The sequence below is a fragment of the Lampetra planeri genome, chromosome 73, assembly GCF_965212315.1.
Source record: "Lampetra planeri chromosome 73, kcLamPlan1.2.h2, whole genome shotgun sequence".
Lineage (NCBI taxonomy): Eukaryota > Metazoa > Chordata > Hyperoartia > Petromyzontiformes > Petromyzontidae > Lampetra > Lampetra planeri.
This window is the reverse complement of record NC_136178.1, coordinates 1,611,024-1,755,202: the sequence shown is the minus strand read 5'-3', so window position 1 is coordinate 1,755,202 and position 144,179 is coordinate 1,611,024. Positions and strand designations below refer to the sequence as shown.

Below are 144,179 nucleotides of genomic sequence, written 5' to 3'. Positions count from 1 at the left end.
CGCCTCTGGCAACTCGGAGTTTTGTATTGTATCTCTTTTCAAACACTCCAAGAGCATCCCCAAGTAGCAGCTGCCCCTGTGTGGCACAAAGTGGTGGCCCTGCACCGGCCCTGCATGTGGACAAGAGCCTGTCAGTAGGGGGCGATGGTTGATGTGGCATCTCAGTTGTGGAGTTTGTAGGTAATGCTTAGAATTTGATATATTTTGACCCAGACGCCAGCATGCAATGGCCTACTCGTTTTGAATGGTGCATTAGTGTGTTGTACATACACTTAAGCAGATTTTGCATATTTTTTTAATTAGCTTATTGTTAATGCGATGTAACCTAGTGCAGTAATTAAATTTTGTTAACATGCCTGTCAATAATTTAGACTGAATACTTGTCTGATTGTGTGCGTACATGTAACATTTTGTCTATAAGGGTCAAACATTGATTAAGTGATGTTAGGACAAAGTGTGTGTTTGGCAAGTAACCTGTACAGATTACTCAGGTGAGACTCATTGTTCTTGTAATACAGTATTGGAAATGACGGCAGGAAACTCCTTTGACGGGAACACACTTCTTTTATTAAATCTTGACTTGTAACGATACAACGCGTGGCCTCTCTTCTTCACAGTACGGTCACCATACAACGGTACAACTCGTGACCTCTTCTCTCCGCTCCACACTTCTCTCGACTCCCGTAGATTCTGTGCTGCTGGCTCTCTGTGCCTCGTGTAGACTCCGCGCCTCGGCTACACTCTTCTCTCGTCTCGTGTAGACTCTGCGCCTCTGCTACACTCTTTACTCGTCTCGTGTAGACCTTACGCCTCCGCTACACTCTTCACTCGTCTCGTGTAGACTTTACACATCTGGCTACACACTCTTCAGTACCCGTCTCGTGTAGACCTTACATCTCCGGCTACACACTCTTCAGTACCTATCTCGTGTAGACCTTACACTCTCTCTGGCTACACCGTATGCATTACTCGGCTCGTGTAGACCTTACACTCTCTCTGGCTACACCGTATGCATTACTCGGCTCGTGTAGACCTTACACTCTCTCTGGCTACACCGTATGCATTACTCGGCTCGTGTAGACCTTACACTCTCTCTGGCTACACCGTATGCATTACTCGGCTCGTGTAGACCTTACACTCTCTCTGGCTACACATTATACATTACTCGGCTCGTGTAGACCTTACACTCTCTCTGGCTACACATTATACATTACTCTCCATTACTCTCCTCTCCGGGCTCTATCTCTGCACCTTCGTCTTCATTCCTAGCTGGTTCCACTTCTCCCCTCTACTCCTCTGTGCATCACCTTATATATCCCTTCCTCCCGGGAGACGGAGCGGATGCGGACCTCAACGTCGGCACCGCTCCTCAGTTACCCAATCACCACGCGCTATCTCTACGATCCGTTTCCGCCCAGCGCGTGTTTCCACTCATCGACCAATCACACCGCGCTGCCACCCGATCACTCCCTCTCAGCGCGTCACCGGCACACAGCCAATCAGCAGCACTACCCCCACCCGCGCGCTGACGCCTGCTCCTCCCCGTCAGCGCGCGTCACCACACACACACACACGTACATACGCGCTGGCACACGACGTATACCCCCAGCGCGTATCACCACTACATCACCCCCTCCCACATAGCTCGCAGCCGGCCCGGCTGCTAACAACAACCAACCGCAACGTTAAGACGACAACCAAAACAAAAAAAACCCCGTAACCCCCCAGTGTGCCCCGTAACATAACAACAACAACAACTATGTACAAATTGACAACGAACACAAGAAAAGTCAACAACAACACAATACAAGCGAATTCCAGAAACGAACGCGCCCAGCGTCCCTGCGACTACACGCAGTGACGAGGCGCTCCAACTGGCCCGACTCCTCACGAGGCGGGTCACGCAAAGTAGCACGACCTGGCGCGAGTCCGTCTGGCTGGTCCGTCGATTGGGGCGGGACACTGACGACCTTCCGGCGGTTCCGGCTGCTCCAGACGGCGCGGAACGGGCCTGAAAGGGCCGGCCCCGCCGCGGAGATCCGGCCGCCGGTGGTCGGCAGCTGTCAGTTCCGAGACACCTGGGAGCAGATCAGGCGAAAATACGTGTGGATCAGGCAGAGACATTTCCCCCTGTGGGTCGCCGGTCACGTCACACGCTCGGCCATCACGACACAAGGGGAGGCCATATGGAGGCGAGAACGGTTTCAGTCGGGAGGGGTGAACGTACCAACGGCGCTTTCCCCACTTTATCTGAACGCACTGGGGCCGTGCAACGCGCACGACCTCCACGGGTCCCCTCCACGGTCTCAACAATTTAGGCGACGTAGCCAAGGGTGCCTGAGGGCAATGCAGCCAGGCCCTGTCACCTGGTTTCCATTCGTGCATGGACACCTTCCGTGCCCGCAACCGTTCATTAGCAATTTGGCGAGCCCGCGAATTAAGCCGTGCGGCCTCCCTCGCCTCTGTCAGCTTGTGAATATTAAACTTAATATGTTCTGCCAATTTAGAATTAGTTCGTGGAGCGGACAGGCCAAGTTGCGTTTCCATTGGCGGGTCAGCTTCCCGACCGTACATCAAATAGAATGGGGAAAACCCCGTAGCTGCATGGGGGGCCATTCTATACGCGGCAAGGACCCCCGGGACCTGCAGGTCCCAATCTACATGTGCCTCACACACCTGCTGGCACAGCATGGAAGTCAAAGTTTTGTGAAGTCTCTCCACCATCCCGTCTGTCTGCGGGTGGTACGGGGAGGTACGCACCTTCTTGGTACCCAACAGATCGCACACCTCTTGCAACAATTTACTCGAAAAATGTTTACCTTGGTCGGTCAGCAGGCGTTCGGGAGCCCCCTTGTCCAGGACATAGCCCTGGACGAAGGCGTCCGTCACAGCCGCTGCCGACTGGTTAGCGAGAGGCCACGCCATAGGCCATCGGGTAAAGTATTCGACCCCCACTAACAAGTATTTATTCCCTCTCGGCGTGACTGGAAAGGGCCCCAAAATATCGAGTGCAACGAGCTCGTTAGTGCGCGAGACCTGAATAGATTGCAGCGGTGGATTAGCTGCCACGGGCGGTGGTTTACGTCTGGCGCACTCAACGCACCCCTTCAGAATATTTACCACATCACTTCCCATTCCCGGCCAGTAATAGTCACGCTGAAGCAGGGCAAGCGTCTTGTTGACTCCCAAATGCAAGAGGCGTTCGTGGGCCGCCAAGACAACCCTCCCCCTTACAGCGGAAGGCACCACGAGTGCGTTCCGCCGGGACAAACTGTCCCATCTTAATAACATGCCCTGCTTAAGTACATAGGAGCCGGTGCGCTCCTGGTCCCCCTCGGGACCCCCCACCTTGCGGCGCAATGCTAGCAGCGAGCTGTCCGCCATCTGGAGACGGCCCCATTCGCTGAGCGACAACGAGAGCAGCGAGTCCCGACCCTGAGAGGCAGTGGAATCATCCACGATCGGTGCGCCCGCTGTCGCAGCCAGTGCCCTCATCTCCCCCGCAAGCGTCGGTTTACAGCGCGCCGATCCCGACAAACACGCGCATTCATTGCAAGGCAACAACCGCGACAGGCAATCGGCATTTGTGTGTCGCAACCCCTTACGGTACGTAGTCGTAAACTGATAGTCCTGGAGGACTTCCAACCACCGCGACAACTGGCCCGAGGGTTGGGCGACCCTCAATGAATACTGTAGCGCCGCGTGGTCCGTTCGGACCGTAAAGTGACGACCATAGAGATATGGTCTGAACTGTTGCACAAAAAAGACAATGGCAAGCAGCTCGCGACGGGTGACGCAGTAGCGCTGCTCCGCCGGAGACAACACCCTACTACCGTAGGCGACAACTCTTTCGACACCCCCGACGACTTGGGATAGCACCCCCCCAATGCCCGTGTTGCTAGCATCCGTGTCCAGCAAAAAGGGACTCGTAAAATCGGGATAACACAAGGGTGGGGCACCCACCAAGGCGTCCCGGAGGGAGCGAAACGCGGCTTCCTCCTCCGGTCCCCATTTGAACTTCACTCCCTTCGCCGTTAGAGCGTGCAAGGGTTTTGCAATAGTGGCGAAGTGCTCAACGAACCGCCGGTAATAAGAAGCAAACCCGATGAAACTACGCACGTCGGAAACGGACGTAGGTGTCGGCCAAGAACCGACACAATCCGTCTTCGCGGGATCGGTGGAGATCCCCGAAGAATCGACAATGTGACCCAAGTATCTAACCGACTTACGAAGGAGGTGACATTTGGCCGGTTTAAATTTTAGTTTAGCCGATCGCATTCGCAAGAACACCCCTCTCAATCGCTGGAGGTGTTCTTCAAATGTTTTACTGAAAACAATGACATCGTCCATATAAATCAAGCATGTATCCCACTGCAAGCCCGACAAAACCAACTCCATAAGTCGCTGAAACGTCGCTGGAGAGGAGTGAAGTCCCATGGGTAACCGGTTAAACTGGAACAGCCCCCCTGGAGTCCGAAATGCTGTCTTAGGTTTCGACTCTTCGTCGAGTGGCAACTGCCAAAACCCCGATAAATCAAGAGTCGAAAAATATCGCGCACCAGACAATGCATCGAGGGACTCATCCATCCTGGGGAGCGGATACGCGTCAGCCACAGAGATCTTATTCAGGCGACGGAAATCAACGCAGAATCGCAGGGACCCGTCCTGCTTCTTAACCAGCACAATAGGCGCTCCCCACGGGCTGGAGGAGGGCGAAATAATGTCGGCTTCTAGCATTTCGTTAACAGCCAACTGAACATGTTCCTTCTCCGCAGGACTCAGTCGGAAAGGATTTAGCCTGACCGGCGCCGCATCGCCCGTTTCAATGTGGTGGTGCAACAAATCCGTGCACCCAATGTCATACTTATGTTTACTGAACACATCAGAAAATTCTATGAGCAACTCGCGCAGCGCACCCAACTGCACCGCCGACAAATCGTCCGAGGCGGCGCATAGCGAATGGACCCACTCAAGGTCCTCCCTTGGCTCAACGTTCTGCGTGGGGCTCGAGCCCACCTGCGCAACCAACCCATCATCCACAGGGACCCGCGCCGCGTGAGCCAGCACGGTGCCCTGTTGAATGACAGCTGGCCGCGACCCCGCGTTCAAAACCATTACAAACGGATCCCTGTCAGCCCGCACCAAAGTGTGAGCCACCGATAAATCAAGACCCCCGACAGCCTTGTTAGAAGGACCCAAAAGCATACTTTGTTCCGAAGCCTCCCTCACCCATGGTTTCCGCAACCGGAGGGGAATTAACATCTGTGAACCCGGGGGCACATGCACGGTCTGTGTCGCCACCGCTTGTATCGTAGCGCACGCCGTCCGAATGTCAGTAGGGCTCGTTAAAAATGCAATCCGGCGACCCGATGGCAGTTCAATGCATCGTTGATCGATAAGAATTTTAATGGGCATTTTAGCCAAGAAATCAGTGCCCAAAAGACAAGGAACCGCCAAAGAAGACGAAACGAAAACGGGTCCCGACAATTTGACATCTCCAATGCAAATGGACGCCCTAATCTGACCGATAATGCCCAACGATCCCCCATTAGCGGCGTAAAATGGCACATCCACCGGGAGCAGCGGACGACATTGGACTGGAAGAATATTATAAATGAGGTCCGATATAATAGTTGCCGACGCCCCCGTGTCCACTAACACCCTAATCTCGACCCCATCAATAAATCCCGTAACAACGGACGAACCCGCCGAAGCAGCCACAATTCTATGCCCCAATTCCGCCCATTCAATATCTCCCTGGTCCCGGCCGAACCCCCCTGGCCGAACCGAATCCCCAAACCTTAACCGGCCCTCCTCCGCCGCGACGCGGCGTCCCATGTGTGTCGAGTATACAGGCCGAGCGTGTGAGGTGCCGCGACTTGCCGGGGATTGTAGAGATGACTTGGGCTCTCGGTCGTCGTCCAGCCGAGCCCCCATGGCGCGCTGACGCGGAGCACGGCACCCGGACGCCACGTGGCCCCGGAGGCCGCAGTTATAGCACGTGACGAGGGTCGGAGTAGATCTCGGCTGCTCCAACTTTCGGCCTGATCGCAGAGGCGACCGAGCCCCCGGCCTCCAGTCCCCTGGTCGTCCCGCGGCGAACGCCTCCTCTCGTGGGCTGACGACTTGGGGTTCGGTGACCACCGAACCCGGAGCTGCGACGACGGCAGCGTTGCAAACAACTCCTTGTTTCCGTTGTAGGGCCTCGTGTGCTTGAATACTCGTGGCGACTCTCAAAGAAGAAATATCAATCTCGTCAGCTGTGTTGATAGGGACCCCCAGGTCCTGCGCCAACTTAAGCAGCTGCTCCAAAACCATCGCGTCATGGCCCTCCTCGTCCATCCGAGGGAACGCAGTATCGGCAAGAGCCAGCAACGCCGTGCGATAGGCCAGCGCGGTCTCCGTGGCCGCTTTCCGTCTTGCGTAGAAATGATGGCGGCACGCCGAGGGAGGTCCGTAGACCCTGGCCAACAGACCCAGCGCATCCTTCAGCGTGGAGCGGTCCGACTTCCGTGCAGACCTGAAGGCCGCGAGCGCGTCGTCGTCCAGCATGGCAGGCAACGCCCGCAGCGCCGTAGCATCGGACCACGCGGACATCTCTTGATGCGCCAAAAACCTTCGCTGAAATTGGCCCCAGTCTCCGCCTTCCGCCTTGAAGGCTGACAACGTGGGCAGACGCTGCTGAAAAATGAAGTCATCCGCCTCGTGGTTCCTCTCCGCCTCTCCGTCGGTGTGTAAGATGGCGGCTCCAGCGGCAGACGTAAAATGGCGGACCCCATCGCGCGCTGATGACGTCGATGCGCGCGCTTGGGAACCCACCACCACGTGGCGCTCGCCGTTCCCGCCAAAAGTAGGCCCAGGCGCAATGGCGGGAATTCCCCATTCGTTTTGGCGGGAATCTGCGGGGCGACCTTGTAAAATGTCCCCCACCGTCCCTGCTCCTCCCGACGAGCTGATCTCCGCCAAGATGGACGCGGCGGCGAGCAGCAGCTCCGCCAGTCGGGAGTGCGCCTCACGAAGCACGGCCTCGGTCCCCGGTCGCTCGGCCGGCGCCGTCGATGGATCCTGTAGCATGGGCAAGTCTTCCTCCTCACCCCCCGCCACCAGCGGCCCCGAGTCGTCCAGGTTTTCCTCGCGGTCAATCCCGTGGGTCCTACGGGTCTTCCTTGTCTCCATACTTGGAAGCCCGTTTCACTTCTGACGCCAGATGAAGTATTGGAAATGACGGCAGGAAACTCCTTTGACGGGAACACACTTCTTTTATTAAATCTTGACTTGTAACGATACAACGCGTGGCCTCTCTTCTTCACAGTACGGTCACCATACAACGGTACAACTCGTGACCTCTTCTCTCCGCTCCACACTTCTCTCGACTCCCGTAGATTCTGTGCTGCTGGCTCTCTGTGCCTCGTGTAGACTCCGCGCCTCGGCTACACTCTTCTCTCGTCTCGTGTAGACTCTGCGCCTCTGCTACACTCTTTACTCGTCTCGTGTAGACCTTACGCCTCCGCTACACTCTTCACTCGTCTCGTGTAGACTTTACACATCTGGCTACACACTCTTCAGTACCCGTCTCGTGTAGACCTTACATCTCCGGCTACACACTCTTCAGTACCTATCTCGTGTAGACCTTACACTCTCTCTGGCTACACCGTATGCATTACTCGGCTCGTGTAGACCTTACACTCTCTCTGGCTACACCGTATGCATTACTCGGCTCGTGTAGACCTTACACTCTCTCTGGCTACACCGTATGCATTACTCGGCTCGTGTAGACCTTACACTCTCTCTGGCTACACCGTATGCATTACTCGGCTCGTGTAGACCTTACACTCTCTCTGGCTACACATTATACATTACTCGGCTCGTGTAGACCTTACACTCTCTCTGGCTACACATTATACATTACTCTCCATTACTCTCCTCTCCGGGCTCTATCTCTGCACCTTCGTCTTCATTCCTAGATGGTTCCACTTCTCCCCTCTACTCCTCTGTGCATCACCTTGTATATCCCTTCCTCCCGGGAGACGGAGCGGATGCGGACCTCAACGTCGGCACCGCTCCTCAGTTACCCAATCACCACGCGCTATCTCTACGATCCGTTTCCGCCCAGCGCGTGTTTCCACTCATCGACCAATCACACCGCGCTGCCACCCGATCACTCCCTCTCAGCGCGTCACCGGCACACAGCCAATCAGCAGCACTACCCCCACCCGCGCGCTGACGCCTGCTCCTCCCCGTCAGCGCGCGTCACCACACACACACACGTACATACGCGCTGGCACACGACGTATACCCCCAGCGCGTATCACCACTACATCACCCCCTCCCACATAGCTCGCAGCCGGCCCGGCTGCTAACAACAACCAACCGCAACGTTAAGACGACAACCAAAACAAAAAAAACCCCGTAACCCCCCAGTGTGCCCCGTAACATAACAACAACAACAACTATGTACAAATTGACAACGAACACAAGAAAAGTCAACAACAACACAATACAAGCGAATTCCAGAAACGAACGCGCCCAGCGTCCCTGCGACTACACGCAGTGACGAGGCGCTCCAACTGGCCCGACTCCTCACGAGGCGGGTCACGCAAAGTAGCACGACCTGGCGCGAGTCCGTCTGGCTGGTCCGTCGTATGGGGCGGGACACTGACGACCTTCCGGCGGTTCCGGCTGCTCCAGACGGCGCAACGGGCCTGAAAGGGCCGGCCCCGCCGCGGAGATCCGGCCGCCGGTGGTCGGCAGCTGTCAGTTCCGAGACACCTGGGAGCAGATCAGGCGAAAATACGTGTGGATCAGGCAGAGACATTTCCCCCTGTGGGTCGCCGGTCACGTCACACGCTCGGCCATCACGACACAAGGGGAGGCCATATGGAGGCGAGAACGGTTTCAGTCGGGAGGGGTGAACGTACCAACGGCGCTTTCCCCACTTTATCTGAACGCACTGGGGCCGTGCAACGCGCACGACCTCCACGGGTCCCCTCCACGGTCTCAACAATTTAGGCGACGTAGCCAAGGGTGCCTGAGGGCAATGCAGCCAGGCCCTGTCACCTGGTTTCCATTCGTGCATGGACACCTTCCGTGCCCGCAACCGTTCATTAGCAATTTGGCGAGCCCGCGAATTAAGCCGTGCGGCCTCCCTCGCCTCTGTCAGCTTGTGAATATTAAACTTAATATGTTCTGCCAATTTAGAATTAGTTCGTGGAGCGGACAGGCCAAGTTGCGTTTCCATTGGCGGGTCAGCTTCCCGACCGTACATCAAATAGAATGGGGAAAACCCCGTAGCTGCATGGGGGGCCATTCTATACGCGGCAAGGACCCCCGGGACCTGCAGGTCCCAATCTACATGTGCCTCACACACCTGCTGGCACAGCATGGAAGTCAAAGTTTTGTGAAGTCTCTCCACCATCCCGTCTGTCTGCGGGTGGTACGGGGAGGTACGCACCTTCTTGGTACCCAACAGATCGCACACCTCTTGCAACAATTTACTCGAAAAATGTTTACCTTGGTCGGTCAGCAGGCGTTCGGGAGCCCCCTTGTCCAGGACATAGCCCTGGACGAAGGCGTCCGTCACAGCCGCTGCCGACTGGTTAGCGAGAGGCCACGCCATAGGCCATCGGGTAAAGTATTCGACCCCCACTAACAAGTATTTATTCCCTCTCGGCGTGACTGGAAAGGGCCCCAAAATATCGAGTGCAACGAGCTCGTTAGTGCGCGAGACCTGAATAGATTGCAGCGGTGGATTAGCTGCCACGGGCGGTGGTTTACGTCTGGCGCACTCAACGCACCCCTTCAGAATATTTACCACATCACTTCCCATTCCCGGCCAGTAATAGTCACGCTGAAGCAGGGCAAGCGTCTTGTTGACTCCCAAATGCAAGAGGCGTTCGTGGGCCGCCAAGACAACCCTCCCCCTTACAGCGGAAGGCACCACGAGTGCGTTCCGCCGGGACAAACTGTCCCATCTTAATAACATGCCCTGCTTAAGTACATAGGAGCCGGTGCGCTCCTGGTCCCCCTCGGGACCCCCCACCTTGCGGCGCAATGCTAGCAGCAAGCTGTCCGCCATCTGGAGACGGCCCCATTCGCTGAGCGACAACGAGAGCAGCGAGTCCCGACCCTGAGAGGCAGTGGAATCATCCACGATCGGTGCGCCCGCTGTCGCAGCCAGTGCCCTCATCTCCCCCGCAAGCGTCGGTTTACAGCGCGCCGATCCCGACAAACACGCGCATTCATTGCAAGGCAACAACCGCGACAGGCAATCGGCATTTGTGTGTCGCAACCCCTTACGGTACGTAGTCGTAAACTGATAGTCCTGGAGGACTTCCAACCACCGTGACAACTGGCCCGAGGGTTGGGCGACCCTCAATGAATACTGTAGCGCCGCGTGGTCCGTTCGGACCGTAAAGTGACGACCATAGAGATATGGTCTGAACTGTTGCACAAAAAAGACAATGGCAAGCAGCTCGCGACGGGTGACGCAGTAGCGCTGCTCCGCCGGAGACAACACCCTACTACCGTAGGCGACAACTCTTTCGACACCCCCGACGACTTGGGATAGCACCCCCCCAATGCCCGTGTTGCTAGCATCCGTGTCCAGCAAAAAGGGACTCGTAAAATCGGGATAACACAAGGGTGGGGCACCCACCAAGGCGTCCCGGAGGGAGCGAAACGCGGCTTCCTCCTCCGGTCCCCATTTGAACTTCACTCCCTTCGCCGTTAGAGCGTGCAAGGGTTTTGCAATAGTGGCGAAGAGCTCAACGAACCGCCAGTAATAAGAAGCAAACCCGATGAAACTACGCACGTCGGAAACGGACGTAGGTGTCGGCCAAGAACCGACACAATCCGTCTTCGCGGGATCGGTGGAGATCCCCGAAGAATCGACAATGTGACCCAAGTATCTAACCGACTTACGAAGGAGGTGACATTTGGCCGGTTTAAATTTTAGTTTAGCCGATCGCATTCGCAAGAACACCCCTCTCAATCGCTGGAGGTGTTCTTCAAATGTTTTACTGAAAACAATGACATCGTCCATATAAATCAAGCATGTATCCCACTGCAAGCCCGACAAAACCAACTCCATAAGTCGCTGAAACGTCGCTGGAGAGGAGTGAAGTCCCATGGGTAACCGGTTAAACTGGAACAGCCCCCCTGGAGTCCGAAATGCTGTCTTAGGTTTCGACTCTTCGTCGAGTGGCAACTGCCAAAACCCCGATAACAAATCAAGAGTCAAAAAATATCGCGCACCAGACAATGCATCGAGGGACTCATCCATCCTGGGGAGCGGATACGCGTCAGCCACAGAGATCTTATTCAGGCGACGGAAATCAACGCAGAATCGCAGGGACCCGTCCTGCTTCTTAACCAGCACAATAGGCGCTCCCCACGGGCTGGAGGAGGGCGAAATAATGTCGGCTTCTAGCATTTCGTTAACAGCCAACTGAACATGTTCCTTCTCCGCAGGACTCAGTCGGAAAGGATTTAGCCTGACCGGCGCCGCATCGCCCGTTTCAATGTGGTGGTGCAACAAATCCGTGCACCCAATGTCATACTTATGTTTACTGAACACATCAGAAAATTCTATGAGCAACTCGCGCAGCGCACCCAACTGCACCGCCGACAAATCGTCCGAGGCGGCGCATAGCGAATGGACCCACTCAAGGTCCTCCCTTGGCTCAACGTTCTGCGTGGGGCTCGAGCCCACCTGCGCAACCAACCCATCATCCACAGGGACCCGCGCCGTGTGAGCCAGCACGGTGCCCTGTTGAATGACAGCTGGCCGCGACCCCGCGTTCAAAACCACAACAAACGGATCCCTGTCAGCCCGCACCAAAGTGTGAGCCACCGATAAATCAAGACCCCCGACAGCCTTGTTAGAAGGACCCAAAAGCATACTTTGTTCCGAAGCCTCCCTCACCCATGGTTTCCGCAACCGGAGGGGAATTAACATCTGTGAACCCGGGGGCACATGCACGGTCTGTGTCGCCACCGCTTGTATCGTAGCGCACGCCGTCCGAATGTCAGTAGGGCTCGTTAAAAATGCAATCCGGCGACCCGATGGCAGTTCAATGCATCGTTGATCGATAAGAATTTTAATGGGCATTTTAGCCAAGAAATCAGTGCCCAAAAGACAAGGAACCGCCAAAGAAGACGAAACGAAAACGGGTCCCGACAATTTGACATCTCCAATGCAAATGGACGCCCTAATCTGACCGATAATGCCCAACGATCCCCCATTAGCGGCGTAAAATGGCACATCCACCGGGAGCAGCGGACGACATTGGACTGGAAGAATATTATAAATGAGGTCCGATATAATAGTTGCCGACGCCCCCGTGTCCACTAACACCCTAATCTCGACCCCATCAATAAATCCCGTAACAACGGACGAACCCGCCGAAGCAGCCACAATTCTATGCCCCAATTCCGCCCATTCAATATCTCCCTGGTCCCGGCCGAACCCCCCTGGCCGAACCGAATCCCCAAACCTTAACCGGCCCTCCTCCGCCGCGACGCGGCGTCCCATGTGTGTCGAGTATACAGGCCGAGCGTGTGAGGTGCCGCGACTTGCCGGGGATTGTAGAGATGACTTGGGCTCTCGGTCGTCGTCCAGCCGAGCCCCCATGGCGCGCTGACGCGGAGCGCGGCACCCGGACGCCACGTGGCCCCGGAGGCCGCAGTTATAGCACGTGACGAGGGTCGGAGTAGATCTCGGCTGCTCCAACTTTCGGCCTGATCGCAGAGGCGACCGAGCCCCCGGCCTCCAGTCCCCTGGTCGTCCCGCGGCGAACGCCTCCTCTCGTGGGCTGACGACTTGGGGTTCGGTGACCACCGAACCCGGAGCTGCGACGACGGCAGCGTTGCAAACAACTCCTTGTTTCCGTTGTAGGGCCTCGTGTGCTTGAATACTCGTGGCGACTCTCAAAGAAGAAATATCAATCTCGTCAGCTGTGTTGATAGGGACCCCCAGGTCCTGCGCCAACTTAAGCAGCTGCTCCAAAACCATCGCGTCATGGCCCTCCTCGTCCATCCGAGGGAACGCAGTATCGGCAAGAGCCAGCAACGCCGTGCGATAGGCCAGCGCGGTCTCCGTGGCCGCTTTCCGTCTTGCGTAGAAATGATGGCGGCACGCCGAGGGAGGTCCGTAGACCCTGGCCAACAGACCCAGCGCATCCTTCAGCGTGGAGCGGTCCGACTTCCGTGCAGACCTGAAGGCCGCGAGCGCGTCGTCGTCCAGCATGGCAGGCAACGCCCGCAGCGCCGTAGCATCGGACCACGCGGACATCTCTTGATGCGCCAAAAACCTTCGCTGAAATTGGCCCCAGTCTCCGCCTTCCGCCTTGAAGGCTGACAACGTGGGCAGACGCTGCTGAAAAATGAAGTCATCCGCCTCGTGGTTCCTCTCCGCCTCTCCGTCGGTGTGTAAGATAGCGGCTCCAGCGGCAGACGTAAAATGGCGGACCCCATCGCGCGCTGATGACGTCGATGCGCGCGCTTGGGAACCCACCACCACGTGGCGCTCGCCGTTCCCGCCAAAAGTAGGCCCAGGCGCAATGGCGGGAATCCCCCATTCGTTTTGGCGGGAATCTGCGGGGCGACCTTGTAAAATGTCCCCCACCGTCCCTGCTCCTCCCGACGAGCTGATCTCCGCCAAGATGGACGCGGCGGCGAGCAGCAGCTCCGCCAGTCGGGAGTGCGCCTCACGAAGCACGGCCTCGGTCCCCGGTCGCTCGGCCGGCGCCGTCGACGGATCCTGTAGCGTGGGCAAGTCTTCCTCCTCACCCCCCGCCACCAGCGGCCCCGAGTCATCCAGGTTTTCCTCGCGGTCAATCCCGTGGGTCCTACGGGTCTTCCTTGTCTCCATACTTGGAAGCCCGTTTCACTTCTGACGCCAGATGAAGTATTGGAAATGACGGCAGGAAACTCCTTTGACGGGAACACACTTCTTTTATTAAATCTTGACTTGTAACGATACAACGCGTGGCCTCTCTTCTTCACAGTACGGTCACCATACAACGGTACAACTCGTGACCTCTTCTCTCCGCTCCACACTTCTCTCGACTCCCGTAGATTCTGTGCTGCTGGCTCTCTGTGCCTCGTGTAGACTCCGCGCCTCGGCTACACTCTTCTCTCGTCTCGTGTAGACTCTGCGCCTCTGCTACACTCTTTACTCGTCTCGTGTAGACCTTACGCCTCCGCTACACTCTTCACTCGTCTCGTGTAGACTTTACACATCTGGCTACACACTCTTCAGTACCCGTCTCGTGTAGACCTTACATCTCCGGCTACACACTCTTCAGTACCTATCTCGTGTAGACCTTACACTCTCTCTGGCTACACCGTATGCATTACTCGGCTCGTGTAGACCTTACACTCTCTCTGGCTACACCGTATGCATTACTCGGCTCGTGTAGACCTTACACTCTCTCTGGCTACACCGTATGCATTACTCGGCTCGTGTAGACCTTACACTCTCTCTGGCTACACCGTATGCATTACTCGGCTCGTGTAGACCTTACACTCTCTCTGGCTACACATTATACATTACTCGGCTCGTGTAGACCTTACACTCTCTCTGGCTACACATTATACATTACTCTCCATTACTCTCCTCTCCGGGCTCTATCTCTGCACCTTCGTCTTCATTCCTAGATGGTTCCACTTCTCCCCTCTACTCCTCTGTGCATCACCTTATATATCCCTTCCTCCCGGGAGACGGAGCGGATGCGGACCTCAACGTCGGCACCGCTCCTCAGTTACCCAATCACCACGCGCTATCTCTACGATCCGTTTCCGCCCAGCGCGTGTTTCCACTCATCGACCAATCACACCGCGCTGCCACCCGATCACTCCCTCTCAGCGCGTCACCGGCACACAGCCAATCAGCAGCACTACCCCCACCCGCGCGCTGACGCCTGCTCCTCCCCGTCAGCGCGCGTCACCACACACACGCACGTACATACGCGCTGGCACACGACGTATACCCCCAGCGCGTATCACCACTACATCACCCCCTCCCACATAGCTCGCAGCCGGCCCGGCTGCTAACAACAACCAACCGCAACGTTAAGACGACAACCAAAACAAAAAAAACCCCGTAACCCCCCAGTGTGCCCCGTAACATAACAACAACAACAACTATGTACAAATTGACAACGAACACAAGAAAAGTCAACAACAACACAATACAAGCGAATTCCAGAAACGAACGCGCCCAGCGTCCCTGCGACTACACGCAGTGACGAGGCGCTCCAACTGGCCCGACTCCTCACGAGGCGGGTCACGCAAAGTAGCACGACCTGGCGCGAGTCCGTCTGGCTGGTCCGTCGTATGGGGCGGGACACTGACGACCTTCCGGCGGTTCCGGCTGCTCCAGACGGCGCAACGGGCCTGAAAGGGCCGGCCCCGCCGCGGAGATCCGGCCGCCGGTGGTCGGCAGCTGTCAGTTCCGAGACACCTGGGAGCAGATCAGGCGAAAATACGTGTGGATCAGGCAGAGACATTTCCCCCTGTGGGTCGCCGGTCACGTCACACGCTCGGCCATCACGACACAAGGGGAGGCCATATGGAGGCGAGAACGGTTTCAGTCGGGAGGGGTGAACGTACCAACGGCGCTTTCCCCACTTTATCTGAACGCACTGGGGCCGTGCAACGCGCACGACCTCCACGGGTCCCCTCCACGGTCTCAACAATTTAGGCGACGTAGCCAAGGGTGCCTGAGGGCAATGCAGCCAGGCCCTGTCACCTGGTTTCTATTCGTGCATGGACACCTTCCGTGCCCGCAACCGTTCATTAGCAATTTGGCGAGCCCGCGAATTAAGCCGTGCGGCCTCCCTCGCCTCTGTCAGCTTGTGAATATTAAACGTAATATGTTCTGCCAATTTAGAATTAGTTCGTGGAGCGGACAGGCCAAGTTGCGTTTCCATTGGCGGGTCAGCTTCCCGACCGTACATCAAATAGAATGGGGAAAACCCCGTAGCTGCATGGGGGGCCATTCTATACGTGGCAAGGACCCCCGGGACCTGCAGGTCCCAATCTACATGTGCCTCACACACCTGCTGGCACAGCATGGAAGTCAAAGTTTTGTGAAGTCTCTCCACCATCCCGTCTGTCTGCGGGTGGTACGGGGAGGTACGCACCTTCTTGGTACCCAACAGATCGCACACCTCTTGCAACAATTTACTCGAAAAATGTTTACCTTGGTCGGTCAGCAGGCGTTCGGGAGCCCCCTTGTCCAGGACATAGCCCTGGACGAAGGCGTCCGTCACAGCCGCTGCCGACTGGTTAGCGAGAGGCCACGCCATAGGCCATCGGGTAAAGTATTCGACCCCCACTAACAAGTATTTATTCCCTCTCGGCGTGACTGGAAAGGGCCCCAAAATATCGAGTGCAACGAGCTCGTTAGTGCGCGAGACCTGAATAGATTGCAGCGGTGGATTAGCTGCCACGGGCGGTGGTTTACGTCTGGCGCACTCAACGCACCCCTTCAGAATATTTACCACATCACTTCCCATTCCCGGCCAGTAATAGTCACGCTGAAGCAGGGCAAGCGTCTTGTTGACTCCCAAATGCAAGAGGCGTTCGTGGGCCGCCAAGACAACCCTCCCCCTTACAGCGGAAGGCACCACGAGTGCGTTCCGCCGGGACAAACTGTCCCATCTTAATAACATGCCCTGCTTAAGTACATAGGAGCCGGTGCGCTCCTGGTCCCCCTCGGGACCCCCCACCTTGCGGCGCAATGCTAGCAGCGAGCTGTCCGCCATCTGGAGACGGCCCCATTCGCTGAGCGACAACGAGAGCAGCGAGTCCCGACCCTGAGAGGCAGTGGAATCATCCACGATCGGTGCGCCCGCTGTCGCAGCCAGTGCCCTCATCTCCCCCGCAAGCGTCGGTTTACAGCGCGCCGATCCCGACAAACACGCGCATTCATTGCAAGGCAACAACCGCGACAGGCAATCGGCATTTGTGTGTCGCAACCCCTTACGGTACGTAGTCGTAAACTGATAGTCCTGGAGGACTTCCAACCACCGCGACAACTGGCCCGAGGGTTGGGCGACCCTCAATGAATACTGTAGCGCCGCGTGGTCCGTTCGGACCGTAAAGTGACGACCATAGAGATATGGTCTGAACTGTTGCACAAAAAAGACAATGGCAAGCAGCTCGCGACGGGTGACGCAGTAGCGCTGCTCCGCCGGAGACAACACCCTACTACCGTAGGCGACAACTCTTTCGACACCCCCGACGACTTGGGATAGCACCCCCCCAATGCCCGTGTTGCTAGCATCCGTGTCCAGCAAAAAGGGACTCGTAAAATCGGGATAACACAAGGGTGGGGCACCCACCAAGGCGTCCCGGAGGGAGCGAAACGCGGCTTCCTCCTCCGGTCCCCATTTGAACTTCACTCCCTTCGCCGTTAGAGCGTGCAAGGGTTTTGCAATAGTGGCGAAGTGCTCAACGAACCGCCGGTAATAAGAAGCAAACCCGATGAAACTACGCACGTCGGAAACGGACGTAGGTGTCGGCCAAGAACCGACACAATCCGTCTTCGCGGGATCGGTGGAGATCCCCGAAGAATCGACAATGTGACCCAAGTATCTAACCGACTTACGAAGGAGGTGACATTTGGCCGGTTTAAATTTTAGTTTAGCCGATCGCATTCGCAAGAACACCCCTCTCAATCGCTGGAGGTGTTCTTCAAATGTTTTACTGAAAACAATGACATCGTCCATATAAATCAAGCATGTATCCCACTGCAAGCCCGACAAAACCAACTCCATAAGTCGCTGAAACGTCGCTGGAGAGGAGTGAAGTCCCATGGGTAACCGGTTAAACTGGAACAGCCCCCCTGGAGTCCGAAATGCTGTCTTAGGTTTCGACTCTTCGTCGAGTGGCAACTGCCAAAACCCCGATAACAAATCAAGAGTCGAAAAATATCGCGCACCAGACAATGCATCGAGGGACTCATCCATCCTGTGGAGCGGATACGCGTCAGCCACAGAGATCTTATTCAGGCGACGGAAATCAACGCAGAATCGCAGGGACCCGTCCTGCTTCTTAACCAGCACAATAGGCGCTCCCCACGGGCTGGAGGAGGGCGAAATAATGTCGGCTTCTAGCATTTCGTTAACAGCCAACTGAACATGTTCCTTCTCCGCAGGACTCAGTCGGAAAGGATTTAGCCTGACCGGCGCCGCATCGCCCGTTTCAATGTGGTGGTGCAACAAATCCGTGCACCCAATGTCATACTTATGTTTACTGAACACATCAGAAAATTCTATGAGCAACTCGCGCAGCGCACCCAACTGCACCGCCGACAAATCGTCCGAGGCGGCGCATAGCGAATGGACCCACTCAAGGTCCTCCCTTGGCTCAACGTTCTGCGTGGGGCTCGAGCCCACCTGCGCAACCAACCCATCATCCACAGGGACCCGCGCCGCGTGAGCCAGCACGGTGCCCTGTTGAATGACAGCTGGCCGCGACCCCGCGTTCAAAACCATTACAAACGGATCCCTGTCAGCCCGCACCAAAGTGTGAGCCACCGATAAATCAAGACCCCCGACAGCCTTGTTAGAAGGACCCAAAAGCATACTTTGTTCCGAAGCCTCCCTCACCCATGGTTTCCGCAACCGGAGGGGAATTAACATCTGTGAACCCGGGGGCACATGCACGGTCTGTGTCGCCACCGCTTGTATCGTAGCGCACGCCGTCCGAATGTCAGTAGGGCTCGTTAAAAATGCAATCCGGCGACCCGATGGCAGTTCAATGCATCGTTGATCGATAAGAATTTTAATGGGCATTTTAGCCAAGAAATCAGTGCCCAAAAGACAAGGAACCGCCAAAGAAGACGAAACGAAAACGGGTCCCGACAATTTGACATCTCCAATGCAAATGGACGCCCTAATCTGACCGATAATGCCCAACGATCCCCCATTAGCGGCGTAAAATGGCACATCCACCGGGAGCAGCGGACGACATTGGACTGGAAGAATATTATAAATGAGGTCCGATATAATAGTTGCCGACGCCCCCGTGTCCACTAACACCCTAATCTCGACCCCATCAATAAATCCCGTAACAACGGACGAACCCGCCGAAGCAGCCACAATTCTATGCCCCAATTCCGCCCATTCAATATCTCCCTGGTCCCGGCCGAACCCCCCTGGCCGAACCGAATCCCCGAACCTTAACCGGCCCTCCTCCGCCGCGACGCGGCGTCCTATGTGTGTCGAGTATACAGGCCGAGCGTGTGAGGTGCCGCGACTTGCCGGGGATTGTAGAGATGACTTGGGCTCTCGGTCGTCGTCCAGCCGAGCCCCCATGGCGCGCTGACGCGGAGCGCGGCACCCGGACGCCACGTGGCCCCGGAGGCCGCAGTTATAGCACGTGACGAGGGTCGGAGTAGATCTCGGCTGCTCCGACTTTCGGCCTGATCGCAGAGGCGACCGAGCCCCCGGCCTCCAGTCCCCTGGTCGTCCCGCGGCGAACGCCTCCTCTCGTGGGCTGACGACTTGGGGTTCGGTGACCACCGAACCCGGAGCTGCGACGACGGCAGCGTTGCAAACAACTCCTTGTTTCCGTTGTAGGGCCTCGTGTGCTTGAATACTCGTGGCGACTCTCAAAGAAGAAATATCAATCTCGTCAGCTGTGTTGATAGGGACCCCCAGGTCCTGCGCCAACTTAAGCAGCTGCTCCAAAACCATCGCGTCATGGCCCTCCTCGTCCATCCAAAGGAACGCAGTATCGGCAAGAGCCAGCAACGCCGTGCGATAGGCCAGCGCGGTCTCCGTGGCCGCTTTCCGTCTTGCGTAGAAATGATGGCGGCACGCCGAGGGAGGTCTGTAGACCCTGGCCAACAGACCCAGCGCATCCTTCAGCGTGGAGCGGTCCGACTTCCGTGCAGACCTGAAGGCCGCGAGCGCGTCGTCGTCCAGCATGGCAGGCAACGCCCGCAGCGCCGTAGCATCGGACCACGCGGACATCTCTTGATGCGCCAAAAACCTTCGCTGAAATTGGCCCCAGTCTCCGCCTTCCGCCTTGAAGGCTGACAACGTGGGCAGACGCTGCTGAAAAATGAAGTCATCCGCCTCGTGGTTCCTCTCCGCCTCTCCGTCGGTGTGTAAGATGGCGGCTCCAGCGGCAGACGTAAAATGGCGGACCCCATCGCGCGCTGATGACGTCGATGCGCGCGCTTGGGAACCCACCACCACGTGGCGCTCGCCGTTCCCGCCAAAAGTAGGCCCAGGCGCAATGGCGGGAATCCCCCATTCGTTTTGGCGGGAATCTGCGGGGCGACCTTGTAAAATGTCCCCCACCGTCCCTGCTCCTCCCGACGAGCTGATCTCCGCCAAGATGGACGCGGCGGCGAGCAGCAGCTCCGCCAGTCGGGAGTGCGCCTCACGAAGCACGGCCTCGGTCCCCGGTCGCTCGGCCGGCGCCGTCGACGGATCCTGTAGCATGGGCAAGTCTTCCTCCTCACCCCCCGCCACCAGCGGCCCCGAGTCGTCCAGGTTTTCCTCGCGGTCAATCCCGTGGGTCCTACGGGTCTTCCTTGTCTCCATACTTGGAAGCCCGTTTCACTTCTGACGCCAGATGAAGTATTGGAAATGACGGCAGGAAACTCCTTTGACGGGAACACACTTCTTTTATTAAATCTTGACTTGTAACGATACAACGCGTGGCCTCTCTTCTTCACAGTACGGTCACCATACAACGGTACAACTCGTGACCTCTTCTCTCCGCTCCACACTTCTCTCGACTCCCGTAGATTCTGTGCTGCTGGCTCTCTGTGCCTCGTGTAGACTCCGCGCCTCGGCTACACTCTTCTCTCGTCTCGTGTAGACTCTGCGCCTCTGCTACACTCTTTAATCGTCTCGTGTAGACCTTACGCCTCCGCTACCCTCTTCACTCGTCTCGTGTAGACTTTACACATCTGGCTACACACTCTTCAGTACCCGTCTCGTGTAGACCTTACATCTCCGGGTACACACTCTTCAGTACCTATCTCGTGTAGACCTTACACTCTCTCTGGCTACACCGTATGCATTACTCGGCTCGTGTAGACCTTACACTCTCTCTGGCTACACCGTATGCATTACTCGGCTCGTGTAGACCTTACACTCTCTCTGGCTACACCGTATGCATTACTCGGCTCGTGTAGACCTTACACTCTCTCTGGCTACACCGTATGCATTACTCGGCTCGTGTAGACCTTACACTCTCTCTGGCTACACCGTATGCATTACTCGGCTCGTGTAGACCTTACACTCTCTCTGGCTACACATTATACATTACTCGGCTCGTGTAGACCTTACACTCTCTCTGGCTACACATTATATATTACTCTCCATTACTCTCCTCTCCGGGCTCTATCTCTGCACCTTCGTCTTCATTCCTAGATGGTTCCACTTCTCCCCTCTACTCCTCTGTGCATCACCTTATATATCCCTTCCTCCCGGGAGACGGAGCGGATGCGGACCTCAACGTCGGCACCGCTCCTCAGTTACCCAATCACCACGCGCTATCTCTACGATCCGTTTCCGCCCAGCGCGTGTTTCCACTCATCGACCAATCACACCGCGCTGCCACCCGATCACTCCCTCTCAGCGCGTCACCGGCACACAGCCAATCAGCAGCACTACCCCCACCCGCGCGCTGACGCCTGCTCCTCCCCGTCAGCGCGCGTCACCACACACACACATGTACATACGCGCTGGCACACGACGTATACCCCGAGCGCGTATCACCACTACACAGGTAAAAGGGTATTTTTGTGTTTTCAGGAAGCGTCTGCCTCTGGAGCAACTCATTGTCTTTGAAATAGCGAGCACACTCGGACCATTCATCAGTTACAAGGCATACCACTCAAAAGTTACACGTAGAGGAGATACATTCTCTACAACACGAATTATAATTTTGTATTACGTGTTGACGTAGATTTTGTCGAATTAGGACGAGAAATGGCCCTTGCTGATTAACGTCTGGATGTTGGCTACCATGGGTAGAAGCAAGCCTGACCACCTGCGGTGCCCCTCAACCATTTACGGCCTTGGTCCAGGAATGTCACGAAAATGTTTTCACACGAACGACGCATCCACGGAAGCTCCAGATGCCCTGTTTTGAAGTTTGAAAATGAAACAACTGAATTGTATTATGTTTTGAATTAGATAATTGTATTTCTTCATTCAAAGCTTATTCATTGAAAACGATATTTCGTGTGAATTTTCTCTCGTCGTTAAGTAGATGGCCTTGCCGGGAATTCGGTTCGATGCGGACTTTCACCTGGTTGATATCGCGGGATCGAGATAAGGCGACACAGAGCTGGCCGTGCCAGAAGACCGCCGTCTGCAGATCGATTCCAACGCGATCGATCGTCTGTCCGTGTTCTTCCGTCGTTCATGCAGGGGGCGCGTAGGTTTACATCGCCCCTTGCATGAAAGTGACGGAATGTGCAGCGTTCGTCACGAAGTTGTGCGCTTATATGAAAGAGTATTGCCAGTGGGTTTTCAAACTAACTTCGTCTTACAGAAATCAATTTCGCGTGAGCCCACCGCATTACAACAATGCTAAGCTGAGCGAGGCGAGCCACGGTGGGGGGAGGGGGTCACCTCATCTTTGTCACGTGCCGTAGCTCACGTGACTTCTGCTGCGATAATGTCTGGATGTTTTCGCCTGAGGACGACCGCTCGTGTAGCGATCGAAACGTCGTGATTTATTATTATTTTATTTTTTCTTCCTTCGTGATTTTACTGAAAGAACCAAGAAGAAGTATAAAAGACGTCTTGTCTGCTGATCTTGTTCATATCCGTGTACATCGATATCCCACATTGCTCACACGTTCACACCACACACAATGAAATAAATAGAAACTAGAACGACTTCCGGGGATGGGCAAAGATCGAGGAATCTCTTACAATGGAGCGAGTTCAGTGTGTTCGAGTCAACATCTCTCTGTTCGCATCTGTGTCTCTCTCTCTCTGCCTGTGTCTCTCTATGTCGTCTCTGTGTTCCTCTTGTCTGTGTCTGTCCGCCTGACTTGTCTGTCTGTGTGTGTCTGTCTATTAGCGTCTGTCCCACCAGAGTCAACGACTGTCAGTAGCAGCAGGCGCCCGTTCAACTCCCACGACTACACGCCACTCAAACTTGCTCCCAACACACAGACAAAGATCCCCCGTATAGCCTTAACAGAATGTTGGGGCAATTGCTGTTAGTGAGCACCTATTAAGGGTGGGACGGCACACGAGGGGGTGGGTGGCCAGCACCACGCCCGGCCGCCTTTGTCTCCCCAGTGGCGATGTTGACACACCGCTCCGAGTTTGAGGCCGAGTAGACGTAGGGGAGGCTCAGGACCGGCTCAGAAAGTCGTCACTGGCGGTGTTGGCCACGAGCGGGAATGGAACTCGGCTGGTCGGTGCGGAGCGCAGCGCTCACCACGACACTGCCGCCCCCCTTCTTCTTGGTTCTGTCGGTAGTCACGTAGAATGGAAATAATAAAATAATAAAAATAAAACAATTCTCACGACGTTTCGGCCACAACGCAAGCAGCCGTCCTCAGGTGGAGAACAGGTCTGTCGAGAAGACAGAGTCTGAATGACACACCCGATTCATTCAGACTGTCTCCACCTGACGACGGCTGCTTGCGTTGTGGCCGAAACGTCGTGAGAATTATTTTATTGTTTTATTTTTATTATTTCCCTTCTACGTGACTTTACCGAAAGAACCAAGAAGATGAATCCCTGCAGTCACGAAAGCTTTAAATCGAAACTGCCGCTCCCCTCCTGTAAAACAAACTTGAACTCCGACCCCGCTCTCTGACGTCACCGCGCAGCGTGACCTCATCGGCGTCAAACGCCTGGGGGCGGTGTGCCTCGCTAGTGACGTCATGTCACCCACCGCCGGTGAGTGGCGGCTCATTAACATAAGGTTTTCGTGAAAGTCGTCGCGAGTTTATTGCGACGTGTTCAGCATCCGTGCCCCATCCCTCCACGTGTGAGCCGGGCTCATTTACATTATTTATTTAAGTTACAGAGCCGCTCATTGCGGAATGGAGTGCCTTGTACCCCGGAAGTGACGTCACGGCTTGCTGCGCATGGCGTCGCGAGGTAGCAGGAAGTTGCCGCTCTGCGTGTGAACCGAAATCCGAGGTGAGAAATTTTCATCGTGGTGGTGGTTGTAGTGGTTGTAGTGGTTGTTGTGGTTGTGATGGTGGTGGTGGTTGTTGTGGTGGTGGTGGTTGTGGTGGTGGTTGTTGTGGTGGTGGTTGTGGTTTTGGTGGTGGTGGTTTTGGTGATGATGGTGGTGGTGGTTGTGAAGGTTGTGGTGGTGGTTGTGGTGGTTGTGGTCGTGGTGGTCGTGGTGGTGGTTGTGGTGGATGTGGTGGTGGATGTGGTGGTAGTTGTGGTTGTTGTTGTGTACCGAGGTAGAGCCTCGCTCTTTCTCTCGTTGGGATGTCAATTGAGTAGCAGCGAGCATGGAAGCGATGTCCAGGTTGGAACTTTACAACGCGGGGCCTTGCCTCCTGCCCTCGCCTGATGGTGTTTGCTTCAATTCTCTCGCTTAGTTTAGCAATCTGTGGAAGAACGTAATCAGCCAGGCGATGCGTTAATTGTGTGTTGACCGACTCTGTGTTGTATTGCATTATATTTCCAAATTTTAATAAGTTTGTTTGATTAAGTGTGCTCTCTCTCTCTCTGTGTCCTCTACTGCAGTCACCAAACCTCCAAATCTCTCATTGACACAAGGCCCTAATTATATGTTATAATAATTATAATGTTATAATAATTATAATATGTTATAATAAATATGTGATAATAATTATAATATGTTATACTAATTATAATATATATTCTTGGTTCTTTAGGTAAAGTCACGTTTTATTTAATTATTTCCCTTCTACGTGACTTTACCGAAAGAACCAAGAATATGAATCCCTGAAGTCACGAAAGCTTGAAATCAAGATATAATTATATGTTATAATAATTATAATATGTTTTAATTAATTATAATCAAATATGCTAAAAATGTCCCCCCCCAATATATTGCTATAAAAACATTTTTAAAAATAATAATTGCGATGCTATTTTAATAAAAACAACAATTTGCTAAACCTTGGCCATGAAATCTGGACTTGTCTTCATATAACAATGCATAGATTTCTGTTTACATGATTGCGTTGTACTTCATGAATCCATAATCTCTGCCATTACATACTTTGAAACAAGAAAAGGTAAAAAAGAAAAAACAGAGCAATGTATTACAATACACTATTATACATTGTATCAAATAAAAAAAAATCCCATCCCATGTGTTAGTGAATTTTTATAAAGATTTTAGGGAGGAAATGGCAGGAAATGAGTTTTCAAATTTAGATATTTTTCTGGGGGGGGGACCCCAGACCCCCTGGAATATTTGGTCTCCCCCAATGTTGACTCCATGGCTACGGCCTTGCATTGACATGCTAATTTCTCTACACCCCCCCCCCCCTCTTTCTACTTAAGGCCTCGACACAGAAGTGTTGTTTCTCTATGTGCCTATGTGTGTGTATATCTCTCTGTGTGTCTCTCTCTGTGTCTCTCTCTGTGTGTCTATGTGTGTGTGTCTCTCTCTGTGTCTTTGTGTCATCTCTCTCTGCTTATGTGTCTGTCTATGTGTCTCCTTGTCTGTGTTTTTTTTCTTTCTCAAATTGAGCAATCTTTGGAAGAACGTTATCAACAGGTGGGGTGTTGACTGTTATGTTACCCGAGTCTGTGTTGTATTGCATTACATTTATAAGTTTACTGGATATGCTTTCTCTTTAATTTGTACCTGATGATGATTGCTTGTGTTGCAATCGAAACATCGTATGCTATAATTTAATTAATTTATTTTTTCTACGTGACTTTACCGAAATAACCAAAGAGTTTCTTGCTTAGGTTTTAATTTCTCTGCACCTGGCTCGCTACTTTGTAACTTTGTTTTATTTTAAATATTCACAGTTGAGCTGCTATACCGCTCTTGTTTCCAGAAGCGACCTGCCCACAACAACAATAACAAGGTGGGGCTTGTCAATAGCGTGGCCGTATTCTCTCTAGACGCGTGGCGGTGGTCACTCTAGACGCGTGGCGGTTTTCACTCTAGACGCATGGCGGTGTTCACTCTAGACGCGTGGCGGTGTTCACTCTAGACGCGTGGGGGTTTTCACTCTCTGCATGTAGAGTGGGGACAACCGGGGGATCCGGCTGGAAATCAACGCGACCACAGGGAGAGAAAGACACGCAAACTCCAAATATACAGCCAGCATCAGGGTTGGGATCGAACCCACGACTTCCTGTATGCCAGGTAGTTAACATCTCACCACGAGGAGAGAGAGAGTGACACGCAGCCTCGGCGATGTTGATTGATCATAAATTAATTTCTTGGTGGAGTAAGGAAGCATTAATAGACCACCACCTGTTAACCATGCCAGTGTGTGACAGTGTAAAGTTTGTGTTTGCAGTAAAGTCTATTAACTCTATTGAACAGGGAGGTTATATCAAAGCTGTAGTTTGTTTTTTGTTTTCCTCTGGAACTCTTTGTAAGAATGGAAACAGTCAAGAAGTTAACACAGCACACACATGCAGCTGAAGTCAGATCTGTTCATCCCAGCATTCAAGGACATTGTGAGCCTGGCTGGCTTCACACCTCTAAGTTGCGATTGAACATTAATATATGCATTTTTGCATAACACAAATAGTATTATTTTCAACACCCTTTGCTCTGTCAGCTGAATTTAGCTTTCATAAATATTCCTTTTGTAGCCAGACAGCTGAAATTGTGTGCTCGGAGTTTTGGGTTAACATTCATTTTGAAGATACGAGGGCTTCCAGGCATGTTTGTGACCATTTGCCCTCTCATTGTGTGCCATAACAGCCCCTGTGATGAATTTACGACACTTTTTCACTATATCATGAATATCTATGAATAAGTATAGACGTGTAAGTCACGTGTGACTGTGTATATGCATTCCGCTGTGCCTCGATACTGACGTATAGATGGGTATGGATATTCTTTTTCTCTCTGCAGCTGTTGCTTCCTCTACAGAATTGGTCTGATGGAGCAAAGGCACTCAGCGCAGCTCGGTGCAAAATGGCATCAATGCAACCGGTGTGCATACAGCACGGATTATACTGGAAATTTTACACGGCACCAGAGAACTCACACAGGAGATAAACCTTTCATGTGCAGTGTGTGTGGGAAGGCGTTTGCACAGTCATCTACTCTTGTAAAACACCAGAGAACACACACGGGAGAGAAATCCTTCAAGTGCAGTGTGTGTGGGAAGGCGTTTGCATGTTCATATACTCTTGTAGTACATCAGAGAACACACACGGGAGAGAAACCCTTCAGGTGTTCTCCGTGCGGGATGGCGTTTGCACAGTCATCACATCTTCATGTTCACCAGAGAAGACACAAGTATCACAAGATCCACCAAGAGTGGAGTCTGAAATCAGCTTGTGAAAGTCAAAGAGCCTCAATGAGTCCATCCCTCATGAAACAAGAACCGGAAGAAAATCTCAGCTTGGATACTTTGAAAGGTATCGAGGTGAAACATGAAGATGTGAAGGTGAAATGTGAAGAAGTGAAGGTAAAATGTGAAGATGAAGAGTCAACTCCAAAATCGGACCTTAACATCGATGGAGGCAACGTGAAGCAGGAGGAGAATTCTGACTGTGAGGCAGAGCGAGGCAACTCCCAGCAGTTTGTGGAAGTGGAGGTGTGGTTGGACTTCCTCTGAAACAATACAAAGTCAAATGGAGACCCGTGAGATGTGTAAGCTTGAGACGATGTCGCTCCAATAGATGCTGCTTTGTCACAGGCCTTTAATGACAAGAATGTGAAGTTAAACACTCGGTTCCTAGGTTCAACCTGCAGGGTAAGAGCGGCCAGTCTTTGTGGACCTGTGGGTTGGGTAGATCTCTAACCAGGAGCGAGAGCCAATAAGCTCCCAAGCAATCACTATGTTATCATAATTGCATTTATATGGTGCTTGCTTAATCGCCTCTGGCAACTCGGAGTTTTGTATCGTATCTCTTTTCAAACACTCGAAGAGCATCCCCAAGTAGCAGCTGCCCCTGTGTGGCACAAGGTGGTGGCCCTGCACCGGCCTGCATGTGGACAAGAGCCTGTCAGTAGGGGGCGATGGTTGATGTTGCATCTCAGTTGTAGAGTTTGTAGGTAATGCTTAGAATTTGATATATTTTGACCCCGACGCCAGCATGCAATGGCCTACTCGTTTTGAATGGTGCATTAGTATGTTGTACATACACTTAAGCAGATTTTGCATATTTTTTAAATTAGCTGCTTGGTAATGCGATGTAACCTAGTGCAGTAATTCAATTTTGTTAACATGCCTGTCAATAATTTAGACTGAATACTTGTCTGATTGTGTGCGTACATGTAACATTTTGTCTGAGGGTCAAACATTGATTAAGTGATGTTAGGACAAAGTGTGTGTTTTGCAAGTAACCTGTACAGATAACTTAGGTGAGACTCATTATTCTTGTGATACAGGTCAAAGGGTATTTTTTGTGTTTTCAGGAAGCGTCTGCCTCTGGAGCAACTCATTGTCTTTGAAATAGCGAGCACACTCTGATCATTCATCAGTTACAAGGCATACCACTCAAAAGTTACACGAATAGGAGATACATTCTCTACAACACGAATTATAAATTTGTATTACGTGTTGACGTAGATTTTGTTGAATTAGGACGAGAAATGGTCCTTGCTGATTAACGTCTGGATGTTGACAACCATGGGGTTGAAGCAAGCCTGACCGCCTGCGGTGCCCCTCACAACCATTTACGGCCTTGGGCCAGGAAAGTCACGAAAAAATTGCACACGAATGACGCATTCACACAAACTCCTGATGCTCCGTTTTGAAGTTTTAAAATGAAACAACTTTTAATTGTATTATGTTTTGAATTTTATGATTGTATTTCTTCATTAAAAGCTTTTATCATTTTACATCTGGAAGACTTAATTGAAAACATTTCGTGTGAATTTTCTCTCGTCGTTAAGTAGATTGCCTTGCTGGGGATTCGGTTCGATGCGGACTTTCACCTGGTTGGGATCGCGGGGTGGAGATGAGGCGACACAGAGCTGGCCGTGCGAGAAGACCGCCGTCTGCAGATCGATTCCAACGTGATCGAACGTCTGTCCCTGCACCTCCGTCGTTCATGCACGGGGCGCGTAGGTTTACAGCGCCCCCTGCATGAAAGCAATGGAGAGTGCAGCGTTCGTCAGATAAATGAAGTCGTGCGCTTATATATTTACGTATAAATTGTACACCAAAACCGGTCCACAGTTGACTTGCACTGAATGCTGCAGTAATTATTCTATTTTGTGTAAAACATACCTTTGTTTCGCGGAGAGACTGATAAATGAAAAACGTCTTGTCTGCTGATCTTGTTCATATCTGTCTACATCGATATCCCACATTGCTTACACTACACACCACACACAGGGAAATAAATAGAAACTAGAACGACTTCTGGGGATGGGCAAAGATCGATGAATCTCTTTCAATGGAGCGAGTTCAGTGTGTTCGATTCAACATCTCTCTGTCCGTCTGTCTCACTGTCTCTGTGTGTCTCTCTGTCTATGTCGTCTCTGCGTATCTTTCTCTCTGTGTTCCTCTTGTCTGTGTCTGTCGGCCTGTCTTGTCTGTCTGTGTGTGTCTGTCTGTCCCACCGGAGTCAACGACTGTCAGTAGCAGCAGGCGCCCGTTCAACTCCCACGACTACACTCCACTCAAACTTGCTCCCAACACACAAAGACAAAGATCCCCCGTGTAGACTGCACAGAATGTTGGGGCAAGTGCTGTTAGCGAGCATCTAAGACAAATATCCCCCGTATAGCCTGCACAGAATGTTGGGGCAAGTGCTGTTAGTGAGCACCTATTAAGGGTGGGATGGCACACGAGGGGGTGGGTGGCCAGCACCACGCCCGGCCGCCTTTGTCTCCCCAGTGGCGATGTTGACACACCGCTCCAGGTTCTCGTTTGAGGCCGAGTCGACGTAGGGGAGGCTCAGGACCGGCTCAGAAAGTCGTCACTGGCGGTGTTGGCCACGAGCGGGAATGGAACTCGGCTGGTCGGTGCGGAGCGCAGCGCTCACCACGACACTGCCGCCCCCCTTCTTCTTGGTTCTGTCGGTAGTCACGTAGAATGGAAATAATAAAAATAAAACATATTAAAATAATTCTCACGACTTTTCGGCCACAACGCAAGCAGCCGTACTCAGGTGGAGAACAGGTCTGTCGAGAAGACAGTCTGAATGACACACCGCATTCATTCAGACTGTCTTCTCGACAGACCTGTTCACCACCTGAGGACGGCTGCTTGCGTTGTGGCCGAAACGTCGTGAGAATTATTTTATTGTTTTATTTTTATTATTTCCCTTCTACGTGACTTTACCGAAAGAACCAAGAAGATGAATCCCTGCAGTCACGAAAGCTTTAAATCGAAACGGCCGCTCCCCTCCTGTAAACAAACTTGAACTCCGAACCCGCTCTCTGACGTCACCGCGCAGCGTGACCTCATCGGTGTCAAATGCCTGGGGGCGGTATGCCTCGCTAGTGACGTCATGTCACCCACCCCCGGTGAGTGGCGGCTCATTAACATTATAATGTGTTCGTGAAAGTCGTCGCGAGTTTATTGCGACGGGTTCAGCATCCGTGCCTCATCCCTCCACGTGTGAGCCGGGCTCATTTACATTATTTAAGTTACAGAGCCGCTCATTGCGGAAAGGAGTATCTTGTACCCCGGAAGTGACGTCACGGCTTGCTGCGCGTGGCGTCGCGAGGTAGCAGGAAGTTGCCGCTCCGCGTGTGAACTGAAATCCGAGGTGAGAAATTTTCATCGTGGTGGTGGTTGTAGTAGTTGTTGTGGTGGTGGTGGTTGTGGTGGTGGTTGTAGTGGTTGTTGTGGTTGTGATGGTGGTGGTTGTTGTGGTGGTGGTGGTGGTTGTGGTGGTGGTTGTTGTGGTGGTGGTTGTGGTTTTGGTGGTAGTGGTTTTGGTGGTGATGGTGGTGGTTGTGAAGGTGGTGGTGGTGGTTGTGGTCGTGGTGGTCGTGGTGGTCGTGGTGGTGGATGTGGTGGATGTGGTGGTGGATGTGGTGGTAGTTGTGGTTGTTGTTGTGTACCGAGGTAGACCCTCGCTCTTTCTCTCGTTGGGATGTCAATTGAGTAGCAGCGAGCATGGAAGCGATGTCCAGGTTGGAACTTTACAACGCGGGGCCTTGCCTCCTGCCCTCGCCTGATGGCGTTTGCTTCAATTATCTCGCTTAGTTTAGCAATCTGTGGAAGAACGTAATCAGCCAGGCGATGCGTTAATTGTGTGTTGACCGACTCTGTGTTGTATTGCATTACATTTCCAAATTTTACGAAGTTTGTTTGATTAAGTGTGCTCTCTCTCTCTCTCTGTGTCCTCTACTGCAGTCACCAAACCTCCAAATCTCTCATTGACACAAGGCCCTAATTATAATATGTTATAATCATTATGTTATAATAATTATAATATGTTATAATAAATATGTTATAATAATTATAATATGTTATACTAATTATAATATATATTCTTGGTTCTTTAGGTAAAGTCACGTTTTATTTTATTATTTCCCTTTTACGTGACTTTACGAAAGAACCAAGAATATGAATCCCTGAAGTCACGAAAGCTTGAAATCAAGATATAATTACATGTTATAATAATTATAATATGTTATAATACTTATAAAAAATCAAATATGCTAAAAATGTCCCCCCCAATATATTGCTATAAAAACATTTTTAAAAATAATAATTGCGATGCTATGTTAATAAAAACAACAATTTGCTAAACCTTGGCCACGAAATCTGGACTTGTCTTCATGTAACAATGCATAGATTTCTGTTTATATGATTGCGTTGTACTTTATGAATCCCTAATCTCTGCCATTACACACTATGAAACAAGAAAAGGTAAAAAAGAAAAAAACTGAGCAATTTAATACAATACACTATTAGACATTATTGTAAAGAATAAAGACAAATTGCATCCCATGTGTTAGTGAACTTTAAAAAATATTTAAGTCATTAAATAGGAAATTAGTTTTCAAATTTAGATATTTTTCTGGGGGGGGGGGGGGACCCCAGACCCCCTGGAAGATTTGGTCCCCCCCAATGTTGACTCCATGGCTACAGCCTTGCATTGACATGCTAATTTCTCTACCCCCCCCTCTCTCTCTATTTAAGGCCTCGACACAGAGGTATTGTTTCTCTATGTGCCTATGTGTGTGTCTCTCTCTGTGTGTCTTTGTGTCATCTCTCTCTGCTTATGTGTCTGTCTATGTGTCTCCGTGTCTGTGTTTTGTCTCTCTCTCAAATTGAGAAATCTTTGGAAGAACGTAATTAACCAGGTGGGGTGTTGACTGTTATGTTACCCGACTCTCTGTGGTATTGCATTACATTTCTAAGTTTACTGGGTTTGTTTTCTTTTTAATTTGTACCTGATGATGATTGCTTGTGTTGCAATCGAAACGTCACGTGCTTTTATTTAATGTATTTATTTATTCTACGTGACTTTCCCGAAAGCACCAAAGAGTATCTTGCTTAAGTTTTAATTTCTCTTCACCTGGCTTGTTACTTTGTAACTTTGTTTTTATTTTAAATATTCACAGTTTTTTTCTTTTCATTTTTTACCAGGCCACGCCCGCTTGAGCTGCTGTACCGCTCTTGTTTTCAGAAGCGACCTGCCCACAACAACAACAACAAGGTGAGGCTTGTCAACAGCGTGGCGGTGTTCACTCTAGACACGTGGTGGTGTTCACTCTAGATGCGTGGCGGTGTTCACTCTAGACGCGTGGCGGTGTTCACTCTAGATGCGTGGCGGTGTTCACTCTAGATGCGTGGTGGTGTTCACTCTACATGTGGAGGGGAAACCCGGGGATCGGGAAAGAAATCAACGCCACCACGGGGAGAGAGAGAGAGACACGCAGTCTCGGCTGTGTTGATTGATCCTCAATGAATTACTTGGTGGAGTGAGGAAGCATTAATACTGAGCAGGTGAAGGTGGCCAGGTGTGGGTCTGGACACACCACCACATGTGAACCATGCCAGTGTGTGACAGTGGTGGAGCCAGTGACGGTAGGGTGGCACGTGTCCCCCCAACGATGTGATCGAAATCCATAATTTAGATCGGATCATTGGGTTTATTACTAACTAGCTTCACTACCCGGCTTCGCCCGGGACTTGGATTCTTGTCTTGGATAAATTTCAAATTTAATATTCCCTCATCTTTCACTGAAAATTCCTGAAAAAAATTGATGCTTGCAAGAAAGAAAAAAGCCGAAACACATCAATTTACCTAAATCGGATGTTTTCACTCAAGGATATTCAACCTTAATCCACTTCTACGGAAGGTCGATTTTGGCAACTCGGGAAGGGAATGACGTGGCGTGTTCGCTTAGAAATTCCAGACGGCATAAGCTGTGAAAATTTCATGACGCCAGAGCTCAGCGTTGGAGAGTTTTTGCTGCTTCACACAAACAAACAGATGTAATTTCTGCTTTATATTTAAGATATGTATTGAAACTCCGAGAAGCCAATGGCTTCATCGGCCTGGAGGGAAGCGCCACCTAAAATCTCCCGGCACACTGAACAGCTGTAGAAGTACGGCGCGCGAAGAGCCATATGGTAGGGGTAAGCATTGCAGACCGCTTAACTCAGTTTTGATGCGGGTTGACACCACATACTTCATGGTCATTTACCCCCCCCCCCCCCCAAATACAAAAGTCTATTTTCATACTTTTTACATTGTGTACAGTATGGAACCTATCCACGTGCCAAATTTCAAGTGTGTAGCATGTTGGGAAGTATGCTAGACATTTATAACAGACACACGTATTCGCACATTTCCTTTTTATATATATAAGATAAATGGGCATTTTGCGACCCCCACCGCCACCGTGTGGCATATTATTACGTGCCAGGGACTTCATGAGAGGACAACAGTCCAAGTCCATAATTGGCAATAAGTAACGGCAAAGCAGTTGCAAGTGACTCAGAATTGTGCGCAGTTGCGTCTACAGGACACGACTTCCCTGAAGGCATCACGTTCAGCGAGCGCAATGCCGATCACACGCGTCGAATAAAAAGAAAGGGACAAGTGCTTGCTTACTAACAACTCCTTACTTACTGACAACTCCTTACTTACTAACAACTATCATTTTTCATTACTGGAGGGGTTGTCCCCCTCCCTACCTGAAAATCCTCGCTCAGCCTCTGAGTGTGTGACAGTGTCAAGTTTGTGTTTGCAGTAAAGTTTATTAACTATATTGAGCACGGACGTTATATCAAAACGGTTGTTTATTTTTGTTTTCCTCTGCAACTCTTTGTAAGAATGGAGTCAGGAAGTTATCACAGCACACGTGCAGCAGCTAAAGTCGGAACTGTTCATCACGGCAATCAAGGACATCTGTGCCTGGCTTTACACCTCTTAGTTGCGATTGAACATTAATTTATGCATTTGTGCATAACACAAATTATTATTTTCAACACCCTTTGCTATGTCAGCTGAATTTAGCTTTCATAAACATTTATTTTGAAGCCAGACAGCCAATATTGTGTGCTCGGAGTTTTGGGTTAACATTAATTTTGAGGATACGAGGGCTTCCAGGCATGTTTATGACCATTTGCCCTCTCATTGTGTGCCATAACAGCCCGTGTGATGAATTTGGGACACTTTTTTCACGCTATCATAAATATATGAATAAGTATAGACGTGTAAGTCACGTGTTACTGTGTATATGTATTGATACTGATGTGTAGATGGTGTGGATATAACTTTTTCTCTTTCTGCAGCTGTCGCTTCCTCTGCAGAATTGGTCTGATGGAGCAAAGGCACTCGGCGCAGCTCGGTGGAAAAAGGCATCAATGCGACCGGTGTGCATACAGCACGGATTGTCCTGCAAATTTGACACGGCACCAGAGAACTCACACAGGAGAGAAACTTTTCATGTGCAGTGTGTGTGGGAAGGCGTTTTCACAGTCATCTACTCTTGTAACACACCAGAGAACACACACGGGAGAGAAACCCTTCAGGTGCACTCCGTGCATGAAGGCGTTTTCAGATTTATCTTCTCTTCATGTACACCAGAGAACACACACGGGAGAGAAACCCTTCAAGTGCAGTGTGTGTGGGAAGTCGTTTGCACGTTCATCTACTGTTGTAGCACACCAGAGAACTCGCACAGGAGATAAACCCTTCAAGTGCAGTGTGTGTGGGAAGGCGTTTTCAGATTCATCAAATCTTGTAAAACACCAGAGAACACACACAGGAGAGACACCCTTCAAGTGCAGTGTGTGTGGGAAGGCTTTTTCACAGTCAACTCATCTTGTAGCACACCAGAGAACACACACGGGAGAGAAACCCTTCAAGTGCAGTGTGTGTGGGAAGGCGTTTGCACAGTCAACTCATCTTAGGTCCAGGAGATGGCGCCGATGATGGCAGCCTCGGCCGGTCGGTGCGCCCTGTTTTTATATTGTTTTGCTTGATCACCTGTGCTGGTGAGAGAGAGGCCTGCTGTTCAGTCATCTGTGCTGAGGCCTGCTGTTCAGCACACCCGTTCCGGCGAGAGAGGCCTGCTGCTCAGCACACCCGTGCTGGTGAGAGGGGCCTGCTGCTCAGCACACCCGTGCTGGTGAGAGGGGCCTGCTGCTCAGCACACCCGTGCCAGCGAGAGAGGCCTGCTGCTCAGCACACCAGGCCTGCTGCTCAGCACACCCGTGCTGGTGAGAGAGGCCTGCTGCTCAGCACACCCGTGCTGGTGAGAGGGGCCTGCTGCTCAGCACACCAGGCCTGCTGCTCAGCACACCCGTGCTGGTGAGAGGGGCCTGCTGCTCAGCACACCCGTGCTGGTGAGAGAGGCCTGCTGCTCAGCACACCCGTGCCGGCGAGAGAGGCCTGCTGCTCAGCACACCAGGCCTGCTGCTCAGCACACCCGTGCTGGTGAGAGAGGCCTGCTGCTCAGCACACCCGTGCCGGTGAGAGAGGCCTGCTGCTCAGCACACCCGTGCCGGCGAGAGAGGCCTGCTGCTCAGCACACCCATGCTGGTGAGAGAGGCCTGCTGCTCAGCACACCCGTGCCGGTGAGAGAGGCCTGCTGCTCAGCACACCCGTGCTGGTGAGAGAGGCCTGCTGCTCAGCACACCCGTGCTGGTGAGAGAGGCCTGCTGCTCAGCACACCCGTGCTGGTGAGAGAGGCCTGCTGCTCAGCACACCCGTGCTGGTGAGAGAGGCCTGCTGCTCAGCACACCCGTGCCGGCGAGAGAGGCCTGCTGCTCAGCACACCAGGCCTGCTGCTCAGCACACCCGTGCTGGTGAGAGAGGCCTGCTGCTCAGCACACCCGTGCTGGTGAGAGAGGCCTGCTGCTCAGCACACCCGTGCTGGTGAGAGAGGCCTGCTGCTCAGCACACCCGTGCCGGCGAGAGAGGCCTGCTGCTCAGCACACCAGGCCTGCTGCTCAGCACACCCGTGCTGGTGAGAGAGGCCTGCTGCTCAGCACACCCGTGCTGGTGAGAGGGGCCTGCTGCTCAGCACACCCGTGCCGGTGAGAGAGGCCTGCTGCTCAGCACACCCGTGCTGGTGAGAGAGGCCTGCTGCTCAGCACACCCGTGCCGGCGAGAGGGGCCTGCTGCTCAGCACACCCGTGCTGGTGAGAGAGGCCTGCTGCTCAGCACACCCGTGCTGGTGAGAGAGGCCTGCTGCTCAGCACACCCGTGCCGGCGAGAGGGGCCTGCTGCTCAGCACACCCGTGCCGGTGAGAGAGGCCTGCTGCTCAGCACACCCGTGCTGGTGAGAGAGGCCTGCTGCTCAGCACACCCGTGCTGGTGAGAGGGGCCTGCTGCTCAGCACACCCGTGCCGGTGAGAGAGGCCTGCTGCTCAGCACACCTGTGCTGGTGAGAAGATGACGCTGATGATGGTAGCCTCAGCCAGTCGGTGGGCCCTGTTGTGTCTTGTTTTGTCTGTTAATTCAGTGTTCTGCCAAGATTTTCGGAGTTCTCTGACAAGAGACGAACTTCTTAACATCAGGGAAACAACTCCTGTGGACTTATTGCCCACTTTTCTGCTTCCAGCGGCAGAATTAGTGGGCATTCTAGTCACAACCACGCAAGGCTTTACTCAAGCAGCAAAACGACGCCGAAGGGGTAAACGGTCGGGGGCTCTAGTACGGCTACGCAGACGCGGGATCCGAACAGTGCTTCCGAGCTTTTTCCTCTCCAACGTACGTTCACTATGTAACAAAATGGACGAACTTCAGCTACTGATGGTGAAAAACAGAGACTTTATTTTATCTTCTATTTTATGCTTCACAGAGACATGGCTGTGTGATTTGATCCCAGACACTGCGTTACAACTGGCAGGCTTCCAACTCGTAAGATCGGATCGGGACATAGCACTCTCCGACAAGACGAAAGGCGGTGGTATATGTTTTTACATTAATAGTGGCTGGTGTGTAGATGTCACAGTGATTCTGCAACATTGTTCTCCGTTCCTTGAATCATTTTTTATAAACTGTAAACCTTTCTACTCGCCTCGCGAGTTCGCGTCATTCATTTTGGTCGGAGTATATTTGCCGCCGGGACCTCAGGTTAAAGAGGCCCAACGCATGCTCGCCGACCAGATTCTAAGTGTGGAGCGAGCAAATCCAGATTCGCTGGTTATCGTACTTGGCGACTTTAACAAAGGTAATCTCAGCCACGAACTCCCCAAATACAGACAATTCATTAAATGCCCTACCAGAGAAGGGAACACTCTGGATCACTGTTACACTACAGTCAGTAGAGCCTACCACGCCGTCCCCAGAGCAGCACTGGGACACTCTGACCATGTCATGGTCCACCTAATTCCTGCATACAGGCAGAAACTAAAGCTCTGTAAACCTGCTGTGAGGACATTTAAACAGTGGACTAGTGAGGCTATAGAGGAATTGCGGGCGTGCTTGGACTGTACTGACTGGGATATGTTCACGACTGCTACCAATAGTCTGGATGAACTCACAGAGGCTGTGACGTCGTACATCAGCTTCTGTGAGGACTGCTGTATTCCAACACGCACCAGGGTGAACTTCAACAACAACAAGCCCTGGTTCTCAGCAAAGCTCAGAAGGTTGAGGTTGGAGAAGGAGGAAGCGTTTAGGAGTGGGGATAGAGACAGATTCAAGGAGTTGAAGAACAGGTTTAGCAAGGCGGTGAGAGAGGCTAAACGATTGTACTCAGAGAGACTAAAACACCAGTTCTCTGCTAACGACTCTGCTTCTGTCTGGAGAGGGCTCAGGCAGATCACCAACTACAAGCCCAGAGCCCCCCACACCACTAACGACTCCCGCCTAGCCAACGACCTGAACGAGTTCTACTGCAGATTTGAAAGACAATTGGACTGTCCTGAACTACCCCTTCCCACCCAAGAGGCCCCTATCCCACCCCACACTACAGAGACAACTATCTCCATTCAGGAGGGAGAAGTTAAAAAACTTTTCAAGAGGCAGAACCCACACAAAGCAGCTGGGCCGGACTCTGTCTCTCCAGCCACCCTCAGGCACTGTGCGGACCAGCTGTCCCCAGTGTTCACCAACATCTTTACCACCTCCATGGAGACATGTCATGTACCAGCCTGTCTCAAGTCCTCCATCATCATTCCAGTGCCCAAAAAGCCAAGGCCAACAGGATTAAATGATTACAGACCAATCGCCCTTACCTCCGTGGTAATGAAGTCTTTTGAGCGCCTGGTCCTGGCACACCTCAAAGCCATCACAGACCCTCTACTGGACCCCCTTCAGTTTGCCTACAGAGCCAACAGGTCTGTGGATGACGCAGTTAACATGGCCCTCCACTTCACCCTACAGCATCTGGACTCCGCAGCATCCTACGCCAGGATCCTGTTTGTGGACTTTAGCTCGGCTTTTAACACCATCATTCCTAGCCTGCTTCAGGACAAGCTCTCCCTGCTGAACGTGCCAGACTCCACCTGCAGATGGATCACAGACTTCCTGTCTGACAGGAAGCAGTGTGTCAAACTGGGATCACAAGTTTCTGCCTCCAGGCCAATCAGCACCGGATCTCCTCAGGGCTGCGTCCTTTCCCCTCTGCTATTCACCCTGTACACCAACAGCTGCACCTCCAGTCACCAGTCCGTCAAACTCTTGAAGTTTGCGGACGACACCACCCTCATTGGGCTAATCTCTGATGGGGATGAGTCTGACTATAGGAGGGAAGCTGACAACCTGGTGACCTGGTGTAGCCAGAACAACCTGGAGCTTAATGCTCTTAAGACCGTGGAGATGGTTGTGGACTTCAGGAAGAATTCAGCCCCACTCACCCCCATCACTCTGTGCGACTCCCCAGTCACCAATGTTGAGTCCTTCCGCTTCCTGGGCACTATTCTTTCCCAGGACCTCAAGTGGGAACTGAACATCAGCTCCCTTATCAAGAGAGCTCAACAGAGAATGTACTTCCTACGGCAGCTGAAGAAATTTAATCTGCCAAAGACAATGATGGTGTGCTTCTATACAGCCATCATTGAGTCCATCCTCACCTCCTCCATCACCGTCTGGTACGCTGCTGCCACTGCCAAGGACAAGAGCAGACTGCAGCGTATCATCCGCACTGCTGGGAAGGTGATTGGCTGTAATCTACCAACCCTTGAGGACCTGCACACTTTGAGGACCCTGAGGCGAGCGAGGAAGATTGCGGACGATTCCTCGCACCCTGGATACTCTCTGTTCCAGCTACTCCCCTCCGGCAGAAGGCTGCGGTCCATCAAGACCAAAACCTCACGTCATAAAAACATTTTTTTCCCATCCGCTGTTGGCCTCCTCAACAAGGCCAGGGGCTTAAAATGACTTTTACACTTTAAATGACTGTTACCCTTACTATAACATTTTATCTACATAATTACACCTTTCCATACTTACAACGTGTAATCTTATTTGTATTTTTGTATTTTAAGATTGTTTAATACGGCTAATTAACATTTTACATTTCGCATTTTATAAGGTCTACTTATTCATAATTTTAAAGATTTTAGCCCTTTAGTATTACTTATACTTTGTAACGTTGGTATAGTTAGAGTGTATACCTTTTATATAAGTTAAGATTCCTACTTGTTCAATGTATGCACCGTCCCGCCATAGTGAATTCCTTGTCTGTGCAAACTTACATGGCGATTAAAACCGTTTCTGATTCTGATTCTGATCTTTAAACACACCAGAGAACACACACGGGAGAGAAGGCGTTTACACTTTCACCAAATCTTCAAAGACACCAGAGATCACGCAAGCATCAGAAGATCCACCAGGAGTGGAGTCTGAAATCAGCTTGTGAAAGTCAAAGTGCCTCAATGAGTCCATCCCTCATGAAACACGAACCGGAAGAAAATCCCAGCTTGGACACTTTTAAAGATAACGAGGTGAAATATGAAGAAGTGAAGGTGAAATGTGAAGAAGTGATGGTGAAGAGCCAAGAAGTGAAGGTAATATTTGAAGATGAAGATTTAACTCCAAAATCGGACCTTCACATCGATGGAGGCAACGTGAAGCAGGAGGAGAATTCTGACTGTGAGGCAGAGCGAGGCAACTCCCAGCAGTTTGTGGAAGTGGAGGTGTGGGTGGACTTCCTCCGAGACAATACAAAGTCAAATGGGGACCCGGTAGATGTGCAAGCCAGAGACGATGTCACTCCAATAGATGCTCCTTTGTCACAGGCCTTTAATGACAAGAATGTGAAGTTGAACACTCAGTTCCTAGGTTCAATCTGCAGGGTAAGAGCGGCCAGTCTTTGTGGACCTGTGGGTTGCGTAGATCTGTAACCAGGAGCGAGAGCCAATAAGCTCCCAAGCATTCACTATGTTATCATAATTGCATTTGTTGTGCTGGCTTAATTGCCTCGGCAATTCGGAGTTTTGTATCGTATCTCGTCTCAAACACTTGAAGAGCATCCCCAAGTAGCAGCTGCCCCTGTGTGGCACAAGGTGGTGGCCCTGCACCGGCCTGCATGTGGACAAGAGCCTGTCAGTAGGGGCCGATGGTTGATGTGGCATCTCAGTTGTGGAGTTTGTAGGTAATTTTTGGAATTTGCTCAATTTTGACCCAGACACCAGCATTCGTTTTGAATGGCGCAATTGTATTTGTTAAAATGATTGTCAATAATTTAGACTGAATACTCGTCTGATGGTGTGCGTTCATGTAACATTTTGTCTATAAGGGTCAAACATTGAATAAGTCATGTTAGGATAAAGAGTGTGTTTTGGAATAACCTATAAAGATAACTCAGGTGAGACTCCTTGTTCTTATGATACAGGTCAAAGGGTACTTTTGTGTTTTCAGGAAACGTCTGCCTCTGGAGCAACTCATTGTCTTTGAAATAGGGAGCACACTCGGATCATTCATCAGTTACAAGGCATACCACTCAAAAGTTAGACGTAGAGGAGATACATTTTCTACAACACGAATTATAATTTAGTCTTACGTGTTGATGTAGATTTTGTCTAACTAGGACTAGAAATGCTCCTTGCTGATTAATATCTGGATGTTCGTAACTATCGGTTGAAACAAGCCCGGCTGCTGTTGAGACGCTGTGCACCAATAAGGGTCCACAGGTGGCTTGCACTGAATCAATGATGCACTCCCAGAAGGCTGTGCTAGTTATAGTTTGTGTAAACATTCCTTTGTTTCGTGGAGAGATCGATAAATGAAAGATGTTGTGTCTGCTGATCTGCTTCACAGCAAGGAGGTAATTTTAAGAGCACATTTGAAATGCATTTTTGGTACAGATTTGTATTCGGTTACACGGCAGAGCACATCTAGTAGATACATTCTCCACAACAACACTCATTCGAATTTTGCATGACGTCTTATATGTTGGCGAACTAGGACAAGAAATGATCCTTGCCGATTAACGTCTGGATGTTCACAACAATGGGTTGAAGCAAGCCTGACCGCCTGCGGCGTCCCTCACAACTATTTACGGCCTTGGGCCAGGAAAGTCACGAAAAAAATTGTGCACGAACGATGCATTCACGCAAACTCCCGATCCTTCGTTTTGAAGTTTTAAAATGAAATAACTTTGAATTGTATTATGTTTTGAATTAAATAATTGTATTTCTTAATTAAAGCTTATATAATTTTACATCTGGAAGACTTAATTGAAAACGAAATTTCGTGTGAATTTTCTCTAGTCGTTAAGTAGATGGCCTTACCGGGGTTCGGTTCGATGCGGACTTTCACCTGGTTGGGATCGCGGGGTGGAGATAAGGCGACACAGATCTGGCCGTGCCAGAAGACCGCCGTCTGCAGATCAATTCCACCGTGATCGAACGTCTGTCCCTGCGCCTCCGTCGTTCATGCAGGGGGTGCGTAGGTTTACAGCGCCCCCTGCATGAAAGCAATGGAGAGTGCAGCGTTCGTCAGATAAATGAAGTCGTGCGCTTATATATTTACGTATAAATTGTACACCAAAACCGGTCCACAGTTGACTTGCACTGAATGCTGCAGTAATTATATTTTGTGTAAAACATTACTTTGTTTCGCGGAGAGACTGATAAATGAAAGACGTCTTGTCTGCTGATCTTGTTCATATCTGTCTACATCGATATCCCACATTGCTTACACTACACACCACACACAGGGAAATAAATAGAAACTAGAACGACTTCTGGGGATGGGCAAAGATCGAGGAATCTCTTTCAATGGAGCGAGTTCAGTGTGTTCGATTCAACATCTCTCTGTCCGTCTGTCTCACTGTTTGCCTCTGTGTGTCTCTCTATGTTGTCTCTGCGTATCTTTCTCTCTGTGTTCCTCTTGTCTGTGTCTGTCCGCCTGTCTTGTCTGTCTGTGTGTGTCTGTCTATTAGCGTCTGTCCCACCAGAGTCAACGACTGTCAGTAGCAGCAGGCGCCCGTTCAACTCCCACGGCTACACGCCACTCAAACTTTCTCCCAACATACAAAGACAAAGATCCCCCGTTTAGCCTTAACAGACTGTAGGGGCAAGTGCTGTTAGCGAGCACCTAAGACAAAGATCCCCTGTATAGCCTGCACAGAATGTTGGGGCAAGTGCTGTTAGTGAGCACCTATTAAGGGTGGGACGGCACACGAGGGGGTGAGTGGCCAGCACCACGCCCGGCCGCCTTTGTCTCCCCAGTGGCGATGTTGACACACTGCTCCGGGTTCTCGTTTGAGGCCGAGTCGACGTAGGGGAGGCTCAGGACCGGCTCAGAAAGTCGTCACTGGCGGTGTTGGCCACGAGCGGGAATGGAACTCGGCTGTTCGGTGCGGAGCGCAGCGCTCACCACGACACTGCCGCTCCCCTTCTTCTTGGTTCTTTCGGTAGTCACGTAGAATGGAAATAATAAAATAATAAAAATAAAACATAATAAAATAATTCTCACGACGTTTCGGCCACAACGCAAGCAGCCGTCCTCAGGTGGAGAACAGGTCTGTCGAGAAGACAGAGTCTGAATGACACACCCAATTCATTCAGACTGTCTTCTCGACAGACCTGTTCTCCACCTGAGGACGGCTGCTTGCGTTGTGGCCGAAACGTCGTGAGAATTATTTTATTGTTTTATTTTTATTATTTCCCTTTTACGTGACTTTACCGAAAGAACCAAGAAGATGAATCCCTGCAGTCACGAAAGCTTTAAATCGAAACTGCCACTCCCCTCCTGTAAACTAACTTGAACTCCGACCCCGCTCTCTGACGTCACCGCGCAGCGTGACCTCATCGGCGTCAAACGCCTGGGGGCGGTGTGCCTCGCTAGTGACGTCATGTCACCCACCCCCGGTGAGTGGCGGCTCATTAACATAAGGTTTTCGTGAAAGCCGTCGCGAGTTTATTGCGACGTGTTCAGCATCCGTGCCCCATCCCTCCACGTGTGAGCCGGGCTCATTTACATAATTTATTTAAGTTACAGAGCCGCTCATTGCGGAAAGGAGTGTCTTGTACCCCGGAAGTGACGTCTCGGCTTGCTGCGCGTGGCGTCGCGAGGTAGCAGGAAGTTGCCGCTCCGCGTGTGAACTGAAATCCGAGGTGAGACATTTTCATCGTGGTGGTGGTTGTAGTGGTTGTTGTGGTGGTGGTTGTTGTGGTGGTTGTGGTTGTTGTGGTGGTTGTTGTGGTTGCTGTGGATGTGGTGGTAGTTGTGGTTGTTGTGTACCGAGGTAGAGCCCTGCTTTCTCTCTCGTAGGGATGTCAATTGAGTAGCAGCGAGCATGGAAGCGATGTCCAGGTTGGAACTTTACAACGCGGGGCCTTGCCTCCTGCCCTCGCCTGATGGTGTTTGCTTCAATTCTCTCGCTTAGTTTAGCAATCTGTGGAAGAACGTAATCAGCCAGGCGATCAGTTAATTGTGTGTTGACCGACTCTGTGTTGTATTGCATTACATTTCCAAATTTTACGAAGTTTGTTTGATTAAGTGTGCTCTCTCTCTCTCTGTGTCCTCTACTGCAGTCACCAAACCTCCAAATCTCTCATCGACACAAGGCCCTAATTATAATGTTATAATCATTATAATGTTATAATAATTATAATATGTTATAATAATTATAATAATCAAATATACTAAAAATGCCCCCCCCAATATATTGCTATAAAAACATTTTTAAAAATAATAATTGCGATGCTATGTTAATAAAAACAATTTGCTAAACCTTGGCCACGAAATCTGGACTTGTCTTCATGTAACAATGCATAGATTTCTGTTTATATGATTGCGTTGTACTTTATGAATCCCTAATCTCTGCCATTACACACTATGAAACAAGAAAAGGTAAAAAAGAAAAAAACAGAGCAATGTAATACAATACACTATTAGACATTATTGTAAAGAATAAAGACAAATTGCATCCCATGTGTTAGTGAACTTTAAAACGTATTTAAGTCAGGAAATGGCAGGAAATTACTTGTCAAATTTAGATATTTTTCTGGGGTGGGGGGGACCCCAGACCCCCTAGAAGATTTGGTCCCCCCCAATGTTGACTCCATGGCTACAGCCTTGCATTGACATGCTCATTTCTCTACCCCCCCTCTCTCTCTATTTAAGGCCTCGACACAGAGGTGTTGTTTCTCTATGTGCCTATGTGCGTGTGTCTCTCTCTGTGTGTCTTTGTGTCATCTCTGGTTATGTCTGTCTATGTGTCTCCGTGTCTGTGTTTTGTCTCTCTCTCAAATTGAGAAATCTTTGGAAGAACGTGATCAACCAGGTGGGGTGTTGACTGTTTTGTTACCCGACACTCTGTGGTATTGCATTACATTTATAAGTTTACTAGGTTTGTTTTCTCTTTCATTTGTACCTGATGATGATTGCTTGTGTTGCAATCGAAACGTCTCATGCTATTATTTAATGTATTTATTTATTCTACGTGACTTTCCTGAAAGAACCAAAGAGTATCTTGCTTAAGTTTTAATTTCTCTTCACCTGGCTCGTTACTTTGTAACTTTGTTTTTATTTTTAATATTCACAGTTTTTTTTCATGTTTTACCAGGCCACGCCCGCTTGAGCTGCTGTACTGCTCTTGATTTCATAAGCGACCTGCCCACAACAACAACAACAAGGTGAGGCTTGTCAACAGCGTGGCGGTGTTCACTCTAGACACGTGGTGGTGTTCACTCGAGACGCGTGGCGGTGTTCACTCTAGACGCGTGGCGGTGTTCACTCTAGACGTGTGGCGGTGTTCGCTCTAGACGCGTGGCGGTGTTCACTCTCGACGCGTGGCGGTGTTCACTCTAGATGCGTGGTGGTGTTCTCTCTACATGTGGAGGGGAAAACCGGGGATCGGGAAGGAAATCAACGTGACCACGGGGAGAGAGAGAGAGAGAGATACGCAGTCTTGGCTGTGTTGATTGTTCCTCAATTAATTACTTGGTGGAGTGAGGAAGCATTAATACTGAGCAGGTGAAGGTGGCCAGGTGTGGGTCTGGACACACCACCACCTGTGAACCATGCCAGTGTGTGACAGTGGTGGAGCCAGTGGGGGTGGGGTGGCACGTGTCCCCCCAACGATCTGATCGAAATCCATAATTTAGATCGGATCATTGGGGTTTATTAGTAACTAGCTTCACTACCCGGCTTCGCCCGGGACTTGGATTCTTGTCTTGGATAAATTTCAAATTTCATATTCCCTTATCTTTCACTGAAAATCCCTGAAAAAAATTGATGCTTGCAAGAAAGAAAAAAGCCGAAACACATAAATTTACCTAAATCGGATGTTTTCACTCGAGGATATTCAACCTTAATCCACTTCTACGGAAAGTCGATTTTGGCAACTCGGGAAGGGAATGACGTGGTGAGCTGAAAATAGTCGCGTTCGCTTAGAAATTCCAGACGGCATAAGCTGTGAAAATTTCATGACGCCAGAGCTCAGCGTTGGAGAGTTTTTGCTGCTTCACACAAACAAACAGATGCAATTTCTGCTTTATATTTAAGATAGCAGTTGTACCCGTTCTTCGCACGGATATGTATTGAAACTCCGAGAAGCCAATGGCTTCATTGGCCTGGAGGGAAGCGCCACCTAAAATCTCCCGGCACACTGAACAGCTGTAGAAGGACGGCGCGCGAAGAGCCATATGGTAGGGGTAAGCATTGCAGATCGCTTAACTCAGTTGTGATGCGGGTTGACACCACATACTTCATGGTCATTTACCCCCCCCCCCCCCAAAAAAAAAATGCAAAAGTCTATTTTTATACTTTTTACATAGTGTACAGTATGGAACCTATCCACGTGCCAAATTTCAAGTGTGTAGCATTTTGGGAAGTATGCTAGACATTTATAACATACACACGTATCCACACATTTCCTTTTTATATATATAAGATAAATGGGCATTTTGGGACCTCCGCCGCCACCGTGTGGCATATTATTACGTGCCAGGGACTTTATGAGAGGACAACAGTCCAAGTCCATAATTGGCAATAAGTAACGGCAAAGCAGTTGCAAGCGACTCACAGAATTGTGCGCAGTTGCATCTACAGGACACGACTTCCCTGAAGGCATCACGTTCAGCGAGCGCAATGCCGATCACACGCTTCGAATAAAAAGCAAGGGACATGTCCTTGCTTACTAACAACTCCTTACTTACTAACAACTCCTTACTTACTAACAACTATCATTTTTCATTACTGGAGGGGTTGCCCCCCCCCCATCTGAAAATCCTGGCTCAGCCTCTGAGTGTGTGACAGTGTCAAGTTTGTGTTTGCAGTAAAGTCTATTAACTCTATTGAGCATGGACGTTATATCAAAACAGTAGTTTATTTTTGTTTTCCTCTGGAACTCTTTGTAAGAATGGAGTCAGGAAGTTATCACAGCACACGTGCAGCAGCTAAAGTCGGAACTGTTCATCGCTGCAATCAAGGACATCTGTGCCTGGCTTTACACCTCTTAGTTGCGATTGAACATTCATTTATGCATTTGTGCAAAACACAAATTATTATTTTCAACACCCTTTGCTATGTCAGCTGAATTTAGCTTTCATAAACATTCATTTTGAAACCAGACAGCCAATATTGTGTGCTCGGAGTTTTGGGTTAACATTCATTTTGAAGATACGAGGGCTTCCAGGCATGTTTATGACCATTTGCCCTCTCATTGTGTGCCATAACAGCCCGTGTGATGAATTTGGGACACTTTTTCACGCTATCATAAATATATGAATAAGTATAGACGCGTAAGTCACGTGTTACTGTGTATATGCATTGATACTGATGTGTAGATGGTGTGGATATAACTTTTTCTCTTTCTGCAGCTATCGCTTCCTCTGCAGAATTGGTCTGATGGAGCAAAGGCACTCGGCGCATCTCGGTGCAAAAAGGCATCAATGCGACCGGTGTGCATACAGCACGGATTGTCCTTCAAATTTGACACGGCACCAGAGAACTCACACAGGAGAGAAACCCTTTAAGTGCAGTGTTTGTGGGAAGGCGTTTTCACAGTCAACTCATCTTGTAGCACACCAGAGAACACACACGGGAGAGAAACCCTTCAAGTGCAGAGTGTGTGGGAAGACGTTTGCACATTCATCTTATCTTGTAACACACCAGAGAACTCACACGGGAGAGAAACCCTTCAAGTGCAGTGTGTGTGGGAAGGCGTTTGCACAGTCATCTACTCTTGTAAAACACCAGAGAACACACACGGGAGAGAAACCCTGAAAGTGCAGTGTGTGTGGGAAGGCGTTTGCACAGTCATCTGCTCTTGTAGAACACCAGACAACACACACGGGAGAGAAACCCTTCAAGTGCAGTGTGTGTGGGAAGACGTTTTCAGTTTCGTCAAATCTTCACAGACACCAGAGAACACACAAGCATCAGAATATCCACAAGGAGTGGAGTCTGAAATCAGCTTGTGAAAGTCAAAGTGCTGTAATGAGCCCATCCCTCATCAAACAAGAACCGGAAGAAAATCCCAGCTTGGACACTTTTAAAGGAATCGAGGTGAAATATGAAGAGGTGAAGGTGAAATGTGAAGAAGTGATGGTGAAGAGCCAAGAAATGAAGATGAAGGTTCAACTCCAAAATCGGACCTTCACATCGATGCAGGCAACATGAAACAGGAGGAGAATTCTGACTGTGAGGCAGAGCGAGGCAACTCCCAGCAGTTTGTGGAAGTGGAGATGTGGGTGGACTTCCTCCGAGATAATACAAAGTCAAATGGGGACCCGGTAGATGTGCAAGCCTGAGACAATGTCGCTCCAATAGATGCACCTTTGTCACAGGCCTTTAATGACAAGAATGTGAAGTTGAACACTCGGTTCCGAGGTGCAACCTGCAGGGTAAGAGCGGCCAGTCTTTGTGGACCTGTGGGTTGGGTAGATCTCTAACCAGGAGCGGGAGCCAATAAGCTCCCAAGCATTGATAATTGGTTCTTTACCCTTCTATCTGGCAACAAAACTGACACCTTTTTACAAGGAGTCATGTTTGCATAGACCGCAATACCTGCAGTCATAAATACAAACAAAAGACATAACTCTGATAATGTGCACTGTCCTTGAAGTTGATTGGTCCACACCCGAGACAGCTTTCCTTAGAGCCTAGTCTCACATGGGTTGGACCAGAAGACGCCAAAAGGCGCACAACTCAAAGACAATGCACCATCAGAGTATGAGAGCTCGGGGCAAACATCTACACTATGGGGACCTCATTTGCCAGTAAAAATATGATAATTGGTTCTTTACCCTTCTATCTGGCAACAAAACTGACACCTTTTTACAAGGAGTCATGTTTGCATAGACCGCAATACCTGCAGTCATAAATACAAACAAAAGACATAACTCTGATAATGTGCACTGTCCTTGAAGTTGATTGGTCCACACCCGAGACAGCTTTCCTTAGAGCCTAGTCTCACATGGGTTGGACCAGAAGACGCCAAAAGGCGCACAACTCAAAGACAATGCACCATCAGAGTATGAGAGCTCGGGGCAAACATCTACACTATGGGGACCTCATTTGCCAGTAAAAATATGATAATTGGTTCTTTACCCTTCTATCTGGCAACAAAACTGACACCTTTTTACAAGGAGTCATGTTTGCATAGACCGCAATACCTGCAGTCATAAATACAAACAAAAGACATAACTCTGATAATGTGCACTGTCCTTGAAGTTGATTGGTCCACACCCGAGACAGCTTTCCTTAGAGCCTAGTCTCACATGGGTTGGACCAGAAGACGCCAAAAGGCGCACAACTCAAAGACAATGCACCATCAGAGTATGAGAGCTCGGGGCAAACATCTACACTATGGGGACCTCATTTGCCAGTAAAAATATGATAATTGGTTCTTTACCCTTCTATCTGGCAACAAAACTGACACCTTTTTACAAGGAATCATGTTTGCATAGACCGCAATACCTGCAGTCATAAATACAAACAAAAGACATAACTCTGATAATGTGCACTGTCCTTGAAGTTGATTGGTCCACACCCGAGACAGCTTTCCTTAGAGCCTAGTCTCACATGGGTTGGACCAGAAGACGCCAAAAGGCGCACAACTCAAAGACAATGCACCATCAGAGTATGAGAGCTCGGGGCAAACATCTACACTATGGGGACCTCATTTGCCAGTAAAAATATGATAATTGGTTCTTTACCCTTCTATCTGGCAACAAAACTGACACCTTTTTACAAGGAGTCATGTTTGCATAGACCGCAATACCTGCAGTCATAAATACAAACAAAAGACATAACTCTGATAATGTGCACTGTCCTTGAAGTTGATTGGTCCACACCCGAGACAGCTTTCCTTAGAGCCTAGTCTCACATGGGTTGGACCAGAAAACGCCAAAAGGCGCACAACTCAAAGACAATGCACCATCAGAGTATGAGAGCTCGGGGCAAACATCTACACTATGGGGACCTCATTTGCCAGTAAAAATATGATAATTGGTTCTTTACCCTTCTATCTGGCAACAAAACTGACACCTTTTTACAAGGAGTCATGTTTGCATAGACCGCAATACCTGCAGTCATAAATACAAACAAAAGACATAACTCTGATAATGTGCACTGTCCTTGAAGTTGATTGGTCCACACCCGAGACAGCTTTCCTTAGAGCCTAGTCTCACATGGGTTGGACCAGAAGACGCCAAAAGGCGCACAACTCAAAGACAATGCACCATCAGAGTATGAGAGCTCGGGGCAAACATCTACACTATGGGGACCTCATTTGCCAGTAAAAATATGATAATTGGTTCTTTACCCTTCTATCTGGCAACAAAACTGACACCTTTTTACAAGGAATCATGTTTGCATAGACCGCAATACCTGCAGTCATAAATACAAACAAAAGACATAACTCTGATAATGTGCACTGTCCTTGAAGTTGATTGGTCCACACCCGAGACAGCTTTCCTTAGAGCCTAGTCTCACATGGGTTGGACCAGAAGACGCCAAAAGGCGCACAACTCAAAGACAATGCACCATCAGAGTATGAGAGCTCGGGGCAAACATCTACACTATGGGGACCTCATTTGCCAGTAAAAATATGATAATTGGTTCTTTACCCTTCTATCTGGCAACAAAACTGACACCTTTTTACAAGGAGTCATGTTTGCATAGACCGCAATACCTGCAGTCATAAATACAAACAAAAGACATAACTCTGATAATGTGCACTGTCCTTGAAGTTGATTGGTCCACACCCGAGACAGCTTTCCTTAGAGCCTAGTCTCACATGGGTTGGACCAGAAAACGCCAAAAGGCGCACAACTCAAAGACAATGCACCATCAGAGTATGAGAGCTCGGGGCAAACATCTACACTATGGGGACCTCATTTGCCAGTAAAAATATGATAATTGGTTCTTTACCCTTCTATCTGGCAACAAAACTGACACCTTTTTACAAGGAGTCATGTTTGCATAGACCGCAATACCTGCAGTCATAAATACAAACAAAAGACATAACTCTGATAATGTGCACTGTCCTTGAAGTTGATTGGTCCACACCCGAGACAGCTTTCCTTAGAGCCTAGTCTCACATGGGTTGGACCAGAAGACGCCAAAAGGCGCACAACTCAAAGACAATGCACCATCAGAGTATGAGAGCTCGGGGCAAACATCTACACTATGGGGACCTCATTTGCCAGTAAAAATATGATAATTGGTTCTTTACCCTTCTATCTGGCAACAAAACTGACACCTTTTTACAAGGAGTCATGTTTGCATAGACCGCAATACCTGCAGTCATAAATACAAACAAAAGACATAACTCTGATAATGTGCACTGTCCTTGAAGTTGATTGGTCCACACCCGAGACAGCTTTCCTTAGAGCCTAGTCTCACATGGGTTGGACCAGAAGACGCCAAAAGGCGCACAACTCAAAGACAATGCACCATCAGAGTATGAGAGCTCGGGGCAAACATCTACACTATGGGGACCTCATTTGCCAGTAAAAATATGATAATTGGTTCTTTACCCTTCTATCTGGCAACAAAACTGACACCTTTTTACAAGGAATCATGTTTGCATAGACCGCAATACCTGCAGTCATAAATACAAACAAAAGACATAACTCTGATAATGTGCACTGTCCTTGAAGTTGATTGGTCCACACCCGAGACAGCTTTCCTTAGAGCCTAGTCTCACATGGGTTGGACCAGAAGACGCCAAAAGGCGCACAACTCAAAGACAATGCACCATCAGAGTATGAGAGCTCGGGGCAAACATCTACACTATGGGGACCTCATTTGCCAGTAAAAATATGATAATTGGTTCTTTACCCTTCTATCTGGCAACAAAACTGACACCTTTTTACAAGGAGTCATGTTTGCATAGACCGCAATACCTGCAGTCATAAATACAAACAAAAGACATAACTCTGATAATGTGCACTGTCCTTGAAGTTGATTGGTCCACACCCGAGACAGCTTTCCTTAGAGCCTAGTCTCACATGGGTTGGACCAGAAGACGCCAAAAGGCGCACAACTCAAAGACAATGCACCATCAGAGTATGAGAGCTCGGGGCAAACATCTACACTATGGGGACCTCATTTGCCAGTAAAATTGGTTCTTTACCCTTAGTGTAGATGTTGTTTGTTTGTATTTATGACTGCAGGTATTGCGGTCGATGCAAACATGACTCCTTGTAAAAAGGTGTCAGTTTTGTTGCCAGATAGAAGGGTAAAGAACCAATTATCATATTTTTACTGGCAAATGAGGTCCCCATAGTGTAGATGTTTGTACCGAGCTCTCATACTCTGATGGTGCATTGTCTTTGAGTTGTGCGCCTTTTGGCGTCTTCTGGTCCAACCCATGTGAGACTAGGCTCTAAGGAAAGCTGTCTCGGGTGTGGACCAATCAACTTCAAGGACAGTGCACATTATCAGAGTTATGTCTTTTTTTTTGTATTTATGACTGCAGGTATTGCGGTCTATGCAAACATGACTCCTTGTAAAAAGGTGTCAGTTTTGTTGCCAGATAGAAGGGTAAAGAACCAATTATCATATTTTTACTGGCAAATGAGGTCCCCATAGTGTAGATGTTTGTCCCGAGCTCTCATACTCTGATGGTGCATTGTCTTTGAGTTGTGCGCCTTTTGGCGTCTTCTGGTCCAACCCATGTGAGACTAGGCTCTAAGGAAAGCTGTCTCGGGTGTGGACCAATCAACTTCAAGGACAGTGCACATTATCAGAGTTATGTCTTTTGTTTGTATTTATGACTGCAGGTATTGCGGTCTATGCAAACATGACTCCTTGTAAAAAGGTGTCAGTTTTGTTGCCAGATAGAAGGGTAAACAACCAATTATCATATTTTTACTGGCAAATGAGGTCCCCATAGTGTAGCTCCCAAGCATTCACTATGTTATGAATTGCATTTATATGGTGCTTGCTTAATCGCCTCGGCAACTCGGAGTTTTGCATCATATCTCGTTTCAAATACTCTTAAGAGCAGCCACTAGTAGCAGCTGCACCTGTGTGGCACAAGGTGGTGGCCCTGCACCGGCCTGCATGTGGACAAGGGCCTGTCAGTAGGGGGCGATGGTTGATGTGGCATCTCAGTTGTGGAGTTTGTAGGTAATGTTTAGAATTTGCTACATTTTGACCCAGATTTCGATTTAAAGCTTTCGTGACTGCAGGGATTCATCTGCTTGGTTCTTTCGGTAAAGTCACGTAGAAGGGAAGTAATAAAATAATAAAAATAAAACATAATAAAATAATTCTCACGACGTTTCGGCCACAACGCAAGCAGCCGTCGTCAGGTGACGACCAGGTCTGTCGGGGAGACAGCGTCTGAATGAAACACCACCACGCTTGGAGCGTATATTTAAGCTGGGTTGGAAGGGGGGAAGGGCGCCTTGACAAAATTATTTGCATATCAAGAGGAATTTAGCATATATATGGGAAATGCAGGTATGTGATTAGTACTACTTGTGAAAAGCGCAGCATATAGTACGGGGTAGACCCGTGTGATGTAAGGGAAAAAAGTTTAGCTGGAAGCATATTATATTTTTTGCGACATAGAATTGTAATGTATTACTGTTAGTAGCTCAGCTTATTGGAGAGTATATTTAGTATACTGATGATACTATGTAGTTTATACTTTAGTTTTTTACGTGGTTGTTTAGTTACTGCAGCTACATACTATTAACATTCCTTCCCTTTATTAATGCTACCCCTATCCCCTCCCTTTAATGCTGCTAATCCTGTATAATGCAAGGGCATAATATGACTTTGAAAACCCCCCGCCCACCTCCTCCGCCTTTCACAAGTAGTACTAATCACATACCTACATTTCCCATAAGTATGCTAAATTCATCTTGATATGCAAATTATTTTGTTAAGGCGCCCTTCCCCCCTTCCAACCCAGCTTAAATATACGCTCCAAGCGTGGTGGTGTTTCATTCAGACGCTGCTTGCGTTGTGGCCGAAACGTCGTGAAAATTAATTTATGTTTTATTTTATTATTTTATTACTTCCCTTCTATGTGACTTTACCGAAAGAACCAAGAAGATTTGACCCAGATGCCAGCATGCAATGGCCGACTCGTTTTGAATGGTGCATTAGTATGTTGTACATACACTGTTAAGCAGATGGTGCGTATTTTTTTAAATTAGCTTCTTGTTAATAGGATGTAACCTAATGCAGTATATTTCAGTGCAGTAATTCAATGTTGTTCATATGCCTGTCAATATTTAGAATGAATACTTGTCTGATGGTGTGCGTACATGTAACATTTTGTCTATGAGGGTCAAACATTGAATAAGTCATGTTAGGACAAAGTGTGTGTTTTGCAAGTAACCTGGACAGATAACTCAGGTGAGACTCATTGTTCTTGTGATACAGGTCAAAGGGTACTTTTGTGTTTTCAGGAAGCGTCTGCCTCTGGAGCAACTCATTGTCTTTGAAATAGCGAGCACGCTCGGATCATTCATCAGTTACAAGGCATACCACTCAAAAGTTACACGTAGAGGAGATACATTCTCTACAACACGAATTATAATTTTGTATTACGTGTTGACGTAGATTTTGTCGAATTAGGACGAGAAATGGCCCTTGTTGATTAACGTCTGGATGTTGGCTACCATGGGTAGAAGCAAGCCTGACCACCTGCGGTGCCCCTCAACCATTTACGGCCTTGGTCCAGGAATGTCACGAAAATGTTTTCACACGAACGACGCATCCACGGAAGCTCCAGATGCCCTGTTTTGAAGTTTGAAAATGAAACAACTGAATTGTATTATGTTTTGAATTAGATAATTGTATTTCTTCATTCAAAGCTTATTCATTGAAAACGATATTTCGTGTGAATTTTCTCTCGTCGTTAAGTAGATGGCCTTGCCGGGAATTCGGTTCGATGCGGACTTTCACCTGGTTGATATCGCGGGATCGAGATAAGGCGACACAGAGCTGGCCGTGCCAGAAGACCGCCGTCTGCAGATCGATTCCAACGCGATCGATCGTCTGTCCGTGTTCTTCCGTCGTTCATGCAGGGGGCGCGTAGGTTTACAGCGCCCCTTGCATGAAAGTGACGGAATGTGCAGCGTTCGTCACGAAGTTGTGCGCTTATATGAAAGAGTATTGCCAGTGGGTTTTCAAACTAACTTCGTCTTACAGAAATCAATTTCGCGTGTGCCCACCGCATTACAACAATGCTCAGCTGAGCGAGGCGAGCCACGGTGGGGGGAGGGGGTCACCTCATCTTTGTCACGTGCCGTAGCTCACGTTACTTCTGCTGCGATAATGTCTGGATGTTTTCGCCTGAGGACGACCTCTCGTGTAGCGATCGAAACGTCGTGATTTATTTATTATTATTTTATTTTTTCTTCCTTCGTGATTTTACTGAAAGAACCAAGAAGAAGTATGAAAGACGTCTTGTCTGCTGATCTTGTTCATATCCGTGTACATCGATATGCCACATTGCTCACACGTTCACACCACACACAATGAAATAAATAGAAACTAGAACGACTTCCGGGGATGGGCAAAGATCGAGGAATCTCTTACAATCGAGCGAGTTCAATGTGCTCGAGTCAACATCTCTCTGTTCGCATCTGTGTCTCTCTCTCTGCCTGTGTCTCTCTATGTTGTCTCTGTGTTCCTCTTGTCTGTGTCTGTCCGCCTGACTTGTCTGTCTGTGTGTGTCTGTCTATTAGCGTCTGTCCCACCAGAGTCAACGACTGTCAGTAGCAGCAGGCGCCCGTTCAACTCCCACGACTACACGCCACTCTTGCTCCCAACACACAAAGACAAAGATCCCCCGTATAGCCTTAACAGAATGTTGGGGCAATTGCTGTTAGTGAGCACCTATTAAGGGTGGGACGGCACACGAGGGGGTGGGTGGCCAGCACCACGCCCGGCCGCCTTTGTCTCCCCAGTGGCGATGTTGACACACCGCTCCGGGTTCTCGTTTGAGGCCGAGTCGACGTAGGGGAGGCTCAGGACCGGCTCAGAAAGTCGTCAATGGCGGTGTTGGCCACGAGCGGGAATGGAACTCGGCTGGTCGGTGCGGAGCGCAGCGCTCACCACGACACTGCCACTCCCCTTCTTCTTGGTTCTTTCGGTAGTCACGTAGAATGGAAATAATAACAAATAAAACATAATAAAATAATTCTCACGACTTTTCCGCCACAACGCAAGCAGCCGTCCTCAGGTGGAGAACAGGTCTGTCAAGAAGACAGAGTCTGAATGACACACCCCATTCATTCAGACTGTTTTCTCGACAGACCTGTTCTCCACCTGAGGACGGCTGCTTGCGTTGTGGCCGAAACGTCGTGATAATTATTTTATTGTTTTATTTTTATTATTTCCCTTCTACGTGACTTTACCGAAAGAACCAAGAAGATGAATCCCTGCAGTCACGAAAGCTTTAAATCGAAACTGCCGCTCCCCTCCTGTAAACAAACTTGAACTCCGACCCCGCTCTCTGACGTCACCGCGCAGCGTGACCTCATCGGCGTCAAACGCAAGGGGGCGGTGTGCCTCGCTAGTGACGTCATGTCACCCACCCCCGGTGAGTGGCGGCTCATTAACATAATGTGTTCGCGAAAGTCGTCGCGAGTTTATTGCGACAGGTTCAGCATCCGTTCCCCATCCATCCACGTGTGAGCCGGGCTCATTTACATTATTTATTTAAGTTACAGAGCCGCTCATTGCGGAAAAGAGTGTCTTGTACACCGAAAGTGACGTCACGGCTTGCTGCCGCGTGGCGTCGCGAGGTAGCAGAAAGTTGCCACTCCGCGTGTGAATCCGAGGTGAGAAATTTTCATCGTGGTGGTGGTTGTTGTGGTGGTGCTTGTGGTGGTTGTGGTGGTGGTGGTTGTGGTCGTGGTGGTCGTGGTGGTGGATGTGGTGGTTGTGGTGGATGTGGTTGTTGTGGTGGATGTGGTGGTAGTTGTGGTTGTTGTTGTGTTCCGAGGTAGAGCCTCGCTCTTTCTCTCGTTGGGATGTCAATTGAGTAGCAGCGAGCATGGAAGCGATGTCCAGGTTGGAACTTTACAACGCGGGGCCTTGCCTCCTGCCCTCGCCTGATGGCGTTTGCTTCAATTCTCTCGCTTAGTTTAGCAATCTGTGGAAGAACGTAATCAGCCAGGCGATGCGTTAATTGTGTGTTGACCGACTCTGTGTTGTATTGCATTACATTTCCAAATTTTACAAAGTTTGTTTCATTAAGTGTGCTCTCTCTCTCTGTGTCCTCTATTGCAGTCACCAAACCTCCAAATCTCTCATTGACACAAGGCCCTAATTATAATATGTTATAATAATTATAATATGTTATAATAAATATGTTATAATAATTATAATATGTTATACTAATTATAATATATATTCTTGGTTATTTAGGTAAAGTCACTTTTTATTTTATTATTTCCCTTCTACGTGACTTTACCGAAAGAACCAAGAATATGAATCCCTGCAGTCACGAAAGCTTTAAATTAAGATATGCAGTCAACAATGCTTGACTCAGGGAGGAGGACACCCCTGCCATGCATAGTCCCATGGGATGTTGGCTATCAACAACAAGGCAACTCCTATGACTAATTGGGAATGGGACGCAAGCGTAGGATTGATCACCCTGTCGCTGGCCGCCTTTGGGGAGGTTGTATAGTATGAAAGGCCGAAACACCCTAGGATCCAAAGGTTCACTACTGACGATGCGCTCCCCAAATTTCACCAGGCTCACTGTTCATGAACTCTTGGAAGTGCTTGCACAAAGGATAGTAACATCTCATCCTGTGGTCTTTGGAATCATATAATAATTATACTATGTTATAATAATTATAATGAGCAAATATGCTAAAAATGTCCCCCCCCCCCAATATATTGATATAAAAACATTTTAAAAATAATAATTGCGATGCTATGTTAATAAAAACAACAATTTGCTAAACCTTGGCCACTAAATCTGGACTTGTCTTCATATAACAATACATAGATTTCTGTTTATATGATTGCGTTGCACTTTACGAATCCCTAATCTCTGCCATTACATACTATGAAACAAGAAAAGGTAAAAAAGAATAAACAGCAATGTATTACAATACACTATTAGACATTGTATCAAATAAAAAAAAATCCATCCCATGTGTTAGTGAATTGTTAAAAAGATTTTAGGGAGGAAATGGCAGGAAATGAGTTTTCAAATTTAGATATTTTTCTGGGGGGGGAGGACCCCAGACCCCCTGGAATATTTGGTCTCCCCCAATGTTGACTGCATGGCTACGGCCTTGCATTGACATGCTAATTTCTCTACACCCCCCCCCCTCTCTATTTAAGGCCTCGCCACAGAAGTGTTGTTTCTCTATGTGCCTATGTGTGTGTATCTCTCTCTGTGTGTCTCTCTGTCATCTCTCTCTGTGTGTCTATGTGTGTGTGTGTCTCTCTGTGTCATCTCTCTCTGCTTATGTGTCTGTCTATGTGTCTCCGTGTCTGTGTTTTGTTTCTTTCTCAAATTGAGCAATCTTTGGAAGAACGTTATCAACCAGGTGGGGTGTTGTCTGTTATGTTACCCGACTCTGTGTTGTATTGCATTACATTTCTAAGTTTACTGGGTTTGTTTTCTCTTTAATTTGTACCTGATGATGATTGCTTGTGTTGCAAGCGAAACATCGTATGCTATAATTTAATTTATTTATTTTTTCTACGTGACTTTACCGAAATAACCAAAGAGTGTCTAGCTTAAGTTTAAATTTCTCTGCACCTGGCTCGCTACTTTGTAACTTTGTTTTATTTTAAATATTCACAGTTTTTTTCCATTTTTTACCAGGCCACGCCTGCTTGAGCTGCTATACCACTCTTGTTTCCAGAAGCGACCTGCCCACAACAACAATAACAAGGTGGGGCTTGTCAATAGCGTGGCGGTATTCACTCTAGACGCGTGGTGGTGTTCACTCTAGACGCGTGGCGGTGTTCACTCTAGACGCATGGCGGTGTTCACTCTAGACGCGTGGCGGTTTTCACTGTAGACGTGTGGCGGTAGTCACTCTAGACATGTGGCGGTGTTCACTCTAGACACCTGGTGGTGTTCACTCTCTGCATGTAGAGTTGGGACAACCGGGGGATCCGGCTAAAAATCAACGTGACCACAGGGAGAGAAAGACACGCAAACTCCAAATATACAGCCAGCATCAGGGTTGGGATCGAACCCACGACTTCCTGTATGCCAGGAGAGGTAGTTAACATCTCACCACGAGGAGAGAGAGAGAGACACGCAGCCTCGGTGATGTTGATTGATCCTCAATTAATTTCTTGGTGGAGTAAGGAAGCATTAATACACCACCACCTGTTAACCATGCCAGTGTGTGACAGTGTAAAGTTTGTGTTTGCAGTAAAGTGTATTCACTCTATTGAACAGTGAGGTTATATCACAGCTGTACTTTTTTTTCTTCCTCTGGAACTCTTTGTAAGAATGGAAACAGTCAAGAAGTTAACACAGCACACACATGCAGCTGAAGTCAGATGTGTTCATCCCAGCATTCAAGGACATTGTGAGCCTGGCTGGCTTCACACCTCTAAGTTGCGATTGAACATTAATGTTATGCATTTTTGCATAACACAAATAGTATTATTTTCAACACCCTTTGCTCTGTCAGCTGAATTTAGCTTTCATAAATATTCCTTTTGTAGCCAGACAGCTGAAATTGTGTGCTTGGAGTTTTGGGTTCACATTCATTTTGAAGATACGAGGGCTTCCAGGCATGTTTGTGACCATTTGCCCTCTCATTGTGTGCCATAACAGGCCGTGTGATGAATTTACGACACTTTTTCACTATATCATGAATATCTATGAATAAGTATAGACGTGTGAGTCACGTGTTACTGTGTATATGTATTGATACTGATGTGTAGATGGTGTGGATATAACTTTTTCTCTTTCTGCAGCTGTCGCTTCCTCTGCAGAATTGGTCTAATGGAGCAAAGACAATCGGCGCAGCTCGGTGCAAAAAGGCATCAATGCGGCCAGTGTGCATTCAGCACGGATTGTCCTGCAAATTTGAGACGGCACCAGAGAACTCACACAGGAGAGAAACCTTTCATGTGCAGTGTGTGTGGAAAGGCGTTTGCACAGTCATCTACTCTTGTAAAACACCAGAGAACACACACGGGAGAGAAACCCTTCAAGTGCAGTGTGTGTGGGAAGGCATTTGCACAGTCATCTACTGTTGTAAAACACCAGAGAACACACACGGGAGAGAAACCCTTCAAGTGCAGTGTGTGTGGGAAGGCGTTTTCACAGTCAACTCATCTTGTAGCACACCAGAGAACACACACGGGAGAGAAACCCTTCAAATGCGGTGTGTGTGGGAAGACGTTTGCACATTCATCTAATCTTGTAACACACCAGAGAACACAGACAGGAGAGAAACCCCTCAAGTGCAGTGTGTCTGTTAAGGCGTTTGCACAGCCATCTACTCTTGTAACACACCAGAGAACGCACACGGGAGAGAAGGCGTTTACACTTTCACCAAATATTCAAAGACACCAGAGATCACGCAAGCATCAGAAGATCCACAAGGAGTGGAGTCTGAAATCAGCTTGTGAAAGTCAAAGTGCCGCAATGAACCTATCCCTCATCAAACAAGAGCCGGAAGAAAATCCCAGCTTGGACACTTTTAAAGGTATCGAAGTGAAATATGAAGCGGTGAAGGTGAAATGTGAAGAAGTGATGGTGAAGAGCCAAGAAGTGAAGGTAAAATGTGAAGATGAAGATTCAACTCCAAAATCGGACCTTCACATCGATGGAGGCAACGTGAAGCAGGAGGAGAATTCTGACTCTGAGGCAGAGCGAGGCAACTCCCAGCAGTTTGTGGAAGTGGAGGTGTGGGTGGACTTCCTCCGAGACAATACAAAGTCAAATGGTGACCCGGTAGATGCGTAAGCCAGAGACGATGTCACTCCAATAGATGCTCCTTTGTCACAGGCCTTTAATGACAAGAATGTGAAGTTGAACACTCAGTTCCTAGGTTCAATCTGCAGGGTAAGAGCGGCCAGTCTTTGTGGACCTGTGGGTTGCGTAGATCTGTAACCAGGAGCGAGAGCCAATAAGCTCCCAAGCATTCACTATGTTATCATAATTGCATTTGTTGTGCTGGCTTAATTGCCTCGGCAATTCGGAGTTTTGTATCGTATCTCGTCTCAAACACTCGAAGAGCATCCCCAAGTAGCAGCTGCCCCTGTGTGGCACAAGGTGGTGGCCCTGCACCGGCCTGCGTGTCGACAAGAGCCTGTCAGTAGGGGCCGATGGTTGATGTGGCATCTCAGTTGTGGAGTTTGTAGGTAATTTTTTGGAATTTGCTCAATTTTGACCCAGACACGAGCATTCGTTTTGAATGACGCAATTGTATTTGTTAAAATGATTGTCAATAATTTAGACTGAATACTTGTCTGATGGTGTGCGTACATGTAACATTTTGTCTATAAGGGTCAAACATTGAATAAGTCATGTTAGGACAAAGAGTGTTGTTTTGGAATAACCTATAAAGATAACGCAGGTGAGACTCCTTGTTCTTATGATACAGGTCAAGGGGTAATTGTGTGTTTTCAGGAAACGTCTGCCTCTGGAGCAACTCATTGTCTTTGAAATAGGGAGCACACTCGGATCATTCATCAGTTACAAGGCATACCACTCAAAAGTTACACGTAGAGGAGATACATTCTCTACAACACGAATTATAATTTAGTCTTACCTGTTGACGTAGATTTTATCTAACTAGGACTAGAAATGCTCCTTGCTGATTAATATCTGGATGTTCGTAACTATCGGTTGAAACAAGCCCGGCTGCTGTTGAGACACTGTGCACCAATACGTGTCCACAGGTGGCTTGCACTGAATCAATGATGCACTCCCAGAAGGCTGTGCTAGTTATAGTTTGTGTAAAACATTCCTTTGTTTCGTGGAAAGATCGATAAATGAAAGGTGTCTGCTGATCTGCTTCATAGCAAGGAGGTAATTTTAAGAGTACATTTGAAATGCATTTTGGTACAGATTTGCAGAGGTGGGACAAAGTCATTGTTATGCAAGTCCAAGTCGAGTCGCAAGTCATCAAATTCATGACTCGAGTCTGACTCGAGTCCAAGTCACATGACTCGAGTCCACACCTCTGCAGATTTGTATTCGTTTACACGGCAGAGAACATCTAGTAGATACATTCTCCACAACAACACTCATTCGAAATTTGCATGACGTCTTATATGTTGGCGAACTAGGACAAGAAATGGTCATTGCCGATTCACGTCTGGATGTTCACAACCATGGGTTGAAGCAAGCCTGACCGCCTGCAGCCCCCTCGCAACCATTTACGGCTTTGGGCCAGGAAAGTCACGAAAAAAATTGTGCACGAACGATGCATCCACGCAGCACCCGATGCTCCGTTTTGAAGTTTAAAAATGAAACCAATTTGAATTGTATTATGTTTTGAATTTGATAATTGTATTTCTTCATTAAAAGCTTGTTATTTTACATCTGGAAGACTTCATTGAAAACGACATTTAGTGTGAATTTTCTCTCGTCGTGAAGTAGATGGCCTTACTGGGATTCGGTTCTATGCGGACTTTCACCTGGTTGGGATCGCGGGATCGAGATGAGGCGACACAGAGCTGGCCGTGCGAGAAGACTGCCGTCTGCAGATCGATTCCAACGTGATCGAACGTCTGTCTCTGCGCCTCCGTCGTTCATGCACGGGGCGCATAGGTTTGCAGCGCCCCCTGCATGAAAGCGATGGAAAGTGCATCGTTCGTCAGATAAATGAAGTCGTGTGCTTATATATTTACGTATAAAAATTGTACACCAAAACCGGTCCACAGTTGACTTGCACTGAATGCTGCAGTAATTATATTGTGTAAAACATTCATTTGTTTCGCGGAGAGACTGATAAATGAAAGACGTATTGTCTGCTGATCTTGTTCATATCTGTGTACATCGATATCCCACATTGCTTACACTACACACCACACAATGAAATAAATAGAAACTAGAACGACTCCCGGGGATGGGCAAAGATCGAGGAATCTCTTTCAATGGATCGAGTTCAGTGTGTTCGATTCAACATCTCTCCGTCTGTCTCTCTGTTTGCCTCTGTGTCTCTGCCTGTGTCTATGTCGCCTATGTCTATCTGTCTCTGTGTTCCTCTTGTCTGTGTCTGTCCGCCTGTCTTGTCTGTCTGTGTCTGTCCAAGTCACATGACTCGAGTCCACGACTGTCAGTAGCAGCAGGCGCCCGTTCAACTCCCACGACTACACGCCACTCAAACTTGCTCCCAATACACAAAGACAAAGATCCCCCGTATAGCCTTAACATACTGTAGGGGCAAGTGCAGTTAGCGAGCACCTAAGACAAAGATCCCCGTATAGCCTGCACAGAATGTTGGGGCAAGTGCTGTTGGTGAGCACCTATTAAGGGTGGGATGGCACACGAGGGGGTGGGTGGCCAGCACCACGCCCGGCCGCCTTTGTCTCCCCAGTGGCGATGTTGACACACTGCTCCGGGTTCTCGTTTGAGGCCGAGTCGACGTAGGGGAGGCTCAGGATCGGCTCAGAAAGTCGTCACTGGCGGTGTTGGCCACGAGCGGGAATGGAACTCGGCTGGTCGGTGCGGAGCGCAGCGCTCACCACGACACTGCCGCTCCCCTTCTTCTTGGTTCTGTCGGTAGTCACGTAGAATGGAAATAATAAAAAATAAAACATAATAAAATAATTCTCACGACTTTTCGGCCACAACGCAAGCAGCCGTCCTCAGGTGGAGAACAGGTCTGTCGAGAAGACAGAGTCTGAATGACACACCCCATTCATTCAGTCTGTCTTCTCGACAGACCTGTTCTCCACCTGAGGACGGCTGCTTGCGTTGTGGCCGAAACGTCGTGAGAATTATTTTATTGTTTTATTTTCATTATTTCCCTTCTACGTGACTTTACCGAAAGAACCAAGAAGATGAATCCCTGCAGTCACGAAAGCTTTAAATCGAAACTGTCAACAAACTTGAACTCCGACCCCGCTCTCTGACGTCACCGCGCAGCGTGACTTCATCAGCGTCAAACGCCTGGGGGCGGTGTGCCTCGCTAGTGACGTCATGTCACCCACCCCCGTTGAGTGGCGGCTCATTAACATAAGGTTTTCGTGAAAGTCGTCGCGAGTTTATTGCGAAGGGTTCAGCATCCGTGCTCCATCCCTCCACGTGTGAGTCGGGCTCATTTACATTATTTATTTAAGTTACAGAGCTGCTCGATGTGCGAGGGGACTGTCTTGTACCCCGAAAGTGACGTCACGGCCTGCTGCCGCGTGCCGTCGCGAGGTAACAGGGAGTTGCCACTCCGCGTGTGAACTGAAATCCGAGGTGAGAAATTTTCATCGTGGTGGTGGTTGTTGTGGTGGTGGTTGTAGTGGTTGTAGTGGTTGTTGTGGTTGTGATGGTGGTGGTGGTGGTTGTTGTGGTGGTGGTTGTGGTTTTGATGGTGGTGGTTTTGGTGGTGATGGTGGTGGTTGTGGTGGTTGTGGTGGTGGTTGTGAAGGTTGTGGTCGTGGTGGTCGTGGTGGTGGATGTGGTGGTTGTGGTGGATGTGGTGGTGGTGGTGATGATGGTGGTGGTGTTGTGGTGGTTGTTGTGGTTGCGGTGGTAGTTGTGGTTGTTGTTGTGTACCGAGGTAGAGCCTCGCTCTTTCTCTCGTTGGGATGTCAATTGAGTAGCAGCGAGCATGGAAGCGATGTCCAGGTTGGAACTTTACAACGCGGGGCCTTGCCTCCTGCCCTCGCCTGATGGCGTTTGCTTCAATTCTCTCGCTTAGTTTAGCAATCTGTGGAAGAACGTAATCAGCCAGGCGATGCGTTAATTGTGTGTTGACCGACTCTGTGTTGTATTGCAATACATTTCCAAATTTTACGAAGTTTGTTTGATTAAGTGGGCTCTCTCTCTCTGTGTCTACTGCAGTCACCAAACCTCCAAATCTCTCATTGACACAAGGCCCTAATTATAATGTTATAATAAATATGTTATAATTATTATAATATGTTATACTAATTATAATATATATATTCTTGGTTCTTTAGGTAAAGTCACGTTTTATTTTATTATTTTCCTTCTACGTGACTTTACCGAAAGAACCAAGAATATGAATCCCTGAAGACACGAAAGCTTGAAATCAAGATATAATTACATGTTATAATAATTATAATATGTTATAATAATTATAATAATCAAATATGCTAAAAATGTCACCCCCCCCCCCCCAATATATTACTATAAAACATTTTAAAAAATAATAATTGCGATGCTATGTTAATAAAAACAACAATTTGCTAAACCTTGGCCATGAAATCTGGACTTGTCTTCATATAACAATGCATAGATTTCTGTTTACATGATTGCGTTGTACTTCATGAATCCATAATCTCTGCCATTACATACTATGAAACAAGAAAAGGTAAAAAAGAAAAAAACAGAGCAATGTAATACAATACACTATTAGACATTATTGTAAAGAATAAAGACAAATGACATCCCATGTGTTAGTGAACTTTAAAAAATATTTAAGTCATTAAATAGCAAGAAATTAGTTTTCAAATTTAGATATTTTTCTGGGGGGGGGACCCCAGACCCCCTGGAAGATTTGGTCCCCCCCAATGTTTACTCCATGGTTACAGCCTTGCATTGACATGCTAATTTCTCTACCCCCCTCTCTCTCTATTTAAGGCCTCGACACAGAGGTGTTGTTTCTCTATGTGCCTATGTGTGTGTGTCTCTCTCTGTGTGTCTTTGTGTCATCTCTCTGTGTGTCTGTGTGTGTGTGTCTCTATTTGTCTCTGTGTCTCTCTCTGTGTATCTGTGTTATCTCTCCCCGTCTGTGTCTCCATGTCTGTGTTTGTCTCTTTCTCAAATTGAGCAATCTTTAGAAGAACGTGATCACCCAGGTGGGGTGTTGACTGTTATGTTAGCTGACTCTCTGTGTTGTATTGCATTACATTTCTAAGTTTACTCGTTTTGTTTTCTCTTTCATTTGTACCTGATGATTGCTTGTGTTGCAATCGAAACGTCGCATGCTATTATTTAATGTATTTATTTATTCTACGTGACTTTCCCGAAAGAACAAAAGAGTATCTTGCTTAAGTTTTAATTTCTCTTCCCCTGGCTCGATACTTTGTAACTTTGTTTTTATTTTAAATATTCACAATTTTTTTCATTTTTTACCAGGCCACGCCCGCTTGAGCTGCTGTACCGCTCTTGTTTTCAGAAGCGACCTGCCCACAACAACAACAACAAGGTGAGGCTTGTCAACAGCGTGGCGGTGTTCACTCTGGACACGTGGCGGTGTTCACTCTGGACACGTGGCGGTGTTCACTCTAGACGCGTGGTGGTGTTCACTCTCTACATGTGGAGGGGAAACCCGGGGATCGGGAAGGAAATCAACGCCACCACGGGGAGAGAGAGAGAGAGACACGCAGTCTCGGCTTTGTTGATTGATCCTCAATGAATTACTTGTTGGAGTGAGGAAGCATTAATACTGAGCAGGTGAAGGTGGCCAGGTGTGGGTCTGGACACACCACCACTTGTGAACCATGCCAGTGTGTGACAGTGGTGGAGCCAGTGAGGGTGGGGTAGCACGTGCCCCCCCAACGATCTGATCGAAATCCATAATTTAGATCGGATCATTGGGGTTTATTAGTAACTAGCTTCACTACCCGGCTTCGCCAGGGACTTGGATTCTTGTCTTGGATAAATTTCAAATTTCATATTCCCTTATCTTTCACTGAAAATCCCTGAAAAAAATTGATGCTTGCAAGAAAGAAAAAAGCCGAAACACATCAATTTACCACAATCGGATGTTTTCACTCAAGGATATTCAACCTTAATCCACTTCTACGGAAGGTCGATTTTGGCAACTCGGGAAGGGAATGACGTGGTGAGCTGAAAATAGTCGCGTTCGCTTAGAAATTCCAGACGGCATAAGCTGTGAAAATTTCATGACGCCAGAGCTCAGCTTTGGAGAGTTTTTGCTGCTTCACACAAACAAGCAGATGTAATTTCTGCTTTATATTTAAGATAGCAGTTGTACCCGTTCTTCGCACGGATATGTATTGAAACTCCGAGAAGCCAATGGCTTCATCGGCCTGGAGGGAAGCGCCACCTAAAATCTCCCGACACACTGAACAGCTGTAGAAGTATGGCGCGCGAAGAGCCATATGGTTGGGGTAAGCATTGCAGACCGCTTAACTCAGTTGTGATGCGGGTTGACACCACATACTTTATGGTCATTTACCCCCCCCCCCCCCCCCCCAAAAATACAAAAGTCTATTTTTATACTTTTTACATTGTGTACAGTATGGAACCTATCCACGTGCCAAATTTCAAGTGTCTAGCATGTTGGGAAGTATGCTAAACATTTAGAACAGACACACGTTTCCACACATTTCCTTTTTAGATATATATAAGATAAATGGGCATTTTGCAACCCCCACCGCCACCGTGTGGCATATTATTGCGTGCCAGGGACTTTATGAGGGGACAACAGTCCAAGTCCATAATTGGCAATAAGTAACGGCAAAGCAGTTGCAAGCGACTTACAGAATTGTGCGCAGTTGCGTCTACAGGACACGACTTCCCTGAAGGCATCACGTTCAGCGAGCGCAATGCCGATCACACGCGTCGAATAAAAAGCAAGGGACAAGTCCTTGCTTACTAACAACTCCTTACTTACTAACAACTCCTTACTTACTAACAACTATCATTTTTCATTACTGGAGGGGTTGCCCCCCTCCCTACCTGAAAATCCTGGCTCAGCCTCTGAGTGTGTGACAGTGTCAAGTTTGTGTTTGCAGTAAAGTCTATTAACTCTTGAGCACGGACGTTATATCAAAACAGTAGTTTATTTTTGTTTTCCTCTGGAACTCTTTGTAAGAATGGAGTCAGGAAGTTATCACAGCACACGTGCAGCAGCTTAAGTCGGAACTGTTCATCACAGCAATCAAGGACATCTGTGCCTGGCTTTACACCTCTTAGTTGCGATTGAACATTCATTTATGCATTTGTGCATAACACAAATATTATTATTTTCAACACCCTTTGCTATGTCAGCTGAATTTAGCTTTCATAAACATTTATTTTGAAGTCAGACAGCCAATATTGTGTGCTCGGAGTTTTGGGTTAACATTCATTTTGAAGATACGAGGGCTTCCAGGCATGTTTATGACCATTTGCCCTCTCATTGTGTGCCATAACAGCCCGTGTGATGAATTTGGGACACTTTTTCACGCTATCATAAATATATGAATAAGTATAGACGTGTAAGTCAAGTGTTACTGTGTATATGCATTGATACTGATGTGTAGATGGTGTGGATATAACTTTTTCTCTTTCTGCAGCTGTCGCTTCCTCTACAGAATTGGTCTGATGGAGCAAAGGCACTCGGCACGTTTCGGTGCAAAAAGGCAACAATGCGACCGGTGTGCATACAGCACGGATCGTACTGAAAATTTGACACGGCACCAGAGAACTCACACAGGAGAGAAACCTTTCATGTGCAGTGTGTGTGGGAAGGCGTTTGCACAGTCATCTACTCTTGTAAAACACCAGAGAACACACACGGGAGAGAAACGCTTCAAGTGCAGTGTGTGTGGGAAGGCGTTTTCACAGTCAACTCATCTTGTAGCACACCAGAGAACACACACGGGAGAGAAACCCTTCAGGTGCACTCCGTGCGGGAAAGCGTTTTCAGATTCATCTTCTCTTCATGTACACCAGAGGACACACACGGGAGAGAAACCCTTCAAGTGCAGTGTGTGTGGGAAGTCGTTTGCACATTCATCTACTCTTGTAGCACACCAGAGAACTCACACGGGAGAGAAACCCTTCAAGTGCAGTGTGTGTGGGAAGGCGTTTTCACAGTCAACTCATCTTGTAGCACACCAGAGAACACACACGGGAGAGAAACCCTTCAGGTGCACTCCGTGCGGGAAAGCGTTTTCAGATTCATCTTCTCTTCATGTACACCAGAGGACACACACGGGAGAGAAACCCTTCAAGTGCAGTGTGTGTGGGAAGTCGTTTGCACATTCATCTACTCTTGTAACACACCAAAGAACACACACGGGAGAGAAGGCATTTACACTTTCACCAAATCTTCAAAAACACCAGAGATCACGCAAGCATCAGAAGATCCACAAGGAGTGGAGTCTGAAATCAGCTTGTGAAAGTCAAAGTGCCGCAATGAGCCTATCCCTCATCAAACAAGAGCCGGAAGAAAATCCCAGCTTGGGCACTTTTAAAGGTATCGAGGTGAAATATGAAGAGGTGAAGGTGAAATGTGAAGAAGTGATGGCGAAGAGCGCAGAAGTGAAGGTAAAATGTGAAGATGAAGGTTCAACTCCAAAATCGGACCTTCACATCGATGGAGGCAACGTGAAGCAGGAGGAGAATTCTGACTGTGAGGCAGAGCGAGGCAACTCCCAGCAGTTTGTGGAAGTGGAGGTGTGGGTGGACTTCCTCTGAGACAATACAAAGTCAAATGGAGACCCGGGAGATGTGTAAGCTTGAGACGATGTCCCTCCAATAGATGCTCCTTTGTCACAGGCCTTTAATGACAAGAATGTGAAGTTGTTGAACACTCAATTCCTAGGTTCAATCTGCAGGGTAAGAGCGGCCCGTCTTTGTGGACCTAATGGTTGCGTAGATCTGTAATCAGGAGCGAGAGCCAATAAGCTCCCAAGCATTCACTATGTTATCATAATTGCATTTATGTTGTACTGGATTTATTGCCTCGGCAATTCGGAGTTTTGTATCGTATCTCTTTTCAAACACTCGAAGAGCATCCCCAAGTAGCAGCTGCCCCTGTGTGGCACAAAGTGGTGGCCCTGCACCGGCCTGCATGTGGACAAGAGCCTGTCAGTAGGGGGCGATGGTTGATGTGGCATCTCAGTTGTGGAGTTTGTAGATATTGTTTTTAGAATTTGCTACATTTTGACCCAGGCGCCAGCATGCAATGACCTACTCCTTTTGAATGGCACCATAGTATGTTGTACATACACTGTTAAGCAGACGGTGCGTATTTTTTTAAAATAGCTTCTTGTTAATGCGATGTAACCTGATGCAGCATATTCTTGGTTCTTTCGGTAAAGTCACTTAGAAGGGAAATAATAAAAAAATAATAAGCATATTTTAGTTTTCTTTTATTTTTTTTATAATTTCCCTTGACTTCACCGAAAGAACCAAGAATATAAATCCCTGCAGTCACGAAAGCTTTAAATCAAAATCTGATGCAGTATATTTCAGTGCAGTTATTCAATGTTGTTAATATGCCTGTCAATAAGTTAGAATGAATACTTGTCTGATGGTGTGCGTACATGTAACATGTTGTCTATAAGGGTCAAACATTGAATAAGTCATGTTAGGACAAAGTGTGTTTTGCAAGTAACCTGTATAGATCACTCAGGTGAGACTCATTGTTGTTGTAATACAGGCCAAAGGGTACTTTTGTGTTTTCAGGAAGCGTCTGCCTCTGGAGCAACTCATTGTCTACGAAATAGCGAGCACACTCGGATCATTCATCAGTTACAAGGCATACCACTCAAAAGTTACACGTAGAGGAGATACATTCTCTACAACACGAATTATAATTTTGTATTACGTGTTGACGTAGATTTTGTTGAATTAGGACGAGAAATGGTCCTTGCTGATTAACGGTCTGGATGTTGACAACCATGGGTTGAAGCAAGCCTGACCGCCTGCGGTGCCCCTCACAACCATTTACGGCCTTGGGCCAGGAAAGTCACGAAAAAAATTGCACACGAACGACGCATTCACACAAACTCCTGATGCTCCGTTTTGAAGTTTTAAAATGAAACAACTTTTAATTGTATTATGTTTAGAATTTTATGATTGTATTTCTTCATTAAAAGCTTTTATCATTTTACATCTGGACGACTTAATTGAAAACATTTCGTGTGAATTTTCTCTCGTCGTTAAGTAGATTGCCTTGCTGGGGATTCGGTTCGATGCGGACTTTCACCTTGTTGGGATCGCGGGATCGAGATGAGGCGACAGAGAGCTGGCCGAGCGAGAAGACTGCCGTCTGCAGATCGATTCCAACGTGATCGAACGTCTGTCCCTGCGCTTCCATAGTTCATGCAGGGGGCGAGTAGGTTTGCAGCGCCCCCTGCATGAAAACGACGGAAAGTGCAGCTTTCATCACAGATGAAGTTGTGCGCTTATGTGAAAGAGTATCGCCAGTGGGTTTTCAAAGTACCTTCGTCTTACAGAAATCAATTTCGCGTTAGCCCACCGCATTAAAACAATGCTCAACTGAGCGGGGCGAGCCACGGTAGGGGGGGGGGTCACCTTTTCTTTGTCACGTGCCGTAGTTCACGTGACTTCTGCCGCGACAACGTCTGGATGTTTTCGCCTGAGGATGACCGCTCGTGTTGCGATCGAAGCGTCGTGATTGATTTATTGTTTTATTTTTTATAACTTCGTGACTTTACTGAAAGAACCAAAAAGTATGAAAGACGTCTTGTCTGCTGATCTTGTTCATATCCGTGTACATCGATATCCCACATTGCTTACACGTTCACACCACACACAATGAAATAGAAACTAGAACGACTTCCGGGAATGTGCAAAGATCGAGGAATCTCTTTCAATGGAGCGAGTTCAGTGTGTTCGATTTAATATCTCTCTGTCCGTCTGTATCTCTGTTCGCCTCTGTGTGTCTCTCTCTGCCTGTCTCTGTGTCTCTGTGTCTATGTCGTCTCTGTATCCTCTTGTCTGTGTCTGTCTATCAGCGTCTGTCAAACCGGAGTCAACGACTGTCAGTAGCAGCAGGTGCCCGTTCAACTCCCACGACTACACGCGACTCAAACTTGCTCCCAACACACAATGACAAAGATCTCCCATATAGCCTGGACAGAATGTCAGGGCAAGTGCTGTTAGCGAGCACCTAACACAAAGACAAAGATCCCCCGTATAGCCTGCACATAATGTTGGGGCAAGTGCTGTTAGTGAGTACCTAGGACAAAGACCCCCATATAGCCTGGACGGACTGTAGGGGCAAGTGCTGTTAGCGAGCACCTAACACAAACAGAAAGATCCCCCATATAGTCTTAACAGTTTCATTTCATTTATTTGGTATAGCCCTGTGAGCCATTCGGCTCTTGAATCGGGTGCAAACGCAACAAATAAAAAACAAAAACATGAACTAGAAAACATCTCAAAGTGACTATGCGCAAACAGAAAATTCCAGGGAAAAACTGCAAAGTCTTCCAGAAAAAAGCACCGTACACCCACGCTGTGCAAAAATCCCAGTGGGTTGCAAGTCAAACAACAACCACAAGACAACTTAGATTAAAGCCATCATTCGAACTCCGTACTACAACAAGCAAAATGGCAAAACCAAAAATCTTATTGAAATCACCAAAATAAAGCCATAAGAAATGTAACAGTGATCATAGGAACTGTGACCGAAATTTCACAATAAACGACACAAAACACGTACCACAAAACCCTGTAGCCATAGCTGGCCGCATGAGTCATCCACAACAGCAGGAGCATCAGTAGGAGTATAAAAACATTTCAAATGCACCTTTAAAGATCAAAGATAGAGAGCTCTGAAATCAGCTCGTATGCAGGTGCTCCGTGGATTGTTGCATTGCAAGAAAATTTGATGATGACAGCTTGGAGAGGCCTCCATCCAGCATTGGATTTAATTATGGTTGATAATTCACTGGTCAACACACTTTTTCTGGCATGAGGTATTCCAACGGTGTTAATGTAATTTTGGGGTGCTGATTCCAAATCTGGCATCAGTTTTTGTCTATCACATCAGGTTTTTGAGATATCAAATATTGCGTTTTCAATAAAAACTGCAGAAGAAAAATATTAAATAAATGTGGATATCTACATAAAATTATATTATAAACACTATCCTAAAAATACAGCACCATATCTTAACACTAAAGCAGTCACTGACTCGCAACAACTTGCAATCATAAGTGACAGAGTTAATTTCGGGTAAAATCAATGAAAATGGGGTATGCCGATAGCATAAAATGAGATGTGATAGAGCAAATCTGAGATCAGATTTGGAATCAGCACCCTGAAATTAGTCTAAAACAGCTGCAAAAGTCCAGGCCAGAAAAAAACATTTTTTTGTTGACCAGTGTAATGATGATGAACATGAATCTATAACTCAGCTTCGCCGTCCGTTTACTTAAAAGACTCGCCTGAGCTGTATCGCCACTAGGTGGCACCATATCACAATTTACTCCAAATCTGGCAATATGTTTAGGAGATAAATGAAAATGTCGAGGTCTGCTAGCCAGAAGAGGGCTTCGGGAGAGAGTTGGTGTAGCTTTGTTATTCCTTCATTGCAGGAACGAAGACTACAGTGGTTTACTATATGTTTTACTGCATTCACCGGGTAAGGTTGCCCTTTGGGTTTATTGCCGACGCAACTCAACAACATAAGCAAGATAAGCGGGCTTCCTCACTGCTCCGAACGTGAACCAACGCTAACGGACGGCGCAGTAACAAGGATATTCCCTCGCGGCTTGGAACGGAAACGCACCATCCCTGCAGATCATTGCCAAAAACCTCGACTGCCGCGGGGACATCTCAAACAAATACAATCACAGTTGGAATGTTTCCATAAAAGCAAACCGTCCTGGATTGTTTAAAACTATTTCCAAAGACCACCATAAATGTTCTATTTCTCTATTAAATGTTCACCATTCATCTTCTCTGGTTAGTGATGTCAGACAAGCACTGTGACACACTGGGTGTGGCAGGACAAAGTGTCAAACTGTCAAGCGAGTGGAGCAGAGAGAAAGCCAACGAGTTTCCCTTGCCAAATGAATCTAACCAAAAAAACGCACACAGAGTTGTAATGTTCGGGCCTATAATAACCCTTGAACAAGATCAAAATTTACGTCTTGTTTGGGGTGGTGTGTCAGTTGTAAAGGTCACAAGACTATCACAATTTGTTCAACACATTGTGCAACGCAACAGTAAATTCCACTCCACTTAGTGCAAGTGAAGGAGAATTTATTCCATCAAGCGGTAATATTTAACTCTTGGGTTATTTCCTTGTTGCCGTTGTTGTGATGGGAAATGAACAGAAACACATTCCTGCGGAGGGAGCTGGTAGGAACATAGGGTTGCTCGGTCAATGGCCAGGGTCAACGGCGGCGTGGTGTATTCCACAAATATGCCCGACTGTGAGGGAGGGCACAAGCCGGCGTGATTAGGTTAAACGTTGAGTTTTATAAGGGCACCACGGGGTGACCAGCCCCTCCCCACCCAGCACCTCCCCACCCTCACCTCCCAGCCCCTCCCCACCCAGCCACACACTCCCCACCCCATCCAGCGCCTCCCTCGCCACCCAGCCCCTCCCTGCACGACGGACGGACGGACACAATAATTCCCTGTGGGCTGGTGTAACCAGGAGGTTCCTACCAGTATAACTTGTGCTACCTGCGGCAAATTTAAAGTTTGCTGTCCTGGCTTCCATTGCTGCCACCAAAATCCAGCAGCTCATCTTCCCACCCAAGATCCATCAAGTCGTGAGTCTGCAGCTGGGCCGACGCCGCTCTTGTGACTGCACCTGTTGACAACGGACCACCTGGTTGCAATCTCTGCCTGACATGAGCCACATCTGCAGACAGATCCCCACTGGAGTGGTGCCGGCGATAGAGAGGCAACAGACTGTAGGGGCAAGTGCTTTTAGCGAGCACCTATTAAGGGTGGGACGGCACACGAGGGAGGGGGTGGGTGGCCAGCACCACGCCCGGCCGCCTTTGTCTCCCCAGTGGCGATGTTGACACACCGCACCGGGTACTCGTTTGAGGCTGAGTCGACGTAGGGGAGGCTCAGGACCGGTTCGGAAAGTCGTCACTGGCGGTGTTGGCCACGAGCGGGAATGGAACTCGGCTGGTCGGTACGGAGCGCAGCGCTCACCACGACACTGCCGCTCCCCTTCTGTCAACAAACTTGAACTCCGACCCCGCTCTCTGATGTCACCGCTCAGCGTGACCTCATCGGCGTCAAACGCCAGGGGGCGGTGTGCCTCGCTAGTGACGTCATGTCACCAAGGTATTCACCCCACCTCCGACTAACGCGCTCTTGAGCGTGACGTCACCTCTTCTTGGCCGCTGCCGATATCTGTACCAGTGCCAATCCTTATTTGGGCAAAGCTACGCCCGGTGACTGGCGGCTCATTAACATAATTTATTCGTGAAAGTTGCCGCGAGTTTATTGCGACGTGTTCAGCATCTGTACCCCATCCATCCACGTGTGAGCCGGGCTCATTTACATTATTTATTTAAGTTACAGAGCCGCTCGATGTGCAAGGGGACTGTCTTGTACCCCGGAAGTGACGTCACGGCTTGCTGCGCGTGGCGTCGCGAGGTAGCTGGAAGTTGCCGCTCCGCGTGTGAACTGAAATCCGAGGTGAGAAATTTTCATCGTGGTGGTGGTTGTAGTGGTTGTTGTGGTGGTTGTGGTTGTGGAGGTGGTGGTGATGATGATGGTGGTGGTGGTGATGATGGTGGTGGTTGTGGTTGTGGTGGTGGTTGTTGTGGTGATTGTTGTGGTGATGGTGGTGGTTGTGGTGGTGGTTGTGGTGGTGGTTGTGGTGGTGGTTGTGGTGGTGGTTGTGGTGGTGGTTGTGGTGGTGGTTGTGGTGGTGGTTGTGGTGGTGGTTGTGGTGGTGTTGTGGTGGTGGTGGTTGTGGTGGTGGGGTTGTGGTGGTTGTTGTGGTGGTCGTTGTGGTGGTGGTGGTGGTTGTGGTGGTGTTGTGGTGGTGGTGGTTGTGGTGGTGGTTATGGTGGTGGTTATGGTGGTGGTGGTGATGATGATGGTGGTGGTGGTTGTTGTGGTTGCGGTGGTTGTGGTGGTAGTTGTGGTTGTTGTTGTGTACCGAGGTAGAGCCTCGCTCTTTCTCTTGTTGGGATGTCAATTGAGTAGCAGCGAGCATGGAAGCGATGTCCAGGTTGGAACTTTACAACGCGGGGCCTTGCCTCCTGCCCTCGCCTGATCGCGTCTGCTTCAATTATCTCGCTTAGTTTAGCAATCTTTGGAAGAACGTAATCAGCCAGGCTATGCATTAATTGTGTGTTGACAAACTCTGTTTTGCATTGAATTACATTTCCAAACTTTTACATAGTTTGTTTGATTAAGTGTGCTCTCTTTCTGTGCAGTCACCAAACCTCCAAATCTCTCATTGACACGTAATATGTTATAATAATTATAATATGTTATAATTATAATGTTATAATAATTATAATTTGTTATAATACTTATAATAATCAAATATTCCCCTCCAATTTATTGTTATAAAAATCTTCTTAAAAATAATAATTGTGATGCTATGTTAATAAAAACAACAATTTGCTAAACCTTGGCCACGAAATCTGGACTTGTCTTCATATAACAATGCATAGATTTCTGTTTATATGATTGCGTTGTACTTTATGAATCCCTAATCTCTGCCATTACACACTATGAAACAAGAAAAGGTAAAAAAGAAAAAAACAGCAATGTAATACAATACAATATTAGATATTATTGTAAAGAATAAAGACAAATTGCATCCCATGTGTTAGTGAACTTTAAATAGCAGGAAATTAGTTTTCAAATTTAGATATTTTTCTGGGGGGGGGGGGACCCCAGACCCCCTGGAAGATTTGGTCCCCCCCAATGTTGACTCCATGGCTACAGCCTTGCATTGACATGCTAATTTCTCTACCCCCCCCCCCTCTCTCTATTTAAGGCCTCGACACAGAGGTGTTGTTTATCTGTGTGCCTGTGTGTGTGTCTCTCTGTGTGTCTATGTGTGTGTCTCTCTCTATTTTTCTCTGTCATCTCTCTGTGTGTCTATGTGTGTGTGTCTCTCTCTATTTGTCTCTGTGTCTCTCTCTGTGTCTCTGTGTTATCTCTCCCTGTCTGTGTCTCCGTGTCTGTGTTTTGTCTCTCTCTCAAATTGAGCAATCTTTGGAAGAACGTGATCAACCAGGTGGGGTGTTGACTGTTTTGTTAGCTGACTCTCTGTGTTTTATTGCATTACATTTCTAAGTTTACTGGGTTTGTTTTCTCTTTAATTAGTACCTGATGATGATTGCTTGTGTTGCAATCGAAACGTCACATGCTATTATTTAATGTATTTATTTATTCTACGTGACTTTCCTGAAAGAACCAAAGAGTATCTTGCTTAAGTTTTAATTTCTCTTCACCTGGCTCGTTACTTTGTAACTTTGTTTTATTTTAAATATTCACAGTTTTCTTTTTTCATTTTTTACCAGGCCACGCCCGCTTGAGCTGCTGTACCGCTCTTGTTTTCAGAAGCGACCTGCCCACAACAACAACAACAAGGTGAGGCTTGTCAACAGCGTGGCGGTGTTCACTCTAGACACGTGGTGGTGTTCACTCTAGACGCGTGGCGGTGTTCACTCTAGACGCGTGGCGGTGTTCACTCTAGACGCGTGGCGGTGTTCACTCTCTACATGTGGAGGGGAAACCCGGAGATCGGGAAGGAAATCAACGCCACCACGGGGAGAGAGAGAGAGAGACACGCAGTCTCGGCTGTGTTGATTGATCCTCAATGAATTACTTGGTGGAGTGAGGAAGCATTAATACTGAGCAGGTGAAGGTGGCCAGGTGTGGGTCTGGACACACCACCACCTGTGAACCATGCCAGTGTGTGACAGTGGTGGAGCCAGTGGGGGTAGGGTGGCACGTGTCCCCCCTACGATCTGATCGAAATCCATAATTTAGATCGGATCATTGGGGTTTATTACTAACTAGCTTCACTACCCGGCTTCACCCGGGACTTGGATTCTTGTCTTGGATAAATTTCAAATTTCATATTCCCTCATCTTTCACTGAAAATCCCTGAAAAAAATTGATGCTTGCAAGAAAGAAAAAAGCCGAAACACATCAATTTACCTAAATCGGATGTTTTCACTCAAGGATATTCAACCTTAATCCACTTCTATGGAAGGTCGATTTTGGCAACTCGCGTTCGCTTAGAAATTCCAGACGGCATAAGCTGTGAAAATTTCATGACGCCAGAGCTCAGCGTTGGAGAGTTTTTGCTGCTTCACACAAACAAACAGATGTAATTTCTGCTTTATATTTAAGATAGCAGTTGTACCCGTTCTTCGCACGGATATGTATTGAAACTCCGAGAAGCCAATGGCTTCATAAGCCTGGAGGGAAGCGCCACCTAAAATCTCCCGGCACACTGAACAGCTGTAGAAGTACGGCGCGCGAAGAGCCATATGTATTCTTAGGTTTTTTCGGTAAAGTCACGTGACTTTATCGAAAAAAACCTAAGAATATGAATCCTTGCAGTCACGAAAGCTTCAAATCTAGAATTAAGAGCCATATGGTAGGGGAAAGCATTGCAGACCGCTTAACTCAGTTGTGATGTGGGTTGACACCACATACTTCATGGTCATTTCCCCCCCCCCCCCCCCCAAAAAAAAAATACAAAAGTCTATTTTTATACTTTTTACATTGTGTACAGGATGGAACCTATCCACGTGCCAAATTTCAAGTGTGTGGCATGTTGGGAAGTATGCTAGACATTTAGAACAGACACACGTATCCACACATTTCCTTTTTATATATATAAGATAAATGGGCATTTTGCGACCGCCACCGTGTGGCATATTATTACGTGCCAGGGACTTTATGAGAGGACAACAGTCCAAGTCCATAATTGGCAATAAGTAACGGCAAAGCAGTTGCAAGCGACTCACGGAATTGTGCGCAGTTGCGTCTACAGGACACGACTTCCCTGAAGGCATCACGTTCAGCGAGCGCAATGCCGATCACACGCGTCGAATAAAAAGCAAGGGACAAGTCCTTGCTTACTAACAACTCCTTACTTACTAACAACTCCTTACTTACTAACAACTATCATTTTTCATTACTGGAGGGGTTGCCCCCCTCCCTACCTGAAAATCCTGGCTCAGCCTCTGAGTGTGTGACAGTGTCAAGTTTGTGTTTGCAGTAAAGTCTATTAACTCTATTGAGCACGGACGTTATATCAAAACAGTTGTTTATTTTTGTTTTCCTCTGGAACTCTTTGTAAGAATGGAGTCAGGAAGTTATCACAGCACACGTGCATCAGCTAAAGTCGGAACTGTTCATCACAGAAATCAAGGACATCTGTGCCTGCCTTTACACCTCTTAGTTGCGATTGAACATTCATTTATGCATTTGTGCATAACACAAATTATTATTATCAACACCCTTTGCTATGTGAGCTGAATTTAGCTTTCATAAACATTTATTTTGAAGCCAGACAGCCAATATTGTGTGCTTGGAGTTTTGGGTTAACATTCATTTTGAAGATACGAGGGCTTCCAGGCATGTTTATAACCATTTGCCCTCTCATTGTGTGCCATAACAGCCCGTGTGATGAATTTGGGACACTTTTTCACGCTATCATAAATATATGAATAAGTATAGACGTGTAAGTCACGTGTTACTGTGTATATGTATTGATACTGATGTGTAGATGGTGTGGATATAACTTTTTCTCTTTCTGCAGCTGTCGCTTCCTTTGCAGAATTGGTCTGATGGAGCAAAGGCATTCGGCACATTTCGGTGCAAAAAGGCAACAATGCGACCGGTGTGCGTACAGCACGGATCGTACTGAAAATTTTACACGGCACCAGAGAACTCACACAGGAGAGAAACCCTTCAGGTGCAGTGTGTGTAGGAAGGCGTTTTCACAGTCAACTCATCTTGTAGCACACCAGAGAACACACACGGGAGAGAAACCCTTCAGGTGCACTCCGTGCGGGAAGGCGTTTTCAGATTCATCTTCTCTTCATGTACACCAGAGAACACACACGGGAGAGAAACCCTTCAAGTGCAGTGTGTGTGGGAAGACGTTTGCACATTCATCTCATCTTGTAACACACCAGAGAACTCACACGGGAGAGAAACCCTTCAAGTGCAGTGTGTGTGGGAAGACGTTTGCACAGTCATCTCCTCTTGTAACACACCAGAGAACTCACACGGGAGAGAAACCCTTCAAGTGCAGTGTGTGTGGGAAGACCTTTGCACAGTCATCTCCTCGTGTAACACACCAGAGAACACACACGGGAGAGAAACCTTTCAAGTGCAGTGTGTGTGGGAAGGCGTTTGCACAGTCATCAAATTTTCAAAGACACCAGAGAACACACACGGGAGAGAACCCTTTCAAGTGCAGTGTGTGTGGGAAGGCGTTTGTACAGTCATCACATTTTCAAAGACACCAGAGAACACACAAGCATCAGAAGATCCACAGGGAGTGGAGTCTGAAATCAGCTTGTGATCGTCAAAGTGCTGCAATGAGCCCATCCCTCATCAAACAAGAACTGGAAGAAAATCCCAGCTTGGACACTTTTAAAGGAATCGAGGTGAAATATGAAGAGGTGAAGGTGAAATGTGAAGAAGTGATGGTGAAGAGCGTAGAAGTGAATGTAAAATCTGAAGATGAAGGTTCAACTCCAAAATCGGACGTTCACATCGATGGTGGCAACGTGAAGCAGGAGGAGAATTCTGACTGTGAGGCCGAGCGAGGCAACTCCCAGCAGTTTGTGGAAGTGGAGGTGTGGGTGGACTTCCTCCGAGATAATACAAAGTCAAATGGGGACCCGGGAGATGTGTAAGCTTGAGACGATGTCGCTCCAATAGATGCTCCTTTGTCACAGGCCTTTAATGACAAGAATGTGAAGTTGAACACTCGGTTCCTAGGTTCAACCTGCAGGGTAAGAGCGGCCAGTCTTTGTGGACCTGTGTAGCAGCTGCCCCTGTGTGGCACAAGGTGGTGGCCCCGCACCGGCCTGCATGTGGACAAGAGCCTGTCAGTAGGGGGCGATGGTTGATGTGGCATCTCAGTTGTGGAGTTTGTAGGTAATGCTTAGAATTTGATATATTTTGACCCCGACGCCAGCATGCAATGGTCTACTCGTTTTGAATGGTGCATTAGTATGTTGTACATACACTTAAGCAGATTTTACATATTTTTTTAAATTAGCTTCTTGTTAATGCGATGTAACCTAGTGCAGTAATTAAATTTTGTTAACATATCTGTCAATAATTTAGACTGAATACTTGTCTGATTGTGTGTGTACATGTAACATTTTGTCTATAAGGGTCAAACATTGATTAAGTGATGTTAGGACAAAGTGTGTGTTGGGCAAGTAACCTGTACAGATAACTCAGGTGAGACTCATTGTTCTTGTGATACAGGTCAAAGGGTATTTTTGTGTTTTCAGGAAGCGTCTGCCTCTGGAGCAACTCTCATTGTCTTTGAAATAGCGAACACACTCGGATCATTCATCAGTTACAAGGCACACCACTAAAAAGTTACACGTAGAGGAGATACATTCTCTACAACACGAATTATAATTTTGTATTACGTGTTGACGTAGATTTTGTCGAATTAGGACGAGAAATGGTCCTTGCTGATTAACGTCTGGATGTTGGCTACCATGGGTTGAAGCAAGCCTGACCGCCTGCGGTGCCCCTCACAACCATTTATGGCCTTGGGCCAGGAAAGTCACAAACAAAATTGTGCACGAACGATGCATTCACACAAACTCCTGATGCTCCGTTTTGAAGTTTTAAAATGAAACAACTTTTAATTGTATTATGTTTTGAATTTTATGATTGTATTTCTTCATTAAAAGCTTTTATCATTTTACATCTGGACGACTTAATTGAAAGCATTTCGTGTGAATTTTCTCTCGTCGTTAAGTAGATTGCCTTGCTGGGGATTCGGTTCGATGCGGACTTTCACCTTGTTGGGATCGCGGGATCGAGATGAGGCGACACAGAGCTGGCCGAGCGAGAAGACTGCCGTCTGCAGATCGATTCCAACGTGATCGAACGTCTGTCCCTGCGCCTCCGTCGTTCATGCAGGGGGCGCGTAGGTTTGCAGCGCCCCCTGCATGAAAACGACGGAAAGTGCAGCTTTCATCACAGATAGATGAAGTTGTGCGCTCATGTGAAAGAGTATCGCCAGTGGGTTTTCAAAGTACCTTCGTCTTACAGAAATCAATTTCGCGTTAGCCCACCGCATTAAAACAATGCTCAGCTGAGCGGGGCGAGCCACGGTAGGGGGGGGGTCACCTTATCTTTGTCAAGTGCCGTAGTTCACGTGACTTCTGCCGCGACAACGTCTGGATGTTTTCGCCTGAGGATGACCGCTCGTGTTGCGATCGAAGCGTCGTGATTTATGTATTATTTTATTTTTTCTACCTTCGTGACTTTACTGAAAGAACCAAAAAGTATGAAAGACGTCTTGTCTGCTGATCTTGTTCATATCCGTGTACATCGATATCCCACATTGCTTACACGTTCACACCACACACAATGAAATAGAAACTAGAACGACCTCCGGGAATGGGCAAAGATCGAGGAATCGCTTTCAATGGAGCGAGTTCAGTGTGTTCGATTCAACATCTCTCTGTCCGTCTGTGTCTCTGTTCGCCTCTGTGTGTCTCTCTCTGCCTGTCTCTGTGTCTCTGTGTCTATGTCGTCTCTGTATCTCTGTATTCCTCTTGTCTGTGTCTATCAGCGTCTGTCCAACCGGAGTCAACGACTGTCAGTAGCAGCAGGTGCCCGTTAAACTCCCACGACTACACGCGACTCAAACTTGCTCCCAACACACAATGACAAAGATCTCCCATATAGCCTGGACAGAATGTCAGGGCAAGTGCTGTTAGCGAGCACCTAACAAACACAAAGATCCCCCGTATAGCCTGCACATAATGTTGGGGCAAGTGCTGTTAGTGAGTACCTAGGACAAAGACCCCCGTATAGCCTGGACAGATTGTAGGGGCAAGTGCTGTTAGCGAGCACCTAACACAAACAGAAAGATCCCCCATTTCGCCTTAACAGTTTCATTTCATTTTCATTTATTTGGTATAGCCCTGTGAGCCATTCGGCTCTTGAATCGGGTGCAACCGCAACAAATAAAAAACAGAAACATGAACAAGAAAACATCTCAAAGTAACTATGCGCAAACAGAAAAATCCAGGGAAAAACTGCAAAGTCTTCCAGAAAAAAGCACCGTACACCCACGCTGTGCAAAAATCCCAGTGGGTTGCAAGTCAAACAACAACCACAAGACAACTTAGATTAAAGGCATCATTCGAACTCCGTACTACAACAAACAAAATGGCTAAACCAAAAATCTTATTGAAATCACCAAAATAAAGCCATGAGAAATGTAACAGTGATCATAGGAACTGTGACCGAAATTTCACAATAAACGACACAAAATACGTACCACAAAACCCTGTAGCCATAGCTGGCTGCATGAGTCACTCCACAACAGCAGGAGCATCAGTAGGAGTATAAAAAAACATTTCAAATGCACCTTTAAAGATCAAAGATGGAGAGCTCTGAAATCAGCTCGTATGCAGGTGCTCAGTGGATTGTTGCATTGCAAGAATATTTGATGATGACAGCTTGGAGAGACCTCCATCCAGCATTGGATTTAATTATGGTTGATAATTCACTGGTCAACACACTTTTTCTGGCATAAGGTATTCCAACGGTGTTAAGGTAATTTTGGGTTGCTGATTCCAAATCTGGCATCAGTTTTTGTCTATCACATCAGGTTTTTGAGATGTCAAATATTGCGTTTTCAATAAAAACTTCAGAAGAAAAATATTAAATAAATGTGGATATCTACATAAAATTATATTATAAACACACTATCCTAAAAATACAGCACCATAACTTAACACTAAAGCAGTCACTGACTCGCAACAACTTGCAATCATAAGTGACAGAGTTAATTTCGGGTAAAATCAATGAAAATGGGGTATGCCGATAGCATAAAATGAGATGTGATATAGCAAATCTGAGATCAGATTTGGAATCAGCACCCTAAAATTAGTCTAAAACAGCTGCAAAAGTCCAGGCCAGAAAAAAACATTTTTTTTGTTGACCAGTGTAATGATGATGAACATGAATCTATAACTCAGCTTTGCCGTCCGTTTACTTAAAAGACTCGTCTGAGCTGTATCGCCACTAGGTGGCACCATATTACAATTAACTCCAAATCTTGCAACATGTTTAGGAGATAAATGAAAATGTCGAGGTCTGCTAGCCAGAAGAGGGCTTCGGGAGAGAGTTGGTGTAGCTTTGTTATTCCTTCATTGCAGGAACGAAGACTACAGTGGATTACTAGATGGTTTACTCTATTTACCGGGTAAGGTTGCCCTTTGGGTTTATTGCCGACGCAACTCAACAACATAAGCAAGATAAGCGGGCTTCCTCACTGCTCCGAACGTGAACCAACGCTAATGGACGGCGCAGTAACAAGGATATGTCCTCGCGGCTAGGAACGGAAACGCACCATCCCTGCAGATCATTGCCAAAAACCTCGACTGCCGCGGGGACATCCCAAACAAATACAATCACAGTTGGAATGTTTCCATGAAAGCAAACCGTCCTGGATTGTTTAAAACTATTTCCAAAGACCAGCATAAATGTTCCATTTCTCTATTAAATGTTCACCATTCATCTCCTCTGGTTAGTGATGTCAGACAAGCACTGTGACACACTGGGTGTGGCAGGACAAAGTGTCAAACTGTCAAGAGAGTGTAGCAGAGAGAAAGCCGACGAGTTTCCCTTGCCAAATGAATCTAACAAAAAAACGCACACAAAGTTGTAATGTTCGGGCCTTTTATAACCCTTGAACAAGATCAAAATTTACGTCTTGTTTGGGGAAGTGTGTCAGTTTGAAAGGTCACAAGGCTATTAAAATTTATTCAACAAATTGTGCAACGCAACAGTGAATTCCACTCCACTTAGTTCAAGTGAAGGAGAATTTATTCCATCAAGCGGTAATATTTAACTCTTAGGTTATTTCCTTGTTGCCGTTGTTGTGATGGGAAATGAACAGAAACACATTCCTGCGGAGGGAGCTGGTAGGAACATTGGGTTGCTCGGTCAATGGCCAGGGTTAACGGCGGCGTGGTGTATTCCGCAAATATGCCCGACTGTGAGGGAGGGCACAAGCCGGCGTGAGTAGGTTAAACGTTTAGTTGTATAAGGGCACCACGGGGTGACCAGCCCCTCCCCACCCAGCCCCTCCCCACCCTCACCTCCCAGCCCCTCCCCACCCAGCCCCACCCTCCCCACCCCATCCAGCGCCTCCCTCGCCACCCAGCCCCTCCCTGCACGATGGACGGACGGACACAATAATTCCCTGTGGGCTGGTGTAACCAGGAGGTTCCTACCAGTATAACTTGTGCTACCTGCGGCAATGTCAAGTTTGCTGTCCTGGCTTCCATTGCTGCCACCAAAATCCAGCAGCTCATCTTCCCTCCCAAGATCCATCAAGTCGTGAGTCTGCAGCTGGGCCGACGCGGCTCTTGTGACTGCACCTGTTGACAACGGACCACCTGGTTGCAATCTCTGCCTGACATGAGCCACATCTGCAGACAGATCCCCACTGGAGTGGTTCCGGCGATAGGGAGGCAACAGACTGTAGGGGCAATTGCTGTTAGCGAGCACCTATTAAGGGTGGGACGGCACACGAGGGGGTGGGTGGCCAGCACCACGTCCGGCCGCCTTTGTCTCCCCAGTGGCGATGTTGACACACCGCACCGGGTACTCGTTTGAGGCTGAATCGATGTAGGGGAGGCTCAGGACCGGTTCGGAAAGTCGTCACTGGCGGTGTTGGCCACGAGCGGGAATGGAACTCGGCTGGTCCGTGCGGAGCGCAGCGCTCACCACGACACTGCCGCTCCCCTTATGTCAACAAACTTGAACTCTGACCCCGCTCTCTGACGTCACCGCTCAGCGTGACCTCATCGGCGTCAAACGCTAGGGGGCGATGTACATTGCTAGTGACGTCATGTCACTAAGATATTCACCCCACCCCTGACTGACGCACTCTTGAGCGTGACATCATCTCCGCGCGGCCGCTGCCGATATCTGTTCCAATGCCAATCCTTATTTGGGCAAAGCTACGCCTGGTGACTGGCGGCTCATTAACATAATTTATTCGTGAAATCCATCGCCAGTTTATTGCGACGGGTTCAGCACCCGCGCCCCACTCCTCCGACGTATGGGCTGGGCTCATTAACATAATTTATTCAAGTTAAGACCAACTCATTGCGGAAAAGAGTGACGTCACCGCCTGTTGCCCCGTGGCTTCGCGAGGTAGCTGGAAGTTGCCGCTCCGCGTGTGAACTGAAATCCGAGGTGAGAAATTTTCATAGTGGTGGTGGTTGTCGTGGTGGTGGTGGTTGTGGTGGTGGTGGTTGTGGTGGTGGTTGTGGTGGTGGTGGTTGTGGTGGTGGTTGTGGTGGTGGTTGTGGTGGTGGTGGTGGTTGTGGTGGTGGTTGTGGTTGTTGTTGTTTACCGAGGTAGAGCCTCGCTCTCTCTCGTAGGGATGTCAATTGAGTAGCAGCGAGCATGGAAGCGATGTCCAGGTTGGAACTTTACAACGCGGGGCCTTGCCTCCTGCCCTCGCCTGATCGCGTTTGCTTCAATTATCTCGCTTAGTTTAGCAATCTTTGGAAGAACGTAATAAGCCAGGCTATGCGTTAATTGTGTGTTGACCGACTCTCTGTGTTGTATTGCATTACCTTTCCAAATTTTACGACGTTTGATTAAGTGTGCTCTCTCTCTCTGTGTCCTCTACTGCAGTCACCAAACCTCCAAATCTCTCATTGACACAAGGCCGTAATTATAATATGTTATAATAATTATAATATGTTATGATAATTATAATGTTATAAAAAATATAATATGTTATAATGAATATAATATGTTATAATAATTATACTATGTTATAATAATTATAATAATCAAATATGCGAAAAATGTCACCCCCCCCCCCCCCCCATATATTGTACTTCATGAATCCATAATCTCTGCCATTACATACTATGAAACAAGAAAAGGTAAAAAAGAAAAAAACAGAGCAATGTAATACAATACACTATTAAACATTATTGTAAAGAATAAAGACAAATTGCATCCCATGTGTTAGTGAACTTTAAAAAATATTTAAGTCATTAAATAGGAAATTAGTTTTCAAATTTAGATATTTTTCTGGGGGGGGGGGGGACCCCAGACCCCCTGGAAGATTTGGTCCCCCCCAATGTTGACTCCATGGCTACAGCCTTGCATTGGCATGCTCATTTCTCTACCCCCCCCCTCTCTCTATTTAAGGCCTCGACACAGAGGTGTTGTTTCTCTATGTGCCTATGTGTGTCTCTCTCTGTGTGTCTTTGTGTCATCTTTCTGTGTGTCTATGTGTGTGTGTGTCTCTCTATTTGTCTCTGTGTCTCTGTGTTATCTCTCCCTGTCTGTGTCTCCGTGTCTGTGTTTTGTCTCTCTCAAATTGAGCAATATTTGGAAGAACGTGATCAACCAGGTGGGGTGTTGACTGTTATGTTAGCTGACTCTCTGTGTTGTATTGCATTACATTTCTAAGTTTACTAGTTTTGTTTTCTCTTTAATTTGTACCTGATGACGATTGCTTGTGTTGCAATCGAAACGTCGCATGCTATTATTTAATTATTTATTTATTCTACGTGACTTTCCCGAAAGAACAAAAGAGTATCTTGCTTAAGTTTTAATTTCTCTTCACCTGGCTCGATACTTTGTAACTTTGTTTTTATTTTAAATATTCACAATTTTTTTCATTTTTTACCAGGCCACGCCCGCTTGAGCTGCTGTACCGCTCTTGTTTTCAGAAGCGACCTGCCCACAACAACAACAAGGTGAGCCTTGTCAACAGCGTGGCGGTGTTCACTCTAGACACGTGGCGGTGTTCACTCTGGACGCGTGGCGGTGTTCACTCTAGACGCGTGGCGGTGTTCACTCTAGACGCGTGGCGGTGTTCACTCTAGACGCGTGGCAGTGTTCACTCTAGACGCGTGGTGGTGTTCACTCTCTACATGTGGAGGGGAAACCCGGAGATCGGGAAGGAAATCAACGCCACCACGGGGAGAGAGAGAGAGAGACACGCAGTCTCGGCTGTGTTGATTGATCCTCAATGAATTACTTGGTGGAGTGAGGAAGCATTAATACTGAGCAGGTGAAGGTGGCCAGGTGTGGGTCTGGACACACCACCACCTGTGAACCATGCCAGTGTGTGACAGTTGTGGAGCCAGTGGGGGTAGGGTGGCACGTGTCCCCCCAACGATCTGATCGAAATCCATAATTTAGATCGGATCATTGGGGTTTATTACTAACTAGCTTCACTACCCGTCTTCGCCGGGGACTTGGATTCTTGTCTTGGATAAATTTCAAATTTCATATTCCCTCATCTTTCACTGAAAATCCCTGAAAAAAATTGATGCTTGCAAGAAAGAAAAAAGCCGAAACACATCAATTTACCTAAATCGGATGTTTTCACTCAAGGATATTCAACCTTAATCCACTTCTACGGAAGGTCGATTTTGGCAACTCGGGAAGGGAATGACGTGGTGAGTTGAAAATAGTCGCGTTCGCTTAGAAATTCCAGACGGTATAAGCTCTGAAAATTTCATGACGCCAGAGCTCAGCGTTGGAGAGTTTTTACTGCTTCACACAAACAAACAGATGTAATTTCTGCTTTATATTTAAGATAGCAGTTGTACCCGTTCTTCGCACGGATATGTATTGAAACTCCGAGAAGCCAATGGCTTCATTGGCCTGGAGGGAAGCGCCACCTAAAATCTCCCAGCACACTGAACAGCTGTAGAAGTACGGCGCGCGAAGAGCCATATGTATTCTTAGGTTTTTTTCGGTAAAGTCACGTGACTTTACCGAAAAAAACCTAAGAATATGAATCCTTGCAGTCACGAAAGCTTCAAATCTAGAATTAAGAGCCATATGGTAGGGGTAAGCATTGCAGACCGCTTAACTCAGTTGTGATGCGGGTTGACACCACATACTTAATGGTCATTTACCACCCCCCCCCCCCAAAAAATACAAAAGTCTATTTTTATACTTTTTACATTGTGTACAGTATGGAACCTATCCACATGCCAAATTTCAAGTGTGTAGCATGTTGGGAAGTATGCTAGACATTTAGAACAGACACACGTATCCACACATTTCCTTTTTATATATATTATATAAATGGGCATTTTGCGACCGCCACCGTGTGGCATATTATTACGTGCCAACAGACTTTATGAGAGGACAACAGTCCAAGTCCATAATTGGCAATAAGTAACGGCAAAGCAGTTGCAAGCGACTCACAGAATTGTGCGCAGTTGCGTCTACAGGACACGACTTCCCTGAAGGCATCACGTTCAGCGAGCGCAATGCCGATCACACGCGTCGAATAAAAAGCAAGGGACAAGTCCTTGCTTACTAACAACTCCTTACTTACTAACAACTCCTTACTTACTAACAACTCCTTACTAAAAACTATCATTTTTCATTACTGGAGGGGTTGCCCCCCTCCCTACCTGAAAATCCTGGCTCAGCCTCTGAGTGTGTGACAGTGTCAAGTTTGTGTTTGCAGTAAAGTCTATTAACTCTATTGAGCACGGACGTTATATCAAAACTATTTTTGTTTTCCTCTGGAACTCTTTGTAAGAATGAAGTCAGGATGTTATCACAGCACACGTGCAGCAGCTAAAGTCGGAACTGTTCATCCCAGCAATGAAGGACATCTGTGCCTGTCTTTACACCTCTTAGTTGCGATTTAACATTCATTTATGCATTTGTGCATAACATAAATATTATTATTTTCAACACCCTTTGCCATGTCAGCTGAATTTAGCTTTCATAAACATTTATTTTGAAGCCAGACAGCCAATATTGTGTGCTTGGAGTTTTGGGTTAACATTCATTTTGAAGATACGAGGGCTTCCAGGCATGTTTATGACCATTTGTCCTCTCATTGTGTGCCACTTTTTCACACTATCATAAATATCATAAATATATGAATATAGACGTGTAAGTCACGTGTTACTGTGTATATGCATTGATACTGATGTGTAGATGGTGTGGATATAACTTTTTCTCTTTCTGCAGCTGTCGCTTCCTCTGCAAAATTGGTCTGATGGAGCAAAGGCACTCGGCACGTTTCGGTGCAAAAAGGCAACAATGCGACCGGTGTACATACAGCACGGATCGTACTGAACATTTTACACGGCACCAGAGAACTCACACAGGAGAGAAACCCTTCAAGTGCCGTGTGTGGGAAGGCGTTTTCACAGTCAACTCATCTTGTAGCACACCAGAGAACACACACGGGAGAGAAACCCTTCAGGTGCAGTGTGTGTGGGAAGACGTTTGCACATTCATCTCGTCTTGTAACACACCAGAGAACTCACACGGGAGAGAAACCCTTCAAGTGCAGTGTGTGTGGGAAGACGTTTGCACAGTCATCTCCTCTTGTAACACACCAGAGAACTCACACGGGAGAGAAACCCTTCAAGTGCAGTGTGTGTGGGAAGGCGTTTGCAAAGTCATCTAGTCTTGTAATACACCAGAGAACACACACGGGAGAGAAACCTTTCAAGTGCAGTGTGTGTGGGAAGGCGTTTTCAGATCCATCAAATCTTGTAAAACACCAGAGAACACACACGGGAGAGAAGGCGTTTACACTTTCACCAAATCTTCAAACACACCAGAGATCACGCAAGCATCAGAAGATCCACAAGGAGTGGAGTCTGAAATCAGCTTGTGAAAGTCAAAGTGCCGCAATGAATCTATCCCTCATCAAACAAGAACCGGAAGAAAATCCCAGCTTGGACACTTTTAAAGGTATAGAGGTGAAATATGAAGAGGTGAAGGTGAAAAGTGAAGAAGTGATGGTGAAGAGCGTAGAAGTGAAGGTAAAATGTGAAGGTTCAACTCCAAAATCGGACCTTCACATCGATGGAGGCAACGTGAAGCAGGAGGAGAATTCTGACTGTGAGGCAGAGCGAGGCAACTCCCAGCAGTTTGTGGAAGTGGAGGTGTGGTTGGACTTCCTCCGAAACAATACAAAGTCAAATGGAGACCCGGGAGATGTGTAAGCCTGAGACGATGTCGCTCCAATAGATGCACCTTTGTCACAGGCCTTTAATGACAAGAATGTGAAGCTGACCACTCAATTTACTAGGTTCAACCTGCAGGGTAAGAGCGGCCAGTCTTTGTGGACCTGTGGGTTGGGTAGATCTCTAACCAGGAGCGAGAGCCAATAAGCTCCCAAGCATTCACTATGTTATCATAATTGCATTTATATATTGCTTGCTTAATCGCCTCTGGCAACTCGGAGTTTTGTATCGTATCTCTTTTCAAACACTCGAAGAGCATCCCCAAGTAGCAGCTGCCCCTGTGTGGCACAAGGTGGTGGCCCTACACTGGCCCTGCATGTGGACAAGAGCCTGTCAGTAGGGGGCGATGGTTGATGTGGCATCTCAGTTGTGGAGTTTGTAGGTAATGCTTAGAATTTGATATATTTTGACCCAGACGCCAGCATGCAATGGCCTACTCGTTTTGAATGGTGCATTAGTGTGTTGTACATACACTTAAGCAGATTTTGCATATTTTTTAAATTAGCTTCTTGTTAATGCGATGTAACCTAGTGCAGTAATTAAATTTTGTTAACATGCCTGTGAATAATTTAGACTGAATACTTGTCTGATTATATTCTTAGGTTTTTTCGGTAAAGTCAGGTAGGTAAAACATCAAAATTAATGAAAATAAAATAAAACAAAAATCACGACGTTTCGGAGGCAACACAAGTCTCCGTCATCAGGTGGGACCGTCACAGCCGAATTAGCTGCATCAAGTGATGCAGCTAATTCAGCTAATTCGGCTGTGTCGGTCCCACCTGATGACGGAGACTTGTGTTGCCTCCGAAACGTCGTGATATTTGTTTTATTTTATTTTCATTAATTTTGATGTTTAACCTACGTGACTTTACCGAAAAAACCTAAGAATATGATTACTTGTCTGATTGTGTGCGTACATGTAACATTTTGTCTATAAGGGTCAAACATTGATTAAGTGATGTTAGGACAAAGTGTGTGTTTGGCAAGTAACCTGTACAGATAACTCAGGTGAGACTCATTGTTCTTGTGATACAGGTCAAAGGGTATTTTTGTGTTTTCAGGAAGCGTCTGCCTCTGGAGCAACTCATTGTCTTTGAAATAGCGAGCACACTCGGATCATTCATCAGTTACAAGGCATACCACTGAAAAGTTACACGTAGAGGAGATACATTCTCTACAACACGAATTATAATTTTGTATTACGTGTTGACGTAGATTTTGTCGAATTAGGACGAGAAATGGCCCTTGCTGATTAACGTCTGGATGTTGGCTACCATGGGTAGAAGCAAGCCTGACCACCTGCGGTGCCCCTCAACCATTTACGGCCTTGGTCCAGGAATGTCACGAAAATGTTTTCACACGAACGACGCATCCACGCAAGCTCCAGATGCCCTGTTTTGAAGTTTGAAAATGAAACAACTGAATTGTATTGTGTTTTGAATTAGATAATTGTATTTCTTCATTAAAAGCTTATTCATTGAAAACGATATTTCGTGTGAATTTTCTCTCGTCGTTAAGTAGATGGCCTTGCCGGGAATTCGGTTCGATGCGGACTTTCACCTGGTTGAGATCGCGGGATCGAGATAAGGCGACACAGAGCTGGCCGTGCCAGAAGACCGCCGTCTGCAGATCGATTCCAACGTGATCGAACGTCTGTCCCTGTGCTTCCGTCGTTCATGCAGGGGGCGCGTAGGTTTACATCGCCCCTTGCATGAAAATGACGGAATGTGCAGCGTTCGTCACGAAGTTGTGCGCTTATATGAAAGTATTGCCAATGGGTTTTCAAACTAACTTCGTCTTACAGAAATCAATTTCGCGTGAGCCCACCGCATTACAACAATGCTCAGCTGAGCGAGGCGAGCCACGGTGGGGGGAGGGGGTCATCTCATCTTTGTCACGTGCCGTAGCTCACGTGACTTCTGCTGCGATAATGTCTGGATGTTTTCGCCTGAGGACGACCGCTCGTGTAGCGATCGAAACGTCGTGATTTATTATTATTTTATTTTTTCTTCCTTAATGATTTTACTGAAATAACCAAGAAGAAGTATGAAAGACCTGTTGTCTGCTGATCTTGTTCATATCCGTGTACATCGATATCCCACATTACTTACACGTTCACACCACACACAATGAAATAAATTGAAACTAGAACGACTTCCGGGGATGGGCAAAGATCAAGGAATCTCTTACAATGGAGCGAGTTCAGTGTGTTCGAGTCAACATCTCTCTGTTCGCATCTGTGTCTCTCTCTCTGCCTGTGTCTCTCTATGTCGTCTGTGTGTTCCTCTTGTCTGTGTCTGTCCGCCTGTCTTGTCTGTCTGTGTGTGTCTGTCTATTAGCGTCTGTCCAACCGGAGTCAACGACTGTCAGTAGCAGCAGGTGCCCGTTCAACTCCCACGACTACACGCGACTCAAACTTGCTCCCAACACACAATGACAAAGATCTCCCATATAGCCTGCACATAATGTTGGGGCAAGTGCTGTTAGCGAGCACCTAACAAACACAAAGATCTCCCGTATAGCCTGCACATAATGTTGGGGCAAGTGCTGTTAGTGAGTACCTAGGACAAAGACCCCCGTATAGCCTGGACAGATTGTAGGGGAAAGTGCTGTTAGCGAGCACCTAACACAAACAGAAAGATCCCCCATTTCGCCTTAACAGTTTCATTTCATTTTCATTTATTTGGTATAGCCCTGTAAGCCATTCGGCTCTTGAATCGGGTACAACCGCAACAAATAAAAAACAGAAACATGAACTAGAAAACATCTCAAAGTGACTATACGCAAACAGAAAAATCCAGGGAAAAACTGCAAAGTCTTCCAGAAAAAAGCACCGTACACCCACGCTGTGCAAAAATCCCAGTGGGTTGCAAGTCAAACAAAAACCACAAGACAACTTAGATTAAAGCCATCATTCGAACTCCGTACTACAACAAACAAACATGGCTAAACCAAAAAACTTTTTGAAATCACCAAAATAAAGCCATAAGCAATGTAACAGTGATCTTAGGAACTGTGACCGTAATTTCACAATAAACGACACAAAACACGTCCCACCAAACCCTGTAGCCATAGCTGGCTGCATGAGTCACTCCACAACAGCAGGAGCATCAGTAGGAGTATCAATTTTTTTCAAATGCACCGTTAAAGATCAAAGATAGAGAGCTCTGAAATCAGCTCGTATGCAGGTGCTCCGTGGATTGTAGCATTGCAAAAAAATTTGATGATGACAGCTTGGAGAGGCCTCCATCCAGCATTGGATTTAATTATGGTTGATAATTCACTGGTCAACACACTTTTTCTGGCATAAGGTATTCCAAAGGTGTTAAGGTAATTTTGGGGTGCTGATTCCAAATCTGGCATCAGTATTTGTCTATCACATCAGGTTTTTGAGATATCAAATATTGCGTTTTCAATAAAAACTGCAGAAGAAAAATATTAAATAAATGTGGATATCTACATAAAATTATATTATAAACACACTATCCAAAAAATACAGCACCATATCTTAACACTAAAGCAGTCACTGACTCGCAACAACTTGCAATCATAAGTGACAGAGTTCATTTCGGGTAAAATCAATGAAAATGGGGTATGCCGATAGCATAAAATGAGATGTGATATAGCAAATCTGAGATCAGATTTGGAATCAGCACCCTGAAATTAGTCTAAAACAGCTGCAAAAGTCCAGGCCAGAAAAAAATATTTTTTTTGTTGACCAGTGTAATGATGAACATGAATCTATAACTCGGCTTTGCCGTCCGTTTACTTAAAAGACTCGCCTGAGCTGTATCGCCACTAGGTGGCACCATATCACAATTTACTCCAAATCTGGCAATATGTTTAGGAGATAAATGAAAATGTCGAGGTCTGCGAGCCGGAAGAGGGCTTCGGGAGAGAGTTGGTGTAGCTTTGTTACTCCTTCATTGCAGGAACGAAGACTACAGTGGTTTACTATATGGTTTACTGTATTTACCGGGTAAGGTTGCCCTTTGGGTTTATTGCCGACGCAACTCAACAACATAACCAAGATAAGCGGGCTTCCTCACTGCTCCGAACGTGAACCAACGCTAACGGACGGCGCAGTAACAAGGATATGCCCTCGCGGCTAGGAACGGAAACGCACCATCCCTGCAGATCATTGCCAAAAACCTCGACTGCCGCGGGGACATCCCAAACAAATACAATCACAGTTGGAATGTTTCCATAAAAGCAAACCGTCCTGGATTGTTTAAAACTATTTCCAAAGACCACCATAAATGTTCCATTTCTCTATTAAATGTTCACCATTCATCTCCTCTGGTTAGTGATGTCAGACAAGTACTGTGACACACTGGGTGTGGCAGGACAAAGTGTCAAACTGTCAAGCGAGTGTAGCAGAGAGAAAGCCAACGAGTTTCCCTTGCCAAATGAATCTAACAAAAAAACGCACACAAAGTTGTAATGTTCGGGCCTTTTATAACCCTTGAACAAGATCAAAATTTACGTCTTGTTTGGGGAAGTGTGTCAGTTGTAAAGGTCACAAGGCTATTAAAATTTATTCAACAAATTGTGCAACACAACAGTGAATTCCACTCCACTTAGTGCAAGTGAAGGAGAATTTATTCCATCAAGCGGTAATATTTAACTCTTAGGTTATTTCCTTGTTGCCGTTGTTGTGATGGGAAATGAACAGAAACACATTACTGCGGAGGGAGCTGGTAGGAACATTGGGTTGCTCGGTCAATGGCCAGGGTTAACGGCGGCGTGGTGTATTCCGCAAATATGCCCGACTGTGAGGGAGGGCACAAGCCGGCGTGAGTAGGTTAAACGTTTAGTTTTATAAGGGCACCACGGGGTGACCAGCCCCTCCCCACCCAGCCCCTCCCCACCCTCACCTCCCAGCCCCTCCCCACCCAGCCCCACCCTCCCCACCCCATCCAGCGCCTCCCTCGCCACCCAGCCCCTCCCTGCACGATGGACGGACGGACACAATAATTCCCTGTGGGCTGGTGTAACTAGGAGGTTCCTACCAGTATAACTTGTGCTACCTGCGGCAATGTCAAGTTTGCTGTCCTGGCTTCCATTGCTGCCACCAAAATCCAGCAGCTCATCTTCCCTCCCAAGATCCATAAAGTCGTGAGTCTGCAGCTGGGCCGACGCGGCTCTTGTGACTGCACCTGTTGACAACGGACCACCTGGTTGCAATCTCTGCCTGACATGAGCCACATCTGCAGACAGATCCCCACTGGAGTGGTTCCGGCGATAGGGAGGCAACAGACTGTAGGGGCAAGTGCTGTTAGCGAGCACCTATTAAGGGTGGGACGGCACACGAGGGGGTGGGTGGCCAGCACCACGCCCGGCCGCCTTTGTCTCCCCAGTGGCGATGTTGACACACCGCACCGGGTACTCGTTTGAGGCTGAATCGATGTAGGGGAGGCTCAGGACCGGTTCGGAAAGTCGTCACTGGCGGTGTTGGCCACGAGCGGGAATGGAACTCGGCTGGTCGGTGCGGAGCGCAGCGCTCACCACGACACTGACGCTCCCCTTATGTCAACAAACTTGAACTCTGACCCCGCTCTCTGACGTCACCGCTCAGCGTGACCTCATCGGCGTCAAACGCTAGGGGGCGATGTACCTTGCTAGTGACGTCATGTCACTAAGATATTCACCCCACCCCTGACTGACGCGCTCTTGAGCGTGACGTCATCTCCGCTCGGCCGCTGCCGATATCTGTTCCAGTGTCAATCCTTATTTGGGCAAAGCTACGCCTGGTGACTGGCGGCTCATTAACATAATTTATTCTTTAAATCCATCGCCAGTTTATTGCGACGGGTTCAGCACCCGCGCCCCACTCCTCCGACGTATGGGCTGGGCTCATTAACATAATTTATTCAAGTTAAGACCAACTCATTGCGGAAAAGAGTGACGTCACCGCCTGTTGCCCCGTGGCTTCGCGAGGTAGCTGGAAGTTGCCGCTCCGCGTGTGAACTGAAATCCGAGGTGAGAAATTTTCATAGTGGTGGTGGTTGTCGTGGTGGTGGTTGTGCTGGTGGTTGTGGTGGTGGTTGTGGTGGTGGTTGTGGTGGTGGTTGTGGTGGTGGTTGTGGTTGTTGTTGTTTACCGAGGTAGAGCCTCGCTCTCTCTCGTAGGGATGTCAATTGAGTAGCAGCGAGCATGGAAGCGATGTCCAGGTTGGAACTTTACAACGCGGGGCCTTGCCTCCTGCCCTCGCCTGATCGCGTTTGCTTCAATTATCTCGCTTAGTTTAGCAATCTTTGGAAGAACGTAATAAGCCAGGCTATGCGTTAATTGTGTGTTGACCGACTCTCTGTGTTGTATTGCATTACCTTTCCAAATTTTACGACGTTTGATTAAGTGTGCTCTCTCTCTCTGTGTCCTCTACTGCAGTCACCAAACCTCCAAATCTCTCATTGACACAAGGCCGTAATTATAATATGTTATAATAATTATAATATGTTATGATAATTATAATGTTATAAAAAATATAATATGTTATAATGAATATAATATGTTATAATAATTATACTATGTTATAATAATTATAATAATCAAATATGCAAAAAATGTCACCCCCCCCCCCCCATATATTGTACTTCATGAATCCATAATCTCTGCCATTACATACTATGAAACAAGAAAAGGTAAAAAAGAAAAAAACAGAGCAATGTAATACAATACACTATTAAACATTATTGTAAAGAATAAAGACAAATTGCATCCCATGTGTTAGTGAACTTTAAAAAATATTTAAGTCATTAAATAGGAAATTAGTTTTCAAATTTAGATATTTTTCTGGGGGGGGGGGGGGACCCCAGACCCCCTGGAAGATTTGGTCCCCCCCAATGTTGACTCCATGGCTACAGCCTTGCATTGACATGCTCATTTCTCTACCCCCCCCCCCTCTCTCTATTTAAGGCCTCGACACAGAGGTGTTGTTTCTCTATGTGCCTATGTGTGTCTCTCTCTGTGTGTCTTTGTGTCATCTTTCTGTGTGTCTATGTGTGTGTGTGTCTCTCTATTTGTCTCTGTGTCTCTGTGTTATCTCTCCCTGTCTGTGTCTCCGTGTCTGTGTTTTGTCTCTCTCAAATTGAGCAATATTTGGAAGAACGTGATCAACCAGGTGGGGTGTTGACTGTTATGTTAGCTGACTCTCTGTGTTGTATTGCATTACATTTCTAAGTTTACTAGTTTTGTTTTCTCTTTAATTTGTACCTGATGATGATTGCTTGTGTTGCGATCGAAACGTCGCATGCTATTATTTAATTATTTATTTATTCTACGTGACTTTCCCGAAAGAACAAAAGAGTATCTTGCTTAAGTTTTAATTTCTCTTCACCTGGCTCGATACTTTGTAACTTTGTTTTTATTTTAAATATTCACAATTTTTTTCATTTTTTACCAGGCCACGCCCGCTTGAGCTGCTGTACCGCTCTTGTTTTCAGAAGCGACCTGCCCACAACAACAACAAGGTGAGCCTTGTCAACAGCGTGGCGGTGTTCACTCTAGACACGTGGCGGTGTTCACTCTGGACGCGTGGCGGTGTTCACTCTAGACGCGTGGCAGTGTTCACTCTAGACGCGTGGTGGTGTTCACTCTCTACATGTGGAGGGGAAACCCGGAGATCGGGAAGGAAATCAACGCCACCACGGGGAGAGAGAGAGAGAGACACGCAGTCTCGGCTGTGTTGATTGATCCTCAATGAATTACTTGGTGGAGTGAGGAAGCATTAATACTGAGCAGGTGAAGGTGGCCAGGTGTGGGTCTGGACACACCACCACCTGTGAACCATGCCAGTGTGTGACAGTTGTGGAGCCAGTGGGGGTAGGGTGGCACGTGTCCCCCCAACGATCTGATCGAAATCCATAATTTAGATCGGATCATTGGGGTTCATTACTAACTAGCTTCACTACCCGTCTTCGCCCGGGACTTGGATTCTTGTCTTGGATAAATTTCAAATTTCATATTCCCTCATCTTTCACTGAAAATCCCTGAAAAAAATTGATGCTTGCAAGAAAGAAAAAAGCCGAAACACATCAATTTACCTAAATCGGATGTTTTCACTCAAGGATATTCAACCTTAATCCACTTCTACGGAAGGTCGATTTTGGCAACTCGGGAAGGGAATGACGTGGTGAGTTGAAAATAGTCGCGTTCGCTTAGAAATTCCAGACGGCATAAGCTGTGAAAATTTCATGACGCCAGAGCTCAGCGTTGGAGAGTTTTTGCTGCTTCACACAAACAAACAGATGTAATTTCTGCTTTATATTTAAGATAGCAGTTGTACCCGTTCTTCGCACGGATATGTATTGAAACTCCGAGAAGCCAATGGCTTCATTGGCCTGGAGGGAAGCGCCACCTAAAATCTCCCAGCACACTGAACAGCTGTAGAAGTACGGCGCGCGAAGAGCCATATGTATTCTTAGGTTTTTTCGGTAAAGTCACGTGACTTTACCGAAAAAAACCTAAGAATATGAATCCTTGCAGTCACGAAAGCTTCAAATCTAGAATTAAGAGCCATATGGTAGGGGTAACCATTGCAGACCGCTTAACTCAGTTGTGATGCGGGTTGACACCACATACTTAATGGTCATTTACCACCCCCCCCCCCCCCCCCAAAAAATACAAAAGTCTATTTTTATACTTTTTACATTGTGTACAGTATGGAACCTATCCACATGCCAAATTTCAAGTGTGTAGCATGTTGGGAAGTATGCTAGACATTTAGAACAGACACACGTATCCACACATTTCCTTTTTATATATATTAGATAAATGGGCATTTTGCGACCGCCACCGTGTGGCATATTATTACGTGCCAACAGACTTTATGAGAGGACAACAGTCCAAGTCCATAATTGGCAATAAGTAACGGCAAAGCAGTTGCAAGCGACTCACAGAATTGTGCGCAGTTGCGTCTACAGGACACGACTTCCCTGAAGGCATCACGTTCAGCGAGCGCAATGCCGATCACACGCGTCGAATAAAAAGCAAGGGACAAGTCCTTGCTTACTAACAACTCCTTACTTACTAACAACTCCTTACTTACTAACAACTCCTTACTAAAAACTATCATTTTTCATTACTGGAGGGGTTGCCCCCCTCCCTACCTGAAAATCCTGGCTCAGCCTCTGAGTGTGTGACAGTGTCAAGTTTGTGTTTGCAGTAAAGTCTATTAACTCTATTGAGCACGGACGTTATATCAAAACTATTTTTGTTTTCCTCTGGAACTCTTTGTAAGAATGAAGTCAGGATGTTATCACAGCACACGTGCAACAGCTAAAGTCGGAACTGTTCATCCCAGCAATGAAGGACATCTGTGCCTGTCTTTACACCTCTTAGTTGCGATTTAACATTCATTTATGCATTTGTGCATAACACAAATATTATTATTTTCAACACCCTTTGCCATGTCAGCTGAATTTAGCTTTCATAAACATTTATTTTGAAGCCAGACAGCCAATATTGTGTGCTTGGAGTTTTGGGTTAACATTCATTTTGAAGATACGAGGGCTTCCAGGCATGTTTATGACCATTTGTCCTCTCATTGTGTGCCACTTTTTCACACTATCATAAATATCATAAATATATGAATAAGTATAGACGTGTAAGTCACGTGTTACTGTGTATATGCATTGATACTGATGTGTAGATGGTGTGGATATAACTTTTTCTCTTTCTGCAGCTGTCGCTTCCTCTGCAAAATTGGTCTGATGGAGCAAAGGCACTCGGCACGTTTCGGTGCAAAAAGGCAACAATGCGACCGGTGTACATACAGCACGGATCGTACTGAACATTTTACACGGCACCAGAGAACTCACACAGGAGAGAAACCCTTCAAGTGCCGTGTGTGGGAAGGCGTTTTCACAGTCAATTCATCTTGTAGCACACCAGAGAACACACACGGGAGAGAAACCCTTCAGGTGCAGTGTGTGTGGGAAGACGTTTGCACATTCATCTCGTCTTGTAACACACCAGAGAACTCACACGGGAGAGAAACCCTTCAAGTGCAGTGTGTGTGGGAAGACGTTTGCACAGTCATCTCCTCTTGTAACACACCAGAGAACTCACACGGGAGAGAAACCCTTCAAGTGCAGTGTGTGTGGGAAGGCGTTTGCAAAGTCATCTAGTCTTGTAATACACCAGAGAACACACACGGGAGAGAAACCTTTCAAGTGCAGTGTGTGTGGGAAGGCGTTTTCAGATCCATCAAATCTTGTAAAACACCAGAGAACACACACGGGAGAGAAGGCGTTTACACTTTCACCAAATCTTCAAACACACCAGAGATCACGCAAGCATCAGAAGATCCACAAGGAGTGGAGTCTGAAATCAGCTTGTGAAAGTCAAAGTGCCGCAATGAACCTATCCCTCATCAAACAAGAACCGGAAGAAAATCCCAGCTTGGACACTTTTAAAGGTATCGAGGTGAAATATGAAGAGGTGAAGGTGAAAAGTGAAGAAGTGATGGTGAAGAGCGTAGAAGTGAAGGTAAAATGTGAAGGTTCAACTCCAAAATCGGACCTTCACATCGATGGAGGCAACGTGAAGCAGGAGGAGAATTCTGACTGTGAGGCAGAGCGAGGCAACTCCCAGCAGTTTGTGGAAGTGGAGGTGTGGTTGGACTTCCTCCGAAACAATACAAAGTCAAATGGAGACCCGGGAGATGTGTAAGCCTGAGACGATGTCGCTCCAATAGATGCACCTTTGTCACAGGCCTTTAATGACAAGAATGTGAAGCTGACCACTCAATTTACTAGGTTCAACCTGCAGGGTAAGAGCGGCCAGTCTTTGTGGACCTGTGGGTTGGGTAGATCTCTAACCAGGAGCGAGAGCCAATAAGCTCCCAAGCATTCACTATGTTATCATAATTGCATTTATATATTGCTTGCTTAATCGCCTCTGGCAACTCGGAGTTTTGTATCGTATCTCTTTTCAAACACTCCAAGAGCATCCCCAAGTAGCAGCTGCCCCTGTGTGGCACAAGGTGGTGGCCCTACACTGGCCCTGCATGTGGACAAGAGCCTGTCAGTAGGGGGCGATGGTTGATGTGGCATCTCAGTTGTGGAGTTTGTAGGTAATGCTTAGAATTTGATATATTTTGACCCAGACGCCAGCATGCAATGGCCTACTCGTTTTGAATGGTGCATTAGTGTGTTGTACATACACTTAAGCAGATTTTGCATATTTTTAAAATTAGCTTCTTGTTAATGCGATGTAACCTAGTGCAGTAATTAAATTTTGTTAACATGCCTGTCAATAATTTAGACTGAATACTTGTCTGATTATATTCTTAGGTTTTTTCGGTAAAGTCAGGTAGGTAAAACATCAAAATTAATGAAAATAAAATAAAACAAAAATCACGACGTTTCGGAGGCAACACAAGTCTCCGTCATCAGGTGGGACCGTCACAGCCGAATTAGCTGCATCAAGTGATGCAGCTAATTCAGCTAATTCGGCTGTGTCGGTCCCACCTGATGACGGAGACTTGTGTTGCCTCCGAAACGTCGTGATATTTTTTTATTTTATTTTCATTAATTTTGATGTTTAACCTACGTGACTTTACCGAAAAAACCTAAGAATATGATTACTTGTCTGATTGTGTGCGTACATGTAACATTTTGTCTATAAGGGTCAAACATTGATTAAGTGATGTTAGGACAAAGTGTGTGTTTGGCAAGTAACCTGTACAGATAACTCAGGTGAGACTCATTGTTCTTGTGATACAGGTCAAAGGGTATTTTTGTGTTTTCAGGAAGCGTCTGCCTCTGGAGCAACTCATTGTCTTTGAAATAGCGAGCACACTCGGATCATTCATCAGTTACAAGGCATACCACTGAAAAGTTACACGTAGAGGAGATACATTCTCTACAACACGAATTATAATTTTGTATTACGTGTTGACGTAGATTTTGTCGAATTAGGACGAGAAATGGCCCTTGCTGATTAACGTCTGGATGTTGGCTACCATGGGTAGAAGCAAGCCTGACCACCTGCGGTGCCCCTCAACCATTTACGGCCTTGGTCCAGGAATGTCACGAAAATGTTTTCACACGAACGACGCATCCACGCAAGCTCCAGATGCCCTGTTTTGAAGTTTGAAAATGAAACAACTGAATTGTATTGTGTTTTGAATTAGATAATTGTATTTCTTCATTAAAAGCTTATTCATTGAAAACGATATTTCGTGTGAATTTTCTCTCGTCGTTAAGTAGATGGCCTTGCCGGGAATTCGGTTCGATGCGGACTTTCACCTGGTTGAGATCGCGGGATCGAGATAAGGCGACACAGAGCTGGCCGTGCCAGAAGACCGCCGTCTGCAGATCGATTCCAACGTGATCGAACGTCTGTCCCTGTGCTTCCGTCGTTCATGCAGGGGGCGCGTAGGTTTACATCGCCCCTTGCATGAAAATGACGGAATGTGCAGCGTTCGTCACGAAGTTGTGCGCTTATATGAAAGTATTGCCAGTGGGTTTTCAAACTAACTTCGTCTTACAGAAATCAATTTCGCGTGAGCCCACCGCATTACAACAATGCTCAGCTGAGCGAGGCGAGCCACGGTGGGGGGAGGGGGTCATCTCATCTTTGTCACGTGCCGTAGCTCACGTGACTTCTGCTGCGATAATGTCTGGATGTTTTCGCCTGAGGACGACCGCTCGTGTAGCGATCGAAACGTCGTGATTTATTATTATTTTATTTTTTCTTCCTTCATGATTTTACTGAAATAACCAAGAAGAAGTATGAAAGACCTGTTGTCTGCTGATCTTGTTCATATCCGTGTACATCGATATCCCACATTACTTACACGTTCACACCACACACAATGAAATAAATTGAAACTAGAACGACTTCCGGGGATGGGCAAAGATCAAGGAATCTCTTACAATGGAGCGAGTTCAGTGTGTTCGAGTCAACATCTCTCTGTTCGCATCTGTGTCTCTCTCTCTGCCTGTGTCTCTCTATGTCGTCTGTGTGTTCCTCTTGTCTGTGTCTGTCCGCCTGTCTTGTCTGTCTGTGTGTGTCTGTCTATTAGCGTCTGTCCAACCGGAGTCAACGACTGTCAGTAGCAGCAGGTGCCCGTTCAACTCCCACGACTACACGCGACTCAAACTTGCTCCCAACACACAATGACAAAGATCTCCCATATAGCCTGGACAGAATGTCAGGGCAAGTGCTGTTAGCGAGCACCTAACACAAAGACAAAGATCCCCCGTATAGCCTGCACATAATGTTGGGGCAAGTGCTGTTAGTGAGTACCTAGGACAAAGACCCCCATATAGCCTGGACGGACTGTAGGGGCAAGTGCTGTTAGTGAGCACCTAACACAAACAGAAAGATCCCCCATATAGTCTTAACAGTTTCATTTCATTTATTTGGTATAGCCCTGTGAGCCATTCGGCTCTTGAATCGGGTGCAACCGCAACAAATAAAAAACAAAAACATGAACTAGAAAACATCTCAAAGTGACTATGCGCAAACAGAAAATTCCAGGGAAAAACTGCAAAGTCTTCCAGAAAAAAGCACCGTACACCCACGCTGTGCAAAAATCCCAGTGGGTTGCAAGTCAAACAACAACCACAAGACAACTTAGATTAAAGCCATCATTCGAACTCCGTACTACAACAAGCAAAATGGCAAAACCAAAAATCTTATTGAAATCACCAAAATAAAGCCATAAGAAATGTAACAGTGATCATAGGAACTGTGACCGAAATTTCACAATAAACGACACAAAACACGTACCACAAAACCCTGTAGCCATAGCTGGCTGCATGAGTCATCCACAACAGCAGGAGCATCAGTAGGAGTATAAAAACATTTCAAATGCACCTTTAAAGATCAAAGATGGAGAGCTCTGAAATCAGCTCGTATGCAGGTGCTCCGTGGATTGTTGCATTGCAAGAAAATTTGATGATGACAGCTTGGAGAGGCCTCCATCCAGCATTGGATTTAATTATGGTTGATAATTCACTGGTCAACACACTTTTTCTGGCATGAGGTATTCCAACGGTGTTAATGTAATTTTGGGGTGCTGATTCCAAATCTGGCATCAGTATTTGTCTATCACATCAGGTTTTTGAGATATCAAATATTGCGTTTTCAATAAAAACTGCAGAAGAAAAATATTAAATAAATGTGGATATCTACATAAAATTATATTATAAACACACTATCCAAAAAATACAGCACCATATCTTAACACTAAAGCAGTCACTGACTCGCAACAACTTGCAATCATAAGTGACAGAGTTAATTTCGGGTAAAATCAATGAAAATGGGGTATGCCGATAGCATAAAATGAGATGTGATAGAGCAAATCTGAGATCAGATTTGGAATCAGCACCCTGAAATTAGTCTAAAACAGCTGCAAAAGTCCAGGCCAGAAAAAAACATTTTTTTGTTGACCAGTGTAATGATGATGAACATGAATCTATAACTCAGCTTTGCCGTCCGTTTACTTAAAAGACTCGCCTGAGCTGTATCGCCACTAGGTGGCACCATATCACAATTTACTCCAAATCTGGCAATATGTTTAGGAGATAAATGAAAATGTCGAGGTCTGCGAGCCGGAAGAGGGCTTCGGGAGAGAGTTGGTGTAGCTTTGTTACTCCTTCATTGCAGGAACGAAGACTACAGTGGTTTACTATATGGTTTACTGTATTTACCGGGTAAGGTTGCCCTTTGGGTTTATTGCCGACGCAACTCAACAACATAACCAAGATAAGCGGGCTTCCTCACTGCTCCGAACGTGAACCAACGCTAACGGACGGCGCAGTAACAAGGATATGCCCTCGCGGCTAGGAACGGAAACGCACCATCCCTGCAGATCATTGCCAAAAACCTCGACTGCCGCGGGGACATCCCAAACAAATACAATCACAGTTGGAATGTTTCCATAAAAGCAAACCGTCCTGGATTGTTTAAAACTATTTCCAAAGACCACCATAAATGTTCCATTTCTCTATTAAATGTTCACCATTCATCTCCTCTGGTTAGTGATGTCAGACAAGCACTGTGACACACTGGGTGTGGCAGGACAAAGTGTCAAACTGTCAAGCGAGTGTAGCAGAGGGAAAGCCAACGAGTTTCCCTTGCCAAATGAATCTAACAAAAAAACGCACAAAAAGTTGTAATGTTCGGGCCTTTAATAACCCTTGAACAAGATCAAAATTTACGTCTTGTTTGGGGCAGTGGGTCAGTTGTAAAGGTCACAAGGCTATTAAAATTTATTCAACAAATTGTGCAACGCAACAGTAAATTCCACTCCACTTAGTGCAAGTGAAGGAGAATTTATTCCATCAAGCGGTAATATTTAACTCTTGGGTTATTTCCTTGTTGCCGTTGTTGTGATGGGAAATGAACAGAAACACATTCCTGCGGAGGGAGCTGGTAGCAACATAGGGTTGCTCGGTCAATGGCCAGGGTCAACGGCGGCGTGGTGTATTCCACAAATATGCCCGACTGTGAGGGAGGGCACAAGCCGGCGTGAGTAGGTTAAACGTTGAGTTTTATAAGGGCACCACGGGGTGACCAGCCCCTCCCCACCCAGCCCCTCCCCACCCTCACCTCCCAGCCCCTCCCGACCCAGCCCCACCCTCCCCACCCCATCCACAACGTCCCTCGCCACCCAGCCCCTCCCTGCATGACGGACGGACGGACACAATCATTACCTGTGGGCTGGTGTAACCAGGAGGTTCCAACCAGTATAACTTGTGCTACCTGCGGCAAATTTAAAGTTTGCTGTCCTGGCTTCCATTGCTGCCAAAAAAATCCAGCAGCTCATCTTCCCTCCCAAGATCCATAAAGTCGTGAGTCTGCAGCTGGGCCGACGCGGCTCTTGTGACTGCACCTGTTGACAACGGACCACCTGGTTGCAATCTCTGCCTGACATGAGCCACATCTGCAGACAGATCCCCACTGGAGTGGTTCCGGCGATAGGGAAGCAACAGACTGTAGGGGCAAGTGCTGTTAGCGAGCACCTATTAAGGGGGGGACGGCACACGAGGGGGTGGGTGACCAGCACCACGCCCGGCCGCCTTTGTCTCCCCAGTGGCGATGTTGACACACCGCACCGGGTACTCGTTTGAGGCTGAGTCGACGTAGGGGAGGCTCAGGACCGGTTCGGAAAGTCGTCACTGGCGGTGTTGGCCACGAGCGGGAATGGAACTCGGCTGGTCGGTGCGGAGCGCGTGGCTTCGCGAGGTAGCTGGAAGTTGCCGCTCCGCGTGTGAACTGAAATCCGAGGTGAGAAATTTTCATCGTGGTGGTGGTTGTAGTGGTTGTTGTGGTGGTTGTTGTGGTGGTGGTGGTTGTCGTGGTGGTTGTGGTGGTGGTGGTGATGATGATGGTGGTGGTGGTGATGATGGTGGTGGTGGTTGTGGTGGTTGTTGTGGTGGTTGTGGTGGTGGTTGTGGTGGTGGTGGTGATGATGATGGTGGTGGTTGTGGTGATGATGGTGGTGGTGGTGGTTGTGGTGATGGTGGTGGTTGTGGTGGTGGTGGTTGTGGTGGTGGTGGATGTGGTGGTGGTTGTGGTTGTTGTTGTTTACCGAGGTAGAGCCTCGCTCTCTCTCGTAGGGATGTCAATTGAGTAGCAACGTGCATGGAAGCGATGTCCAGGTTGGAACTTTACAACGCGGGGCCTTGCCTCCTGCCCTCGCCTGATGGCGTTTGCTTCAATTCTCTCGCTTAGTTTAGCAATCTTTGGAAGAACGCAATCAGCCAGGATATGCGTTAGTTGTGTGTTGACCGACTCTCTGTGTTGTATTGCATTACCTTTCCAAATTTTACGAAGTTTGATTAAGTGTGCTCTCTCTCTGTGTCCTCTACTGCAGTCACCAAACCTCCAAATCTCTCATTGACACAAGGCCGTAATTATAATATGTTATAATAATTATAATATGTTATGATAATTATAATGTTATAAAAAATATAATATGTTATAATAAATATAATATGTTATAATAATTATACTATGTTATAATAATTATAATAATCAAATATGCTAAAAATGTCACCCCCCCCCCCCAATATATTACTATAAAACATTTTTAAAAATAATAATTGCGATGCTATGTTAATAAAAACAACAATTTGCTAAACCTTGGCCATGAAATCTGGACTTGTCTTCATATAACAATGCATAGATTTCTGTTTACATGATTGCGTTGTACTTCATAAATCCATAATCTCTGCCATTACATACTATGAAACAAGAAAAGGTAAAAAAAGAAAAAAAACAGAGCAATGTAATACACTACACTATTAGACATTATTGTAAAGAATAAAGACAAATGACATCCCATGTGTTAGTGAACTTTAAAAAATATTTAAGTCATTAAATAGCAGGAAATTAGTTTTCAAATTTAGATATTTTTCTGGGGGGGGGGGGACCCCAGACCCCCTGGAAGATTTGGTCCCCCCCAATGTTGACTCCATGGTTACAGCCTTGCATTGACATGCTAATTTCTCTACCCCCGTCTCTCTCTATTTAAGGCCTCGACACAGAGGTGTTGTTTTTCTATGTGCCTATCTGTGTGTGTCTCTCTCTGTGTGTCTTTGTGTCATCTCTCTGTGTGTCTATGTGTGTGTGTGTCTCTCTATTTGTCTCTGTGTCTCTCTCTGTGTATCTGTGTTATATCTCCCCGTCTGTGTCTCCATGTCTGTGTTTTGTCTCTTTCTCAAATTGAGCAATCTTTAGAAGAACGTGATCACCCAGGTGGGGTGTTGACTGTTATGTTAGCTGACTCTCTGTGTTGTATTGCATTACATTTCTAAGTTTACTAGTTTTGTTTTCTCTTTCATTTGTACCTGACGATGATTGCTTGTGTTGCAATCGAAACGTCGCATGCTATTATTTAATGTATTTATTTATTCTACGTGACTTTCCAGAAAGAATAAAAGAGTATCTTGCTTAAGTTTTAATTTCTCTTCACCTGGCTCGATACTTTGTAACTTTGTTTTTATTTTAAATATTCACAGTTTTTTTGCATTTTTTAACAGGCCACGCCCGCTTGAGCTGCTGTACCACTCTTGTTCCAAGAAGCGACCTGCCCACAACAACAACAACAAGGTGAGGCTTGTCAAAAGCATGGGGTGTTCACGCTAGACATGTGGTGGTGTTCACTCTAGACGCGTGGTGGTGTTCACTCTAGACGCGTGGTGGTGTTCACTCTCTACATGTGGAGGGGAAACCCGGGGATTGGGAAGAAAATCAACGCCACCACGGGGAGAGAGAGAGAGAGACACGCAGTTTTTGCCGCTTGCGCACAATCGCTCCATTGTGTTGGCGTGTGCAGTAATTGGCCGCTTGGGCACAAGCGCTTCCACGTCCATCGCCCACCCCTTTTGGCCTCGCCCCCCCTCCCTCCCGATACGTTCCTTTCATTGGCTACCATAGTCTGATGAGCTCCCCCCTCCCTCTCCCTCCCCCCTCAACTCGCTTTAAAAGGATTACATCTTGAATCATTGCCTCACTTGATACAGCTAATCTGGCTGTGACGGTCCCACCTGATGACGGAGACTTGTGTTGCCTCCGAAACGTCGTGATTTTTGTTTTTATTTTATCTTACTTTCTACGTGACTTTACCGAAAAAACCTAAGAAGAGACACGCAGTCTCGGCTGTGTTGATTGATCCTCAATGAATTACTTGTTGGAGTGAGGAAGCATTAATACTGAGCAGGTGAAGGTGGCCAGGTGTGGGTCTGGACACACCACCACCTGTGAACCATGCCAGTGTGTGACAGTGGTGGAGCCAGTGAGGGTGGGGTAGCACGTGCCCCCCCAACGATCTGATCGAAATCCATAATTTAGATCGGATCATTGGGGTTTATTAGTAACTAGCTTCACTGCCCGGCTTCGCCAGGGACTTGGATTCTTGTCTTGGATAAATTTCAAATTTCATATTCCCTTATCTTTCACTGAAAATCCCTGAAAAAAATTGATGCTTGCAAGAAAGAAAAAAGCTGAAACACATCAATTTACCACAATCGGATGTTTTCACTCAAGGATATTCAACCTTAATCCACTTCTACGGAAGGTCGATTTTGGCAACTCGGGAAGGGAATGACGTGGTGAGCTGAAAATAGTCGCGTTCGCTTAGAAATTCCAGACGGCATAAGCTGTGAAAATTTCATGACGCCAGAGCTCAGCGTTGGAGAGTTTTTGCTGCTTCACACAAACAAACAGATGTAATTTCTGCTTTATATTTAAGATATGTATTGAAACTCCGAGAAGCCAATGGCTTCATCGGCCTGGAGGGAAGCGCCACCTAAAATCTCCCGGCACACTGAACAGCTGTAGAAGTACGGCGCGCGAAGAGCCATATGTATTCCTAGGTTTTTTCGGTAAAGTCACGTGACTTTACCGAAAAAAATCTAAGAATATGAATCCTTGCAGTCACGAAAGCTTCAAATCTAGAATTAAGAGCCATATGGTAGGGGTAAGCATTGCAGACCGCTTTACTCCGTTGTGATGCGGGTTGACACCACATACTTAATGGTCATTTACCCCCCCCCCCCCAAATACAAAAGTCTATTTTCATACTTTTTACATTGTGTACAGTATGGAACCTATCCACGTGCCAAATTTCAAGTGTGTAGCATGTTGGGAAGTATGCTAGACATTTTTAACAGACACACGTATCCGCACATTTCCTTTTTATATATAGATAAGATAAGATAAATGGGCATTTTGCGACCCCCAGCGCCACCGTGTGGCATATTATTACGTGCCAGGGACTTTATGAGAGGACAACAGTCCAAGTCCATAATTGGCAATAAGTAACGGCAAAGCAGTTGCAAGCGACTCGCAGAATTGTGCGCAGTTGCGTCTACAGGACACGACTTCCCTGAAGGCATCACGTTCAGCGAGCGCAATGCCGATCACACGCGTCGAATAAAAAGTCCTTGCTTACTAACAACTCCTTACTTACTAACAACTCCTTACTTACTAAGAACTATCATTTTTCATTACTGGAGGGGTTGCCCCCCTCCCTACCTGAAAATCCTGGCTCAGCCTCTGAGTGTGTGACAGTGTCAAGTTTGTGTTTGCAGTAAAATCTATTAACTCTATTGAGCACGGACGTTATATCAAAAATATTTTTGTTTTCCTCTGGAACTCTTTGTAAGAATGGAGTCAGGAAGTTATCACAGCTCACGTGCAGCAGCTAAAGTCGGAACTGTTCATCACAGCAATCAAGGACATCTGTGCCTGGCTTTACACCTCTTAGTTGCGATTGAACATTCATTTATGCATTTGTGCATAACACAAATATTATTATTTTCAACACCCTTTGCTATGTCAGCTGAATTTAGCTTTCATAAACATTTATTTTGAAGCCAGACAGCCAATATTGTGTGCTTGGAGTTTTGGGTTAACATTCATTTTGAAGATACGAGGGCTTCCAGGCATGTTTATGACCATTTGCCCTCTAATTGTGTGCCATAACAGCCCGTGTGATGAATTTGGGACACTTTTTCACGCTATCATAAATATATGAATAAGTATAGACGTGTAAGTCACGTGTTACTGTGTATATGCATTGATACTGATGTGTAGATGGTGTGGATATAACTTTTTCTCTTTCTGCAGCTGTCGCTTCCTCTACAGAATTGGTCTGATGGAGCAAAGGCACTCGGCACGTTTCGGTGCAAAAAGGCAACAATGCGACCGGTGTGCATACAGCACGGATCGTACTGAAAATTTGACACGGCACCAGAGAACTCACACAGGAGAGAAACCTTTCATGTGCAGTGTGTGTGGGAAGGCGTTTTCACAGTCATCTACTCTTGTAACACACCAGAGAACACACACGGGAGAGAAACCCTTCAAGTGCAGTGTGTGTGGGAAGTCGTTTGCACATTCATCTACTCTTGTAGCACACCAGAGAACTCACACAGGAGAGAAACCCTTCAAGTGCAGTGTGTGTGGGAAGGCGTTTTCACAGTCATCTACTCTTGTAACACACCAGAGAACACACACGGGAGAGAAGGCATTTACACTTTCACCAAATCTTCAAAAACACCAGAGATCACGCAAGCATCAGAAGATCCACAAGGAGTGGAGTCTGAAATCAGCTTGTGAAAGTCAAAGTGCCGCAATGAGCCTATCCCTCATCAAACAAGAGCCGGAAGAAAATCCCAGCTTGGGCACTTTTAAAGGTATCGAGGTGAAATATGAAGAGGTGAAGGTGAAATGTGAAGAAGTGATGGCGAAGAGCGCAGAAGTGAAGGTAAAATGTGAAGATGAAGGTTCAACTCCAAAATCGGACCTTCACATCGATGGAGGCAACGTGAAGCAGGAGGAGAATTCTGACTGTGAGGCAGAGCGAGGCAACTCCCAGCAGTTTGTGGAAGTGGAGGTGTGGGTGGACTTCCTCCGAGACAATACAAAGTCAAATGGAGACCCGGTAGATGCATAAGCCAGAGACGATGTCCCTCCAATAGATGCTCCTTTGTCACAGGCCTTTAATGACAAGAATGTGAAGTTGTTGAACACTCAATTCCTAGGTTCAATCTGCAGGGTAAGAGCGGCCCGTCTTTGTGGACCTAATGGTTGCGTAGATCTGTAATCAGGAGCGAGAGCCAATAAGCTCCCAAGCATTCACTATGTTATCATAATTGCATTTATGTTGTACTGGATTTATTGCCTCGGCAATTCGGAGTTTTGTATTGTATCTCTTTTCAAACACTCGAAGAGCATCCCCAAGTAGCAGCTGCCCCTGTGTGGCACAAAGTGGTGGCCCTGCACCGGCCTGCATGTGGACAAGAGCCTGTCAGTAGGGGGCGATGGTTGATGTGGCATCTCAGTTGTGGAGTTTGTAGATATTGTTTTTAGAATTTGCTACATTTTGACCCAGGCGCCAGCATGCAATGACCTACTCCTTTTGAATGGCACCATAGTATGTTGTACATACACTGTTAAGCAGACGGTGCGTATTTTTTTAAAATAGCTTCTTGTTAATGCGATGTAACCTGATGCAGCATATTCTTGGTTCTTTCGGTAAAGTCACTTAGAAGGGAAATAATAAAAAAATAATAAGCATATTTTAGTTTTCTTTTATTTTTTTTATAATTTCCCTTGACTTCACCGAAAGAACCAAGAATATAAATCCCTGCAGTCACGAAAGCTTTAAATCAAAATCTGATGCAGTATATTTCAGTGCAGTTATTCAATGTTGTTAATATGCCTGTCAATAAGTTAGAATGAATACTTGTCTGATGGTGTGCGTACATGTAACATGTTGTCTATAAGGGTCAAACATTGAATAAGTCATGTTAGGACAAAGTGTGTTTTGCAAGTAACCTGTACAGATCACTCAGGTGAGACTCATTGTTGTTGTAATACAGGCCAAAGGGTACTTTTGTGTTTTCAGGAAGCGTCTGCCTCTGGAGCAACTCATTGTCTACGAAATAGCGAGCACACTCGGATCATTCATCAGTTACAAGGCATACCACTCAAAAGTTACACGTAGAGGAGATACATTCTCTACAACACGAATTATAATTTTGTATTACGTGTTGACGTAGATTTTGTTGAATTAGGACGAGAAATGGTCCTTGCTGATTAACGGTCTGGATGTTGACAACCATGGGTTGAAGCAAGCCTGACCGCCTGCGGTGCCCCTCACAACCATTTACGGCCTTGGGCCAGGAAAGTCACGAAAAAAATTGCACACGAACGACGCATTCACACAAACTCCTGATGCTCCGTTTTGAAGTTTTAAAATGAAACAACTTTTAATTGTATTATGTTTAGAATTTTATGATTGTATTTCTTCATTAAAAGCTTTCATCATTTTACATCTGGACGACTTAATTGAAAACATTTCGTGTGAATTTTCTCTCGTCGTTAAGTAGATTGCCTTGCTGGGGATTCGGTTCGATGCGGACTTTCACCTTGTTGGGATCGCAGGATCGAGATGAGGCGACACAGAGCTGGCCGAGCGAGAAGACTGCCGTCTGCAGATCGATTCCAACGTGATCGAACGTCTGTCCCTGCGCTTCCATAGTTCATGCAGGGGGCGAGTAGGTTTGCAGCGCCCCCTTTCATGAAAACGACGGAAAGTGCAGCTTTCATCACAGATGAAGTTGTGCGCTTATGTGAAAGAGTATCGCCAGTGGGTTTTCAAAGTACCTTCGTCTTACAGAAATCAATTTCGCGTTAGCCCACCGCATTAAAACAATGCTCAACTGAGCGGGGCGAGCCACGGTAGGGGGGGGGTCACCTTATCTTTGTCACGTGCCGTAGTTCACGTGACTTCTGCCGCGACAACGTCTGGATGTTTTCGCCTGAGGATGACCGCTCGTGTTGCGATCGAAGCGTCGTGATTGATTTATTGTTTTATTTTTTATAACTTCGTGACTTTACTGAAAGAACCAAAAAGTATGAAAGACGTCTTGTCTGCTGATCTTGTTCATATCCGTGTACATCGATATCCCACATTGCTTACAGGTTCACACCACACACAATGAAATAGAAACTAGAACGACTTCCGGGGATGTGCAAAGATCGAGGAATCTCTTTCAATGGAGCGAGTTCAGTGTGTTCGATTTAACATCTCTCTGTCCGTCTGTGTCTCTGTTCGCCTCTGTGTGTCTCTCTCTGCCTGTCTCTGTGTCTCTGTGTCTGTCGTCTCTGTATCCTCTTGTCTGTGTCTGTCTATCAGCGTCTGTCAAACCGGAGTCAACGACTGTCAGTAGCAGCAGGTGCCCGTTCAACTCCCACGACTACACGCGACTCAAACTTGCTCCCAACACACAATGACAAAGATCTCCCATATAGCCTGGACAGAATGTCAGGGCAAGTGCTGTTAGCGAGCACCTAACACAAAGACAAAGATCCCCCGTATAGCCTGCACATAATGTTGGGGCAAGTGCTGTTAGTGAGTACCTAGGACAAAGACCCCCATATAGCCTGGACGGACTGTAGGGGCAAGTGCTGTTAGCGAGCACCTAACACAAACAGAAAGATCCCCCATATAGTCTTAACAGTTTCATTTCATTTATTTGGTATAGCCCTGTGAGCCATTCGGCTCTTGAATCGGGTGCAAACGCAACAAATAAAAAACAAAAACATGAACTAGAAAACATCTCAAAGTGACTATGCGCAAACAGAAAATTCCAGGGAAAAACTGCAAAGTCTTCCAGAAAAAAGCACCGTACACCCACGCTGTGCAAAAATCCCAGTGGGTTGCAAGTCAAACAACAACCACAAGACAACTTAGATTAAAGCCATCATTCGAACTCCGTACTACAACAAGCAAAATGGCAAAACCAAAAATCTTATTGAAATCACCAAAATAAAGCCATAAGAAATGTAACAGTGATCATAGGAACTGTGACCGAAATTTCACAATAAACGACACAAAACACGTACCACAAAACCCTGTAGCCATAGCTGGCCGCATGAGTCATCCACAACAGCAGGAGCATCAGTAGGAGTATAAAAACATTTCAAATGCACCTTTAAAGATCAAAGATAGAGAGCTCTGAAATCAGCTCGTATGCAGGTGCTCCGTGGATTGTTGCATTGCAAGAAAGTTTGATGATGACAGCTTGGAGAGGCCTCCATCCAGCATTGGATTTAATTATGGTTGATAATTCACTGGTCAACACACTTTTTCTGGCATGAGGTATTCCAACGGTGTTAATGTAATTTTGGGGTGCTGATTCCAAATCTGGCATCAGTTTTTGTCTATCACATCAGGTTTTTGAGATATCAAATATTGCGTTTTCAATAAAAACTGCAGAAGAAAAATATTAAATAAATGTGGATATCTACATAAAATTATATTATAAACACTATCCTAAAAATACAGCACCATATCTTAACACTAAAGCAGTCACTGACTCGCAACAACTTGCAATCATAAGTGACAGAGTTAATTTCGGGTAAAATCAATGAAAATGGGGTATGCCGATAGCATAAAATGAGATGTGATAGAGCAAATCTGAGATCAGATTTGGAATCAGCACCCTGAAATTAGTCTAAAACAGCTGCAAAAGTCCAGGCCAGAAAAAAACATTTTTTTGTTGACCAGTGTAATGATGATGAACATGAATCTATAACTCAGCTTTGCCGTCCGTTTACTTAAAAGACTCGCCTGAGCTGTATCGCCACTAGGTGGCACCATATCACAATTTACTCCAAATCTGGCAATATGTTTAGGAGATAAATGAAAATGTCGAGGTCTGCTAGCCAGAAGAGGGCTTCGGGAGAGAGTTGGTGTAGCTTTGTTATTCCTTCATTGCAGGAACGAAGACTACAGTGGTTTACTATATGTTTTACTGCATTCACCGGGTAAGGTTGCCCTTTGGGTTTATTGCCGGCGCAACTCAACAACATAAGCAAGATAAGCGGGCTTCCTCACTGCTCCGAACGTGAACCAACGCTAACGGACGGCGCAGTAACAAGGATATTCCCTCGCGGCTAGGAACGGAAACGCACCATCCCTGCAGATAATTGCCAAAAACCTCGACTGCCGCGGGGACATCCCAAACAAATACAATCACAGTTGGAATGTTTCCATAAAAGCAAACCGTCCTGGATTGTTTAAAACTATTTCCAAAGACCACCATAAATGTTCTATTTCTCTATTAAATGTTCACCATTCATCTTCTCTGGTTAGTGATGTCAGACAAGCACTGTGACACACTGGGTGTGGCAGGACAAAGTGTCAAACTGTCAAGCGAGTGGAGCAGAGAGAAAGCCAACGAGTTTCCCTTGCCAAATGAATCTAACCAAAAAAACGCACACAGAGTTGTAATGTTCGGGCCTATAATAACCCTTGAACAAGATCAAAATTTACGTCTTGTTTGGGGTGGTGTGTCAGTTGTAAAGGTCACAAGGCTATCACAATTTGTTCAACACATTGTGCAACGCAACAGTAAATTCCACTCCACTTAGTGCAAGTGAAGGAGAATTTATTCCATCAAGCGGTAATATTTAACTCTTGGGTTATTTCCTTGTTGCCGTTGTTGTGATGGGAAATGAACAGAAACACATTCCTGCGGAGGGAGCTGGTAGGAACATAGGGTTGCTCGGTCAATGGCCAGGGTCAACGGCGGCGTGGTGTATTCCACAAATATGCCCGACTGTGAGGGAGGGCACAAGCCGGCGTGAGTAGGTTAAACGTTGAGTTTTATAAGGGCACCACGGGGTGACCAGCCCCTCCCCACCCAGCACCTCCCCACCCTCACCTCCCAGCCCCTCCCCACCCAGCCACACACTCCCCACCCCATCCAGCGCCTCCCTCGCCACCCAGCCCCTCCCTGCACGACGGACGGACGGACACAATAATTCCCTGTGGGCTGGTGTAACCAGGAGGTTCCTACCAGTATAACTTGTGCTACCTGCGGCAAATTTAAAGTTTGCTGTCCTGGCTTCCATTGCTGCCACCAAAATCCAGCAGCTCATCTTCCCACCCAAGATCCATCAAGTCGTGAGTCTGCAGCTGGGCCGACGCCGCTCTTGTGACTGCACCTGTTGACAACGGACCACCTGGTTGCAATCTCTGCCTGACATGAGCCACATCTGCAGACAGATCCCCACTGGAGTGGTGCCGGCGATAGAGAGGCAACAGACTGTAGGGGCAAGTGCTTTTAGCGAGCACCTATTAAGGGTGGGACGGCACACGAGGGAGGGGGTGGGTGGCCAGCACCACGCCCGGCCGCCTTTGTCTCCCCAGTGGCGATGTTGACACACCGCACCGGGTACTCGTTTGAGGCTGAGTCGACGTAGGGGAGGCTCAGGACCGGTTCGGAAAGTCGTCACTGGCGGTGTTGGCCACGAGCGGGAATGGAACTCGGCTGGTCGGTGCGGAGCGCAGCGCTCACCACGACACTGCCGCTCCCCTTCTGTCAACAAACTTGAACTCCGACCCCGCTCTCTGATGTCACCGCTCAGCATGACCTCATCGGCGTCAAACGCCAGGGGGCGGTGTGCCTCGCTAGTGACATCATGTCACCAAGGTATTCACCCCACCTCCGACTAACGCGCTCTTGAGCGTGACGTCACCTCTTCTTGGCCGCTGCCGATATCTGTGCCAGTGCCAATCCTTATTTGGGCAAAGCTACGCCCGGTGACTGGCGGCTCATTAACATAATTTATTCGTGAAAGTTGCCGCGAGTTTATTGCGACGTGTTCAGTATCTGTACCCCATCCATCCACGTGTGAGCCGGGCTCATTTACATTATTTATTTAAGTTACAGAGCCGCTCGATGTGCGAGGGGACTGTCTTGTACCCCGGAAGTGACGTCACGGCTTGCTGCGCGTGGCGTCGCGAGGTAGCTGGAAGTTGCCGCTCCGCGTGTGAACTGAAATCCGAGGTGAGAAATTTTCATCGTGGTGGTGGTTGTAGTGGTTGTTGTGGTGGTTGTTGTGGTGGTGGTTGTCGTGGTGGTTGTGGTGGTGGTGGTGGTGGTGGTTGTGGTGGTGGTTGTTGTGGTGGTGGTGATGGTGGTGGTTGTGGTGGTGGTGGTGGTGGTGGTTGTGGTGGTGGTGTTGTGGTGGTTGTTGTGGTGGTCGTTGTGGTGGTCGTTGTGGTGGTGGTGGTGGTTGTGGTGGTGTTGTGGTGGTGGTGGTTGTGGTGGTGGTTATGGTGGTGGTTATGGTGGTGGTGGTGATGATGATGGTGGTGGTGGTTGGTGTGGTTGCGGTGGTTGTGGTGGTAGTTGTGGTTGTTGTGTACCGAGGTAGAGCCTCGCTCTTTCTCTTGTTGGGACGTCAATTGAGTAGCAGCGAGCATGGAAGCGATGTCCAGGTTGGAACTTTACAACGCGGGGCCTTGCCTCCTGCCCTCGCCTGATCGCGTTTGCTTCAATTATCTCGCTTAGTTTAGCAATCTTTGGAAGAACGTAATCAGCCAGGCTATGTGTTAATTGTGTGTTGACAAACTCTGTGTTGCATTGCATTACATTTCCAGACTTTTACGTAGTTTGTTTGATTAAGTGTGCTCTCTTTCTGTGCAGTCACCAAACCTCCAAATCTGTCATTGACACGTAATATGTTATAATAATTATAATATGTTATAATTATAATGTTATAATAATTATAATTTGTTATAATACTTATAATAATCAAATATGCCCCTCCAATTTATTGTTATAAAAATCTTCTTAAAAATAATAATTGTGATGCTATGTTAATAAAAACAACAATTTGCTAAACCTTGGCCACGAAATCTGGACTTGTCTTCATATAACAATGCATAGATTTCTGTTTATATGATTGCGTTGTACTTTATGAATCCTTAATCTCTGCCATTACACACTATGAAACAAGAAAAGGTAAAAAAGAAAAAACAGCAATGTAATACAATACAATATTAGATATTATTGTAAAGAATAAAGACAAATTGCATCCCATGTGTTAGTGAACTTTAAATAGCAGGAAATTAGTTTTCAAATTTAGATATTTTTCTGGGGGGGGGGGTACCCCAGACCCCCTGGAAGATTTGGTCCCCCCCAATGTTGACTCCATGGCTACAGCCTTGCATTGACATGCTAATTTCTCTACCCCCCCCCTCTCTCTCTATTTAAGGCCTCTACACAGAGGTGTTGTTTATCTGTGTGCCTGTGTGTTTGTCTCTCTGTGTGTCTATGTGTGTGTCTCTCTCTATTTTTCTCTGTGTCATCTCTCTGTGTGTCTATGTGTGTGTGTCTCTCTCTATTTGTCTCTGTGTCTCTCTCTGTGTCTCTGTGTTATCTCTCCCTGTCTGTGTCTCCGTGTCTATGTTTTGTCTCTCTCTCAAATTGAGCAATCTTTGGAAGAACGTGATCAACCAGGTGGAGTGTTGACTGTTTTGTTAGCTGACTCTCTGTGTTGTATTGCATTACATTTCTAAGTTTACTGGGTTTGTTTTCTCTTTAATTAGTACCTGATGATGATTGCTTGTGTTGCAATCGAAACGTCACATGCTATTATTTAATGTATTTATTTATTCTACGTGACTTTCCTGAAAGAACCAAAGAGTATCTTGCTTAAGTTTTAATTTCTCTTCACCTGGCTCGTTACTTTGTAACTTTGTTTAATTTTAAATATTCACAGTTTTCTTTTTTCATTTTTTACCAGGCCACGCCCGCTTGAGCTGCTGTACCGCTCTTGTTTTCAGAAGCGACCTGCCCACAACAACAACAACAAGGTGAGGCTTGTCAACAGCGTGGCGGTGTTCACTCTAGACACGTGGTGGTGTTCACTCTAGACGCGTGGCGGTTTTCACTCTAGACGCGTGGTGGTGTTCCCTCTAGACGCGTGGTGGTGTTCACTCTCTACATGTGGAGGGGAAACCTGGGGATCGGGAAGGAAATCAACGCCACCACGGGGAGAGAGAGTGAGAGACACGCAGTCTCGGCTGTGTTGATTGATCCTCAATGAATTACTTGGTGGAGTGAGGAAGCATTAATACTGAGCAGGTGAAGGTGGCCAGGTGTGGGTCTCGACACACCACCACCTGTGAACCATGCCAGTGTGTGACAGTGGTGGAGCCATTGAGGGTAGGGTGGCACGTGTCCCCCCAAAGATCTGATCGAAATCCATAATTTAGATCGGATCATTGGGGTTTATTAGTAACTAGCTTCACTACCCGGCTTCGCCCGGGACTTGGATTCTTGTCTTGGATAAATTTCTAATTTCATATTCCCTTATCTTTCACTGAAACACCCTGAAAAAAATTGATGCTTGCAAGAAAGAAAAAAGCCGAAACACATCAATTTACCTAAATCGGATGTTTTCACTCAAGGATATTCAACCTTAATCCACTTCTACGGAAAGTCGATTTTGGCAACTCGGGAAGGGAATGACGTGGCGAGCTGAAAATAGTCGCGTTCGCTTAGAAATTCCAGACGGCATAAGCTGTGAAAATTTCATGACGCCAGAGCTCAGCGTTGGAGAGTTTTTGTTGCTTCACACAAACAAACAGATGTAATTTCTGCTTTATATTTAAGATAGCAGTTGTACACGTTCTTTGCACGGATATGTATTGAAACTCCGAGAAGCCAATGGCTTCATTGGCCTGGAGGGAAGCGCCACCTAAAATCTCCCGGCACACTGAACAGCTGTAGAAGTACGGCGCGCGAAGAGCCATATGGTAGGGGTAAGCATTGCAGACCGCTTAACTCAGTTTTAGACCGCTTAACTCAGTTGTGATGTGGGTTTACACCACATACTTCATGGTCATTCCCCCGCCCCCCCCCAAATACAAAAGTCAATTTTTATACTTTTTACATTGTGTACAGTATGGAACCTATCCACGTGCCAAATTTCAAGTGTGTAGCATGTTGGGAAGTATGCTAGACATTTATAACAGACACACGTATCCACACATTTCCTTTATATATATAAGATAAATGGGCATTTTGCGACCCCCACCGCCACCGTGTGGCATATTATTACGTGCCAGGGACTTTATGAGAGGACAACAGTCCAAGTCCATAATTGGCAATAAGTAACGGCAAAGCAGTTGCAAGCGACTCACAGAATTGTGCGCAGTTGCGTCTACAGGACACGACTTCCTTGAAGGTATCACGTTCAGCGAGCGCAATGCCGATCACACGCTTCGAATAAAAAGCAAGGGACAAGTCCTTGCTTACTAACAACTCCTTACTTACTAACAACTCCTTACTTACTAAAAACTATCATTTTTTATTACTGGAGGGGTTGCCCCCCTCCCTACCTGAAAATCCTGGCTCAGCCTCTGAGTGTGTGACAGTGTCAAGTTTGTGTTTGCAGTAAAGTCTATTAACTCTATTGAGCACGGACGTTATATCAAAACAGTTGTTTATTTTTTGTTTTCCTCTGGAACTCTTTGTCAGAATGGAGTCAGGAAGTTATCACAGCACACGTGCAGCAGCTAAAGTCAAAACTGTTCATCACAGAAATCAAGGACATCTGTGCCTGGCTTTACACCTCTTAGTTGCGATTGAACATTCATTCATGCATTTGTGCATAACACAAATTATTATTTTCAACACCCTTTGCTATGTCAGCTGAATTTAGCTTTCATAAACATTTATTTTGAAGCCAGACAGCCAATATTGTGTGCTCGGAGTTTTGGGTTAACATTCATTTCGAAGATACGAGGGCTTCCAGGCATGTTTATGACCATTTGCCCTCTCATTGTGTGCCACTTTTTCACGCTATCATAAATATCATAAATATATGAATAAGTATAGATGTGTAAGTCACGTGTTACTGTGTACATGCATTGATACTGATGTGTAGATGGTGTGGATATAACTTTTTCTCTTTCTGCAGCTATCGCTTCCTCTGCAGAATTGGTCTGATGGAGCAAAGGCACTCGGCGCAGCTCGGTGCAAAAAGGCAACAATGCGACCGGTGTGCATACTGCACGGATTGTCCTGCAAATTTGACACGGCACCAGAGAACTCACACAGGAGAGAAACCTTTCATGTGCAGTGTGTGTGGGAAGGCGTTTTCACATTCATCTCATCTTGTAACACACCAGAGAACTCACACGGGAGAGAAACCCTTCAAGTGCAGTGTGTGTGGGAAGGCGTTTTCACAGTCAACTCATCTTGTAGCACACCAGAGAACACACACGGGAGAGAAACCCTTCAAGTGCAGTGTGTGTGGGAAGGCGTTTGCAAAGTCATCTACTCTTGTAATACACCAGAGAACACACACGGGAGAGAAACCTTTCAAGTGCAGTGTGTGTGGGAAGGCGTTTGCACAGTCATCAAATTTTCAAAGACACCAGAGAACACACACGGGAGAGAAGCCCTTCAGGTGCAGTGTGTGTGAGATGGCGTTTGCACAGTCATCTACTCTTGTAATACACCAGAGAACACACACGGGAGAGAAACCTTTCAAGTGCAGTGTGTGTGGGAAGGCGTTTGTACAGTCATCACATTTTCAAAGACACCAGAGAACACACAAGCATCAGATCCACAAGGAGTGGAGTCTGAAATCAGCTTGTGAACGTCAAAGTGCTGCAATGAGCCCATCCCTCATCAAACAAGAACTGGAAGAAAATCCCAGCTTGGACACTTTTAAAGGAATCGAGGTGAAATATGAAGAGGTGAAGGTGAAATGTGAAGAAGTGATGGTGAAGAGCGTAGAAGTGAATGTAAAATCTGAAGATGAAGGTTCAACTCCAAAATCGGACCTTCACATCGATGGTGGCAACGTGAAGTAGGAGGAGAATTCTGACTGTGAGGCAGAGCGAGGCAACTCCCAGCAGTTTGTGGAAGTGGAGGTGTGGGTGGACTTCCTTCGAGATAATACAAAGTCAAATGGGGACCCGGGAGATGTGTAAGCTTGAGACGATGTCGCTCCAATAGATGCTCCTTTGTCACAGGCCTTTAATGACAAGAATGTGAAGTTGAACACTCGGTTCCTAGGTTCAACCTGCAGGGTAAGAGCGGCCAGTCTTTGTGGACCTGTGGGTTGGGTAGATCTCTAACCAGGAGCGAGAGCCAATAAGCTCCCAAGTAATCACTATGTTATCATAATTGCATTTATATGGTGCTTGCTTAATCGCCTCTGGCAACTCGGAGTTTTGTATCGTATCTCTTTTCAAACATTCGAAGAGCATCCCCAAGTAGCAGCTGCCCCTGTGTGGCACAAGGTGGTGGCCCCGCACCGGCCTGCATGTGGACAAGAGCCTGTCAGTAGGGGGCGATGGTTGATGTGGCATCTCAGTTGTGGAGTTTGTAGGTAATGCTTAGAATTTGATATATTTTGACCCCGACGCCAGCATGCAATGGCCTACTCGTTTTGAATGGTGCATTAGTGTGTTGTACATACACTTAAGCAGATTTTACATATTTTTTAAATTAGCTTCTTGTTAATGCGATGTAACCTAGTGCAGTAATTCAATTGTGTTAACATGCCTGTCAATAATTTAGACTGAATACTTGTCTGATTGTGTGCGTACATGTAACATTTTGTCTATAAGGGTCAAACGTTGATTAAGTGATGTTAGGACAAAGTGTGTGTTTGGCAAGTAACCTGTACAGATAACTCAGGTGAGACTCATTGTTCTTGTGATACAGGTCAAAGGGTATTTTTGTGTTTTCAGGAAGCGTCTGCCTCTGGAGCAACTCTCATTGTCTTTGAAATAGCGAGCACACTCGGATCATTCATCAGTTACAAGGCATACCACTCAAAAGTTACACGTAGAGGAGATACATTCTCTACAACACGAATTATAATTTTGTATTACGTGTTGACGTAGATTTTGTCGAATTAGGACGAGAAATGGTCCTTGCTGATTAACGTCTGGATGTTGGCTACCATGGGTTGAAGCAAGCCTGACCGCCTGCGGTGCCCCTCACAACCATTTATGGCCTTGGGCCAGGAAAGTCACAAACAAAATTGTGCACGAACGATGCATTCACACAAACTCCTGATGCTCCGTTTTGAAGTTTTAAAATGAAACAACTTTTAATTGTATTATGTTTTAAATTGTATGATTGTATTTCTTCATTAAAAGCTTTTATCATTTTACATCTGGACGACTTAATTGAAAGCATTTCGTGTGAATTTTCTCTCGTCGTTAAGTAGATTGCCTTGCTGGGGATTCGGTTCGATGCGGACTTTCACCTTGTTGGGATCGCGGGATCGAGATGAGGCGACACAGAGCTGGCCAAGCGAGAAGACTGCCGTCTGCAGATCGATTCCAACGTGATCGAACGTCTGTCCCTGCGCCTCCGTCGTTCATGCAGGGGGCGCGTAGGTTTGCAGCGCCCCCTGCATGAAAACGACGGAAAGTGCAGCTTTCATCACAGATAGATGAAGTTGTGCGCTCATGTGAAAGAGTATCGCCAGTGGGTTTTCAAAGTACCTTCGTCTTACAGAAATCAATTTCGCGTTAGCCCACCGCATTAAAACAATGCTCAGCTGAGCGGGGCGAGCCACGGTAGGGGGGGGGTCACCTTATCTTTGTCAAGTGCCGTAGTTCACGTGACTTCTGCCGCGACAACGTCTGGATGTTTTCGCCTGAGGATGACCGCTCGTGTTGCGATCGAAGCGTCGTGATTTATGTATTATTTTATTTTTTCTTTTCTACCTTCGTGACTTTACTGAAAGAACCAAAAAGTATGAAAGACGTCTTGTCTGCTGATCTTGTTCATATCCGTGTACATCGATATCCCACATTCCTTACACGTTCACACCACACACAATGAAATAGAAACTAGAACGACTTCCGGGAATGAGCAAAGATCGAGGAATCGCTTTCAATGGAGCGAGTTCAGTGTGTTCGATTCAACATCTCTCTGTCCGTCTGTGTCTCTGTTCGCCTCTGTGTGTCTCTCTCTGCCTGTCTCTGTGTCTCTGTGTCTATGTCGTCTCTGTATCTCTGTATTCCTCTTGTCTGTGTCTATCAGCGTCTGTCCAACCGGAGTCAACGACTGTCAGTAGCAGCAGGTGCCCGTTAAACTCCCACGACTACACGCGACTCAAACTTGCTCCCAACACACAATGACAAAGATCTCCCATATAGCCTGGACAGAATGTCAGGGCAAGTGCTGTTAGCGAGCACCTAACAAACGCAAAGATCCCCCGTATAGCCTGCACATAATGTTGGGGCAAGTGCTGTTAGTGAGTACCTAGGACAAAGACCCCCGTATAGCCTGGACAGATTGTAGGGGCAAGTGCTGTTAGCGAGCACCGAACACAAACAGAAAGATCCCCCATTTCGCCTTAACAGTTTCATTTCATTTTCATTTATTTGGTATAGCCGTGAGCCATTCGGCTCTTGAATCGGGTGCAACCGCAACAAATAAAAAACAAAAACATGAACTAGAAAACATCTCAAAGTGACTATGTGCAAACAGAAAAATCCAGGGAAAACCTGCAAAGTCTTCCAGAAAAAAGCACCGTACACCCACGCTGTGCAAAAATCCCAGTGGGTTGCAAGTCAAACAACAACCACAAGACAACTTAGATTAAAGCCATCATTCGAACTCCGTACTACAACAAGCAAAATGGCTAAACCAAAAATCTTATTGAAATCACCAAAATAAGCCATAAGAAATGTAACAGTGATCATAGGAACTGTGACCGAAATTTCACAATAAACGACACAAAACACGTACCACAAAACCCTGTAGCCATAGCTGGCTGCATGAGTCACTCCACAACAGCAGGAGCATCAGTAGGAGTATAAAAATATTTCAAATGCACCTTTAAAGATCAAAGATGGAGAGCTCTGAAATCAGCTCGTATGCAGGTGCTCCGTGGATTGTTGCATTGCAAGAAAATTTGATGATGACAGCTTGGAGAGGCCTCCTTCCAGCATTGGATTTAATTATGGTTGATAATTCACTGGTCAACACACTTTTTCTGGCATAAGGTATTCCAACGGTGTTAAGGTAGTTTTGGGGTGCTGATTCCAAATCTGGCATCAGTTTTTGTCTATCACATCCGGTTTTTGAGATATCAAATATTGCGTTTTCAATAAAAACTGCAGAAGAAAAATATTAAATAAATGTGGATATCTACATACAATTATATTTTAAACACTATCCTAAAAATACAGCACCATATCTTAACACGAAAGCAGTCACTGACTCGCAACAACTTGCAATCATAAGGGACAGAGTTAATTTCGGGTAAAATCAATGAAAATGGGGTATGCCGATAGCATAAAATGACATGTGATAGAACAAATCTGAGATCAGATTTGGAATCAGCACCCTGAAATTAGTCTAAAACAGCTGCAAAAGTCCAGGCCAGAAAAAAACATGTTTTTTGTTGATCAGTGTAATGATGATGAACATGAATCTATAACTCAGCTTTGCCGTCCGTTTACTTAAAAGACTCGCCTGAGCTGTATCGCCACTAGGTGGCACCATATTACAATTAACTCCAAATCTTGCAACATGTTTAGGAGATAAATGAAAATGTCGAGGTCTGCTAGCCAGAAGAGGGCTTCGGGAGAGAGTTGGTGTAGCTTTGTTATTCCTTCATTGCAGGAACGAAGACTACAGTGGATTACTAGATGGTTTACTCTATTTACCGGGTAAGGTTGCCCTTTGGGTTTATTGCCGACGCAACTCAACAACATAAGCAAAATAAGCGGGCTTCCTCACTGCTCCGAACGTGAACCAACGCTAACGGACGGCGCAGTAACAAGGATATGCCCTCGCGGCTAGGAACGGAAACGCACCATCCCTGCAGATCATTGCCAAAAACCTCGACTGCTGCGGGGACATCCCAAACAAATACAATCACAGTTGGAATGTTTCCATAAAAGCAAACCGTCCTGGATTGTTTAAAACTATTTCCAAAGACCAGCATAAATGTTCCATTTCTCTATTAAATGTTCACCATTCATCTCCTCTGGTTAGTGATGTCAGACAAGCACTGTGACACACTGGGTGTGGCAGGACAAAGTGTCAAACTGTCAAGCGAGTGTAGCAGAGGGAAAGCCAACGAGTTTCCCTTGCCAAATGAATCTAACAAAAAAACGCACAAAAAGTTGTAATGTTCGGGCCTTTAATAACCCTTGAACAAGATCAAAATTTACGTCTTGTTTGGGGCAGTGGATCAGTTGTAAAGGTCACAAGGCTATTAAAATTTATTCAACAAATTGTGCAACGCAACAGTAAATTCCACTCCACTTAGTGCAAGTGAAGGAGAATTTATTCCATCAAGCGGTAATATTTAACTCTTGGGTTATTTCCTTGTTGCCGTTGTTGTGATGGGAAATGAACAGAAACACATTCCTGCGGAGGGAGCTGGTAGCAACATAGGGTTGCTCGGTCAATGGCCAGGGTCAACGGCGGCGTGGTGTATTCCACAAATATGCCCGACTGTGAGGGAGGGCACAATCCGGCGTGAGTAGGTTAAACGTTGAGTTTTATAAGGGCACCACGGGGTGACCAGCCCCTCCCCACCCAGCCCCTCCCCACCCTCACCTCCCAGCCCCTCCCGACCCAGCCCCACCCTCCCCACCCCATCCACAACGTCCCTCGCCACCCAGCCCCTCCCTGCATGACGGACGGACGGACACAATCATTCCCTGTGGGCTGGTGTAACCAGGAGGTTCCAACCAGTATAACTTGTGCTACCTGCGGCAAATTTAAAGTTTGCTGTCCTGGCTTCCATTGCTGCCAAAAAAATCCAGCAGCTCATCTTCCCTCCCAAGATCCATAAAGTCGTGAGTCTGCAGCTGGGCCGACGCGGCTCTTGTGACTGCACCTGTTGACAACGGACCACCTGGTTGCAATCTCTGCCTGACATGAGCCACATCTGCAGACAGATCCCCACTGGAGTGGTTCCGGCGATAGGGAAGCAACAGACTGTAGGGGCAAGTGCTGTTAGCGAGCACCTATTAAGGGGGGGACGGCACACGAGGGGGTGGGTGACCAGCACCACGCCCGGCCGCCTTTGTCTCCCCAGTGGCGATGTTGACACACCGCACCGGGTACTCGTTTGAGGCTGAGTCGACGTAGGGGAGGCTCAGGACCGGTTCGGAAAGTCGTCACTGGCGGTGTTGGCCACGAGCGGGAATGGAACTCGGCTGGTCCGTGCGGAGCGCAGCGCTCACCACGACACTGCCGCTCCCCTTATGTCAACAAACTTGAACTCTGACCCCGCTCTCTGACGTCACCGCTCAGCGTGACCTCATCGGCGTCAAACGCTAGGGGGCGATGTACATTGCTAGTGACGTCATGTCACTAAGATATTCACCCCACCCCTGACTGACGCACTCTTGAGCGTGACATCATCTCCGCTCGGCCGCTGCCGATATCTGTTCCAGTGCCAATCCTTATTTGGGCAAAGCTACGCCTGGTGACTGGCGGCTCATTAACATAATTTATTCGTGAAATCCATCGCCAGTTTATTGCGACGGGTTCAGCACCCGCGCCCCACTCCTCCGACGTATGGGCTGGGCTCATTAACATAATTTATTCAAGTTAAGACCAACTCATTGCGGAAAAGAGTGACGTCACCGCCTGTTGCCCCGTGGCTTCGCGAGGTAGCTGGAAGTTGCCGCTCCGCGTGTGAACTGAAATCCGAGGTGAGAAATTTTCATAGTGGTGGTGGTTGTCGTGGTGGTGGTGGTTGTGGTGGTGGTGGTGGTTGTGGTGGTGGTTGTGGTGGTTGTGATGGTGGTGGTGGTTGTGGTTGTTGTTGTTTACCGAGGTAGAGCCTCGCTCTCTCTCGTAGGGATGTCAATTGAGTAGCAGCGAGCATGGAAGCGATGTCCAGGTTGGAACTTTACAACGCGGGGCCTTGCCTCCTGCCCTCGCCTGATCGCGTTTGCTTCAATTATCTCGCTTAGTTTAGCAATCTTTGGAAGAACGTAATAAGCCAGGCTATGCGTTAATTGTGTGTTGACCGACTCTCTGTGTTGTATTGCATTACCTTTCCAAATTTTACGAAGTTTGATTAAGTGTGCTCTCTCTCTCTGTGTCCTCTACTGCAGTCACCAAACCTCCAAATCTCTCATTGACACAAGGCCGTAATTATAATATGTTATAATAATTATAATATGTTATGATAATTATAATGTTATAAAAAATATAATATGTTATAATGAATATAATATGTTATAATAATTATACTATGTTATAATAATTATAATAATCAAATATGCAAAAAATGTCACCCCCCCCCCCATATATTGTACTTCATGAATCCATAATCTCTGCCATTACATACTATGAAATAAGAAAAGGTAAAAAAGAAAAAAACAGAGCAATGTAATACAATACACTATTAAACATTATTGTAAAGAATAAAGACAAATTGCATCCCATGTGTTAGTGAACTTTAAAAAATATTTAAGTCATTAAATAGGAAATTAGTTTTCAAATTTAGATATTTTTCTGGGGGGGGGGGGGGGACCCCAGACCCCCTGGAAGATTTGGTCCCCCCCAATGTTGACTCCATGGCTACAGCCTTGCATTGACATGCTCATTTCTCTACCCCCCCCCCCCCTCTCTCTATTTAAGGCCTCGACACAGAGGTGTTGTTTCTCTATGTGCCTATGTGTGTCTCTCTCTGTGTGTCTTTGTGTCATCTTTCTGTGTGTCTATGTGTGTGTGTGTCTCTCTATTTGTCTCTGTGTCTCTGTGTTATCTCTCCCTGTCTGTGTCTCCGTGTCTGTGTTTTGTCTCTCTCAAATTGAGCAATATTTGGAAGAACGTGATCAACCAGGTGGGGTGTTGACTGTTATGTTAGCTGACTCTCTGTGTTGTATTGCATTACATTTCTAAGTTTACTAGTTTTGTTTTCTCTTTAATTTGTACCTGATGATGATTGCTTGTGTTGCAATCGAAACGTCGCATGCTATTATTTAATTATTTATTTATTCTACGTGACTTTCCCGAAAGAACAAAAGAGTATCTTGCTTAAGTTTTAATTTCTCTTCACCTGGCTCGATACTTTGTAACTTTGTTTTTATTTTAAATATTCACAATTTTTTTCATTTTTTACCAGGCCACGCCCGCTTGAGCTGCTGTACCGCTCTTGTTTTCAGAAGCGACCTGCCCACAACAACAACAAGGTGAGGCTTGTCAACAGCGTGGCGGTGTTCACTCTAGACACGTGGCGGTGTTCACTCTGGACGCGTGGCGGTGTTCACTCTAGACGCGTGGCGGTGTTCACTCTAGACGCGTGGCAGTGTTCACTCTAGACGCGTGGTGGTGTTCACTCTCTACATGTGGAGGGGAAACCCGGAGATCGGGAAGGAAATCAACGCCACCACGGGGAGAGAGAGAGAGAGACATGCAGTCTCGGCTGTGTTGATTGATCCTCAATGAATTACTTGGTGGAGTGAGGAAGCATTAATACTGAGCAGGTGAAGGTGGCCAGGTGTGGGTCTGGACACACCACCACCTGTGAACCATGCCAGTGTGTGACAGTTGTGGAGCCAGTGGGGGTAGGGTGGCACGTGTCCCCCCAACGATCTGATCGAAATCCATAATTTAGATCGGATCATTGGGGTTTATTACTAACTAGCTTCACTACCCGTCTTCGCCCGGGACTTGGATTCTTGTCTTGGATAAATTTCAAATTTCATATTCCCTCATCTTTCACTGAAAATCCCTGAAAAAAATTGATGCTTGCAAGAAAGAAAAAAGCCGAAACACATCAATTTACCTAAATCGGATGTTTTCACTCAAGGATATTCAACCTTAATCCACTTCTACGGAAGGTCGATTTTGGCAACTCGGGAAGGGAATGACGTGGTGAGTTGAAAATAGTCGCGTTCGCTTAGAAATTCCAGACGGCATAAGCTGTGAAAATTTCATGACGCCAGAGCTCAGCGTTGGAGAGTTTTTGCTGCTTCACACAAACAAACAGATGTAATTTCTGCTTTATATTTAAGATAGCAGTTGTACCCGTTCTTCGCACGGATATGTATTGAAACTCCGAGAAGCCAATGGCTTCATTGGCCTGGAGGGAAGCGCCACCTAAAATCTCCCGGCACACTGAACAGCTGTAGAAGTACGGCGCGCGAAGAGCCATATGTATTCTTAGGTTTTTTCGGTAAAGTCACGTGACTTTACCGAAAAAAACCTAAGAATATGAATCCTTGCAGTCACGAAAGCTTCAAATCTAGAATTAAGAGCCATATGGTAGGGGTAAGCATTGCAGACCGCTTAACTCAGTTGTGATGCGGGTTGACACCACATACTTAATGGTCATTTACCACCCCCCCCCCCCCCCCCCCCCAAAAAATACAAAAGTCTATTTTTATACTTTTTACATTGTGTACAGTATGGAACCTATCCACATGCCAAATTTCAAGTGTGTAGCATGTTGGGAAGTATGCTAGACATTTAGAACAGACACACGTATCCACACATTTCCTTTTTATATATATTAGATAAATGGGCATTTTGCGACCGCCACCGTGTGGCATATTATTACGTGCCAACAGACTTTATGAGAGGACAACAGTCCAAGTCCATAATTGGCAATAAGTAACGGCAAAGCAGTTGCAAGCGACTCACAGAATTGTGCGCAGTTGCGTCTACAGGACACGACTTCCCTGAAGGCATCACGTTCAGCGAGCGCAATGCCGATCACACGCGTCGAATAAAAAGCAAGGGACAAGTCCTTGCTTACTAACAACTCCTTACTTACTAACAACTCCTTACTTACTAACAACTCCTTACTTACTAACAACTCCTTACTAAAAACTATCATTTTTCATTACTGGAGGGGTTGCCCCCCTCCCTACCTGAAAATCCTGGCTCAGCCTCTGAGTGTGCGACAGTGTCAAGTTTGTGTTTGCAGTAAAGTCTATCAACTCTATTGAGCACGGACGTTATATCAAAACAGTAGTTTATTTTTGTTTTCCTCTGGAACTTTTTGTAAGAATGGAGTCAGGAAGTTATCACAGCACACGTGCAGCAGCAAAAGTCAGAACTGTTCATCACAGCAATCAAGGACATCCGTGCCTGGCTTTACACCTCTTAGTTGCGATTGAACATTCATTTATGCATTTGTGCATAACACAAATATTATTATTTTCAACACCCTTTGCTATGTCAGCTGAATTTAGCTTTCATAAACATTTATTTTGAAGGCAGACAGCCAATATGGTGTGCTTGGAGTTTTGGGTTAACATTAATTTTGAAGATACGAGGGATTCCAGGCATGTTTATGACCATTTGCCCTCTCATTGTGTGCCATAACAGCCCGTGTGATGAATTTGGGACACTTTTTCACGCTATCATGAATATATAAATAAGTATAGACGTGTACGTCACGTGTTACTGTGTATATGCATTGATACTGATGTGTAGATTGTGTGGATATAACTTTTTCTCTTTCTGCAGCTGTCGCTTCCTCTGCAGAATTGGTCTGATGGAGCAAAGGCACTCGGCACGTTTCGGTGCAAAAAGGCATCAATGCGACCGGTGTGCATACAGCACGGATCGTACTGAACATTTTACACGGCACCAGAGAACTCACACAGGAGAGAAACCCTTCAAGTGCAGTGTGTGTGGGAAGGCGTTTTCACAGTCATCTATTCTTGTAATACACCAGAGAACACACACGGGAGAGAAACCTTTCAAGTGCAGTGTGTGTGGGAAGGCGTTTTCAGATTCATCTTCTCTTCGTGTACACCATAGGACACACACGGGAGAGAAACCCTTCAAGTGCAGTGTGTGTGGGAAGTCGTTTGCACGTTCATCTACTCTTGTAGCACACCAGATAACTCACACAGGAGAGAAACCCTTCAAGTGCAGTGTGTGTGGGAAGGCGTTTTCAGATTCATCAAGTCTTGTAGCACACCAGAGAACACACACGGGAGAGAAACCCTTCAAGTGCAGTGTGTGTGGGAAGACGTTTGCACATTCATCTCATCTTGTAACACACCAGAGAACTCACACGGGAGAGAAACCCTTCAAGTGCAGTGTGTGTGGGAAGGCGTTTGCAAAGTCATCTACTCCTGTAATACACCAGAGAACACACACGGGAGAGAAACCTTTCAAGTGCAGTGTGTGTGGGAAGGCGTTTTCAGATCCATCAAATCTTCAAACACACCAGAGATCACGCAAGCATCAGAAGATCCACAAGGAGTGGAGTCTGAAATCAGCTTGTGAAAGTCAAAGTGCCGCAATGAACCTATCCCTCATCAAACAAGAACCGGAAGAAAATCCCAGCTTGGATACTTTTAAAGGTATTAAGGTGAAATATGAAGAGGTGAAGGTGAAATGTGAAGAAGTGATGGTGAAGAGCGAAGAAGTGAAGGTAAAATGTGAAGATGAAGATTCAACTCCAAAATCGGACCTTCACATCGATGGAGGCAACGTGAAGCAGGAGGAGAATTCTGACTGTGAGGCAGAGCGAGGCAACTCCCAGCAGTTTGTGGAAGTGGAGGTGTGGGTGGACTTCCTCTGAGACAATACAAAGTCCAATGGAGACCCGGGAGATGTGTAAGCTTGAGACGATGTCGCTCCAATAGATGCTCCTTTGTCACTGGCCTTTAATGACAAGAATGTGAAGTTGAACACTCGGTTCCTAGGTTCAACCTGCAGGGTAAGAGCGGCCAGTCTTTGAGGACCTGTGGGTTGGGTAGATCTCTAACCAGGAGCGAGAGCCAATAAGCTCCCAAGCAATCACTTTGTTATCATAATTGCATTTATATGGTGCTTGCTTAATCGCCTCTGGCAACTCGGAGTTTTGTATCGTATCTCTTTTCAAACACTGGAAGAGCATCCCCAAGTAGCAGCTGCCCCTGTGTGGCACAAGGTGGTGGCCCTGCACCGGCCTGCATGTGGACAAGAGCCTGTCAGTAGGGGCCGATGGTTGATGTAGCATCTCAGTTGTGGAGTTTGTAGGTAATGCTTAGAATTTGATATATTTTGACCCCGACGCCAGCATGCAATGGCCTACTCGTTTTGAATGGCACAATAGTACGTTGTACATACACTTAAGCAGATTTTGCATATTTTTAAAATTAGCTGCTTGTTAATGCGATGTACCCTAGTGCAGTAAATCAATTTTGTTAACATGCCTGTCAATAATTTAGACTAAATACTCGTCTGATTGTGTGCGTACATGTAACATTTTGTCTATAAGGGTCAAACATTGATTAAGTGATGTTAGGACAAAGTGTGTGTTTTGCAAGTAACCTGTACAGATAACTCAGGTGAGACTCATTATTCTTGTGATACAGGTCAAAGGGTATTTTTTGTGTTTTCAGGAAGCGTCTGCCTCTGGAGCAACTCATTGTCTTTGAAATAGCGAGCACACTCGGATCATTAATCAGTTACAAGGCATACCACTCAAAAGTTACACGAATAGGAGATACATTCTCTACAACACGAATTATAATTTTGTATTACGTGTTGACGTAGATTTTGTCGAATTAGGACGAGAAATGGTCCTTGCTGATTAATGTCTGGATGTTGACAACCATGGGTTGAAGCAAGCCTGGCCGCCTGCGGTGCCCCTCAACCATTTACGGCCTTGGGCCAGGAAAGTCACGAAAAAAATTGCACACGAACGACGCATTCACACAAACTCCTGATGCTCCGTTTTGAAGTTTTAAAATGAAACAACTTTTAATTGTATTATGTTTAGAATTTTATGATTGTATTTCTTAATTAAAAGCTTTTATCATTTTACATCTGGACGACTTAATTGAAAACATTTCGTGTGAATTTTCTCTCGTCATTAAGTAGATTGCCTTGCTGGGGATTCGGTTCGATGCGGACTTTCACCTTGTTGGGTTCGCGGGATCGAGATGAGGCGACACAGAGCTGGCCGAGCGAGAAGACTGCCGTCTGCAGATCGATTCCAACGTGATCGAACGTCTGTCCCTGCGCTTCCATAGTTCATGCAGGGGGCGAGTAGGTTTGCAGCGCCCCCTGCACGAAAACGACGGAAAGTGCAGCTTTCATCACAGATGAAGTTGTGCGCTTATGTGAAAGTATCGCCAGTGGGTTTTCAAAGTACCTTCGTCTTACAGAAATCAATTTCGCGTTGGCCCACCGCATTAAAACAATGCTCAGCTGAGCGGGGCGAGCCACGGTAGGGGGGGGGGGTCACCTTATCTTTGTCACGTGCCGTAGTTCACGTGACTTCTGCCGCGACAACTTCTGGATGTTTTCGCCTGAGGACGACCGCTCGTGTTGCGATCGAAGCGTCGTGATTTATTTATTTTATTTTTTCTACCTTCGTGACTTTACTGAATGAACCAAAAAGTATGAAAGACGTCTTGTCTGCCGATCTTGTTCATATCCGTGTACATCGATATCCCACATTGCTCACACGTTCACACCACACATAATGAAATAAATAGAAACTAGAACGACTTCCGGGGATGGGCAAAGATCGAGGAATCTCTTACAATGGAGCGAGTTCAGTGTGTTCGAGTCAACATCTCTCTGTTCGCATCTGTGTCTCTCTCTCTGCCTGTGTCTCTCTATGTCGTCTCTGTGTATCTTTCTCTGTCTCTGTGTTCCTCTTGTTTGTGTCTGTCCGCCTGTCTTGTCTGTCTGTGTGTGTCTGTCTATTAGCGTCTGTCCCACCAGAGTCAACGACTGTCAGTAGCAGCAGGCGCCCGTTCAACTCCCACGACTAAACGCCACTCAAACTTGCTCCCAACACAAAGACAAAGATCCCCCGTATAGCCTTAACAGACCGTAGGGGCAAGTGCTGTTAGCGAGCACCTAAGACAAAGATCCCCTGTATAGCCTGCACAGAATGTTGGGGCAAGTGCTGTTAGCGAGCACCTATTCAGGGTGGGACGGCACACAAGGGGGTGGGTGGCCAGCACCACGCCCGGCGGCCTTTGTCTCCCCAGTGGCGATGTTGACACACCACTCCGGGTTCTCGTTTGAGGCCGAGTCGAGGTAGGGGAGGCTCAGGACCGGTTCAGAAAGTCGTCACTGGCGGTGTTGGCCACAAGCGGGAATGCAACTCGGCTGATCGGTGCGGAGCGCAGCGCTCACCACGACACTGTCACTCCCCTTCTTCTTGGTTCTGTCGGTAGTCACGTAGAATGGAAATAATAAAATAATAAAAATAAAACATAATAAAATAATTCTCACGACTTTTCGGCCACAACGCAAGCAGCCGTCCTCAGGTGGAGAACAGGTCTGTCAAGAAGACAGAGTCTGAATGACACACCCCATTCATTCAGGTCTTCTCGACAGACCTGTTCTCCACCTGAGGACGGCTGCTTGCGTTGTGGTCGAAACGTCGTGAGAATTATTTTATTGTTTTATTTTTATTATTTCCCTTCTACGTGACTTTACCGAAAGAACCAAGAAGATGAATCCCTGCAGTCACGAAAGCTTTAAATCGAAACTGCCGCTCCCCTCCTGTAAACAAACTTGAACTCCGACCCCGCTCTCTGACGTCACCGCCCAGCGTGACCTCATTGGCATCAAACGCCTGGGGGCGGTGTGCCTCGCTAGTGACGTCATGTCACCCACCCCCGGTGAGTGGCGGCTCATTAACATAAGGTTTTCGTGAAAGTCGTCGCGAGTTTATTGCGACGTGTTCAGCATCCGTGCCCCATCCCTCCACGTGTGAGCCGGGCTCATTTACATAACTTATTTAAGTTACAGAGCCGCTCATTGCGGAAAGGAGTGCCTTCTACCCCGGAAGTGACGTCACGGCTTGCTGCGCGTGGCGTTGCGAGGTAGCTGGAAGTTGCCGCTCCGCGTGTGAACTGAAATCCGAGGTGAGAAATTTTCATCGTGGTGGTGGTGGTTGTGGTGGTGTTGTGGTGGTGGTTGTTGTGGTGGTCGTTGTGGTGGTTGTGGTGGTGGTTATGGTGGTGATGATGATGGTGGTGGTGGTTGTTGTGGTTGCGGTGGTTGTGGTGGTAGTTGTGGTTGTTGTTGTGTACCGAGGTAGAGCCTCGCTCTTTCTCTCGTAGGGATGTCAATTGAGTAGCAGCGAGCATGGAAGCGATGTCCAGGTTGGAACTTTACAACGCGGGGCCTTACCTCCTGCCCTCGCCTGATCGCGTTTGCTTCAATTATCTCGCTTAGTTTAGCAATCTTTGGAAGAACGTAATCAGCCAGGCTATGCATTAATTGTGTGTTGACAAACTCGGTGTTGCATTGCATTACATTTCCAAACTTTTACATAGTTTGTTTGATTATGTGTGCTCTCTTTCTGTGCAGTCACCAAACCTCCAAATCTCTCATTGACACGTAATATGTTATAATAATTATAATATGTTATAATTATAATGTTATAATAATTATAATTTGTTATAATAATTATAACAATCAAATATGCCCCTCCAATTTATTGTTATAAAAATCTTCTTAAAAAATAATAATTGCGATGCTATGTTAATAAAAACAATTTGCTAAACCTTGGCCACGAAATCTGGACTTGTCTTCATATAACAATGCATAGATTTCTGTTTATATGATTGCGTTGTACTTTATGCATCCCTAATCTCTGCCATTACACACTATGAAACAAGAAAAGGTAAAAAAGAAAAAAACAGAGCAATGTAATACAATACACTATTAGACATTATTGTAAAGAATAAAGACAAATTCCATCCCATGTGTTAGTCAACTTTAAAAAATATTTAAGTCATTAAATAGCAGGAAATTAGTTTTCAAATTTAGATATTTTTCTGGGGGGGGGGACCCCAGACCCCCTGGAAGATTTGGTCCCCCCCAATGTTGACTCCATGGCTACAGCCATGCATTGACATGCTAATTTCTCTACCCCCCCTCTCTCTCTATTTAAGGCCTCGACACAGAGGTGTTGTTTCTCTATGTGCCCATGTGTGTGTGTCTCTCTGTGTGTCTTTGTGTCATCTCTCTCTGCTTATGTGTCTGTCTATGTGTCTCCGTGTCTGTGTTTTGTCTCTTTCTCCAATTGAGAAATCTTTGAAGAACGTAATTAATCAGGTGGGGTGTTGACTGTTGTGTTACCCAACTTTCTGTGGTATTGCATTACATTTCTAAGTTTACTGGGTTTGTTTTCTCTTTAATTTGTACCTGATGATGATTGCTTGTGTTGCAATCGTAACGTCGTATGCTATAATTTAATTAATTTAATTTTTTCTACGTGACTTTACCGAAATAACCAAAGAGTTTCTTGCTTAAGTTTTAATTTCTCTGCACCTGGCTCGCACTTTGTAACTTTGTTTTTATTTTAAATATTCACAGTTTTTTTGCATTTTTTAACAGGCCACGCCCGCTTGAGCTGCTGTACCACTCTTGTTCCAAGAAGCGACCTGCCCACAACAACAACAACAAGGTGAGGCTTGTCAACAGCGTGGCGGTGTTCACTCTAGACATGTGGTGGTGTTCACTCTAGACGCGTGGTGGTGTTCACTCTAGACGCGTGGTGGTGTTCACTCTCTACATGTGGAGGGGAAACCCGGGGATTGGGAAGAAAATCAACGCCACCACGGGGAGAGAGAGAGAGAGACACGCAGTTTTTGCCGCTTGCGCACAATCGCTCCATTGTGTTGGCGTGTGCAGTAATTGGCCGCTTGGGCACAAGCGCTTCCACGTCCATCGCCCACCCCTTTTGGCCTCGCCCCCCCTCCCTCCCGATACGTTCCTTTCATTGGCTACCATAGTCTGATGAGCTTCCCTCTCCCTCCCCCCTCAACTCGCTTTTAAAGGATTACATCTTGAATCATTGCCTCACTTGATACAGCTAATCTGGCTGTGACGGTCCCACCTGATGACGGAGACTTGTGTTGCCTCCGAAACGTCGTGATTTTTGTTTTTATTTTATCTTACTTTCTACGTGACTTTACCGAAAAAACCTAAGAAGAGACACGCAGTCTCGGCTGTGTTGATTGATCCTCAATGAATTACTTGTTGGAGTGAGGAAGCATTAATACTGAGCAGGTGAAGGTGGCCAGGTGTGGGTCTGGACACACCACCACCTGTGAACCATGCCAGTGTATGACAGTGGTGGAGCCAGTGAGGGTAGGGTGGCACGTGTCCGCCCAACGATCTGATCGAAATCCATAATTTAGATCGGATCATTGGGGGTTATTACTAACTAGCTTCACTACCCGGCTTCGCCCGGGACTTGGATTCTTGTCTTGGATACATTTCAAATTTCATATTCCCTTATCTTTCACTGAAAATCCCTGAAAAAAATTGATGCTTGCAAGAAAGAAAAAAGTCGAAACACATCAATTTACCTAAATCGGATGTTTTAACTCAAGGATATTCAACCTTAATCCACTTCTACGGAAAGTCGATTTTGGCAACTCGGGAAGGGAATGACGTGGTGAGCTGAAAATAGTCGCGTTCGCTTAGAAATTCCAGACGGCATAAGCTGTGAAAATTTCATGACGCCAGAGCTCAGCGTTGGAGAGTTTTTGCTGTTTCACACAAACAAACAGATGTAATTTCTGCTTTATATTTAAGATAGCAGTTGTACCCGTTCTTCGCACGGATATGTATTGAAACTCCGAGAAGCCAATGGCTTCATCGGCCTGGAGGGAAGCGCCACCTAAAATCTCCCGGCACACTGAAGAGCTGCAGAAGTACGGCGCGCGAAGAGCCATATGTATTCTTAGGTTTTTTCGGTAAAGTCACGTGACTTTACCGAAAAAAACCTAAGAATATGAATCCTTGCAGTCACGAAAGCTTCAAATCTAGAATTAAGAGCCATATGGTAGGGGTAAGCATTGCAGATCGCTTAACTCAGTTGTGATGTGGGTTGACACCACATACTTCATAGTCATTCCCCCCCCACAAAAAATACAAAAGTCTATTTTATACTTTTTACATTGTGTACAGTATGGAACCTATCCACGTGCCAAATTTCAAGTGTGTAGCATGTTGGGAAGTATGCTAGACATTTATAACAGACACACGTATTAGCACATTTCCTCTTTATATATATAAGATAAATGGGCATTTTGCGACCCCCACCGCCACCGTGTGGCATATTATTACGTGCCAGGGACTTTATGAGAGGACAACAGTCCAAGTCCATAATTGGCAATAAGTAACGGCAAAGCAGTTGCTAGCGACTCGCAGAATTGTGCGCAGTTGCGTCTACAGGACACGACTTCCCTGAAGGCATCACGTTAACTCTATTGAGCACGGACGTTATATCAAAACAGTTGTTTATTTTTGTTTTCCTCTGGAACTCTTTGTAAGAATGGAGTCAGGAAGTTATCACAGCACACGTGCAGCAGCTAAATTCGGAACTGTTCATCACAGAAATCAAGGACATCTGTGCCTGGCTTTACACCTCTTAGTTGCGATTGAACATTCATTTATGCATTTGTGCATAACACAAATATTATTATTTTCAACACTCTTTGCTATGTCAGCTGAATTTAGCTTTCATAAACATTTATTTTGAAGCCAGACAGCCAATATTGTGTGCTTGAAGTTTTGGGTTAACATTAATTTTGAAGATACGAGGGATTCCAGGCATGTTTATGACCATTTGCCCTCTCATTGTGTGCCATAACAGCCCGTGTGATAAATTTGTGACACTTTTTCACGCTATCATAAATATATGAATAAGTATAGACGTGTACGTCACGTGTTACTGTGTATTTGCATTGATACTGATGTGTAGATGGTGTGGATATAACTTTTTCTCTTTCTGCAGCTGTCGCTTCCTCTGCAGAATTGGTCTGATGGAGCAAAGGCACTCGGCACGTTTCGGTGCAAAAAGGCAACAATGCGACCGGTGTGCATACAGCACGGATCGTACTGAACATTTTACACGGCACCAGAGAACTCACACAGGAGAGAAACCCTTCAAGTGCAGTGTGTGTGGGAAGGCGTTTTCACAGTCAACTCATCTTGTAACACACCAGAGAACTCACACGGGAGAGAAACCCTTCAAGTGCAGTGTGTGTGGGAAGGCGTTTGCAGATTCATCTACTCTTGTAAAACACCAGAGAACACACATGGGTGAGAAACCCTTCAAGTGCAGTGTGTGTGGGAAGGCGTTTTCAGATTCATCTTCTCTTCATGTACACCAGAGAACACACACGGGAGAGAAACCCTTCAAGTGCAGTGTGTGTGGGAAGGAGTTTGCACAGTCATCTACTCTTGTAAAACACCAGAGAACACACACGGGAGAGAAACCCTTCAGGTGCACTCCGTGCGGTATGGCGTTTGCACAGTTATCAAATCTTCATGTACACCAGAGAACACACAAGCATCAGAAAATCCACCAGGAGTGGAGTCTGAAATCAGCTTGTGAAAGTCAAAGTGCTGCAATGAGTCCATCCCTCATGAAACAAGAACCGGAAGAAAATCTCAGCTTGGATACTTTGAAAGGTATCGAGGTGAAACATGAAGATGTGAAGGTGAAATGTGAAGAAGTGAAGAGCGAAGAAGTGAAGGTAAAATGTGAAGATGAGTTAACTCCAAAATCGGACCTTAACATCGATGGAGGCAACGTGAAGCAGGAGGAGAATTCTGACTGTGAGGCAGAGCGAGGCAACTCCCAGCAGTTTGTGGAAGTGGAGGTGTGGGTGGACTTCCTCCGAGATAATACAAAGTCAAATGGGGACCCGGGAGATGTGTAAGCTTGAGACGATGTCGCTCCAATAGATGCTCCTTTGTCACAGGCCTTTAATGACAAGAATGTGAAGTTGAACACTCGGTTCCTAGGTTCAACCTGTAGGGTAAGAGCGGCCAGTCTTTGTGGACCTGTGGGTTGGGTAGATCTCTAACCAGGAGCGAGAGCCAATAAGCTCCCAAGCAATCACTATGTTATCATAATTGCATTTATATGGTGCTTGCTTAATCGCCTCTGGCAACTCGGAGTTTTTGACTGTATCTCTTTTCAAACACTCGAAGAGCATCCCCAAGTAGCAGCTGCCCCTGTGTGGCACAAGGTGGTGGCCCTGCACCGGCCTGCATGTGGACAAGAGCCTGTCAGTAGGGAGCGATGGTTGATGTGGCATCTCAGTTGTGGAGTTTGTAGGTAATGCTTAGAATTTCATATATTTTGACCCCGACGCCAGCATGCAATGGCCTACTCGTTTTGAATGGTGCATTAGTATGTTGTACATACACTTAAGCAGATTTTGCATATTTTTTAAATTAGCTGCTTGTTAATGCGATGTAACCTAGTGCAGTAATTCAATTTTGTTAACATGCCTGTCAATAATTTAGACTGAATACTTGTCTGATTGTGTGCGTACATGTAACATTTTGTCTATGAGGGTCAAACATTGATTAAGTGATGTTAGGACAAAGTGTGTGTTTTGCAAGTAACCTGTCCAGATAACTCAGGTGAGACTCATTATTCTTGTGTTTTCAGGAAGCGTCTGCCTCTGCAGCAACTCATTGTCTTTGAAATAGCGAGCACACTCGGATCATTCATCAGTTACAAGGCATACCACTCAAAAGTTACACGAATAGGAGATACATTCTCTACAACACGAATTATAATTTTGTATTACGTGTTGACGTAGATTTTGTCTAATTAGGACGAGAAATGGTCCTTGCTGATTAACGTCTAGATGTTGACAACCATGGGTTGAAGCAAGCCTGACCGCCTGAGGTGCCCCTCACAACCATTTACGGCCTTGGGCCAGGATAGTCACAAAAAAAAATTGCACACGAACGACGCTTTCACACAAACTCCTGATGCTCCGTTTTGAAGTTTTTAAATGAAACAACTTTTAATTGTATTATGTTTTGAATTTTATGATTGTATTTCTTCATTAAAAGCTTTTATCATTTTACATCTGGAAGACTTAATTGAAAACGATATTTCGTGTGAATTTTCTCTCGTCGTTAAGTAGATTGCCTTGCTGGGGATTCGGTTCAATGCGGACTTTCACCTTGTTGGGATCGCGGGATCGAGATGAGGCGACACAGAGCTGGCCGTGCGAGAAGACTGCCGTCTGCAGATCGATTCCAACGTGATCGAACGTCTGTCCCTGCGCCTCCGTCGTTCATGCAGGGGGCGAGTCGGTTTGCAGCGCCCCCTGCAAGAAAACGACGGAAAGTGCAGCTTTCATCACAGATAGATTAAGTTGTGCGCTTATATGAAAGAGTATCGCCAGTGGGTTTTCAAAGTACCTTCGTCTTACAGAAATCAATTTCGCGTTGGCCCACCGCATTAAAACAATGCTCAGCTGAGCGGGGCGAGCCACGGTGGGGGGGGGGGTCACCTTATCTTTGTCACGTGCCGTAGTTCACGTGACTTCTGCCGCGACAACGTCTGGATGTTTTCGCCTGAGGATGACCGCTCGTGTTGCGATCGAAGCGTCGTGATTTATTTATTATTTTATTTTTTCTACCTTCGTGACTTTACTGAAAGAACCAAAAAGTATGAAAG

General features: G+C 46.8%; 3 protein-coding genes and 1 pseudogene across 3 annotated transcripts; all 4 read left to right on the top strand.

Moving 5' to 3' along the window:
• The first annotated feature begins 24,069 nt into the window (after window positions 1-24,069).
• On the top strand, window positions 24,070-29,132 carry LOC144737765 (uncharacterized). The gene is made up of 3 exons (XM_078620625.1): window positions 24,070-24,146; window positions 25,977-26,035; window positions 27,043-29,132. The coding sequence occupies exon 3, from the start codon at window positions 27,071-27,073 to the stop codon at window positions 27,752-27,754; it is 684 nt and encodes a 227-aa protein (XP_078476751.1). The 5' UTR covers window positions 24,070-24,146; window positions 25,977-26,035; window positions 27,043-27,070; the 3' UTR covers window positions 27,755-29,132.
• Window positions 29,133-34,860: 5,728 nt separating this feature from the next.
• Window positions 34,861-71,370, top strand: LOC144737772 (uncharacterized; annotated as a pseudogene).
• Window positions 71,371-77,738: 6,368 nt separating this feature from the next.
• Window positions 77,739-82,101, top strand: LOC144737771 (uncharacterized). Its single transcript, XM_078620632.1, has 2 exons — window positions 77,739-77,817; window positions 80,006-82,101. The coding sequence occupies exon 2, from the start codon at window positions 80,034-80,036 to the stop codon at window positions 81,111-81,113; it is 1,080 nt and encodes a 359-aa protein (XP_078476758.1). The 5' UTR covers window positions 77,739-77,817; window positions 80,006-80,033; the 3' UTR covers window positions 81,114-82,101.
• An 8,356-nt stretch (window positions 82,102-90,457) lies between these two features.
• On the top strand, window positions 90,458-143,577 carry LOC144737773 (uncharacterized). Its single transcript, XM_078620633.1, is given in 8 exon segments — window positions 90,458-90,615; window positions 90,617-91,021; window positions 101,215-101,310; window positions 101,312-101,716; window positions 112,122-112,461; window positions 122,788-123,323; window positions 133,322-133,909; window positions 141,576-143,577. Coding segments are annotated over 8 exon segments (3,342 nt in total). The 5' UTR covers window positions 90,458-90,481; the 3' UTR covers window positions 142,414-143,577.
• The last annotated feature ends 602 nt before the right edge of the window (window positions 143,578-144,179 follow it).

Coding starts and splice junctions, on each gene's coding strand:
- LOC144737771 (XM_078620632.1), top strand. CDS start 80,034: ATGGAGCAAAGGCATTCGGCACATTTCGGTGCAAAAAGGCAACAATGC.
- LOC144737765 (XM_078620625.1), top strand. CDS start 27,071: ATGGAGCAAAGGCACTCAGCGCAGCTCGGTGCAAAATGGCATCAATGC.